This window comes from Miniopterus natalensis, chromosome 12, assembly GCF_054644295.1.
Source record: "Miniopterus natalensis isolate mMinNat1 chromosome 12, mMinNat1.hap1, whole genome shotgun sequence".
In the NCBI taxonomy this organism is placed as follows: Eukaryota; Metazoa; Chordata; class Mammalia; order Chiroptera; family Miniopteridae; genus Miniopterus; species Miniopterus natalensis.
The window spans coordinates 5,289,435-5,433,613 of NC_142092.1; the positions used below are offsets into that span (position 1 = coordinate 5,289,435).

At 50.6% G+C, this 144,179-nt stretch overlaps 1 protein-coding gene across 1 annotated transcript; it reads left to right on the forward strand.

The window, feature by feature from the left end:
* The first annotated feature begins 20,564 nt into the window (after positions 1 to 20,564).
* LOC107529161 (NUT family member 2G-like) lies at positions 20,565 to 98,628 on the forward strand. Its single transcript, XM_087823140.1, has 9 exons — positions 20,565 to 20,690; positions 59,073 to 59,205; positions 59,802 to 59,885; positions 93,854 to 94,559; positions 95,267 to 95,395; positions 95,889 to 96,028; positions 96,490 to 96,752; positions 97,208 to 97,324; positions 97,840 to 98,628. The coding sequence occupies exons 1-9, from the start codon at positions 20,565 to 20,567 to the stop codon at positions 98,626 to 98,628; spliced, it is 2,487 nt and encodes an 828-aa protein (XP_087679266.1).
* The last annotated feature ends 45,551 nt before the right edge of the window (positions 98,629 to 144,179 follow it).

The window sequence follows — 144,179 nt, forward strand, 5'->3', positions numbered from 1 at the left end:
CTGCCAGGGTCTCCCTGCAGTGACCTCTTCAGGGAAATGGTCTAACGCCCCCAAGCTGTGGCCTTGGGCTGGCCTGTGACAAGCTACCCTTGCTATTCCCTGTCACTCTGTCCTGCTCCAGGGAGCAGGCCTTTGCCCGACCCCAGCACCCTACCAGTCCCAATGAGCTGCATCCCTGCCTCGTGCCTTGTGCCTACCGATGACTTCCCACTCCAACCGGAGGGCATGTCCAAGACCCACAGGATACCTGCTGGCTTTGCATTTTCAGAGCAGAAAAGGTAAAAATTGTAGAGGGAACCGCCTGGCCTGTTCCATGTGATTCCTGACCAAGGTGTCTCTCTAAGTGGGCAGCTGGAGCTGTGGCCTCCACGGCGCTTTTGGGAGGAGCCAACACCAAGCCAGAAGCCGCATAGGCTTGAGTCCCAGCCCAGCCATTCCTTGCTTGGGTGACTTCCCACTGTCGCTCATCTTCTCTGTGGCTCAGTTTCCCCACCTGTGAGATGAGGGCAGCCACAGGGCCATTTGTGGACTAAGCGCACTGACCCAGGCAGGCCCTGAGCGTAGCCCTGGCCTGCGGTCTGTGTTCTCGGACAACGGGAACACTGGGGCTCACAGGGGCCCCAAGCCTCAAGGAGAGTGGGAGAGGTAGGGTGGGGCCCCATCACTTCTAACTGGCTCTGATCAACAGAGAGGGGTCCGCACCCTCAAGGACAGTGCCCCACATGCCAGGATGCGGCCACAGACTACCCTCAGCAAAGAAGCCAAATGGCCATCTTAGCATCTTCACAAAGATCCTGCTCTTTGTGATAATAATGTGTGAATCTTAACATATAATAATAATAATACCAAAAACTTGATCCAGGACATGCTTCAAGTCAGGCAAAGATCCTGACTTGGAAAGCATGAAGGGGCCAAACACTTTGGAGGGAAAGGAACAGAGACAGTGGGGATGCCAGGGGATCACTTCATAAGTTATATAAATATCTATTATGCTGTACACCTGAAACTAATATAATATTGAATGTCAACTGTAATTGAAAAATGTTTAAAAAGAACATGCAAATAAAAATATCCCTCAGCAAAATCCTGCTTTCCCAGCCAGAGCACAAGAGGACTTGGCCAGCAAGACAGGAACTTTTACATGAAAAATGCTCTGTCTTAGCCAACTACTGAACTCAAGGCCCAACCCCCACTTGTGCCAGCAAAGGCCAAGTGGGATCCTTGACTTCCGCCAGCTTTGGGTAGGAAGAGGCATCGTCAAATGCCCCTCCTCCCCTCCCCCCACCACAACAGCCAGTGAGAAAGCAAATAAAACAAAAAGTTTAAGTCAAACTTAAATTTTCATACCAGAAACCCAGAAATGTTTGGTCGGAGAAAACACACAGGTGGCACATGTGCGTATAAAGGGTGCACGGTATCATTGGCTTTTAGGGAAACGTATGTTAAAATCTCAGCTGAGCACCCGCGATCCAAGATGGTGGTGGGCTGAGTGGGAGCTACACTGACACTCTCCCAGGACTAATCTGGATTTACAAATAAAACACACAAAAAACATCCTGAAATCCAACTGAAGACGAGCTGGAGAGCACCCTCACAACCAAAGAGGAAAAGTGAGACCGCACAGAAACTGGTAGGAAGTACGGACCCGAGAGGCCTGGCTGGGCTCCCACAGGCAGCAGCTGAAGGTCTGGAGGGAGATCTCAGCTGTGGGGGGTTCCCACTGAGAACTCTGGGGTCTAAACCCCAGGCTGGGCTCCCCAGCCCAGAGCACCAGAACTGAGACAGGTGCCTGCATAACATCTAACATCTGGCTGTGAAAAGCAGCCGGATTTCTGTCTGCCAGGGAGAAATGGCTGGAAATGCAGGCACCCTCTTAAAGGGTCAACACACAAAGTTTCCTGTACAGCCACTCACCCTGGGCTCTGGAGAAGGGGGAGTGGAGTCGACTGGAGCTGTGTGGGGAGAGTCTGAGGAGAGTCATTCCCCCAGACTGTGGGGGACATCTTTCTAGGGAGAAAATTTTTGGCTTTTGCCTGAGGGGGGAAGCAATTGCCTCACCCTGCTGGAAAGCCTCTCACTCCGGCCAGAGGAGTTTCTATATAACATGAGGCTTATTAAGAGACTGAAAACAACCAGCCACCCCACCCTGTGGAGCTTCTACAGCCTGAGGCTCACTAAGAGAATCAGATTAACCAGTCTGCAGACTGAGGCAGACCTCAGGGTGCTTTGAGTCTTTGCCTGATATGTTTTGGGACCCGGGCCTTAGAAAAGCAGATTTTCGTGTGCATCTCAGTCCTGTCCAAATGCATCCAACCCCATCGGTGGAGACCTCAAGCCTGGGGTTGTTGATAGCTCCAAACAAGGCTCTCAGGGCCAATCACAAACTGTATCTGACATTGGCCTGTACCAGAGACCCTCCAAAAAGGCTAAGAATCCTAGCAGATCTACCTAACACTTAGCCAAAATAGGGAGACTGAAAAACGGCAAATGAAAAAACAAGAGAAGACTCCAGAAAAAGAGCCAAATGAAACAGAGATAAGCAATCTCTCAGATATAGAGTTCAGAATATTGATCATAAGGATGCTCAACAGCATGAAAAAAGATTTGGAAACTATGAAAAATGACCAGACAGAAATGAAGAATGACATAGCAGAAATAAAGAATATATTAGAAGTAACAAACAGCAGATTAGAGGAAGCTGAGGATTGGATCAGTGAATTAGAAGACAGTGTAGGAAAAAATCACTCAGTCAGAGACCCCAAAACAAAAAACAATTAAAAAATAGGAGCACAGTCTAAGAGAGCTGTGGGACAGCATAAAACGTAGCAATATTCGTATTATAGGAGTGCCAGAGGAGGTCGAAAGTAAGCAGGGGTTAGAGAAACTGTTCGAAGAAATAATGACAGAAAACTTCCCTAACCTGGTCAAGGAAAAAGGCACACAGGTTCTGGAGGCACAGAGAGTCCCAAGCAAGAAGAATCCAAAGAGGCCCACATCCAGGCACATCATAATTAAAATGCCAAGAATCCAAGACAAAGAGAGAATCTTAACGGAAACTAGAGAAAAGCAATCTGTTACCTACAAAGGAGCTCCCCCCATAAGGCTGTCAGCTAACTTCTCATCAGAAACTCTATAGGCCAGAAGGGAATGGCATAAAGTATTCAAGCTAATGCAAAAGAAGGATCTGAAACCAAGACTACTCTATCCAGCAAGATTATCAATCAAGCTGGATGGTGAAATAAAGAGCTTCTGAGGCAAAAAAAAAAAGGTAAAAGGCTTTATCACCACAAAACCAGCATTACAGGAAATGTTAAAAGGACTGCTATAATTAGAAGTAGAAATAAAGAGAATGAGAAACATAGGCATAAAGAAATAAAATGGCAGTAGATGAGTATCTTTCAATAATAACCTTAAATGTAATGGATTAAATACCCCAATAAAAAGATATAGGGTGGCTGAATGGATAAGAAAACATGTCCCAAACATGTGCTGTCTACAGGAGACACACCTCAGAACAGAAGACTCACACAGGATGAGAGTGAAGGGATGGAAAAAAATTTTCCATGCAAATGAAAATGAAAAAATCTGGGATAGCAGTACTCACACTGCACAAAATAGACTCCAAAATGAAGACTATAACAAAAGATAAGAAAGGTCATTACATAATACTAAAAGGATCAATTCAACAAAAGTATATTACCCACATAAACATATATGCAGCTAATATAGGAGCACCTAAATTCATAAAAAGAACTTCTAGAGGACCTTAAGGGAGAAATCAACAGCAATACAGTCATACTAGAGGAATTTAACACCCCGTTGACTTCACTGGATAGGTCTTCCAGACAAAAAATCAACAAAGAAAGAGTGACCCTAAATGACACACTAACTCAGATGGATTTAATTGACATTTACAGAACATTCCACCCAAAGGTGTAGAATATACATTCTTCTCAAGTGCACATGGGACAGTCTCAAAGATAAACCACATGTTAGGACACAAAACAAGTCTCTACAAGTTCAAGAAGATTGAAATCATATCAAGCATCTTCTTGGACCACAGTGGCATGAATGAAATTAGAAATCAACTACAATAAAAACACTCATAAGTATACAAACACATGGAGGCTAAAAAGCATGTTTTTAAACAATGAGTGGGTTACCAAAGAGATCAAGAAAGAAATCAAAAACTTCCTGGAAACAAATGAAAATGAACACACAACCCTAAATCTATGGGACACAATGAAAGCCGTCCTTAGAGGGAAGTTCATAACACTACAAGCCTACCTCAAAAAACAAGAAAAACTTCTATTAAACTCTCTAACCCTACAACTTAAAAACTTAGAAAGAGAACAAGGAAAGCCCAGAGTAAGTAGAGGGAAGGAAATAATAAAGACCAGAGCAGAAATAAATGGCATAGGGACTAAAAACACAGTACAAAAGGTCCATGAAACCAAGTGCTGGTTCTTTGAAAAGATAAACAAGATTGATGAACCTTTAGCCAGATTCATCAAGAAACAAAGAGAGAGGACCCAAATAAGCAAAAGCAGAAACAAAAGAGGTGAAATAACAACTGACCCAACAGAAATACAAAGGATTATAAGGAAATACTATGAACAACTATATGCCACCAAGCTGGACAACCTGGATGAAATGGATAAGTTCCTAGAAAATACAACCTTTCAAAATTCAGTCGGAAGAGCCAGAAAGCCTGAATAGGCCAATAACTGCTGATGAATTTGAAGCAGTAATGAAAGTGCTCCCAGCACACAAAAGCCCTGGCCCGGGTGGCTTCACAGGGAAGTTGGACCAAACATTCAAAGAAGAATTAACACCTATTCTCCTCAAACTATTCCGAAAAATCCAAGAGGAAGGAACACTTCCAAACTCTTTTTACAAGGCCAGCATTAGCCTAATTCCAAAACCAGATAAAGATACTACAAAGAAAGAGAATTACAGGCCAATATCTTGATGAACATAGATGCTAAAATTCTCAACAAAATATTAGCAAACCGGATCCAGCAATACATTAAAAAGATCATACACCAAGACCAAGTAGGATTCATTCCAGGGATGCAAGGCCTGTACAATATTCGAAAATCAAAAAATGTGATACATCACATAAACAAACTGAAAGATAAAAATCATATGATCATACCAATAGATGCAGGAAAAGCATTCAATAAAATCCAGCACCCATTTTTGATAAAAACTCTCAGCAAAGTGGGAATAGAGAGATCATACCTCAACATAGTAAAGGCTAATATGACACACCTACAGCCAACATCATACTCAATGGGCAAAAACTAAAACCATTTCCCCTAAGAACAGGAACAAGACAGGGGTGTCCACTTTCACCACTCTTATTCAACATAGTACTGGAAGTCCTAACCACAGCAATCAGACAAGAAGAAAACATAAAAGGCATCCAAATTGGAAAGGAGGAAACAAAACTGTCATTATTTGCAGATGACATGATATTATACATAGAGAACCCTAAAGATTCCACTAAAAAACTACTAGATTTAATAAATGAATTCAGCAAGGTAGCAGAATACAAAATTAACACGCAGACATCAATGGCATTTTTATACACCAATAATGAACTCTCAGAAAGAGAAACTAGAAAAACAATCCCATTTACCATTGCAACTAAAAGAATAAGATATCTAGGAATAAACTTAACCAAAGATGTAAATACCTGTACTCAGAAAACTACAGGACACTGAAAAAAGAAATAGAGGAAGTTATAAACAAATGGAAAAATATACCATGTTCATGGACTGGAAGAATTAACATCATTAAAAATTCCATACTACCCAAAGCAATCTATAAATTCAATGCAATCCCTATTAAAATACCAACAGCATATTTCAGGGATCTAGAGAAAACACTTCGAAAATTTATATGAAACCATAAAAACACCCCAAATAGCTTCAGCCATCTTGAGAAAGAAGAACAAAGTTGGAAGGATCACAATACCAGATGTCAAGTTATACTACAAAGGCATTGTAATCAAAACAGCCTGGTACTTGCACAAGAACAGACATATTGATCAGTGGGACAGAACAGAGAAGCCAGAAATTGACCCAAGGAATTATGCTCAATTAATATTTGACAAAGGAGGCAAGAGCATACAATGGAGTAAAGACAGTTTTTCAATAAATGGTGTTGGAAAAATTGGACAGATACATGCAAAAAAATGAAACTAGACCACCAACTTACACCGTACACAAAGGTAAATTCAAAATGAATAAAAGATTTAAAAGTAAGACATGAAACCATAAAAATCCTAGAGGAAAACATAGGCAGTAAAATCTCAGACATCTCCCATAGCAATATGTTTGCTGATACATCTCCTAGGGCAAGAGAAACTAAGGAGAAAATAAACAAATGGGACTGCATCAAACTAAAAAGCTTCTGCACAGCAAAAGGAACCATCAACAAAATGAAAAGGGAGCCCACTGAAGGGAAGAACATATTTGCCAATGACACATCTAATAAAAGGTTAATATCCAAAATATATAAGGAACTGATACAACTTAGAAAAAGGAAGACAAACAACCCAATTAAAAAAATGGACAAAGGACCTAAATCAATACTTCTCCAAAGACGACACACAGATGGCTAAGAGACATATGAAAAAATGTTCAATGTCACTAATCATCAGAGAGATGAAAATAAAACCATAGTGAGGTATCACTTCACACCTGTCACAATGGCTCCATCAACAAATCAACAAACAAGTGCTGGCGAGGGTGTGGGGAAAGGGGAGCCCTGGTGCACTGCTGGTGGGAATGCAGACTGGTGCAGCCACTGTGGAAAACAGTATGGAGTTTCCTCAAAAAATTAAAAATGAAACTGCCATTTGACCCAATGATCCCACTTCTAGGAATATATCCTAAGGAACCCCGAACACCAACCACAAAGAACTTATGCACCCCTATGTTCAAAGCAGCGCAATTGCTAAGATCTGGAAGCAGCACAAGTGCCCATCAGTAGCTGAGTGGATAAAAAGCTGTGGGACAGTCACACCATGGAATACTACACAGCTGTAAATAGGAAGGACCTATTAGCCTTTGGCACAGCATGGAGGGGCCTGGAGAGTATAATGCTAAGTGAAGTAAGCCAGGCAAAGAACAATAAGTATCACATGATCTTACTCATATGTGGAATCTAATAAACAAAATAAACTGATGAACAAAGTGGATCCAGAGACATAAAAGCATGGAACAGAGTGAGGATCTCAGAGGGAAGGTGGGGAGGGTGGTGTGTGGGGGGAGAGATTAATCAGGGAACTTGTATGTTTATGGGCATAGCCCATGGACAGGGACATTGGTGTTGGGAGGGTCTGGGGGTGGGATGTATGTGGGGTGGAGGGGATCGGTGGGGTTAAAAAGGGGACATCTGTAATGGTCTCAAAAATGAAGATAAAGAAACATAAATAAATAAATAAATAATAAATACATAAATCACAGCAAGATAGGAGGGCTAAGTGAGTGGATGGAGCAGCGGTCTGGACTGGACGCTCCAGTGGGAACTCACTCCTAGAGGGTCCATAGGGGAGAGGGGACACAGAGGTCATGGGGCCTGTCTGGTTTTCATCCAGGGGCAGGGAAAGACTATCCCCATGTAATAAATGTCATAGGGATTACAGGGGATGAAAATAAAGCTGATTTTGTTTCTACCTTTCCAGTGGCACTCATGCCCCAGTTATGATGAGGAAAAGCCACGCTGCGAGCCTGGGAACTGATACCTGCAAAGTACACTCTCCCCTAAGGTAAGCCACAGCTGTCCCTGAAACCCCAGCAGCCCTCCCTCGTAAACTGAATCCAGGCCACAGGTGCATTTGCGCCGCTTCGCATTTGTCCAGGGGGTGTTGTGCTGAGGGATGTGCCTGACAGAGCAGGGGGAGGGGTTTCACAGCCTGAGCGCGGGCACCAGGCGCAGCGCAGGGGCGCTGCCAGCCTCCCTCCAGGGTTAAAGGGCGCCTCTCCGTGGAGCACTCTAGTCCTGCAGAAGGGCCTCTCCAGCCCTGGCACCTCCCACCCTGCTCCCCAGATGCCCCTATTCCTCTGAGAGTGAAGTCCTTCAGCTGAGAACCATGGCCTTTGTGACTGCGGCTACTGGCCAGAGCAGGGCACAGCCCCCAGAGAAGCTGGAGGATTAGGGACAGGCTATTAGGAAGCGATGCCCGTTTCAGAAATGGCCACTCTGCCCGGCTGGGCGTGGCTCAGCGGTTGAGCGTCAACCTGGGATCCAGGCGATCGGGGCTTGATTCTCGGTCACGGCACATGCCCGGGTTGAGGGCTGCAGCCGATCAATGACTCTCTCATCATTGGTGTTTCTATCTCTCTCTCTCCCTCTTCTTTCCTCTCTGAAATCAATAAAGATATATTAAAAAAAGAAAAAAAAGAAATGGCCACTCTAAGCAGCTCTCATGGACGCACCTTGGGATTTTTAACAAGAGAAGTAAAGAGTGTTGGTCCAGATCAGCCGAGAAACCTGGATTCTGCCACCCTTGGCCCAGGGGCCCCAACAGAAGGCTCAACCCTGCAACCTCAATTTTCCAAGATTTAAAACTGGGGGTACAACAGCACCCCCTCCAAAGGGTGTGAGGGCTGAGGTGCTCAGGGAGGCTGCTGAGCCTGGCATTTCTCAGCTGCTGCCAGATGAAGCCCGAGGCGCTGGCAGCGGCTTCCCTGGCCAAGCTGCTGGCTGCAGGGCATGGGCGAGTGGATGCCTCTCTCCAGGCGCCAGCCTGGGACTGGGCTCTGGGCATGTCTTCTCTACTGTCGCCTCCACCCCGGGCTTCACACTTTCCCAGAAGCACTCCTGGAGCTACGGGCCCCTGATGGAGATGAAGTTGAAGATGTGCATTTGTCCCTGCTCCCAGCAGAGGGGACTCTGCTCCAGCCTCCCCACCACCCAACTGGGGCTCCCTCAGGATGACCACACCCGCAAGAACCTAGATCTACCCCTGCCCACTGCTTCCCCTCCACCCATTAGATGAGGTGACCCCGCATTCATAGGGGTGACTCCTTGTCAGAAAAGAGGGACAAGTCCCGAACCATATTCCACCTGCTCTGCTCACCACCAGCTTCTTTTCCCAATGATGTCAGCTAGTGTCCTTCGTCGTGACCGTGGGTGCAGTCGGAAGCTCCTAGAAGGTCCTTTGTGCTGGAATGCACAGCCCTGTGCGATCCGAGCCCTGCCTGTGACTCCCTTCTGCAAAGTGATGGGTGGCACTTCCATGATGAGACTACACCAGACTCTGCTTTCAAGGAGAGTGCTTTTCCTTGGTTCACTCTGCAGGAGCCAGCTGCCAGCATGCTGTGAGATGCCCCGGGAAGGGCCCCCCAGCAGAGGACTCACCCCAGCAGATGGCCAGTGAAGGACAGAGACCTTTAACCCCCACCCAGAGACCAGAGTCCTCCCACGGCCACAGCAGTGTGCTTGGAAGATCTCCCCTCCTCCTCCAGTCTAGAGAGAACCCCAGACCCACCCTCGGCTGCAGCCTCCAGACCCTGAGCCAGAGCAGCGAGCGAAAGTGCACCTGGATTCCTGACCCCCAGCAACGGAGGTGACAAAGGTCTGTTGTTTAAAGCCATTGGGATTTGTTATGCAGCAACAACACCTTCGTGTTTGGTCTTAAATCATCCCCAAAACCTTCTCAAGTTAATCCTTTATTCCCACTGAAATACTCTCATTAACACAAATAAACAGCTCTTGAGAAATTGATGAGCGATTCCAATGCCCAGACCCGGGTCAGCGCGCTGGCCACCGCCCCTCGCTGCGGAGCCGCTGCTGTTGGCTGCATCCCGGCCCGTGCGGCTCCCGCTCTGTGTTTTTCATTTTTTTCTCATGGGGCCAGGCTTTGGAAAAACATTGAGTGGCTCCCGGGACAATGTTGCCAGCTGTCAGTAAATTGGAATTAGATGTGTGGTTCTGGTGCCAGTGCATTTACGTGAGCATGCCCCCAGGACGCTGTGCAGTTTCGAAGGGGATCGACCCATTGCCTTCCTCCGAAGCCTTGGGGGACCGTTTTGCCAGCAGGACAATGACTGAAAGTGTCCTCTGTCTGCCAGGAGCAGGGCAGAGGGACACCATTGTCTCCAGGGGCCAAGCACATGGGGACAGTCGTGGCTTTCCTTTCATTGCCTCCCCAGACTTAGGCACTCCAATTTACCCTTTCCACGAGTTTTTTTTATCCTGTCCTTGCTGTCATTTCTGTCACTTCCTCCTTGTCACAACACAAATGGAAATGCATCTGTCACTAGGATCCTTTTGTGTCTTCTGCCACCTACAGGTCCCCACCTTACAGGCGGAATGATTACTTTTCTGTTTTCAGTCACCAAAAGGACAGGAGGAGAATGTTTAGTCACCTTGTAAACCAATGTCCAAGGATTATTTTCAGACACTTTATTTTTTAATTTTTTAACTGGGGTAAAATATACATGGCATAAAATTTACTACTTAACCATATTTAATTGCACAGTTCACTGGCATTAATTGCATTTACATTTGTGCAGCCATCACCACCCTCCATCTCCAGAACTCTTTCAACTTCCTAAACGGAAGCTCTGTCTCCATTAAGCACCCACTTAACACCTCCACCCCCCCTACACACCCTCTGTTTTCCCTATGAACCTGACTACTCCGGGGACATCGCACAGTAGTTGGCTCTGGAGACTGGCTTATCCCAGTCGACACGCTGTCGTCTGGGTGCATCACGCTGTGGCAGGTGGCAGATTCCCTGCCCCCGAGGCGGAGCGGGACCCCATGCCATTCCATGCACATGGCGCGCCTTGAATGAGCATTTGTTTAGGCACCATCAGTGGGAATCTGGGTTACGTCCACGTTTCGGCTACTGTGGATAGTGCTGCTATGAATATGAGTTATTTTCACAGACGTCTTGACCAGAATAAAATGTCTCCACTCCACCATGTTCTCCAAGGACACAGAGTCTCGCTCCAGCCCTCGAGCCGACCAAGGAATAACCCCAAGACAAAGGCCACCGGGGGACGGACTCGCTGTGGTTCTCCTCTCCCTCCTTTCCTCTCTCCTTTCTTCTGCCTGTCGCACACCTCGGGTCCAACACTGAGCAGGTCACCAGGGCACAGACATAAGCACAACAGGGCTCAGGCCTGCATCCAGGCAGGGCGTGGGCCCCCACACACCGTGGGGCTCGGGCTGAGACCACGGAAGGGACACGCTGTCTGGGGCGCAAGACACCGGCCAGTGACCCGAAGATCTGCGGAGCTTGGCCTGGGACCTGACAGGGAGTGAGGCAGAGGCTCCCCGCTGGATTCGGAGCCAGCAGAGCAAGGCGGGAAGCGGGGCCGAGCTGCTCTTCCCGGGAGAGAGGCGCGATGGAGGCGCTGCGGAGGAAGGCCGGGGGCCCTGCAGACACACCCGGCCCCCCGGGGCCCTGCAGACACACCCGGCGGGCGTGGCGGGCACTGGAAACCTTCCCGCCTGATGGGCTTCAGCCGGAGCAGACGCTGAGGCCTTGAGACGATGGAGGAGCAGCTGAGAAGCCGCAGCCCCATCAGGTTTTAAAAGCCAGCAAACATGACCACTAAGTGCAGCGTGGTGCCCTGGGCTGGACCACGGAACAGACAGCGGGTGTTAATAGATAACCTGATGAAATGCAAATAAAACCCCCAGTTTAGTTACTAGTCATGTGCCCAGGTCAGGACAATGTGAGATACTGATGACGCGGAGCCTGTGAAGGGCCTGGGGATTCTAACGTCTCCACAAGTTTTCTTCAAATCTACAATTTTTTCCAAAATAAAGTTTATTTTAAAAGAAATAGAAGCCACAGAAGTCCACAATCCTATCCTTTAATCAAATAAATATTTTTTATTTTTCCCGTGTTTTGTTCTAATTACCATGGATATCCATTTTTATATAACAGGAAAAAAGATACTAGACTTATAATTGGCAATTTTACTTAAATTGTACATGCTTATGGTTCTTAATTTTGTTCCAGGTTTTTTATTTCTTGTCCACCCCACCAGTGTCGTCGACACCATCATAAACCAGCGCTGAGAGCTGGCGCCAGTCGCCCCCGCCTCCCGCACGCCGGGTCCTCACACACAAGCGTGTTCACGCGGATACACCGATGCTGATGTCTGCCCTTGGTGCCTCCTGCAAAACAGGGCTCCTGACACACGTCCATGCAACTTCTTTTCTTACTCCACAGCATGGGCTTCCCCACAGCTCTGTAGGGCAGGTCTAACTCACTGTGTTTGATATTTGCGTACTACTCCACGTAGCCAATTTATTTAAGCATCTCCCTAAAGGCGGCTGTGCTTTTGTGCTGCAGCCTGTCATTGCACAGATGCCTGTGTGTGAGCGTTTCCCGAGCAGAAACGAGACCACTGTGCAGGAGAGAGAGCGTGCCAACACACGATACAGAACATACAGAGACACAATGCAGATCATACAGAGACACAATGCAGAACATACAGAGACACAATGCAGATCATACAGAGACACAATGCAGATCATAAAGAGACACAATGCAGAACATACAGAGACACAATGCAGATCATAAAGAGACACAATGCAGAACATACAGAGACATAATGCAGATCATACAGAGACACAATGCAGATCATACAGAGACACAACGCAGAACACACAGAGACACAATGCAGATCATACAGAGACACAATGCAGATCATACAGAGACACAATGCAGATCATACAGAGACACAATGCAGAACACACAGAGACACAATGCAGATCATACAGAGACACAATGCAGAACACACAGAGACACAATGCAGATCATACAGAGACACAATGCAGAACACACAGAGACACAATGCAGATCATACAGAGACACAATGCAGATCATACAGAGACATAATGCAGATCATACAAACGTATAATACAGAACATACAGATACACAGTACAGAACATACAGAGACACAATGCAGATCATACAGATACATAATGCAGATCATACAAACGTATAATACAGAACATACAGAGACACAATACAGAACATACAGATACACAATACAGATCATACAAACGTATAATACAGGACATACAGAAACACAATGCAGATCATACAAACGTATAATACAGAACATACAAATTCACAATACAGAACATACAGATAAATAATACAGAACATACAAATTCACAATACAGAACATACAGAGACATAATACAGAACATACAAATACACAATACAGAACATACAGAGACATAATGCAGAACATACAGATACATAATGCAGAACATAAAACGTATAATACAGAACATACAGATACACAATACAGAACATACAGAAACATAATGCAGATCATACAAACATATAATACAGAACATACAAATACACAATACAGAACATACAGAGACATAATACAGAACATACAAACATATAATACAAAACATACAGATACATAATACAGAACATACAAACGTATAATACAGAACACACAAATACACAAAACAGAACATATAAATATATAATACAGAACATACAAATATGCAATACGGTGTATGTGATGCTCTGCCCTTCAACAATTTCTGCCAGTGTGATGGACAAGAATGGATAAATATTCTTACTTCCGTTTGCTTGTCTGGGCCTCCACATGAGGGCCAATCTATTTTTAAAAGTTTACCGACGCATTTGCACTTACTCATCTGTGAGTTGCCTGTTAATATGCTTCCTGTAAGTTTCTTGACTTTTATTACCAGCTAGTGAAAGTGCTTCCCACATTGCGGATAGTAACCCTCTGTTTTAGCTCCAGGAGTGCTTTTCCAAGTTCATCTCACCTTTGACTGTGTTTGGGCTACCTTTTGTTGTCAAATTTTTAAAAGAAAAGAAATCCTATAGTCAAATATGTGTAACTTGGGGGGCAGTATTGATAAATTGATGTTTGCCTTAGACCGCATGTGTCAGACCTTTTCTTCTCAGGCTCCAACAGGTGTCTCAGGGAGTGGTGAGGACCACTGTGCTCAGCCACCTGCCTGGCGACCAGGACTGTCGCCCCCGTTCTGTCTCTTACTTCAGCCCCATCTCTTACTCCAGGCTGGGTTCCCCACTGCCGTGGCCCCAGGACTGACCCTCAGCGCCCGACCTCAGGAGGGGGAGGCCTGCCTGCCCCCCTCTTGCACGTCCCCTGTGTGGCTTAGCTCTCGGGGGTGGGGGCAGGATGGAGGGGTGAGAGGAAAGGGCGATGTCTGACTGCATCCTGATCTTACTGGCGACATTTTAGTCAGACATTGCGGCCGCTTTTCTTCTTTTATTGTGGTAAAATATATATAACATGAAATACATATATAACATAAATTTACTGTGTGGACCATTTTTAAGTGTATGGTTCAGTGGCATTAAGTACAATCACACTGATGTGCAGCCATCACCACCCTCCATGTGCAGAACTTTTGCATCTCCCCAAACTGGAACTCTGACCCTGTAAACGTTGGCTCCCCCTTTCCCCTCCCCTGCCCCCGCCCCCGCCATTCTCCTCTGTCTGTGGATTTAATCAGACTCTGCCTCCCACTGGGAGCGGCCTTGGGTTCTCAGAAGATGGCCTTATGTCCTTACGACACCATGGGGCTGTCTCCAGCTGTGTGTCACCCTCTCCTAGGACACCTCACCTGGGCTCACGCCCACAATTTCCCTCTGGTCTCAGGACTCACATGGCCAGTCTCTCCACTCCTCCCTCAGGAGACCTCTAGCCCCTCTTGACTCAGATTTTACCAAGCAGGGCGAGGCCCCATCTGAGGGGCGCAGCCAAGCTTTCCCGCACTCGCACTGGGAGGGCGCCCCTGGAAAGGCAAAGCACTCTGCAGCTGCTCCAAGGAGGCCCGCACCCTCCTCGGAACCAGCCTCCTTTCACACCCCAGCAACTTCATGCACCCGCTTGGCAGGTCTCACCTGGGAAGCCTGTGGCCCCTTCGCTCTCAGCCACAGCCTGGAACTGTCGGGGTCCCCGTAGCAGCCTGCCGCCCAGGGCTGCACCGTCCCTGTGGATGTGCGATGAGATTCCCAGAGCCCAGGCAGAGCTCGGGCCAGGCGCACGGCAGGGAGCTGACAGACTCCCTCTGAACAAACTCAACTAGGCTCCTCTGGGCCCTTTCCCAGCTGGGCCTCCCCCGGGGAACTCTGCACTGTCCAATTTTAGCATGAGTCCTACTGTGTCAGTTTAGCCAGAATCCCCACCCTGATATCTGAGCACCCTTAATATCTGGTCGGGTTCCTCACCCTCCACGCCCTCAGGCGACATCTGATCACCCCACCCCATTTTCAGCAAAGGTCCTGGTGGGTCAGCTTAGCCAGAACCCCCTTGGCCCTCACTTTCCTCTCAGTGATTTCCACTGAGGGGCCCCGCCCGCTCCTTCTCCATAAATCCCCCCTTTTCCTCCTTGCCATCAGGGTAGAGCCCATTCTCTCCCCGCTGTGAAACCCCTGGCAGACACCACCACCTCCCAATAAAGCTGGCGTTTCTGCTCTTGAACACGAGCCAGGAGCAAAGTCTCTTGTCGTGGGGGGGCACCGAGGCTGGGTGTCGGGGTGACAGGGCAGTGCACAGGGTGGACAGGATGGCGGCCAGGACGCTGCTGCAAGAATCCAGGAGGGAAAGAACGGGGCCTTGGGACTCGCCCGACCGCACTCCCGAGCATCGTCACCTGGTTTCCAAGTTGTGCTGTGGCTCCTTCAGAACATCCCCTGACTCAGTGATCAACCTGGAGGCCTTGGAAAATGCTAGTTATAGTTATCTGCCTGCCCCGGAGGAACCACAGGTGGGGCAGGGCCCCGTCCTGCGGCAGATGGTTTGCGGGGCGGGCAGGGTCACGGACACAGGCGAAGTCCAGCGCTCCGCGCCTGGCCTGGGCTCCCTGTGGGGTCACCGGGCTGCCCAACGGGCTGCACCCGGCCCCTTCCAAGCACCAAGCTGTTGAGAAGGGTGAGCTAAGGCAGGTGTTGTAACTGAGAGGTGACAGATGTCGCTGAGGGGAACATGTGAGCTGCACCCTGGCCCTGAGCACACCCACTGTCTGCTGGGGGTACAGCCGTGTGAGCACCTGGACCGCCCACCGGCTCTGCTGTAAGCCACGCCCACTGAGGGGGCTCAGAGCGCCCCACGCCCGACAGCCCTGGTGCCCTGGTGCCCTGGTGCCCTGTGCAAGGTGGCCCTGAAATCTCACTTGCAGCTGTCTTCAGCTCCATGTGAAAGTGATAACACTATAAATAATGTGTGCATACATGCATTGTCTGTGTAGGCGTGTTTGTGTGTAAGTATGTGGGTTTGTGTGTATGCGTGTTTGTGTCTGTACATGCATTTGAGTTTATGTTTGTGCCTGTGTGTTTATATTTGTGTTCCTGTGTAAGTGTGTGTGTTGTGTGTAAGCACGTGCGCCTGTGTCTCTCTGCATATCTGTCTGTCTGTCTGTGCATGGCTGGTGTTTATACGGCGACAGGAGGCCGCCTCCATTCTGCGCATCGCAGAAGCTGACCATGAAGTGCTCGCTCCGCCAGCCCCGCCACGGTCTCGCTCCCCTGCACCGGCCCCCACAAACCGACTTTACAAAACATCGTCACACGTCGTATGTTCCTATTGTCATACCCACACGGTCAGAGTAAATACGCAGAAGGCTCCGCTGAGGGGAACAAGCTCAGGCTTCCTGCGCATCCCCCGAGGCCTGATTCTCAGTCTCAAAATGCATACACCTTTCATTTATTTGTTCAGGCTTCCTGAGCTGTACGTGACAAATAAAATTATAAGATACTTACAATGACATCATGATGACTTGATGTGTGTGTACATTTCGAGGGGTTTCTCCCTCCAGTTAATTAACATGCCCACCACCTCACAGAATTACATGGTTTTTATATCTCTTTTGTTGGAAACATTTAAGTCTACTTTCTGAGGACATTTCGGTTATACGATAGTGTTATAACTAGTCGCCATGTTTTACATCCCTCAGACCTCAGCCACCTCCGAGCTGGAAGTGCGGCCCTTTGCCACCCCTCCACACCCCCGGGCCCTGGCAACCACTCTGCTGCTCTGTGAGTTATACTTCTTCTTAGATTCCTCATCTAAGTGAGGTCATACAGTATCTGTTTTTCTCTGTCTGACTTATTTCACTTAGCATTATTCCATCAATGTCTATCCAGCGTGCTGCAACTTGCAGAATTACCCTCTTTCTAATGGTAGAATAATATTCCGTTTTATATACATATGTCACTTCTTCATCCACTCATCCGCCCGTTGTCACCTAGGTCGGTCCCATATCTTGGCTATTCAGAATAATGCTGCAATGACTAGAGTACAGACATCTCTTTAATATACCGTGTTCACTTCCTTGAGATAAATACCCAGAAGTGGGATTGCCAGAACATATGGTAATTCTGTTTTTGGTTTCTTGAGGAACCTCCATCCTGTTTTCCACAGGGGCTGCACCCAACTTACATTCCCAGCAGCAGTGCACAAGGGTTTCCTTTACATCTCAAGGAACTAGAAAAGAAGATCTAAGCCCAAAGTTAATAGAAAGAGGGAAATAACAAAAATCAGAGAGGAAATAACTGAAATAGAGACTAAATAGAAAATAGAAAGAAACAATGAAACTAAAGAACTGGTATTTTGAAAAGATAAATAAAATACACAAATCCAAAAAGGAGAGAGAACTTAAACAAATAAAATTATAAAATCTAGTAGATGTCCTTTAATGAAGTTTATTAAGCCCCATGCCAACTACCCTTTATTATTGATGATGCTGACTTAGTTCTGCAAAGTGCCCAAAATCTTGGCCCCCGCAGAAAGTTTCCAGCTCCCCCTGCGATCTCTTCTTCATGTAGAACAGGTGAACATCCTCGGGCAGGTGGGCATCTTTGGGCAGGTGAGCTCCCTTGGGCAGGTGAGCGCCCTCGGGCAGGTGGGCATCCTTGGGCAGGTGAGCGCCCTCGGGCAAGTGGGCATCCTCGGGCAGGTGAGCGCCCTCGGGCAAGTGGGCATCCTCGGGCAGGTGAGCTCCCTTGGGCAGGTGAGCGCCCTCGGGCAGGTGAGCATCCTCGGGCAGGTGGGCACCCTCGGGCAGGTGGGCATCCTCGAGCAGGTGGGCACCCTTGGGCAGGTGGGCACCTTTGGGCAGGTGAGCGCCCTCGGGCAGGTGGGCACCCTTGGGCAGGTGAGCGCCCTCGGGCAGGTGGGCACCCTTGGGCAGGTGAGCGCCCTCGGGCAGGTGAGCATCCTCGGGCAGGTGAGCGCCCTCGGGCAGGTGAGCGCCCTCGGGCAGGTGGGCATCCTCGGGCAGTATCCCTGGAGGCTTCACAAGTGATTGGCTGCCCACAAATGCGCCAGCCCCCTGGGCCTGCTGTAAGCTACGTGCTGCCCGCCTGTCCCCTTCATCCTGGCGTCCAGCTGTCGATGGAGGGCCTAGTCCGAGCAGAGCTTCCCGCTCTGACCTCCCGTCCTTCACTGAAGCTCAGCTCGGAACCCTGCCCTGGAGGACATGGGTGAGAGGTCTCCTGTGACAGCCAGGTTCCGAGGTGTGGGGACGCCACCCGCCAAGGCCTTCAGCACTGTGCTGCGAGCGCTGCAGCTGCGTTTGGAAATCGGCGGTGCTCTGTATTTCAACCAGGCCTACGGGATTAACCAAGTCCTTGCTAACAGATGCCATCCTGTGTTGCGGAAGCACGTTAACCCTTCCAGATGAAAGTCAGGCCCCGTTAAAACCAGGAGGGGCTGGGAGGCATTAGTTCAATAGTAAAACAACTGATGGGGATTTTTCTGGGGAAAACAGCATGCGAAGGCTATTCTGTGTAATGCATCGTTACTGAGGGGGAGTCGGGAGCCTCGATCTTCATGACCGAGTGTGTGTCCAGTAAGTGCTGCAGCTCTCAGAGGAAATTGGGTTACAATGCAAAGGTCGCTCTTAATAAATAAATGGCCCTAGCTGACCTTCGGTAATCCTTGGAAATAAAGAAAATGAAGACTAGGATTGATGACAACTGTGAAACAACACTGACCATCTTTATTCAAGTAATAGTTTAAATTAAAAATATTTTAATAGCTAAACTATAAACTTGTTAGCTTCAAATATTTAGACAACTGCATTTTTTATTTCAACCTGCTTGTTTGATTTGCCACTTAAAACGCTTACGGATGGGTATTTAAAGGCACACAACTGGCTTAAAAATCTGAACACGTAGGTCATGAGCCTGAAAGCCTTGTCACCTTGAGCATGTGTGACCTTGAACAAATAGCTTCACTTCTGAGAATTAGAATCCTCATCAGTAAACAAAAACTCTGTCCCCCCATCAAGTTTCCAGGGTAACCCGATGAGAGAAGGGGTGTGTAAATATTACATTTTGTGACTATCATTAGTTGTGATATTATTAGTTATGTAAATTAATAATTATGTTTTACACATGCTTTATTGAGCTCCCACCAAAACTTCCAGACAATGGTAAACGCAGGCATGCTGAGCGTCCACCTCGCTGGTCCTGAAGGGAAACAGAAGGAAGCCTGCCTTTCCCTCTGAGTTCTGTCTGCACCCGGAGCGCGACACGCACTGACAACCTCCAGCTCAGTGGGTTGGAGGAAGGGAAAAATCACCCAGGTCACCCGTCTGAACTGCACACTTTCCAACTGGGCACTGGATGCCACAAAGGCACAAATCTGAAAAATGTCTTTCTGTTTAAAGTGAATTTTTCAAACCAATCAAAACATTATAGATATAATTGCTTTTCCGAGGCCGTAACATTTAAATTGTGAGGATCTAGCACGAGAGACGAGATGGCAGCTGTTGACTGAGGTGGAAAGGGGGAGCGTTTTCTGTGTCCACTTGGCCACCCAGCAGTGCCGATGGTCTTTCTCTGCGCTGACAGCTGACCCATCTCGGCCACTTCATTCATCCATGGGCTTTCTAGACTGTTCTGGAGGCTGCACTTGACAGATCATGTAGGGTCAGGTGCTCATTTTACCGTTGGTTAAACTGAGACCTGGGGGTGTCATATGATTTGGTAACTTGAGGGCCAAGGACGCAGGACCCATTCCCCAACTGTTAGCCCAGCCCTCCTGTGTTATGAGCCTCTGGCCGTCCATAGTCGATGTTCACTCAATGCAAAGTCAGTATTTGAATTTTAAAAAGAGTAAAAAGAAAGCAAAAAAAGAAAACCCTAGAAGACCTGAGTCATCTAGACTCAGAAAGGAAGGTGTGGGAGAAGGTGCCGGGCCCACCAAGTAACTTGGGTGCCGGCTCCAGGACTCTCTGGCTCAGGCGCACGGTGGGTCATCGCGGCCTCTCAGGCTGCCTCGCCCCGCCTCAGCGCCTCGCCTGAGAAGCGGGTGCGGAGCTGGCCCGGCCGCGGGCCGCGGGGCGCAGGGCGGTGCTGGCGGCTCAGGCGGCTGCAGGCCGGAGGCGGAGGCGCCCTGGCAGCGGGCAGTCCTCGGGCTCAGGCGCTAGCGCGCAGTCTGAGGACAGCCCGCACCCCAAGGGGGAATGACCATACCTGAAGCTTCACACCGGGCCTGACAGGAAAGCAGAGTCTCCTGGGCCCCGGGGCAGTGGCTCCATCGTGGAGAATCGCATGACGGTGCTGGGCAGCCAGGAGTGGCGGGCGGCGGGCCCAGCGGCGGGCACAGGAGAGGGCAGGGCCGGCCCCAGTGAGGACCGTGGCGGGCAGCTCAGCATCCGCCACCGCTTCAGGCAGCCGGTGCGTGTCCCTCTTCTTATCTGCAGCTTCCCAAGGGGTCTGCCCTGGACTTTTTAGGAAAATGACAAAGGAGATTTGTTTGTGAGTTGGGTTTCAGTTTTGGTTTTTATGTTTTGAACAGACAAAAGTTTCTTTTCTGACCAGAGAAAAGCTGGGTCTTCATCTATGGAAAGGTGTATTCCTGGAAAGCTAAGAGTGAACCAGATTTTAAAGTGAAGATTGTTTTTAATGACTGATTCCTGGGAAGGGCTCGGAGCACATTCCCGGGAAGCGCCTTCGTTTGGGAGAGAAGGGCCCTAGTCCGTCTGCTGCTGGGTGAGCGTCCTGCATGTGCAGTTCCCTGGAACAGGGCGGCCTTGACCTGAGCCTGCCTGGTGGTCTCTGGAGGGAGGGCAAACGGGGTCAGAGCTTCTTCCAGGAGCCCGAGGAAGGGGTGCGGGGGTTGGTTGTATGACTAACGTGGCCTCAACAACCCCAAGCAGACCTGCAGCTGAACTACACAAACACTGATCCACATGGCAGAAGGGAGATGCCTATCTCCTGTGAAAACACGCAAACAGCCAGCACCCCCTGAGCTTCATGTTAACAAGATTGTCGCCCGGCAGGTGGCTAATTGGCACTTTGTGGCAATTCTCAGTGTTCAGCCCACCAAAACACCATATTCCACCCATGGCTAGGGGTGCAAGTCACCCAAGGGGAGGCTGAACAGCCCAGAGGAGAGCCACCGGGTTTACTCCCTGCAGTGGTTTTCATTGTTATTAAAAACAATGACGAAACATTACAGTAAAAACAAAGCCTGCGTCGCCTCGGGGTCGTGGTGGGGTGTGGAGACGGCTGTGTGGGCCAGCACTGTTTACCCCTGGCTCTGCCATTCTACGTGCTTTAAACAAATATTTATTATGTGCCATGGAGACAAACACAAAGATGTGGCGTCCTTCCCCTGAGGAGCGAGCACATGGGTTATGGGGGACAGACACTGAACAGACCATTTCGACACAGTGTCAGTGGGTTGTAACAAACATGCCACAGGCAGGCACAGTCAGAATGCAGGACGACACCCCTAGTGTGCCCATTGGCAGGGGTGACAGGGACGCGGTCTTAAGGAGGCACAGGGGTCACAGGAATAATAATTGGGACATAAAGGTGGCTGGAAGGTGGGAAGGTGCACCAGGCAAGTAAGCTTGGGCCTGACTATGGGCAGTTAAGCGAGGGCTTTGAGCAGGCGACGCTGGCACTAGCCAGAGCCCTCTGGTTCAGGCCTGGGCATGCTGCGGGCAGCTCTGGGGAGGCAGAGGGACCGGACGGTGGCTATTCCAACAAGAAGGCCAAAGTGTGAGCCAGGCCCTCATTCCACCCACAACACATCCATAATTGTAAATGTTTTAGAAGGGTAACGGGGCCAAACACATGATGACAGAAAATGATTTGACTTTGGGTGTTGGGCACACAATACAACATACAGGTCACGTATCATAGAAATGTACACTTAAAACCTATATGGTCTCTTTAACCAAGGTCACCCCAATACATTTAATTAATTAAAAATAAAGATAAAATAAGTAAAATAAAATAAAAAGTAAAAAAAACAAAAACAAGTGGAATTAATTTTTATTATAAGTGATTTTAACCAATATAGCCAAAATATTATCATTACAACATGTAATCAGTACAGAGCAAACATTAATTAGTGACGTCTCTTTCTTTTTCTGCACTAACTGTTCAAAGCTCGGCCTGTGCTGCACACACACGGTGCACCTCACTCGGACCAGCCCCATTTCAGGGCCTCGGAGCCAGGGGCAGAGGCGCCTGCCCGCCAGCAGAGCTGTTCTCTCCAATGTGCGCGAGGTGCACGTCCCCTAGCAGGCCATAACTGATCTAAACGCCGCCATACTACTGATACTTCTTTTCCAAAAGGCAGATCAAAATCAAAGTTTCCACAGCCAAGAGGTACGTGGCTCTTGAGGACTTCAACTGTAAACATCGGGACTAGACTGGTGGGAAAAGTTGTCTTAAAATAAACATAACTCGTTTTGATTTCTAAAGCTTGCAAGGGAGAGGGTGGCATGAGACAATTTGCATTTTAATTAACACCGTCTCTTGCAAAATGATTCTCAACATTGCCAACGAGGCCTCCCAATAACAGTAATTAACGCTGAAGGTGCAGTGCCAGCATCCGCTAATGAACGCCCTCCCAGCCGGACCCTGTTTTGATTGACTTCGAGCAGAGCTTTTAAGCAACTCGCACGGGGCCTTACAGGGAGCTGCGTTTATGTAACTTGTTTCCCGGAATGAAAGCAGTTTAAATGACTCACATCGAGCCACAAGCGGGTTGGTGTTAGAAGCAGGACTAGGCGCAGGAAAGCTGTAGTCAAGTTTTCAGTGCCTACGACCTCCAGAAGAGCACTAGTTGTCCTTTGTAAAAGCACACAGCAGTCAGTGAGGACATTAGCAGCCTCACATGGTGTGTTGGCGCTGACACATTGGCCCCATCCCATGACGGACAGCTTTAACCAGCCCAGGACACATGAGTGTGACTGAGGATCTGACCGTCGCCATGGGTCTTTTGGGTCCCCAAATACTTTCTGCAGCTCACCACTCAAGCCCTAGTACAGGCTTGTTACCAGCTGCAATGTTCCCACCCCACACCCTCTAAGGTCTTGGGCACCTTTCCAATACTCAGTTTTGACAGCAGCGTGGTGCTGTTTGCATGCATAAGATGGCTTTGTCACATGTGCCCCATGGCCCTGCAGTAACCAAGGAGTAGCACTTGTGAGACGCTCGCTCACTTTGACTCCTGTGCCAACCAGAGAACCAAATGCTTTGCATGGATGAGCTCAGCAAGTCTTCTCTACAACCCACGATGTGTCAGCCTCCGAATCATGCAGGTAAGGCACCAGGGAGGTTGCTAACCTGCTTCAGCAGTTCAGCAATACCTGCCAGCGCTGACTGATTCCAGGGGCAGAGCTTTAAACTACTAGACTAGACAACCCCCTTCATTTGGCTATGCTGAATTCCTCATCTTCTATGGCTGTGAGAAACACAGCCTGTGGGAGACAGAACTCTGAAATGGCTCCCAACATTCCCACCGCCTCATGTGCACTCCCTGAAAAGTCCCACAATGAGAACAGAACCTGTGAGCATGATGGAGCATCACTCGTGATTAGACGACCAATCAGTTGACTTTGAGTTGGTTAAAGGCCGATTATCCAGGTGAACCTGACCTAAGCAGGTGAGCCCCACAAGCGCTGACAAGGACCGGCCCATCCTGAAGCAAGAAGCAGCCTCCTTTGGAAAGGACCTGTGGAAGGGACCACGTGGCGAGGACCTGAAGACATCCAGTAGGAACGGAGAGGACCCCTCAGTCAGCAAGAGAACAGGGACCTCAGTCCTAAATTGCAGAGAAACTGAATTCTGTCAATAATCACATGAGCACAAAAGGGGACCCGGAGCTCTGGAAAGGAACACAGGCCAAGTGACACATCAGGAGCAGCCACAGGCGACGCTGAGCAGGTGATTCAGCTCGAGCTCCTGACCCACAGAAACTGAGGGTAATGAATACATGTGGTGCCAAGCTACTGCATTTGCAGTAATTTGTTACCCAGCAAAAGAACGCTAAAACCCACATTTTCTCATCTGCAGTTGGGGCTGTCTGATTATCAATAACTTGCAGGAGAGCTTTGCAAATGCCTTCCTATGCTGACACACCATCGCCCAAGGTCTGCAGATCCCAGGAGGGCTCACTCTCCATGGTGGACAGCCCATGGGTTTGGACAAATATAACATGACATGTATCCATCACTGCGGCATCACACAATATTGATCAATATTGATTCGCTGCCCTAAGAACCCCCTGTGCTCCGCCTACTCTCCCAGGGCACCCCAATCCCTGGTGGCCATTGATCTCTTTACTGTCTCCACAGTCCCGCCTTTTCCAGAATGTCAGAGCCGGAATCCCACAGCATGCGGCCCTTCAGGCTGGCTTCTTTCCCTTAGTCATACGCATTTAAGGCTCCTCCCTGAGTTTTCATGGCTGGACAGATCACGTCTTTCTTGTTTGTTAGCTTTCTTTTTTAGCTTTATTGAGGTATATCAATGAATAAAAATGTACAATATTTAAAGTTTAAAACATGATGACTTCATATAAGTATGCATTTGGAAAGGGTTCCCCTCACTGAGTTAATTAAAACATCTGTCACCTCACATCACATATTTACACTTGTTTGGAGGGCGAGAATATTTCAGTTCTACTCTCTTAGCAACTTTCAGTTATTAACTAGAGTTGCCATGTTAGAAATACATCTTCAGGCCTTATTTATCTTATAACTGACCTATTGAGCTCTTTCACTAACCTCTCTCTACTTTTCTCACACCTAGCCCCTAACAACCAGTTTTCTACTCTATTTCTATGAGTTTGACTTTTTTTTTTTAGATTCCACATGTAAGTGATACCATGCAGTATTTGTCTTTCTTTGTCTGGCTTATTTTATTTAGCATAATGCCCTCAAGGTTTATCCATATTGTCACAAATGAAAGGATTTACTTCTTTATTAAGGCTGAATAATATTCCACTGGGTGTGTAATATTCCACTGTGTGTCTCTGTCTCACATTTTTAAAGTGATTTTACCTGCTGACAGACACTTAGGTTGTTTCTGTACCTTGGCTACTGTGACTAATGCTGCAGTGAGCATGGGAGTAAAGGTATGTCTTTGAGATAATGACTTTGTTTCCTTAAGATATATACCCAGAAGTGGGATTGCTAAATCATGTGATAGATCTATTTTAATTTCTTGAGAACCTCCATACTGTTTTCCATAGTGGCTGCACCAATTTCATTCCTGCCAACATTCTGCAAGACTCCCTTTTCTCCACATCCTAGCCAGCATTTTTTATCTGTTGTGTTTTTGATGATGTAAAATGATATCTCACTATGGTTTTGATTTGCATTTTCCTAATGACAAGTGACACTGAGCACCTTTCCATGTACCTGTTGGCCATTTTTATGTCTTTTTTGGAAAAATGTCTATTCCGGTCCTTGGTCCATTTTTAATTGGGTTATTTGTTTACTTATTTATTTCTTGCTATAAATAAATAACTATAAAAGTTTCTTTTATATTTTGGATAAAAAAAGGGTAACTTTTCTTAGATATGTGGTTTGCAAATATTTTCTCCCATTTCATAGGCCGTCTTTCCATTTTGTGGGTGGTTTCCTTTGCAGAACAGGTGCTTTTCAGTTTAATGGAGTCCCACTCTTTCCTTGATCCTTGCCCGAGGGTATGTTTTTATTGATTAGAGGGAGAGAGGAGGGGAGAAAGTGAGATATCGATTGCTTGCTTCCCATATGCACCCTGACCAGGATCAACCGGCAGCCTAGGTATGAGCCCTGACTGGGATCAAGCCAGCAACCTCTTGGTGTACAGGACAATGCGCCAGCCATCTGAGCCACCCGGCCAGGGCACTGTTTTTGCATGCATGCATTTATTTATTTATTTATTTATTTATTTATTTATTTATTTATTATTTTTTGGAGCCCCACTTATTTGTTTTTGCTTTTGTTGCCTTTGCTTTGGGTGTCAAAAATCCAAAACATCATTGTTAAGACCAATGGCAAAGGGCTTACCACCTATATTTTCTTCTAGGAGTCTTCTAGTTTCAGATCTTACATTCAAGTGTTTAATTCGTTTTGAGTTGCTTTTCTGTGTAGAACTTAAGATAGGGCTCCAGTTTCATGATTTTGCATATAGGTGTCCAGTTTCCCAACACCATGTATTGAAGAAACAGTCTTTTCCTCATTATATATTCTCGGCTCCTTTGTCATAAGTTAATTGACCATATATACACAGGGGCTTGTTTCTGGATTCTCTGTTCTGTTTCACTGATCTGGGTGTGTGATTTCATGCCAATACCATACTGCTTTGATTACTGTAGCTTTCTAGTGTAGTTTGAAATCAGGAATTGTGATGCCTCGGCTTTGTTTTTTGTGAAGACTGCTGAGGCTATTTAGGGTCTTTTGTGGTTCCATAAAAATTTTAGGATTATTTATTCCACTTCCATGAAAAATGCCATTGGAATTTTTATAGGGATTGCATTGATCTTGGTGTATTGGGATGACACTCTAACCCTGGGCTACCCAGCCAGGGCCTATTGAACTTGGTTTTTTAAATTAAATGATGCTGACCTGCCCCAGTGTCTTCCAGATAAGCACAACCTCACTGAGACTATGTTGAAAAAGGAAAGAAAATTAGTGGTTTCTACTCAAAGATTAAGGGCACATTCCTGCAAATTGACTCTATTTCTAGGATCAGGCTACACCTTAGAAAATTTTTGGCAGTGCTGGTGTCTACCCAGGAGAACCACCTCTTAATGGGCTGTGGGTTTACCTTTTGTGCAGAGAGATGTGACTGTGAGAGCAATGCTTCCCTGTCCCGAGTCGTCCTAATGGGTCAGCCGCATGACAATGTGACATGTCACCTATGACCTCAGAGGGGTAACTGTGGTTCAGCAAGGTTGGCTTGCAGCTTTTGTCCATAATGCAGAGGCTCAGTCTCCCTCGTCCACCCTCAGGACCAGCAGCAACATGCACAGCCTAGGAGTGTGTAACGGCTGAAGGACCTAGAGCAGGAGGCGGGAGGAGAGAGGGCGGGAGGGGTGACGCAGGGGAGAGGCAGGCCTGTGTGAGGGCCATTTGAAAAGTGGAGCAAAGGGTATTATCCAATCTGAATCTTGCCTTCAGATCCGATTCGGCAGGGCCCTGGCACTGCCACATCTCCTGTCCTCACCTCTGACCCAGCTCTTGGCGCCATCATTTCTGTCTGGGCACCAGTCCTGTAGCCAATGTGGTAACAACCTGTTCCCAGCTACCATTCAGCTTCCCCCTGGGATAAAGCAGGTAGTGAAAGAGTCAAGGCGTCACTTACTCAAGGCAGAATTTTTTAGAATCTTCTAGGCTCAGATGAATGAAGTGGTTGAAGAAGAAAGTGGGGGCATTGCTGGGGTAAGATCTCCAGGTGGGACTTTTTTCCTTCTGTTCCCTCAGCTCCCCTGTGCAAACACAGTGTGCTTAGATGCATGGACCCAGAACACTCATGTGATTAGCTTTTACACAAAGGATTTCCACAGGCCCCCAAACTAAAATAGAACAGAAATACAATTTGTTATATTTATATAAATCTAAAGGGAAATACAATATATAAAACTGAGGCTGCGGCCCAAGTTCCTGCTGTGGGCCTCACCTAAGTGACATCATGTCAACCTGTGTGAACGCAGCACACTGTCCTCGTGATGACAAGTGAGGTTCCCTACCCAGCATAGCCCAGGACTCGCCAGAGCATGAAGATAAAGGCAGCCACAGGGAAAGGAGAAATGAATAAAACTTAGAGGTGACCGATGCCAGGTACATCACAAAAGATCCTGAACGGTGAATCTCTTATTAGTGTTACTGTAATTATCAGCACTCAAGGCACCCAGCAGAGAGGACGCTTGCTCGTGGCATGTGTCGGTGAGCTCAGGCTGCCATAGCGGAATGCCAGAGTCGGCGGCTTAAACAACAGGAGCGTGCTGATGGCAGCTCTGCAGGCTGGAAGCCCGAGATCGCGGCCCCAGAACAGCAAATCTGTTCTCAGGCCCTTCCGCTGGCCTGCAGGAGGCAGCCAGCTCACTGCGTCTCACATGACCACCTTTTTGTGCATGTGGAGAAAGAGAGAGTGAGAACTCTCTGGTGTGCCTCTTCTTATGATGACACCAGCACTGTTGGATCAGGGCCCCACCCTTATGAGCTCATTTAACCTTAATTACATCTGTAAAGACCCATCTCCGGATATAGTCACACTGGGGCTTGGGCTTCCACACGTGGATGGGACACCAACCCTCAGTCCACACACAGGCCCAGTCTGTGACTGCTGCTTTGAAGGTATCGATGCTAGACCTCCACGTGGCCACATCTCATTCACAACTGATCCCTGGGACTCAAGGCCAACCGGACATGTATTATCAAAGAAAATCTGTCTTGTTTGGTAAAATCTTGGGACATGATAGCGCTCTTGAAAGACTATCAACTAGATTTTGATTACAGACCATTTTTTAATCTTGTGAATGGTAATAGGGAAAAATATATGGGAAAATATATTTAAATGAATTAGAGGCTTCCTTTGGAGATCCAGGTTACAAGGCACCATTGTGGACATGACTGCTCTGCCTGCCAGTGGCCTTGGGGGAGTGGCACTACGGGGACTGTCTGTCCACACAGCCAGCACTGAGCCCTGAGACACTAGTGCTTGGTCATCAGGCCCCGTGTCCTCACTCATTCACTGTAACAAAGTTTTCCAGGGAAGGCAGGCTGAAGGAGACCTGCTCTGGCTCTTTCTGTATCTTCAGGTCCTCACACCGGCTGCTTGAAAACCTTTCACCCCGCTTCTCCGTCATTTCCATCAGAATCACGTTTTTCTGAAAGTGGATCCCAGGGTGAGACGTTCTGTCCTTCAGCAGCGTTTGTTTTTCTGTTTCACTGTGTGAGTGCTGGCTCTGCCGGCCTTCGCATGGAAACCCTGCGCCGGGCTCTGCTTGTGCGCCAGTCACTGTGCGCTCCCCAAACACTTCCCTCCCAGCCTGGAAAGAAGTTTACTTATTTATTTTTTTTTAATTTTTTTTTATTGATTTTAGAAAAAGAGGAAGGGAGAAGGAGAGAGAAAGAAACATGCACATGAAAGAAACATCCATCGGCTGCGTCCTGCATGCCCTCTACTGGGGATCAAACCTGCAACCCTGGCATGTGCCCTGACCAGAATCAGCCAGTGACCTCTCAGTGCATGGCAAGATGCCCAACGTACTGAGCCACACGGGCCAGGGAGCAACCTGGAAAGAAGTTAAATCAGCCACCCTCAGCAGGATGGAGAACTGGGAGCATGTGACGCACAGCCATGTCCTGAGCAGAAGAGTAACGAGACTGTTTACACCTTTCTGGAAATAACGTCCTGGGATGAGATCCAAGAAGGACCTGCAGTACTTTCTACAACCCCACGCTTTCTTGGGTCATGAGCTCTTTCGAAACCATCGCGCAGCCTTGTGTGTTCTTAGGGCAGTTTCCATGACCTGGTCAGGGGTGCACCGAGCAGCCTCAGTGGAATACTGGCCTTTCCTTCCTCCAAGGTATCTTTGTTTCAAGATTATCTTGACTGCACGTGCCCACCGGGAAAGCCTGCCAGTTGTCCTCCCCAATGGTCATCCTCAAACCCCACTGCTGGGTGGCGCCTCTGACATTCCCCTACTCCCACCCTTTGCCCACCTAAGCTGTTGAAACCTGCAGAAACCCACAAATACATAGAAAGAAACATGAATCATCCTAAGATAATCAAAAGAATCAAAACTTTCACAAAACTGCATAATATAACTAGGTTTTCATTTCATTTAGTTATGAAAATGTCCACAGTTAAGGATGCATCTCTCGTCATTCAGGTCTAAGAATTGAATGAACACATCAGCAGATCTTTAAAAGTTTGCAAAGAATCCTGTTGTTGATTTTCTTAAACGCTCACCGGAGTCCTATGAATATTATGATGGAAGGTAGTGCCAGGAAACGGAAAGCGGACGCCCTGGCAGAGGCTCGGCAGAGCTGGCAGCGCGGTCAGGGCCCCTGAAAGGCGCCGAGCGGACAGGCCAGGCGCCCAGGCTGCTCCCGCCCCACAGAGAACAGCGCCGGGCTCCGCGCGGAGCAGAAAAGCTTTAATTCCGGCTGGGACTGGGAAGGAGAGACACCCTCAGGGCGGCAAGCTGTGCGCGGGGTTCCCACGCCCCTGTGACACTGGGATCTTCTGGTCTCTCTCAGCTTTGAGAAGGGCCCTGTCCCCTGCTGCAGTGAGTGTGGCCCGCACCGGCTGCTGCGGATTTGCTGCCAGCAGCTCTGGCGCAGGGAGAAGGAATGCCGGTGTCACGGTCCCCGGAGCCGCCCTGAGCACAGGGCAGCTCTCAGCCATCCAATGGCAGGACACCTATTTCTCCTTGTTATGGAGCATTATGGATCATATTTGGTCATAGATTCTCTATTTTTTAAAACTCCTGCTACCTCCTCTGAATACATGGGTCCCCAGCAACACACAGGTGACTTCCAGCCCTGTACCTTGGAAATCCTAACATGGTAGTCAAGTTTTCAGGGAGCAGAAAGGCCCAACTCCTGAACTCATCTGTGGTACTTTTTTTAACTTATTATTTTTTAAATTGATTTTAGAGAGACAGAGAGAGAGAGAGAGAGAGAAACACCCATCAATGTGAGAGAGAAACATCAATCGGTTGTCTCCTGCATGCCCAGACCAGGGATCAAGTCCACAAGCAGGGCATGTGCCTGGCTGGGAAACGAACCCACCCCCTGTTGGTGTACGGGACAACACTCCAACCAACTGAGCCACCCAGCCAGGACTAACTTGTGAATTTTTTAAAGGTTTAAAAGCACTAAACATTTGAGGCTTACTTTTATAGAGGGTGACTACAGCACTTAGAAATGTAAAGCTCTGCCCCCGTCTGTGTGGTGTCCATGACACAGGGCCTGGCCCATCTAAGCCTTTGTTGGACACTGACCACTCCAGCAGCTGCTCCGCTCCTCCAAGGGCAGGTGTCAAGAAGGCCTGCAGCAGGTCTCTGCTCAGGGCAGCTGCCTTCCACCTGGCCCTGTGGCCACACAGCTCCAGAGGCATCTGGAAGTCGATGCTCTGGCCACTGACCCCTAGCATCTCAGAGTGTGGTCACTTGGTTGGCTCCCTACCTCTGCTCCATCCCCCAAAGGGTTAACCCCAAGCAAGGAAGCCCAGGCTGCGATTGGTCTTTGGCTGAGGAATAGGCACGTGACCCAGTTCTTTCCATTCAGGCTGTGGAGGTGCTACCTTAGGGGGATTTCTGGGTGAGAATCCAGAAGAATCCCCAGATTCTTCTCACCCTTGACTAGCACCCTGCTGGTCTAGGGGACACACAGTGCAGTGACCCAGACCCTCCTCCAAGGGTTTGAGCTCCTGCCGCCATGCCCGTCTCAGACTATGAGTGTCTGTTCACCATCAAAGCGAGGCCAGGAGGACAAGTGCTGTTCCAGTGGGACGCACATGTCCTTTCCCCTCCCCCACTGTGTGAAGTGCCACCTCCCCTGAGCCGCAGGACCGCCGGCCCGTCAGCGTGCTGCCTCTGAAACTGACCAGGCAGCAGGCAACGGTTACCTTAACAGCTCCTACTGTGCGCCCTGGCGGAAGCTCCCCCTCTGGGATAAGATCTCTAGGTCCACAGAACCTAAAGCTGCTAGGAGACACACAGACACCCGCACGCAGGCCTGGGAGTGATGACAGAACCCATGGTTCCCAGACACGTGTGTTCCACCTCCTGGCACTCAGCTTCATCACCGATCGTGTGTCCTGGAGGACGGTGCCCCATCCTGCAGAGCATCATCTCCAAGCTGGCACTGCCATGGGCCTTCTTGAGTCTTTTTAATGTTCCCATCAGGCCATCAGCTGCTGGGCGATGGAGTAAGTGATAAGACCAGAGGGCCTCATGTTCGTGTGCCCACTGTCACCTCCTCCCTTGCTGCAAAGCAGGGTTCTGGGTCTGAGGAGATGTGCAGTGTTTTCTGTAACTCCCCGGAGGATGAGGTCTTACAGGCAAGAAAGTCAAACCCCTGGAGAGGGTGTAATTCAAAATAAACGTCTTCCCTTCCAGGGTGGGAACTTCTCTTCCATTGTACTAACTGGCCACCAAGCAGCTTGCTGGTTTGCTGAGGGATGTGCTGTGGTCAGTGACAGAACTCGGTCAGCCTGGGGAGTGGACGCCCATTAGACTCATGTAAGCTCGGTCCCACCACATGGCTACTCTCTACGCACCCATTTCCCAGCACCCACTGTACCAAGACGTCCACCTGCTGTCCTTCAGACCTCCTTGTGCCCAATCAGCAAGCTTTGTCTCTAAGGGTCTGGAGTGCCCACATTTTGGGCTCTGAAGGCCACACAGTCTTTGTTGCAACTGTTCCCCTCTGCCGTCAGCACAGAGCAGGCGTGGCCCATAGCAGAGGCTGGCTGACCTCAGCTGGTCGTTCCTCTAGCTGGTCGTTTATACCTCTTATGTGATGAATGCTTCCTGGTGGGTGTCAGCACACAATTCAGGGGTTCCCACACTTCATGCTCACACCGATAGATCTGTCCACCCTCTGTCCACCAGGCCTCCTGTGCCCGGCTCCCTCACACCTCCTGATCAAAAGCCAGGCCATGCAAAACAGCTCGTGAGCCATGCATATTCTTTATCCACACAGGGTACATTTCCAAGTAAGCTACTCAAAACTGGCCCCTGGGAAAATGCCACGCCCCGTTGTCCTTCAGGGCTACCCCTGATGAAGCGATAGTCCATTTGGGGCTAAAACTCATATACCAAACGGTTCTGATCACGAATCAAATTCTCCCTCTTCCATGGGCTGATCACTGGAATCTCCATCTGTCCATGGGCGTGAGCTGAGGGAGGTGTGGAGGTGCAGTGGTGGTAACGTGGACCTGAACTGCACACTCACTGAGCTTACTGCTGCCCCTTGGCCCCGCTGGTGCCCAGTTTTAGAAACACCGCCTTCATCATAGTAGACTGCTGTCTCCCAGCCCACTATCAGTGGGGTGAACCTGGCAAGCCCACCATTGGTGTGGTGAATCTGGCAGGCCCAATGTTTGCTTGGTGAATCGGCAGGCCCACCATCGGCGCAGTGAATCTGACAGACCAACTCATGCCGGGAGGTGCTGGCACAAGGTCAGGCTCCACCGCCACCAGGGCCTGAGGAGTTGGTTTTGAACGGCACACAGTTCTCTGCTGCAGATGGCAGAAACCTGCTCCGAAATCCTTTTGTCATGATCTTTTTATTGCGACCTGCCGTGAACTCCACCAGATGCCTTTTCCCACCACAGATACCTCTCCACCGAGGGCCCTGGGCACCGCTCCAGGCCAGCTCCTCACGCTGGACCTGCTGCACAACCCTTTCCTGCCTGAGCCCCACTCAAAGTGGGCAGCCCCCTGTGTCACCCAGGATGTGGGTCAGATCATCATTCCCAGATAAAGCGTATGCTTCCCAGACATCATGCTTCTTCTTAGTGCTAAGAGTTCAAGAATCAACAATTTTCCAACTTCGAGGAGATTTCTGACGTATCCCAGACTTCTGAACCCTGAGTGTTTCACTGGGGCGGTCGGCCTCTCACTCCCCACTCGGTTTATTGCATCCTCTCGGGCGTATGTGTCTTGCCAAGGTGTCCAGCCTGCTGGTCCCATCTTGTTTACAGGATGGTACCAGTATAGCAGAGAGTGAAAGACTCACGGACTGTCCGATGGCCTCGGTGCCTCCGCACTGGATTGTGACCGAAGGAGGGGGAGCCACTATGGACCTCCCTCCTGCCTGTCCCAGGTGAATGGGGCTGCTTCCTAACGGGAAAAATGCCCTCAGCAGGGCACGGGCTGCACTGTCTACTCTGTGCCCGAGGTTGTTCCAATCTGCTCCAGCGAAGATGCTCCTTGGCAGCCTCAGTTCCCCGCTACTGTTTGGTGACGCTTGGCACGTTCCCCTATCATCCCCCAGGAACCTCTGAGGTTTGTAGGGGACACACTGGCAATTTAAATGAGGAGAGGAGGCAACCACCTATTCTGCATCCTCCAAGCTCCTCAGGAGGTGGCATCTGCCATTCTCAGGGCTGTGGTCTTCTTTTGACTCACTGTCTTGACTAAAAGAGGGGTTCAGAGGTTCCCACGGGGCCTGCCCCAATATGAAACCTCTTCTACTGCTGGCCAAGGACATAACATGAGGACTCTGCCAACCATCGACTCCAAAACTATACCTTCAGGGGTGTGACAGGTCCCCCACATGGACCTGAAGACCAGTGGGCCCACTGTGAGGCTGAATTTGGCCAGGATTTCATGTTTCCAGGTAGCCCCACTCTAGTGGGAGGGGTGCCTGGAGATACCTCAGATGTTGGTTATTGGTGTCAACTCAGGCCCTGTGTTCAGACATCTTTAAAATATCCACGTTTTCTCTTGTCCCCTGAGCAGAATTTACTGAGCCAACTGCTGCAGATCCCCAGGGAAAGGTTAGCACAGAGTCAGCAAAATAGACTGTAAAGGTCAAGCACAAAACAGGCTGCAGATAAATAACGGTCCCCGGCTGTGTCTCGGGGTTACTTACAAAGCAGGCAGTGGGCTGGGTTTGGCCAACAGGCCTTAGTTTGCGAGCCCTTGGACCAGGAGAAGGTTTATTCTATACACTTGCTGCAGTGTTTTGAGGTCCTTTCTCATGGAGATTTGGCCTCTCCTTCAGCTACTAGATCTACTACTACAATCTGGTTCAGCTCCAGAAACCAGATAAGGAATTGTGACTTTTTTTTATCCTCACTTGAGGATATTTTTATTGATTAGAGAGAGAGAGAAACATCAATGTGCGACATTGATTGGTGGTCTCCCGTATGCATCCCAACTGGGGATCGAACCTGTGACCTAGGCATATGCCCTGACCTGGAACTGAGCCCGCAACCTTTTTGGTGCACGGGATGACTCTCAACCAACTGAGCCACCCAGCAGGGCAAGGAATTGTGACTTTTTATTGGTCAGTTGCTGTTAGTCATGTACTTACTCACCCTTGATTTCTTTGGACCTAATTAGATAACTATCATTGGCTGCCCCGGAACACTGCTCTGTAAGTCATCTCCACAGCTCTCTGAAGCTCAGGCCCGCGCACCTTGCCAACCTTGCTCACTGTGGTAATTCCACCCGCCTTAACCCGGGCAGTTCAGCACCTCTACCAGGCCTTTGCTATGTCTATCCGAGAGCTCAGTTCTGTAAAAGTAGCTCCTCTCCCGAGCCCTGCAAACAAGGATGGCTCCCCTGAGCTCCGCCATGATGTCCTCTCACCGGGGCATTCCCTACTGCTTCTGAAAGTGGCCTCCCTTCTGGACTTTCCATGGGACATATTTGGCTGGTGGCTTTCCCAGCCTTACTCATGTCCACTCTAGTGTGTGCACATGTCTGGGGCTCCTGATCCCTTCTTCCCCTTCCTGCCCTGGTGGGTCTGGCATCTCCACTCCTCTGAGTGTGGGGATCACTCTGTCCCCACTTCTAAGAGACAGCCTACAGGAGGTCAGCTCCATGCCCCAGGGTCTTTTGCCAGGGTGTTAGGTCTTGGAACTGAGGAGAGTATTCTTATATAATAAATTTTTTATCCAACTGTATAGTCTTTCTGAGCCAACACCCTCAGGATGCACCTGCATATAGACCCTCCTGTTTCCTGACAGTGCATGTTGGCGAGAGCCGGGTTCCTGCAGCTCTCAGCCTCTCCCTCCCCTGCAGCCCAGTACCTCCCCAGCCACTGCACAAGGTGACTGACACTGACCTTAGTCTGGTGGCCCGGGGGAAAGCAAGGGCAGGTCCTGGGAGGACAGATACTGTCCTGCATGCCCCTCCTTGGCTGTTTCCATTCTACGTTGCCACTGGTAATTTTACCAGCTGGCAGATAGTCTATATCCAAAATATCAAAGCATCATTTTAAAGCCGTTGTCTTTATAGGCCTCCTCCTCATAGGAGCTCCTTAGAGTGGGTGGCGTGGAAGAAAGATTCAAAATCAGAGATGTGTATAAAGGGATTTGCCAGGGAGGGGCCCCAATAACACATCTGTGAACCAGGCAGGAGACCAGAGTGGGCAGAGTGGGAGTTACCGCCGCAGGGTTGCCAGCCCCTCTCAGGGCAGTTGGGATCAGTCACTGTCTATGGGATGCCCCACAGATGGACCCCAAGGAGGGGCACGGCCTTGAGCAAGGCTGCCTCCTCAGACACTGTAACCCTGGGAGGGTAGTGAGAGGACACCAGTCACCACTCCCGCAGCTGGAAGGGGAGTCTCCATCCTGAAAGGCAATGTCCAGTGGCAACTCCACCGTCCGCTCCAGATAGTTCGCTCCTCAGAGGGAGCCGCGGGGGGAGGGGTGTTTCTCCCCTGAAAACGCCCCGTCTGGACCTGCTGCCTGGACCTGGTGCCTAGAACCACTGTACCCACGCTGCTGTGAGGGGGCTGCTGAGGACGCTGGGGACACAGGCAGGGCAGGGCGCCTGTGCCTGTGATGTCCCTGAGCTGCCGCATCAGCCTGGCTGCACCTGGAGGCCTGTTCACATCCCTGGGACTGGCGTCCTGCTTCTGACAGACGCTTGTGTTGCAACCACTATGCCCAGTTTCAAGAGTGAATTTATGGAAAGTTCAAGTGACGGGTGGAGGAAATAGAGGAAAGCAGTAAGATTGATTGAATTTTTTCTGACCATGTCTTGCTTTTCAAAAATAAAAAGACTATACTGAAATGGGAAGGAATATTGCAGTATTGTTGAAATATTTAGTGTTCTTTTCTATTTGCATGTTCGCCCCGACCTTGCCCTCACTCTGCCACAGACATTCATTTCCTTCAGGGATATTTAGGTTTACTACACAAAAAGAAGAGTGATTGAACAGTACGTCTGACATCCAGAGAAAGATTTTCAAATCTGAGGCCAAGGATTTTCAATATTTTTTTCTTAAGTTTCCATTAAGAGCCAGACCTGGGCGATGTTATGTTCAAGGTTTGCATTAGTCAGGGGTGGAGAGCGAAGGACATGATCTAAAGCAAACGCTACCCTTCAGGTCTTTGTGACAAGAGATGTGAGAATGGGAGAGAGGGCAGAGAGCAGGGACGAACGTGTCCACCCTTTCCCCAGAGGCACTCAGGGACGTGAGGAAGGTTGGTGGGCAGCTGTAAGAGAAAACTGGAATCCAAGAGGCATTGCCCCTTGGTAAGCCCAGGGCGCTGCTCATCTGGCCGGGCAACGTGCCCAGATGAAGTGGCACCATGTTGGGGGAGGGTCATGGCATATGAATGAGCCCTGAGGTCGTGTTTCTGCCTCCCTACATGTGTCCTCGAAGGGGCCTTAAGTTCCCACATGCTCTGAGAGCAGATACAGCTGGGCTCAGAGAAGCTGGGGCTGCAGCCCGCAAAGCTCAACCAGTCAAGGACACCCGCTCCTGGGACCAAGGACTCCAGTGGGACGTGTGGACACAACACCCCAGGAAGCCAGATGGGAGTTCAAGGACACCAGCTCTACCATCCTGTCTCCCCTTCCTCTAAGAGGCCTCAAAAATGTAGGTGCCTCAGTGTCATACCGGAGAGAGAGAGGGAGGAGAGAGAATATGAAAGGTGATGCTCTTTCTCAAAAGACCCTCGACCATCGAAACGATCCAACTCAAATCTAAAGAGACAGTGATATTTTACATTCACATGGTAACATTTGAGTACTGTGGACAAGGCCAACACCTGCTCACACCCCTCAGGCCCTGTGAGCATCCTATGGGCAGGTCCTGGGGCCCTGTGAGCACCAGGGAGCAGGCAAGAAGCACTAGGAAACTCACAGCCCCAGGAGCAGCCCTCACAAGGGCAGTGGGTTGTCAGTGTGTTGTTGTTGTTCTTAATATACCTACTGGGGATCAAGCCCACAACCCAGGCATGTGTCCTGACCGGGAATCGAACCGCGATCTCCTGGATCCTAGGTGGATGCTCAACCACTGAGCCACGCTGGCCGGGCAGGAGTCAGTGTGTTAATAGCCTGGCCCTCCTTCTCAGCTGTATCCTACATAGGTGCCTGAGCTCCAGCACCCACTGCAGTTAAAGTGCTTGTAACACACATTTAGCTCAGCTTCCCGGGCTCACCTCTCAAGTAACCACTTGCACTCATGTTTTTGTTTCTGAGTTTTCTTCTAGGGAGCCTGAACTAAGATCTTGCCTTTACCTAGTGAGATGGGAGCCTGTGAGGACATAAGATAGGCTATTAAAATCAGAAGCTATATTGGCTTTGCACACCCAAGGTAATAGAGTGAGTTTTCGCAGCATTGTAATAGTGGCCCACTTAAAGCAACTTTTTATATTCTGGAAGCATCAATCATTTAGGCAACAAATATTGATTCAGTTAAAATTAGGTGCAAGGACTTCTACAGGCCAACTTGGGATGCTTGGTGGTACCATGAGGTTGGAATACACAAAAGTCTCAGGACCACTGAAACAGGAGCCCCGGTCTCCTTCCCCACCACTGCCTTCTGAAATGATTGGTTCGAGCTCATCTCCTCTGACTTTTCCTCTTCAGCTCTGATAAAGGTGCCACCAAGGTGTCCAATCTCAAAACACCAACGCAAAGTAGAGAAGAAAAGTACAAGTATTGGAGGTCATCAGTTCATAATGGAATCTCGCAGTGCGCAATCATCTATCAAAGATCCACCTTGTAACAAATTCTCTCAGCCTAAAATAGCTGCGAGCATTAACTGTAAACTGGATATGACCCAGCAGGCACTCTGGGCCTTAGAGTCGAGGAAGAGGAGCCCTCAGTCACTATTTCCAGGGACAGACTCCGTGGCTGCGACAGGAAACATTTCTCTTTCATGCTCGGGCTAAGTAGCTATGGTTTGCTAGCCTTGGCCGGAGGCCAGGGCTTGAGTCCAGGTCTGTTCTGTGTGTCACACATGCTCCTTGGGCCCGTGACTCAGTGAGGCGTTTTCACTGTGGGAAAATAGTGCGGCATCCAGAGGGCATGCAGAAACCAGCAGTGCCCAGGTGGCTCAGGACCCGCACACGGGCACTCTGCCCACAGTGCCTCGGCAGAAGCATGTGCATGCCAGTCCTAGAGTCCCTGAGATAGGACCGTGAGCTCCACACCAAGGGTGCAGGAAAGAAGGGGTATCTGGGTGCAAGAGCCCCATCTACTCCGAGGAGCGAAGGAGGGAAAAACAGTCCAGACAGAGACAGCAGTGGCATGCAACTAGCCTCAAATGCTCAGTCAATTACTTAGTAAAAACAACACTCAGTCATCCTTCAACCTCCTGCAAACCCATGGCCACCACATCAGCAGATCCAAGAAGGCTTCTTAATATTAGCTTTGAAAGGCCACCTGGAATTCATAGAGGCAGAGTTATGGGCGCATCCATCCTGCTAACTTAACTTAACAAGGGGCATTTGCATATCGGAGACCTTGATGGCCACTGGGGTACAACAAGAAATGTGTATTTGGTTGTGGTCCCCAGTTCCTGGCACACTGCTCCTAGAACCCTTGGGGCTTCCTGAGTGCTAACAGTGTCTTTTCTTTGCTAATGAGATGGCTGGGGCTCAGGGCCCATAGGTAGTTTCCGCAGGGTGTCTGGTTGCCAGAAATACCAAGACATGATTAGGTTGGAGCTTTCAGCCCAACCCGACCTCCCATCGGGGAGGGGAGTGCGAGGGAGAGCGACTGAATCCAAGGGCCAGTTCCTTCATCTGCCATGCCCATGTAATAAAGCTTCCATAAGAAAGTAAATGAATAAAAAGGTTTTTAAAAAACTGCAGGCCAGGCTTTGGCGAGCCCCTGGTTGGTGAACACTGGAAGTGCTGGGCAGGCTCCGCGGGGCGCCCACCTGCCCGGCAGCTCCCTTCCCTCTGCCGCTCTGGGATTCGTATCCTTTACAATGAACCACTAATAGCAGGGAAAGCACTTTCCTGAGCCTATGAGCCATTCTAGCAAATTATCAAGCCTGAGGAGGGGCTATGGGAACCCCTATTTACGGCCAGTTGGTCAGTGCAGGTGACAGCCTGGGACTGGTGACTCGCATCTGAAGTGAGGCAGTCTGGTGGGGCTGAGCCCTTGGCCTGCGGGGTCTGTAACAGCTCTGCCAGTTAGTGTCAGAATGGAACGGAATCCCTGGGTGCCCAGCTGTGCCTGCGGACAGGGGGAGAATTGCGTGCGTGGTGCGAGGAAAACCCCCACGTTTGGCGTGAGAGCGCTGTGAGCAAGAGAGGCTCGGAGCTCCTTTATGAGGCCAGGCATGTGAACAGGGGCAGCGAGGCAGAGGGTCCCCAGGATGAGACAGCGCGTGGTGGCCGACCTTCTGTTTTCCACCAAAGGGAACGCTGCAGCCAAGCAGCAGGCGGGACATGACCGCGGAGGCGTGAAGCCAGGGCTGGGCACCTGAACACGTACGTTCGGTGAAGGGGAGGCTTTGCTGGAATTACCTTAGGGCCTGAAGTTTCAGCCTCCCTGAGGTGACTGTGCAGAATCCAGGAGCCCAGGCAGGGACGCGCTGTTGCTCCAGGGCCGGTGCCGCTGGACCACGACCCTGACAGCAGCTCTGACACACGGAGCGAGGGGGGCTGGGCGAGGCGCCCCCCGGCCCGGGGCCCTAGGGCTCTCCGTGCATGTGATTTCTTAACCGGTCTCATGTCAAAAGGCCATGGTGCTGATTCCTACCTCTTGTTCTCAAATCCTGGGACTTTTAATCAGCATATAATATGATTAATAATTTTTTTAATTTCCCGAACTAGCAAGGGTTTTAAGAGGACAAGGATTGATCTTGCCTGTGACATATTACTAATCTTAGTTTACAACATAAAATGAGAATGTACGTAAAATATTCGTGATTACGGAGCAGGAAAACTGGAGCACGGTTCTCATTCTCAAGTGTGGAATTTCCCTCAATGTGCATAGGACCAAACAAAGTAAAATAGGGCACAAATGCAGGGCAGAGTGTGCCGAGGGTGCATCCCCTCCCCAGGTAAGTGAGGGGAGAGGAATGGAAACAGTCACGAACTGAGGGGACATCGCTCCCCAGGGGTGTGAGCAGGATGCCGTCTAAGGCTGGAGCCCCACAGGCGTGAACACCCTGCTGGGCTTGTATGACCTTCATGCTTCACTCTAAGGCCAAGGGGAGGTGTGAAGATTTGAACCATGGAGCATCCAAGTGAGGCTTCTAGAGTCTGGGAGGAATGAATTTATAAGGAGGGATGATTGGCTGCTAGGATTCTCCAGGCCAGAAAGTGCCCTGCCCCACGGGCCCTCCACCCCAGCCTGGCCGGTGAACGCCGGCCCCAGGAGTCATGTTACCTGCCCTGGGTGTACCACATCCAGGGACAAATGGTAGAACTGGAGACCCAGAAACCAGTGTGGGGTCAGCAAGGCCTGGCCCCTGAGGGACCAGAGCACAAGTCCCCATGGACCATGAGGGAAGGACCGGCTGCTCTGTCAGCTCCAGTGCAATGTCAGTAGCAACTGGAAGGGAAGAAATAGCTCGGGCTTCACCCAGGCCCACCTGCAAGCAGGATGTGGGAGCCTTGTCTATACTGCTCCTCGTGAGTGCTCCCTACCCCCAAAAGGGACTTAAGGTAGCTCATCAACAGGAGGACAGCATTTCCATTTCCAGGGAGAATCAAGTATAATAAATGACATAAACACAGCCAGAGGTGAGCAAGCAGCAGTGTGAGACAGGAGGAGAGGCCTGGTGAAGCCTCAGAAGCCCTGGGACACAGTGACAACTCAGGATCCCAGGGCCTCGAACCCCAGGCCATCCCCCAAAATCTGAGAACAGCTTCACTCGGTAGGTGGGGCTGGAACCAGGAATTACTCAGCTGTGGGACCTTAATGTAGAATTTGAACTTCTGAAATGATTTAGAAGTGTGTTTACATGCACTTTTATTTTCTAATCAGAGAATTGGAAGCTCACTGATACATTATTAAAACCTGCCACCCCGTAACGCTGTTGTTAATGTCCTGGGAAGATATGGGAAATGGAGCCACGGCCAGGTGATACCAGACCTGAAGCTGGTTATAGCTCCTACGTACTCACGAAGGCTCAGTGTCTGGGCTGAGGTGTCATGGATGCTCTCGCCTTAGTCCTGGAGGCAGCACTAGCCCCCTGCACCTCACAGATGAGGGAGCAGAGCTTGGGAAGAGCTTTCCCAGGTAATGCAACTGTTCAGTAGCAACATCAATTCCCAGCCCCTGGGCTCTAAGGCAGCCAGTGTAACTACTGGACCACCCAGCTCGGCCGCTTTGCAGGAGGGACCTGCCCCGATGTGCACACAGGGGTCCCGGGAAGTCCACTGCTTCTTATGCTGAAATCGAAAGGCAAGACAGCTGCTGCCAAGGGGCCTTTCTTCCGTGTCCTGGCCTGTGCTGTACCTGCACAGTTCTGTGAGAGAATGGGCTTTATTTGGTAATTTTACAGCCGCTGGAATATCGTTGACGTTTCTTAAAAACTTTCTTCAAGGAAAGCGCGTTCCTGGAGCAGCTGTTCAGGAAACGTCCACTCCGCAGCTCCGAGCTCATGGGCAGCGGCTCTGGGCTTGCTGCTTGGGTCTTCTGCTTTTTCCTGTTCTTTGTGTTATTACTTCAGTGCTGGGTGTATTTATTTCCCACTGTCATGAGTAAAGCATCTACTCACTTCATCTTATGAAACATGTAAAACTCAGAAACCAAACTAGTTTTTAAAAATGGAAAGATAAATATAAACACTTTTTAATAAAAAAAAACAACTTGTATGTAAAGCCCCATGCCAAAAGAAGGCAGTCAAAGTACGCAGAGGCGTGTACCAGATGCGCACGATTAGAAAACCGCATTCTGCAATACCCCACTCCAGGAGGTACATGGCATATCCATGTCATGATAAATTCTGCAACACAATGAAATTCAGAATCCATCCCACCTTTTAAAAGAAGAGTAAATTATGTTTATAAGGATGTTCCCTTAGAATAACAACATAGATATGTTTTAAGCTTCAGGCACGGTCAAAGGCCCTCAGGATACACCCTTGGCAGAGCAGAGCCCTCTGCCCTGTGGAGGTTCCTGCCAGCTCTGGGGGAAGTTGAGGGGAACAGGTGATAAACAGTAAACACGAGGCATTTGTAAATTACACGGCATTTCCATTGATGTGTAAAAGTCACCCGAGCCTGGTGGCTTAGAGAACCAATGTTACTACCACCCTGACTCAGTGGGTGGCCTGGACTCCGGCAGGTCCCCTCTCCCACCGCCTCCACCGGCACCAGGTGTCCGGCCTCGCGGGGATCGGCCGTCCGAGACGCCTCTCACGACTGCGGTCCCGGGGCTCAGCCGTCGCTGCCCCGCCAGTTGCCTGTGGGGGGATTAAGAGTGACCCCACCTCACAGGCCCTCCTGCCTCACTGTCTACCCCACAGAATGTGAGAGATGCTGACAGTGTCCCGTGTTTCGGGTGGACCCCTGGAAGCCTTTGAGCTCCAAGTGCTGTGAGTGGCCCCTGGGAGGGGGAGGCGCTGTGGCCCCAGGTCAGTGCCCCTCAGTCCTGGGACTGAGCTACTTCCTCCCAGCCAGGCACTGAGTTTGGACTGATTCTAGTCTGATAAAAGCAGGCTCTTAGGGCTCTCGCCAAGGCCTCCCCCGGCTGCCTGTGAAAAACCAGCTAAGCTGTCCCCTACGTGCCGTCCCCACACCAGGGGGTTCTTTGTGATCCTAAAGTCTCTCCCTGAGAGGAGTTTACACCCTAAAACTCAGAAACATTATTTGTAGGCTTGGAGATTTCATATGAATTATGCACGTTCTTAATCACTTTCCTGTGTTTGCCTGGTTCCCTATGAGTCGGTGGCATTCTCAGGTTTGAAAGAGAAAAGCATGTTTTGACGTCACGCGAGTGCGTGAAGCCTGAGAGCAGGCAGGGAGCCTGGGCCACAGCGGCACCCGGGCTCCTGTGGGAGAACCTGGGCTCGGGGTGGGGAGAAAGTCGCCAGACGCCGCCTTGTCACTATTCGCACAGCCTCCCGGACGTAACTGTTGGGGAGCAGCCAGAGGAGGCTTTCCTGCCCCGAGCTTCTCCCAGAACAGAAGCCGGCCCGTATTTTTCTGGGGAGCACATTTGTACAGAACACTCACTGTTGGCGTTTGTAAGCTGACAGTCCCTGTTGCACAAGTCTGGTGGAAAACGCACGTTTCTGTTTGCCACTCAAACTCTGCCAAGTGGGAGTAAACACATGGGTCCTGGTGGAGCGCGGGGCCCTGGATTCGCGGCCCGCGCCTTCCGGAGGCCGCAGCCCACGCGCGGGCCTCACGCTGACGTCTGGCCTCCGGCTGAGGCGAGGGGCCAAATCCCCTTTGACCCTTCCCTTTGGCACGTGAGGCCACAGCGCAGGGAGACTCCCCAGTGCTCTTCGGGAGGATGCGGTTTCAAATGCCCCAGTCCCCGCACAGATGAGAAGCAGGCCTCTGAAAATGGAGCAGCTGGCCCCGTAAGCCCAGGTCCCGGGGCGGGGGCTACGGCACAGCACCTGTCGCCAGCGGGCAGGTGCCCGCCCCAGCTGCGGGGGCTCTTCCTGTGTCGCGGGGAGTATCAGTGGGACAAATGAGGACAGAGGGTAAATGGATTGTAGCAGCTCTGCCGCCGCGGCAGAAGGAAACCAGCGCAGTCTAACAGGATCAAGTCACGGGTGCTGAGAGATGTAAGAGGAAAACGTTCATTTTCCTGGGTCCGCCAGACTCTTGGTCGGCTCTTGACTGGGTTTCCGTGGCAACAGTGTTCACTGTGAGTGCGGAGCAGTCTCCGGACCACGTCCCCTCGGAGGCTGCGAGCCCACGCCTCCCACCGTCCTGTGTCCTGTGGCGTCTCTGACCGTGGCCGAGGAACGTGCCCTGAAAGGAAATAGCTGGGCCTTTGCGCACTGGGCAGCCGCGTCCCCCCGGCGAGGAGCCAGGGGCAGGCAGCCGGGGCGCCGGGCAGCGGGCAGGGCTGGCGCTGGGCAGTTCAGTGGGATACCCAGGTGCTCAGCCAGCCTTAGGATCTGGAGCGATACTGTTATCCTCTCCGCCACTGCTGGGGTTTCGGTCAGATTACCTTCCTAATGGAAAGGTTTTACTGAAGACTTGCTTTTAAAACAGAATCTTGGAGCCACGTCTGAGCGTGTTGCAGACAAGCCCACACAGTGCAGTGCAGAGAGGCCGGAGCCTCTGTGAGGGGCACCGGGGCGCCCGTCAGTGTCTGGTCTGCTGCCTGAAGGCAGAGTGGCCTGGGCTCGGGCTCAGCGAGAGCCAGGGGCACGGCCCTGCAGGAAACGATCCCACAGCAGCCTCCGCCGCACGGCTAACACAAAACACAGAAGACACCTCAGCGTCCCGAAGGGCAGGAGCTTTGAGCTGTGCCCGGGACCCTCCCCAGCGCCCACGCCTCCAGGGCCCCGTTGTCCGAGCAGTGTCTCCTGACCGTGCTCGGCAGCCCGGCCCTTCTTGCAGCCCTACTTCTGTTACTGCTGTTGTTTCGTTAATAGTAACAATATCAGGGTCCTATACTTTTAATTAAGTTGTTCCCTCCTCCTTGTGTATCTTTAGTTCCATATAGAAGAACCTGATCTTTTATTACACTTTTAAGCCTGGATTTTAGTTTACTTTGGCAAAGTCAAAGTCAAGCCAAACTCCACAGGTCACTCCTCCAGAACACTGGGGTGCGGTAACCGCCGCAGGGGCGGAGTGACCGGGCCGCACCCCACCCCCTCTGACAGAACCCGCGGCCAGCCCGGGCTCTGGAGATAACGGAGCGGGGGCTGGAGGCGCAGGGAGTGTTCGGTCCACGTCTGCTCTCTGAAGGTCAGGCTGTGCGCACCGGAGGCGAGGGCAGCTGTCGTTTCTGGGCTGTCCTCGGCGGTCTGCGCGAGCGTGTTCCAGGAAGCGGGTTCGTCCTTTGGCCCAGTGACTGTTTATCCTGTCACCTGGGGGTCAGGTTTTCTGTTGCAGGGAGTCCTAGCAGTTCCTGACATTTACATTAAATAGGCCTCCAATATTGACTAAAGGCGTAACGTGGGAAAGTGAATTTCAACCCAGCGGGGCTGAAAGACAGCAAATAATATTTACGGGACCAAAGGTAAGGGGACCGCAGTCTGTTGTCCACGGAAGTTCTTTGAGTCCGTGTATAAGAATTTGCTGTCTGCCTTTTTCTCCCATGCAAAATGCCTGCAGTTCCGAAAGCCGCATGGATGACAGCTGCTATTCTTAGAGGGCACCCGTAAATTCTAACACACTTTAACGGTTCTGGTACATCCTGAACCACAGATCAAGTAAGAAATTGCTTTTTCCTGCAAAAGAAAATTAAGAGCCATTATTTATTCTTCCTTGTTTTTACGTAGATTTTCATGTAAAGTGATAAAGTGATGTGGGCACAGCACCCAGGACAGCAGGGACCCAGGAGGCACTTCACAAACAGCTCCCAAAGCTGTGCTTAGGAACCAGACCAAGCCAAACAAAAACCTGGCCAAAACGATGGTGAAATGGCAGAAAATTTTCACCTTCAGAATTGCACATGAAATAAACCAGCCAAAATAAAAAAAAATCAAAAAAGTGAACTTGTAAATATTGTGGCCGTATTAGAACAACAAAGATGTAACTCAGCTTTCAAACAAAGTCAAAACAACATAGCACGTGACTACCCTGTGCAAGAACCCTGGGAACTGGTGGCACAACTGACAGTCCTTTTTAAGAAACAAAACAAGCAGCAAGAGCTACAGTGGCTGAAAATAGACTGGATCCCCGGGGCCATCCAGGGCGAGGCACAGCTCTGCCCCCGCCTGTGCTAAGGGCCGGCCACACGGGGACGTGGGAGGGCAACCAGGCCCCAGGCGGGGCCTCCTAAGAGCCCACGCTGCCCAGCTGCACCCCAAGTTCTCCCTCGGGGATCTAATGCGACCCCTGGATCTCTTCCTCACTTGGTCCCCCTGTGACTCCCAGCCTGTTCTCAATCATTTTCACGTTCTGGGCTGGAGAGCAGGACTTTCCTGGGCCTGCAAACATGCTGCCCCACCAGGCCTGGAAAGCTAAGCCCGTTCCTGAGAAGGGTGCTCCCACAGGAAGGAGCCTTCCTGGAAAGCGGCTGCAGACGTGGGTCCCAGACTCTGGGGTGCACCTTCTCAGGAGACCTGTGTGGGCTGAGGGGCCAGAAACCTCAACCACTGCAAGGAGCTGCTGGACAGCCCAGCCTGCTCCCCGCACACCCCAGAGTGAACACCCCCTCTCAGCCCCTGCTCGGATGCGAGGGCTCGCACCGCGGGAGAGGCACAGGGCAACTTGGAGCCAAGCCTCCCGAGAAGCCCATCCAGCTCTGCCCAGCAGCACAGGTTCCCTTTGAAAGGAGCACTGGGACCAGTTCTAGGCCGGAGAGTACCCTGCTGGCCTCTCAGGCCTTCAGTCAGGGGAGGCAGCTAGGCACAGGCCAGCAAGGCCCAGCCACAAAGCCCCTGGACAAACCGGTTTCCCCAGCAGGTCTCAAGAGCAAGACCTTCTGCCAATGCAGATTAAAACGAGCTAGTGTGTATTTACAACATGTGTGTACATAAAAGCATATACACACATATATAAGGATAGATACATGTACACACATGCGTGAATACATACATTTATATATATGAACACATATTTAACTTTTTATCGTTAAATGTACCACAGTACAGAAAGCTGCACAGAGCATACACAAAGCTTCATGGAGTTTACAAGACAAACTCACTTGTAGCCACCCCCAGGACCTTCCCAGACCCAGGGGCCACCCCAGGCCACCCTCCCTCCTGGGGGGCCACAGGCTCCCTTTCTGCTCATCACTGCTTTAGTTTTCTCTGTGGTATTATTACCTGTGTATGTTCCTACACAGTAGAATTTAGTTTCGCCCCCTTTTTTTCTGTTATGCCTGAGAAGTCTGAAAGCTACCACACCAGATATAGATATACATATATAACATACATGTGTACACACAAGAGCACACTTACAAATGCCTTAACATGTTTAGGAAAAGTGCAGGTTTTCCCTCTTCCTGTCACATCAGGGCACTGCACCGTTTAATGCCGTTAATGGGAAAAACAGTGGACAAATATAAATTAACACTATAATAAAATAAAACTGCACTGGGAGGCTCACATGTGAGCCCCTGAGAGCAATTCCTCAAACAAGCACCAGCCACTCCCAAAGTCCCTGGCCACCCACTGTGCTGCTCTGCTCCCACACTTTCCACCCAGGGACCCAGGAAGGTCTCTGTCTCCCAGTAGCCACTCGTTTCCTCCAGGAGAAAGGCCACTGTGACACCGCAGGGCACAGCCAGCCAAGGACCCCAAGGCAGCTTGAGCTGGCTTGTATCCATTTGTTGGAGCCCACTGCCAAATGTTCATGAATTTGGGGACCAGCTATTAGGCATGGCCATTATTAAAAATTAAAATGTATATACCTACAATAAAATAAATTATATTAAAATCCAAGGTAATAGATACTCACATCTCATCACCCATCTCCCATGCTGTGCTCTGACCTACTGTCCTCTGTTACTGTGTCTGTCTGGCGTCTGTCGGGTAAAAGCCACAAACTAGGTGCCCCCCACACATGCACCACTGCTTGGCCCCCCAACCTCTAAAGATTGAGAACTGGAGCCCAAGTATCTTTCAAGGCGGCCTTCCCAGCTTGAGACCTTGGGTGGCCTCCCACTTTAGTGTGCCTCACTCGCCACTGCAGAGGGGGAGGTGGTGGGCAGGCCCAGAGCTGGACACAAGACCAGTGGAGGCCAAGAAGCGGCCAGGCCTACTCGAGGGTGGTGGGGGGCCGAGGCGGCCTCTGAGAGGGCCCGAGGGGCAGCTGCTCACACCCAGGCTCTCTCGCACACTCTGCCCCTTGCAACATCTACTTCCTCTGGAATCGAGGGTGAGTCTGCGCAGCCGCCAAGGCTCTCACCCAGCCGTGTGTCTGCGGCGGCCACACTGTGGTCTAGGGATCATTCAGGCTCCAGGCTCCTGGTGACAGGGGTTCTGCCTGGTGCCGGGGTAAAGTCAGGGAACTTCCTCCTGCTTACTAGTCTTCGGGTCTCTTTTGGATGTAGCATTGTGGTGTAGTAAGAAGTGAGAATAAGAGGAGCTGGGTACCCACTTATTCGACAATGGCCGGTGGTTTAATCAATTGTGTCAATGTGACAGAACCTCTAGAAAATCCCCAAACTGCACGTTCAGCCAGCTTCTGGGTTGGTGAACGCCAACGAGCTGGGAGGGAGGGTGCGCCACTCACCCCGCCCCCAAGCCCTTCCCTACGCATCCCTTCTTCCATCTGGCTGTTCCCAAGTTGTATCCTTTGTAATAAACCAGCAGTAGCAAGGAAAGCACTTGCCTGAATTCTGCGAGTCGTTCTTGTGAATTAAGGAGCCTGGGTACCGCTCTTGGGAGCCTCTGAATTTATAGCCGGTTGGTCAGAGGTATGCTGGGCCTGTGAGACGTGTCCAGCATCTGAAGGGAGCAGTTGGGGCCCTGAGCCCTGAGCCTGCACAGTGTGTGCTGACTCCAATTCCTGCCAGATTTGAGTCGAATCACTGGAGACAAAGCGGGTGTTGGAGAACTGAGAACTGTTGTCTAGAATGGCACCGAGAGAGCACAAAGACAGAGAGACTGCACGGCCTCTAAGGATGCCAGCGTTCGCTGTTATCTCTTAACCTGCAGTCATGGGGCCTGGCTCCTCTGCTGATTCTGGAAGGCAGGTCCCATTGCCTGGCACGCCCCAGAAACTTCCCCTCCCACCCATCATTGCAGAGGGGCTCAGGAGGTCCAGAGAGCTGCAGCCCCCCTCTCTGTGCCCCTGCTCGGTGTCCCACCCGCCTCTCCAGGTCTCCAGGCCCCTGTCTGCATGGTACCCCAGACCCAGCCTTAGCACACTTTCTGCAGCTTCTCCCAGGCAACCCTCCCTTCCATCTTTGCCCAAGCAACTCCCACCAGATTTGTCCTGACCACAGGCATGGGCAGCCTGGAGGCGGGTCCAGGGCAGAAATGAAAGCCCAGGTCAGAAATGGGCCTGCGCGAGAGCCGGCGGGAGCTGACTGCACCGGCCCTGGGGAGGGAGGGAGGCTGCCAACCCCGCTCCCAGGAGAGCCGCTGCGCATCCTCGGAAGAATCTGAGACGGCGTCCAGGGCTTCTGCTTGCTACTGCGGACGCTTGTCCCCCAGGCTCCTGACACAACCCCAGCAGAGACCCCGCTCGGTTTGTGGAAGAGGCAGAAGAGTCACCCAGAGAACAGATGACATCGGAGGGGTTGAGGGGGAGGAGGGTGACAGAGAGACAAAGCCACAGTGGATTCCGGCCTGCAGGACCACTCAGAGGCTGGGCCCTCCTGCTGAGTGGCCACGTAGCCACGGGCAGATTCTCATTCAAACAGAGATCACACAAAATAATCCTTCTTGTGAGGAGAGAGTGAGGAGAACCCGAGAGAGACCTTCGTAGATGTAACGAGCACACATTACAGAGGAAGGCCAAAGCCGTCCCCTGACCTGCGGCCTGCCCCCGAGTGGGGACCCCAGAGCGATTGAAGGTGCCCTCAGAAGCAGGGCTGCAGGGGTCTGGGAGAGGAAATTGGAAATAAAACCAAACAATTAAGAGCAAGCGAATGGAGAGGAGGGAGGTGGATAAGGAGGCTCTTGGCACGTGCTGAAGGGGGAGGCTCGGGGGTGCCGCAGCCCTGTGTGGGGAGCCATCTCTGGAGTGGGGACAAACATTTTAAATGTGTCTCCCCCAGCCGAGGGGGCATGAAGACATGTTTTCAATCCAGAAAAGGGGGACTTTTGCAGACAGAAATAGAGCAAAATAATCCCTGGAAGTCTCAGTCACCTAACGTTTGAACATTTCAGAAACAGCTTGTTTTTGTCTGAAGCAGCATAGCTGCCCCTACAGGTCAGTCCCCCTGTATGTTCTGTTCCTTTCACTTTGGGAACAAAACAAATGATGTGGTCACCTGTTGACTGTTTTGTGCTGAGAGTTCTGTTGCCGGGTCCAAGTCGAGTGGCTGTCACAGCTCCCAGGGTTCGTGGTAATTGATTCTGGACACTGATTACGTGTTCAAGGGCGTGCTGGTTTCATCAAGGCCTTCCCACCACCGGCAGCCTCGCGACACAAACATCCCCACACCGGACGCAGGGAAGGCTGAGAGGGCCCCAGAGGGCCCGAGATGCTGCCGGCCCCAAGGGGCTGGGCAGGGCTCCTCAGGCCCTGCTCAAGTCACACGCTCCCACTGCGGCCACGGACAGAGGCACCGGTCAGCCAGCCCAGCCCTGGGTCCCTTCTCTGTCCATGTGAGGCCATCACCTCCACTCGCAGCTCCACAGGGACTACACGGGGTGCAAGGGTGGTTCCCAGGTGAATAAGAGGGTGTCGCTGCTAGAGGAAGGGGGCGAGGTGCTGAGACCACACATGTTCATACACACGCATTCACACACACTCATACTCACAATACACGCATTCATACACACGCTCACATATAATGCACACACTCATACACTCATACGCACGCATTCTCACACACTTACATACAATACACATATTTATACACACACATTCACACACACAATATATATGCTCAGACACATGCATTCACACATGCACAGATAATGCTCACATTCATACTCATACACACACATTCACACACATACTCACTTGATTCATGTTTATACACACATTCACATATAGTACACACTTTCATGCATATGTATTCACACACTCCATATACTCATAATACACACATTCACACACACACATATAGTACACACATTCACACATCCTACACATGCATTCACACTCACATACAACACACACATTCACACACACACTCATACACTCACATTCATACACATGCACTCGTGCACACTCACATACAATATCCACACACATGCACTGGTACACTCACACACACTCACACACGTACACTCACACGCCCCTATATACTCAGTCACACATGTACCCCCTCACACACATGCACTCGCACACACGTGTACACTTGCATACACCTAGGCACTCGCACACGTACTCTGACACCACTCTACGGCCAGTGCTCGTGACTGGAAGCCTGTCACCCTCACAGAGGGTGTGCCTGATGCTGGCGGCTCAGCCCCCAGAGGGGTACATGCCCACTTGCTGGCCTTGGCAACAGAGCCACCGTTTGTTTCTGGGAGAGGAGAGACAGATGAGAGCAAGGGTGGGCCCTGCTCCGTCTCAGGGGACCAGAGGGGCCACGCAGGTGACTGGACCTGAGCCCGAGGTCCCGCTGGCCTGAGTATGGGTCAGGCAGCCATGAGTAGCCTGTTCTCTGAAAGTGAGTCCTTAGCTGAGGCCACCAGCCTGGGGCACAGGCCAGGGAAGAGGGCAGAGGCTGGGGGCAGAGGAAGTGGGAGCGGCTTGTTAAATTGTCGGGGTTTTTTGAGCTGGTTGTTAAGCCCAGCTCTTATTAACAATTAAATTTTACCCACATACAATTAAATAAATTATATGGAAACAGAGGCAGCTGGCTCCCGGGCTCCCGGCCTGGCCATTCCAGCCGCCAGCGCTCACCCCGCCCCTGGTGCTGGCAGAGCAGCGGCCCCTCGGGAGCCACCCGCCAGCAGGAACCCAGCCAAGTGGGCGCAGGCGCTGGCGCGTCTGGGGGCAGGTGGTCCCCACAGCCTGGTGGGAGGTATGCTGCGGAGCAGGTTACCTGGGAGGGCACCTGGGCTGCAGTCCTGCTGGGGGACCTCCAGAGCACTTGCTCGGAGTCAGGGCATTTGCCCCTCAGCTCCCACCACTCACTGGCTGAAGCTGGTGCCCAGGGCAATGTGGGTGCCAGCTCCCTGGCACTCCCACCTTCTCTGCACACGGGCCAAACTGCCTCCATCGCCCGAGAAACTTGGGGAGGCTGAGGCTGCGGGCACTGGCAGCTCTGGCTAAAGCGCATCCCCTTGACCTCACATCATAAACGTGCACAGCTTGCCCGTCACAGCATCACCACAGCGCACTCAGCCCTGCCATTCGCGGGCCACTGGCCTGGCCCCTCCTGGCTGACGGCACCACCTTCCCTGAGGGCACGTGTGTCCTGTGGCCCCGGAAAAGGTTTCCAGGGTGCAGGTGGGATGGGAAGAACTGAGCTCGGAATTCACCAAGTGGATTCAGATCGCAGTAGACTTGCACCCAAGAAGCCAGCTCTCTCCGCCAACTTGTAACATATCCTCTCCTGTTCTTATGGCCTATGGCACAGCGCACTGCCCAGGCAGAAGACGGCAGACAGCACAGGGAGGGCAGACTGCGTGGGGCCAGGAGAAGGAGCCTCTCCCGGCAGCGCCTGGCCCTTCGTGCGTGCAGAGCGCCTCCGGCCACATCTCAGGACGCAGGACCCAGCCCCAGGCACTGCCCGAGTCTGAGCCTCACACTCAGTTTGTGGAGATGATGTGCTCTCTCCGAAAGCACTTCTTTTCATCTAAAAGCACATGTTTAAGACAATGCCTTGACTCATCCGTGATTTTCTTGCAACCCCCCAGTACATTGTGTTAGCAATCTTACTCCACTGACTAATTTCCTTTTTTGTGAAGAAATAGCCCTGGCCCTGGCTGGTCCTGCTCAGCGGTTAGAGCATTGGTCAGTGAACCAAAGGGTCTCGGGTTCTATTCCTGGTCAAGGGCACATACCTGGGTTACAGGTTCATTCCCCAGCCCTAGTCGGGGTGCGTGCAGTAGGCAAACAATTGATGTGTCTCTCTCACATTGATGTTTCTCTCTCTCTCTCCCCCTTCCTGTCTCTCTAAAATCAATAAAAATTCTTTAAAAAAGAAAGAAATCCAGTAGCTTGGGAAGAAATGAACGGGTGAGGCTGACTCAGGGGGATCCCACCTGGATTTTTTCAATGTAACTGTAGGTGGCGCTTAGAGAAAATAAGGTCTTTGGAGAGGTTTGCCTGGAACAAAAAGTGGTTCAAGGTTCTTGTTTTCCAGACTTGGTTCTGGCTCTCTCGGCAGGTGGGTGAGTCAGAGGGCGCCAATCAGATGGTAAGCGCCCGGAACCCAGCTCCAAACCCAACAGCAGGCACTGGCCTGGAGCTGTCACTGCAGGCTGCAGGCCAAGCAGGCCCGAGCTCCCTACCCTGCGCTCTGGCCGGGGACACGAGTGCCAGCGGACAGCGGAGCGCAGGGACCAGGCAGGCCTGTGCGGAGGCGATGCCAGGAGGTCACACCCCCGGACAGTCTGGGTTACAGTAGGGGCAGCAGCAAGCCTGCCATGTGGCACCCCCTCCGCAAGCATGGCCTGAGTGACCCGGGACACTGACCGGCCGCGGGAGGGCAGGGCCGGGGCCTGCGCGGCCGCTCGCGGTGGGAAGGCAGGGCCGCGCGCCCTCTGTGGGAAGGGTGCAAGCTGGGACTGACTGCCAGGCTCCACGGAGGCGCACAGTACGGGGGAGAAAAAGCCTTTCTTCATTTCCAGGGAGAGGCCAGGGCTGGGAGTCAGGCAGGACTGACAGACTCCACTCCATCCTGACTGCAGTGCGCAAGAGGTCAGAGTTCATGCACCTGTCGCTTTCGCATGGATGCGCTGTGGTGGCTTCTGTGGTCATTGCAACCCATTGGTGGCGTCGCCGGCACAGGGGCGTTTCCCTCCGACCCTCGCTCCCTGTCACTGCCGCGGTCCGGGTGGGTGAGGGCCCTGGCAGGGCGCCTCCCAGCCAGAGCCCACTCCTGCTTCCTCCCACAGGGAGGTCAGGTTCCTTCCATTTTAAACCTTTTTGTTTTGTTTTTCAAGTTTCTAAGCTTTCAGCCCTTTTAAGTGTATGTTGCCGATACAGCAGGTTTGATCATGGGATGCTGACGTGGAAACACGTGGGAATTCTGACGGAGCCTCAGAGCCTCCTCCACGTGCTGTGCCTTCTCCATTCGCCAAGCCAGGAAAAGCACTGCCTGTCCCAGGACAGGCCCTTGTGCACCCCAGCAGGACAAAGGAAGAAACCCCTCTGAGGGCCAGCAGCTCCTTCCCCCAGCCTACCCCACCCCCAGGGAAGAACCCTGCTCCTCAAGGGTGCCAGCCTGGGGCCCTGCAGGAGGGGAGGGGAGGGGAGAGCTTGAAGGCCTGGAGCTGCCTTGGGGAGAGGAATCCCCCGAATCTAGGGGGTCTGTGAGTCAGGGGCTCTCAGGGGCTGTGGAGGTCATGTCTAGAGCCCTTTGTCACCCAAGGGGACTGTCAGGAGGAGGCAGGCATGGCTGCCCAGGGCACCCATGGGGACTGGATTGGGCTGCAGAGCTGCACACCTGGCCCAAGGCCTCAGTGCTCACAGTGGGCCTGGAAGCTCTGGGGCCATCTGCCTCCCCCTGGATGGGCATCTGAGTGAACATCCTGATGAGCCAAATATCAGAAGCCTTCACCATATTTTCTGGGCAGAACAAGAAGCCCAGAGACGTGCATGGGAGCCCCCTGAACACTGCTGAAATCCTTTTTCTTACCAGTCAGACAGACCCTAGTGGGACCTGAAATTCATTTTCATTGGTTTAGAAAAATAGCATGACATTCCTTGCGCTTGGATGTGGTGTCAGCTAGCATCAGATTCATGTGTCCCGCAGCTTAAAGAAGACGGGGGTTGTTCTAGCTTGCACGAACAAATCCAGAGAAGAGCGTCACAGGCTCCTTCCAAAGTCCCCTTCCACTCTTCTCGGTGAGTGGCTTCCAGCGGTGAGGCTACCGACTGGCCCAACGTGACTGCCGGGGAGCAGCAGTCGAGCCTGCATCCCAGGCGGGGCGGTGACGGTGAAAGGGCAAAGGCGCGTGGCTGTTCTCTTCTCCTTCCTTCTCTCCGGTGCTTTCCTGCAAGTCCCAGAAACACCTGCTGCTTCAATCCCAGTGGCCAGGATCCAGGCACAGAGCACTGCAGGCTAAGAAATGTGGGTTCTGGAGCCAGATTCATTGTTAATTGCAACAAAACAGGGGTTTGTGGCTAAAGAAGAAAAAGACGTGCCCTGGATGGGCAAAGCATAGTCTCTGCATGGAAAGTAAAATTCTGAGTAACTGTGTACCCCCCCTAATTTCTGTGTGCAAGTCCTCAGACACTCAGGGGTCTGCCTGGTTCGGATGAAAGAAGTCTGCCTTCGTAACCGACAGTTCATTACCTTTCTTGTATTTTTATTTCAATGCACTGTGAGGGCCGTGTTATAAAAAGAACCCTAACATTGACTCTTCCGTTGCCCAGTGGGGCTGACAAACTACTCTCCTAAAATACTCGCAGGAAATGAAGCTGCCACACAGCACAGAGCAGCCTGAGCACACTCAGGACACTCCTACCGAATGGAGACGATCCCTGGCGTCCCTGTCATCCTCGGGACGTCGGGGCCTGCTGCTCTGACTCACCAGCGGGGCAGAGGAGGCCAAGGGGAGGGCTCCTGAAGCGTTTGGGAGGCTGCACAGAAGGAACAGAGAGCAGGGGAGGGTGAGAGGGGGTGCCCGGGCGAGTGTAGGGGGCGAGGTTAACCTGAACAGGATGAAATGTCATGTTGGGGAGTGGAGCGGCCTTGGCGAGGATAACTTGGTGAAGCACGCGCCACAGGGAGAGACAAGGGCTGCTGTCTGTGTCCCCGAGGGGAGGAGGACGTGGGGGCTGCCTCCAGGCGGAGGGTGCCCACGGGCACCAGCGGTGGTGCTGACAGCCAGGCAGGCGCACTGCTCTCCCGGGGGGGGGGGGGGCAGCCGTGGGGCAGGGGAGGGAAAGGGCACGGGCTCTCCCATACGCAGAAAGCAAAAGTCCAGGTGGGTTTACATCCGACCAAATGACTTCTGTCCGCATACACTCTCTGCATTAACTTTCGGGAGTCTCACCTACCTCTGAAAATTCCCAGATAGATTCCCAGTGGTCTGTTCCGTCCCACTGGGCCATCCTTTCTGCCACTCACACGAGAGTGGCAAGAGCTGCTTTGTCCCTGGGGCCTCATGGAGCATTTCCTACCGGCCCTGTCACATCAGGTCTCCAGGCGGCCCACGGCCCTGGGTGGGAAGGCTGCAGATTCACTCCCACACTGAGCACAGCTGGTCCCTATGGGGAGAGAGAAGCCTCCTGGAGAGAGACCATCAGGTCTCACCCATTCTCTACTTCACTTGAAACCACCCGCCTCAAGCCTTGTTGGAGACGTTTGTGACTTGAATGTGTGTTTTGGGACCCATCACCTTTGTCCCAGGATCCATCCCCAGTTTTTTTGTTGGGATGACCATATAGTCCCAGGAGATGTTTCAATATCATCAGGACAAGATAGGAGAGCATACGGTGACATCATGACCAAACAGGAACATCTAAAACAAACCAAGGGTCAGGAAGGACCTGCTTCAGTTGCTCTCATCTAAAAAGAACAGGTTTGGGCCCAGCCGGGCATGGCTCAGTGGTTGAGCGTCAACCTAGGATCTCAGGCGATCGGGGTTCGATTCCCGGTCAGGGCACATGCCCAGTTGCGGGCTGCAGCCGATCAATGACTCTCTCATCATTGATGTTTCTATCTCTCTCTCTCCCTCTCCTTTCCTCTCTCTGAAATCAATAAAGATATATTTTAAAAAATAAATAAATAAAAAATAAAAAGAACAGGTTTGGAATCCACAAGTAGACACAGGGTTGCCTGGAGCAAGGTCACCCCCAACTTTTGCTGGGCTCAAAGCAAAAGTACAAACAGAGGTCTACACATAACAGGGTTAAATATCCTAAAGTTGTGACTCAGCTTACAAGCTGTTGAATGGAATATGTTCTGTTCCTCCCCCTTGAGGAACACATCTCCAGAATGGCTTGGAAAAGCAGACTGGAATCTAGAACCCTTCTTCTACTTGGACGTGTTTCCATGAAAAGATCCAGCCCCCATCCCTGGAGTGTAGTCATGGCCTTCCCTTCCCCGTGGCATACTCTGTCCCTGTCCCATACCATGAAGCCTCCCATGCACATCTGCGGCTGCAGAGCCTACACCCTGTGCTCCGTCTGCCCCTCCAGCACTCCTGACCACCGCCAGGCCTGGGGAATCGCTGGTGCTGAGGTCTGCTCTCAGGAGCACAATGCCCGATGGGAGTCGGAAGCAGACTGAGTTCCAGTGGGGCAGGGAGAATAGTCTAGAAGGTGATACAGTCTCTTGACAGCTCCATTCCTTGGGATCCATGGACACTTCACCCCATGGGGACCTAGAGCAAAGTTTCTTCCCCAGTCAGGAGTAGTACTACTTTGCAAGAGAGAATGCAAGAAGGTCTGTGCCAGATGTGGGGCATTTGCCAAAAGTGAGGTCAATATGTCATGAGGGTTGGAGGGGCCTAGGAAACCTCCACGAAGGCAGCTGAGCTGGGTCTGAGCGCCTGCACGGACCTGAGGAGGCCGAGTCTCCGCAGGACAGCATTGAATAGGCTACTGGGGCAGGCACGCTGGGGACCAGGACTGGACTCTGGAATACAGATGCCAAAGGAAGGTTGAAAGGTGGTAAGCAGTCCTGACTGCTCAACTAGGAGAGTGTTATGGGATGAGTTGTGTCCCCTAAAAGAAAGATGTGTTGAAATTATAACCCCCGTACTACAGAATGGACCTTATTTGGAAATGAGATCTTTGCTAATATAGTCAGGCTAAGATGATGTCATCAGGGAGCCCTAATCCAATCTGATTGGTGTCCTTATAAAAAGGGGAAATTTGGACACAGAAACAGACACGCACAGAGCAGCCCATGTGATGCTGAAGGCAGAGGACAAGTGCCTCTTCTTTAAGCCCAAGACTCTCAGCAAACACCTGATGCTCGGGCGGAGCCCGGAACAAATCCAGCCTCAGAGGAACGGGCCCTGCTGACACCTTGATCTTGGCTTCCAGCCTCCAGACTGGGATGCAACAGACCTTTGTATTCTAAGCCCAAGCCTGCGGTGCTTCGTGATGACCTGCAGTGAACTCACACAGGGGAACTTTGTGGCGGGGGTGAACGAGCAGGCTGTGTTCCGAGATCAGCGTGAGGTGTGGCAGGTGTGAGGTGTGGCAGGTGACGGAGGGCGTGCGGTGGCGTTGGCGTTGGCAGTGGCGGGGCCGCTCTCTTGGCAGCCGGCTGCAGCAGGCCCTGAGCCTGGCAGTGGCCATGCGCCCCCAGCACTGGGGGTGAGGCCCCCTCTACTTGTCCCTCAGGACTGTGGGCACCCAGACAGGGCCGCGCTGGCACGGGAAGGCCACAGCCCCTACTGGAAAGTCAGTTTTGTTTTGTGTCCTCACATGAGCCTGGGCCCAGCAAAGGCTTCAGGAGAGGAAAGTGTGTCAGGGCAGGAGACAGCAAAAGAGGAGAGTTTGCGACACTCTCCAAACGACAGGGAAGCAAGAGCCCCTAAAACCCCAGACACAGCAGAGACCGGGCCCTGCCATGGCAACACACGGGAAAACCTCAGTGCTCGGCACAGCACGGCTTCGTTCCAGCCCACGGGACACGGCAGCTCAGCAGCAAGGCCTGCCCGCTCTGCGGCGAGGGGCCACGTGGATGGTCAGAGAGCTCTGCAGACCTCACACTGAAAGTCCCATGTTTAGCATGGAGGTGACAGGGGTCACTCTGCTCCAAACCAGTGAGCCAGACAAAGCTGGCCTCCTTCACCATGGAGGCCAGGGGGCAGCAGAACACGGTGGCAGCACTGGTGGCCATCACATCCCGTAACCCTGTGACTGCGTGGCACCCTCCCATGTCTCAGATGAGGCTCAGAGGAGCTGCGGGGCTGGCCCAGGTCACGCTCTAGGACCTGAGCTCAGGCCATGGATTCCAACATTTGTCCTTTCACTCTCATTCGCCTGCTTGACGCCCCCCCCCCCCCCCCCCGTGCACATGCCTCTTCACCTCTACCTCCTTTCGCTCAATATAAAAAAAAAAGTGCTGGGTAGAAACAGGATCCCCAGCTTTAGATGTACCCCATTCCCCTCGAGGCTGTCCGTGCACCTTTACAACTTGCACCTGCACCCAAAGTACTGCAAGTGCAGTTTAGAGTGCCGCCAACAGGGGCACTTAGTCTTTCATTCTGAACTGAATGAAAGACTAAGTCTGCTCTGCATCTAGAATTGCCGTTACTTTTCAGAACATTGAGACATGTAAGGGTGAGCTCAGGCTCAGTGGCTCAACAGTCTTTACTCGGCAGACGGTGAGAATCCGTGGTGGTTTCCTGCTTTCAGAATTTGAAGGACAACGCTCCCCTGCCCCACAGCACTGTCACATTCCAGCAACGTGTCAAAGCTTGGACCCCAGGAGCCGCGAGGGGACTTTAATTTCAAGTGTTTCAACTGTTTCAACACACAGTTGCAGACGGTAAAATGCTGACCAGTCTGAGATGTTAGGAGCACTTGTGCTTTAATGTGAAAATCTATTGTAGCTCTATTGTCAAGGCACCAAAGGCAGTGAGGGAGTGACTCATATGTTAATGTTCTGCGTAATCCAACATTAGAGACAGCGAACAGGAAAACGTCTCTGATTACCTGAAACACTCTGGGACAGTATCAGTTGTTGTGTACTCTCGACAGAATTGCAAATGACCTTGAAAAGACTAATTTTAGTGGAGTGGTTGGAAGAGAAAAAGCATTGTGGTGGGATGATGAGTCTCTGAGGAAGTGTTGCCATGAAATGACCAGGCAATGGAGAAGCACTGAGGGGACCCCGTGCCAAGGAGGGAGGCTTCTGAGTGGGTAACACTAGACGACTACTTTACACTTCAAGTGAAATGTAAAAACCTAACTTTCAATTCGGCCCTTCTACTTTTCCCATGTTTAAATATCTTTGTGTTGAAGATCAGATGGTGTTATAAAGTTTGCTTCCCTCATCAAATATGATTTTAAAAGCTCATGAGGAAAAGTAGAGTCTAGTTTGTGTGCCCATATTTCTGTTCTTTCCCTTGTTCCTTCCTCCTTCCTGATGCTCCAACATTGCTTCTTTTAGCCTTTCCCTTCTTTTTGAAGAACATTTAGCATTCTTTAGGGGTAGGTTTTCTAGAGGTAAATTTTATCAGTTCTTCTTTATAGGAAAAGGTCCTTGTTTTCCCTTATTCCTGAAAGATAGTTTCACTGGGTTTAGACTCCACAGTTGAGAGTTCTTTCCTCTGATCCCTTGAAAAATGATATTCCACTTCCTTCTGATCTCCATGGTTTCTGATGAGAAGTCCACTGTCATGCGAATTGGTGTTACTGCCTTGAAATGTATCAATGTGTTCAGTGGTCATTCATCTCTGCTTTATGTGTGTGTGCATGTGTGTGTGTTTAGATTTCAGAAGCTTAATTGTGATGTCTGGGCATGGGTTCCTTTGAGTTTATCTTATATGCTATTTGTTCAGCTTCTTAAATCTATAGATTTGTGTCTTTTGCCAAATTTAGAGTTTTCAGCCATTATTTTCACACATACCTTTTCAATTCTGTGCTCTCCTCTCTTTCTGGAACCTGAAAATATAAATGTTAGATCTTTGTCGTGTAGTCCTACAGGTCCATGAAGCTCTGTTTATTTTTTCCAATCTATTTTCTTTCTGTTGTTCAGATGGGGTAAATTATATTGAGCTATCTTCAAGCTGGTTGCATGGCACGCAGGCAAACTGCTGATGAATGAAACTAAAAATGGTTGATTCACAGGATTAGTGTCCATTTGAGGTTTGTGGTCATGATTTACAATAAAACTAGTCAGCTCAATTGAGTGATAGTTTTATAGTCAACTTCTGCTTGTATACAGACAGAAAGAAGAAAAATACTTTAGATGAAGCCAGTTAGAGTTTTGGAAGATAGCTCTAATGGGGAACAGGGTGACAAGGGAGTTCATTGTAACCAGAGTCCATGGAGGGAGGTGGAGAGATCACTGAATAAAAGTTCTCAGTGGGGTTTAAACTGTTTAGCACCTGAAAGAGTGTAAGTCATTGTTGATGTTTTGGAGGCGCAGCGGTGATAATTTGTATACTGGGAAGCACAGCAGGACATGAAGAAGTGACTGGCTACAGTAACAAAGAGAAGAAAGTGGATAAAGATGAACAGGTGACAGGAGACTGATGTATGGGCCTTCCAGAAGGTGACAGATTTAATGTATTGTCCAAACTGGAACATTTTTGAGCATGAACTCCAGGACAATAGTCTAAACTGAAGCTATTCCAGAGAAACCATGATATGAACAGTCCTGTTACCCATGAGGTTGGTGACACCACTGTGAATGTGACCAGGGGAGGGTAGGACACGAAACTGTGGCTGCACAGATTCAATGCCTGAGGAGACAGCGGCAGCAAGCAATGGTGGGTGGCAGAGACAGATGCGGCATGTACTTAAGGATCAGGGAGGTTTGATTAGGAAACAGAGTGAGGGAAAGTTTGGAAGGAGCAATGAGAAGGAAGAGGCATCGACTCTGCTTCCTGGTCCCAAGGACAGCAGCACATGAGAAAAAAACGAGCATCTTCCTGAGATGTCTGTAATGAAGACTGTGACCTGAAGGACAGGCAGGTGGCCAAAGGTGATAGCAAAGATCAAAGGAGAGCTTGAGGGAACAGGGCCAGCGGACAGTGTGGTGGGAGAGGAAGATGTGCCAGAGGTCACATCAGTACTTACAGGGGCCCGGGGGAGAAGGACCCTTGGACATCTATCCGCCCATGATGAACGTAAGCAGGGATGAGGCACGAGGGGTGAAAGACAGGATCAGCCCATTTGAAAGCTACGCTCAGTCAAAGGCTCCTCACTGCAACTCACCCCGCCGGAGAGCCAGCAGGGGTCCCGCCGCAGGAGCCTGTGGGCGCTGGGAAGGCGCCCGGGCCCTGTTCCCAGGCAGCCCCTGCCGCCTTGGGGTCTCTACACCTGGCATTTTCCTTCACATTCTGAGGAAATGTCTCAGTTTCCACTTTGCCTTCCGGGCTTATTTTGTTCTACATTTAAATGAGCTACTTTGTAAACATATTCCCCTTTCTCTCAAGGTTTATTTTCCTAGAACTGGGGATTTAAAAATCAAAAGTTACAGCAATTTAACCAAAGCACATGATTTAAATAAGCTTACAGCATGACAGTTGTCCAGCTTAGTGACTGCGCAGCAAGTGTTCTAAGAAAACGTTGTTGCTCTCAGGCGTGGCACTGCCGCGGGGAAACTGGGCGGAAGTGCTGGTTGTCGGGACTGACCCCTCGGGTTGCGTAATAAAAGGAACATCCGTAGCCACACCTTCATGCATTCTTCCTGGGGAAGTCAGGTTGAAACCTCCTCCTACTGGCTAGAGGAAAAATGCCCCGACTTCCCAAATCGAGTTACAGCGACAAGCAGCAGCAGGTGCGTTCTGCTGGCTCCCGTCATGTGCACAGGACACAGTGAGTAGCCTGAAGGAAGGGGGCAGTTTCCAGGAGGTCAGTGTCAGGCCCGGTCCCTGACGCTCAGCCTGCGTGCGGCACCCTCTCAGCAGCGATCGTGAACGAGCCCAGTTTATGACCCCACGTTGGCTTCAAAACAAATCATTTTGTACCTGCTGGCCCACTCTGGGTCACGGAGAGCGGGTATTAATAGCTTCCAATACTTCAGCCACCTGTGTTTACTCATGACGCATCTGCCACCAAATGTGTGGGCGTTTTTACACCAACAGCAAGTTTCCCAACTCTCTGCAACTGGCGTCGGACACGTCTATCCAGTTCTCACTAACACCCGCAGTTAGCACAGACCCCAGGGGTTTAAGGACTTAGTCTCCTAAGACCGTCCTGACTTCAGGTTCCAGTCACAAGTATTGGGTGCCCAGGGTACCCACCTTCTGTCCAACTGGGCTACAATCTCAGGGGCTCCCACAGCCGCCTTCTTTTCAGCTTTGGTAATTGGCCAGAGCGGCTCACAGAACACGGAGAAAAGTTCACTTGCTCAATTACAGTTTATTAAAATGACGCAAGTGCAGAGACGCAGAGGACAAGGCGGGGGAGGTGCGGAGCTTCCTGGCCTCCTCCGGGAGCACCGCCCTCCCAGGGCAGCGCTGGGCCAACCCGGGCCCCCGAACCCGTCGCCGAGGGGCTTTCACGGAGGGCTCACTACGTAGGCGCGGTTAAGCCGCTGGCCTTTGGTCATTAGCTCAGTCTCCACCGCGGCCCCTCCCTGGAGGGGTCAGGCAGATGGACTGAAAGTTCCAACCCTATGACCAAGGACTGGCCTTTCTGGACCAGCCCCGTTTAAAGCCTCTACCCCTCATCTCACTGGCAAACAAGGCATCGTCACTCGGGCCACCCCGGGCTTTAGGCACCGTGCTAAGAACCAGGACACAGGCCAAGCAGATATTTGTTATGCCACAAGCTCCTAAACCCTGACAACTGCTTTAACTGTTTTTCATTTGTTGTTTGTTTTTCCAGAAAAACTAGAAAATGTGAATATTTAAGTTTAATAAGTTATTTTAGCTAACTTTTCTTCCTATGTTTATTCAACTCCAGGAAGCCCGAGATTTGTCTAGCCCACCACTGAGGACCTGTGCGGCATTTTGAAAATGTGTTACGACAGTGGATTTCAACCCGCGTGCCGCAAGAATGTCTAAAACATGCGATACCTGACTATCGAGCCAGGGCACTGACCTCTTCCCCTAGACTGTCGAATATAAAAGCGACAACAGTCAACACAACAGGAGTCATCTGGTGTTAGTGAGTCAAAGTTATTCCTGTTTTTGTCAGATTGGCAAAAAATATAGTATATTTTGGGTGTGCTGCAAATTTTAGTAATTAGTTTATGTGCAGCATGAGATGAAAAAGGTTAAAAATTGCTGCATTACAAAATTAGTTGTTAACATTTAAAAGCCAGAGAGCATCACATATGAAATACCCAAGCATCTGCCTCCTCTTGGAAAGCTGTATAGTTTGGTAACGGTGGGCTCCCGTCTCACACCCAGCATGGCCCTAGTCACCAGAGGCCTTCTCGGACCTCAGAGCTCCCGCCCTGGTCATCCCCACCTGTTTGCTGAACAGGCTGTCTTCTAGACAGCTGAGTTAACCACTGCAGCCTACGGGTAACACTCTTCCTTCCAGATGGTTCCCAGACTCTAAGTGCACGTCCCATTTTCATTCCGCAGTGCGCAGACGAGACTGCACTTTCTAAAGGTGACTATTACTTAGAGTGTCCACATCAACAGCCACCTGTCCTACTGTGCCAGGGTGGTCCCAGGCACCGAGAACACAGCGATGCACATACACCCCCAACTTGCGGTGCGACGGGGAATTTACTTGCCCACCTCGAGGTCTGACTCTCGGCGTCTGCCTGGGAGGCAATTTTAATGAGCACATGCTATCCCATAGTTTGTGTATCTAACTTTCAATGTTCTTCTCCTCATCATGTAGCTTAGCTACACTTTGCTTTACTCTACTTTTTATCTATTTATGCGGCTCCATCTTCATTGTATTTTATCTAATCAATGCCTTTTATGAGAAGGCAGGATATGAATAAATAGAATGTAAACAGAGACTCCAACACGGCTCCCCGCTGCCATGATAAATGCATGCACAGAGTGATTTCAGAATAGTGAGGACTTGCATGGGACTCATAGAAGATTTGATTTAAAAGAAAATTATGTGCAAAGGCCCAATCCTGACCAAAGTCTGCTGTTTTATAGCTATAGGCACTGCGGTGTGGGTTATAAATGGCGTTGTGATAGATAAATGGCAGAACTGGAGTCTGGAGAGCTGGGCAGAGGCCTGACCACAACAGGCACTAAATGCCATTGCTAGAGAATTTAGATGCTGTCCAAGTCGAGGGGAGCCATGGAAAGATGGTAAGTAGAAGGAAAACACCATCAGGTCTGGTCCTTGAAAAGTTACCTGGTGTGAAAGGCAAAAGAAACAGTCATTTGGAAAGAGAGAGGAATTAATCAGCTACTGCAGAAATCACTGCGAAATTTATGTGCTAGCTCTACTCCAGGTGGTGATGGGCTCGGTGGTTGGGACCAGCACCCACCTCACCCTAAGGAATGCACCTGGGACTCTCAGGCTTGCACACTAAGGGATCCGTCCACACAGTATGTCTGCAGTGGGGCTCTGTGACCAGCTCCACACCAAGGTCCATCAGGTCTCCACCAAGGGAGTGGTGGGAAAGGTGCACTGTACATGCCGCGGGACACTACGCAGCACTGAGTGTGCCCGGCGGCAGGAAGAATCCCAGGTTCACATGGGAAATCAAAGAGGAAGTGAATGAAAATGAAGGAACAGAAGACTACACCCTGCTCACGCAACAGGCAAGTTGCAGCTCCCTTGCCTAGAGGCGCAGGCATCGGGGGCAAAACTAAGGAGAAAAGCAAGGAGCGATGCCCCTAAAACCAGTCTACCGGTTGTCCCTAGAAGGAGGAAGAGGTGTTACCCAAGAGAGACAACTCAGGCCCTCTGGAATGCTAGAATGCGCTTTCCTTTGACCTGCGTCCTGGTTACATGGCTACTGTTTTATATACTATATATTAGCATTTTATGCTATTTTCTCATGTGCTGTATTTCACAATTATGATGAATGATTTTTAAATGTGGGTGGAAGACATGGTGAGGGCCTGAACTAAGGCAGTGATAACGAGAGGTGCACATGGTCGAGCCTGAGGGCTGGACGGCTAATGGGGTTGGGAAACCCGAACAGGGAGCAGCTGGGTCACGCGCAGGCGTGGTGTTGAGCAGAGGGCGGGGTCCGGTGCCACTTGGCAAGGTGGGCTCCAGAAGGAACGGCCTAGCGGGCTTGGAAAAGCAAAGTTCAGTTCTAGCCTGTTTAGACGGCTATGCCCAAGTGCACCAAGGGTAGAATACTGGCAAGGCTCAGAACAAAGGTGCGGTGTGGAGCCTCAGATTTCAGAAGCATCGGCATCAGCAATTAACTTAGGGTGTCAAGTAATCTATAAAATTGTGTGTGTGTGTTTGTAGTGATACAAAAAAAAATTTTTAAAGAGCCTTTGGAGAATACCTAGAGCCTAATAGGAGCTTTATAACAGAGCTAGAGCTATGAAGGAGAGACGGGAGCAGAAAGCAAACCGAGCGAGCTGCTTGGAAGGTTCACAGAGGCAGAAGGGACTGCGCGGGTGCCGCAGGTGCCGCATGCAGGGGGCTTCCACCCTTTTCCTCTCTGTTGCCAGGTAGATGCTGCTTCTATTAGGCAGAGAAGATACTGATGCAGCAATATCTGCAGGAAAAAAGGAGGATCTTGAATAAGAAGAGAAACACTTCCCACTGCAGAGGGGGGACGACCACCTGAAACAGTCCGTGAACAAGCAGGGGACAGAATTCTTCACTTTCTGATTTATTTATTTTTTTAAATTAAAAAATATATATATATATCTTTATTCATTTCAGAGAGAGGAAAGGAGAGGCAGAGAGATAGAAACATCAATGATGAGAGAGTCATTGATCGCGCCCACAACCCAGGCATGTGCCCTGATGGGGAATCAAACCCCAATCGCCTGGATCCTAGGTCGATGCTCAACCACCGAGCCACGCCCTGCCGGGCTCTGATTTATTTGAGACTGCTGTAAAAGCACAAAGTTTAGAAGTTCTGGGAGGTAAAGTAAGTGACTTAAATGTCTTTTAATGACTTTATGCCCTTTCAATCTCAGGTCTATGAGCTTCCAACATTATAATTTATGCAGATTTACACTTTGTAAGAACACTGAGTATTGGGGGGAAACAGTACAATATCCATTGAGCACTTTTTTTAGTATTTCTGCAATTCAAAGAGTTTAAGCTTTGTAAAATACCACAGTTTGGTCAAAGAGCAAATATACATTGAAAAAAAGCAGCAGGGTTCATGTTGAAAGATGAAACACTACAGAGGAACAGCATTGGGCCACCTTTTCTCTTTTTAAGAAAGCAGACATTGTTCCAAAGTTTCCCTTGAGCTTGATCCTCAGGGTTGTAGTTGGCACATAAAGTAAAATAGATAACCTTAGGAGGTGATGGGGAAAATATAGATGTTTGACCCTGTCTCATAAACATTGCTGCCCCCAAATCATTACACTAGAATAGTGGTAGTCGGACAGTTTATCAACCTTTCAATTGTGACTGTGGCAATAATAAAATTCCCTTGTATCAACATAGCTATAAGCAGGCACCAGGCCCTGCTGAAGCGAATTTTGCTTCAGGTAGTCAGCACCTGCACAGCAGCTCATATACTATGGTTGGGGTTGATCCCCAGTCAACAGATGATCAAGGGAACTGCACGACTGGGTTCCACAGGAGAACTACTACATACGGTCACCCTACCAAGCCTGGGTGTCATAGCAGATCTACCTAATACATAAAAATAAACGCAAAGTGCCCTGGTTGGTGTGGCTTAGTTGGTTGAGCATCATTCTGTGCACCAAAAGGTTGCTGATTTGATTCCTGGTCAGGGCACATACCCAGGTTACAGTCTAACCCCTGGTCAGGGTACATACCAGAGGCAGCCAATCGATGTTTCTCTCTCACATCAATGTTTTTCTCTCTCCCTCCCTTCCTCTCTCTCTAAAAAAAAAAATCAATAAAAACATATTTTAAAAAATAAATCAATAAACATAAAGAAGGTGCCAAAACTTGGGGACAAAGAAACATGCCCCAAATGAAAGAACACAAGAAATCTTCAGAAAGGGAGCAAAATGTAAAGAAGACAAGCAATTTACTAGATACAGAATTCAAAACAATGGTTGTAAGGATGCTCAAGAAACTTAGTGAGAACTTCAAGAAACTTAGTGAGAACTACAACAGTATGAAAAGGGACATAGAAACCATAAAAAAGAACCAGTCTGAAATGAAGAGTACAATATCTGAAACGGAGAATAAATAAACAGTAGGTTGAAGGAAGCAGAGGATTGCATCAGCAACTTGGATGACAAGGTAGCAGAACACACCCATTCAGAGCAGCAAAAAGAATTTTAAAAAATAAGGATGGCTTAATAGGCCTTTGGTTAACATTAAGCATACCAACATCCACATCATATGGTACAGAAGAAGAAAGAGAACAAGGGATCTAAAACCTATTTGAAGAAATAATGACTGAAAACTTCCCTAACCTGGTGAAGGAAAATGACACACAAATCCAGAGAGAATGGAGAGTCCCAAACAAGATGAACCCAAAGAGGCCCACACAAAGGCACCTCATAATTAAAATGGCAAAGGTTAAAGGCAAAGAGAGAAATCTAAAAGCAGCAAGAGAAAGACAGTTGCCTAGAAGGGAGCTCCCATAAGACTGTCAGTTGATGTCTCAAACAGAAACATTTTAGGCCAGAAGGGACTGACATGAAATATTCAAAGAGATGAAAAGTAAGTAACTACGAGACTCCTTCACCAGCAAAGATAACATTGAAAAATCGAAGGAGAAATAAATAACTTCCAAGACAAGAAAAATCTAAAGAAGTTTGTTACCACCAAACCAGTATTACAAGAAATATTAAAGGGTCTTCTTGATGATGATGATGATGATGATGATGATGATGAAGAAGAGGAAGAGGAAGAGGAAGAAGGAGAAGGAGAAGGAGAAGGAGAAGGAGAAGGAGAAGGAGAAGGAGAAGAAGAAGAAGAAGGAGGAGGAGGAGGAGGAGGAGGAGGAGGAGGAGGAGGAGGAGGGAGAAGAAAATGGGCAAAAGACAAAAACAAGAAATTTGTCAAATAAGAAACTTTAATGCTCAATAAAATACATGAAAAGATGTTAAACAGACGTCCCCCCCAGCGCACCCTGGAGGAAACGCTGTGGGCCAGTGTCCAGGGTAGGGAGCACACACTGAAGGTGTAGCACTATCCCGCTGGCCCTGTGGAGTGGAGTGGAGTGGAGTGGAGTGGAGTGGAGTGGAGTGGAGTGGAGTGGAGTGGAGTGGAGTGGAGTGGAGTGGAGTGGAGTGGAATGGGAGAGCCCGTTCCCCAGAAGACACTCTTCATGCCCCCGTTTTAGAGAGAGTTCTCCAAGTATTACTGGTAAATGGAATTTTGGAAACACCTCAACTATCCCTCAAGTGAGGAATCAATGGATAGTTTTCACAATTATATAATAGAATATTTGCATCAACCAAAGTTAAAAAATGTGCACCAACGTGGATAAATAAATCTCTGATGCATTGTGCTTAATGGGAAGGAAATGGAAGGACACTCACAGTTAAATGCCATTTGTGTTGAAAGGACAGAGACATTGGCAGAGGTCCTGGTACCTGGGAGAAGAGGTGGGGTCCTGCGTCAGGACTCACAGGGGCAGCTTCCATTCAGTTGGCTGTTTTCATTTCTCAGAAAGAAAACACCTGAAAGCAAAACTGGCAAAATAGGAATTCACGTGAAGCCAGATGGTGGACGCACAGTGTTGGTTATATTCTCCCTACACTTTCATAATGATTTTTTCAAGGGTTGGTGGCATCTGGCACCAAGAGACATTTGCAAACTTCAGTCTGGGAACAGGTGTGGCCTTCCAGGTCCGTGGTAGTAGGGCCACCTGACCCCAGGGCCATCCTGCCCCCTGCTGTCTGTGCACAACCTTTACCCCCGGCTCCCCTCCAGGGATCCTGCCACCCACACCAGCCTGCCTCCTGAGCATTTGGTTTAATTAGGAGTTAGAATAAACTCAGAACTACCTCCCCCCCACACACTTTCTGCTCCAGCATCTGAACTCGGACTCCCTGCATCCCATCCTAACCTGTGGCTTTGACTTAGGGACACCCCATCTCCCCCTTTTCCATCTCCCTTTTCATCAGAGCCCCTCTCCAGTTAACCTCAATTTGTAAAAACGGTGAGAGTCAAACCAGGTATCACCTCGTCTAGAAAGCCAGCATGGCTCCAAGCTGGGTGCGTTGTGAGCGGGTACGCCATCCAGGGTAGTGGCCTGAGAATGCACATGTCACTATGGCCCCCAGCCCCCACAGGAGGGCCTGATGTAGGGGACGCATTCAGTGTATGTTTGCAAAATGAATGGGTTCTTCCACTCTTTACTTCCTGCCCCAACCTCTGTAACCTGGGTATGTGTCCCTCTGTCACACAGTTCAAATACACCCATGCTCTCTTCTGAGAGCTGACACCACCCCTCAATTTCTGCAGCACCCCTTCCCATCCAGGGAACAGGCTCAGGAGCAGCTTTTTGCTAGGACCTTACAGAGCCCTCTTACCACAGGCAGCCCCACATTACAATCCCCATTCGGCCTGGGGCACTGCGGCCCCACCATTCTTCCTTGCCACCGCGGACCCTGCTCAGCAAAAGCACGCACCCTCGATGCCTGCACTCTGATGCTGGCCTCAGAGCTCATCCGCACATCTGCTGGCCTCTAGGTAGTTTCTGCCCCAGGTCCACGGATGCCCGGGCCCTGTGCGTCCCTGCAGCCCCGTCTGTCTCCACAGTGGCATTAGCCCTGTGGCGTCAGTTCCCGGGCGGTTCACAGACAGCTGTTACTGTGCTACCGGTCCAGCTCTGCCCTGCTGTGAGGCTCGAGCTCCCCAGAGCTCACCGAGATCGGACATGGTTTCAGGTCACATAAAATCATCCACATGGGAGCTCCTGAGCATCACAGTGCGCCACGCATGGGCCACATCACAGCATCAGACGTGAAAACAACTGGCCTCCTGCGGGCTCTTCGCACACTCACCTTCAGGCCTGCGCTCTCAGCGTCATCACTCCACTGTCAGAAAGACCACGGGTGGCCAACTCCAATGTCAGCGGGTGCCAGGCGATGCACGCGCTGTCTGCCTGCTTTGGAAGAAACTTTGCAATTTCCTAAGAAGTTAGACATACAACTGCCACGTGACCCAGCCGCTCTGTCCCGAATATGTGCAGGATAACCGAAGCGCGCGCCCACACGGGCCTCTGCGCGGGCTCTCAGGGCAGCTCGGTTTGAAAGCCGCACTGCGCAGCCCCACGGGAACGGCACACCATGCGACGCGCTGCTGCTCGGCGTCAGGAAGGAATGGGCGCTGACACACAGGGCAGAGTGGGAAAACCCCAGCGTAGTTATGTTGAGTGAAAGAAACCAGGTAAAAAGGGTATGTACTATAGGACTTTATTTATATAAAATTCTAGAAAGGCAACCTAATCCCGGTGACAGGAGGGGACCCGTGGTTGGCTGGGGAAGGAGCCTGGGCCGGTGGATGTCTCATCTCCTTGACTGTGGCGATGGTTTCACAGATTTATACGTATATCAGAAACTCACCAAAATTGTATACTTTAAATATGTGTGATTATTTGTATGTCAATTATGTCTTTATAAAGCTGAAAATAAAGTGCCAGCAAAAGAAGCGTGCGGCCTCTGGGTGAGGAGGAAGGGGAGCAGAGTTAAACAGCCGCTGCGCGGTCCCTCCTGACAGTTGCCACACAGGAGTGGGCACAGTGTCGCCAAAGCTTCCCATTGTGCAAGAAAACCTGGAAGTAAAAAGTATATATGGGGCTGGCAAAGCGGGTTTACAGTTGGAAGTATGCAAAACAGTTTGTTCTTGTCTTATTTTTTATTAACTATTTTATTATTTATTTGCATTACAGTTGTAAACCTACTTTTGCCAACCCCTGTATGCCTCTTTAAAAAATTGCTTTATTTCCCTAAAACACATTAGGCCACCTGGTGTGGCTTCTGATACGCACATGAAAGCACCTAAAATGCGCTAACGTGATAAATACTGCTCGGTCTCCAGAGGCCCCGGTCGGCAGGCGACACACACTGCAGAGCGAGCGTCGCCGAGGTCTGAGCTGGGGACCGACCCAGCAGCGGGGCCGGCGCGCGAGCCCCGAGCAGACAGGCTCCCCCGGCCGTCAGCGTGAGCGTGGCCCTCAGCCAGCTCGGTCTCCGTCTCTGAAACGGAGATAACGGGCTTGGTGTGCTTCGTAGCTGCTACCTGATTTTTTAATATTGTTGTTTCTTCCAGCAGCCTTGCTCCTCTGTTTCTCTTCAAGAGATGGGCTTGCTCTGGCTCTGAGGACCTGCCTTGCTCTTCAGGGCCACTCTGTCCTCCAATAGGGTGGACAGCATGCTCCCCAAAATTGGATCAGACATTGGCGAGGATACATTCCCTGGCAGTCACGCATCTGTCTCCGATGTGTCTGAGTTTTCGGAGGTCCCTCCCCATCTGTGACCATATGCTAGAGATGGCTGAGTGCCATCCCCAGTGTCCCCCTAGTGCCCTGACTCAGGTGCTTGCCCAGGTGCTGCTTTCTGCAAGGATGGGAATGCTCTCTGTGGGTGACCGTCAGTGTAGTAGCCACTGGCCACACGTGGCTGTTGTGCAAGGGGAACTCGATCTTCAGGTTAATCTCACCTCATCAAATTTAAATCTACATGTAAGTGCCCATGGGTGGCTACAACTATGGGCTGGACAGTGTTGGTCTAGGAGGGGGTGTTCCAACGGCTCCTCGGTTGGGGCCACAGGCTCCCGAGTATAAAGTCCTACCCAGCACATGACAACAGCTAGTGACACCCAAGTGCCCACTGTGTCTGTCTAAGCCTTTTACATAACTCCACAGTCTCCTAACAGTCCTATGAGGAATTACCTCCTTCTATGGGAGAGGAAACTGAGGCAGAGTAGGGTAAGGCTTATGAAGGCAGAGGGGGATTCCTGCCCAGCCAGCCGGCCCAGCCTGGCCCTGCTGCTCTGTCCCATCTCTGGGGTGAAGCTGGCCAGCTCCCCATTTTCTCGTACAGGCTCATGCCCACTACACAGAGCTCTCACTCCACTGAGCAGGCCTCCCCTGGGCATGGCCAGGGCTTATCTGGATCCTTCTTCTGTGGGCAGCACTGTCCCCTTGGGAACCCTGGCTTTCCCCCAAGAGTCCCAGAGGAGCTTTCTGCACGCACCTTCGGCCCCCACCTTGGATTCGGGGTGTTCAGGACCTCAGAGGGAGACAGCAGGGCTCTGGTGGCCGGGAGTGCCTGGAGTCACCTGTTCACCTATTGTCCAAGATACGAGGGGCACAGGCCCGCAGGGCTGTGGGCATGACCCAGAGGACTTCTCGAAAGAGCAGATGTCCCATCTGGGATTCCCAATCAGCCTTCTTGGCTAGGCACCTGCCCCCACACCAGGGGCCTGACTGTGTGGGGTGCCCCGGAGCAGATGGGCATGACTAAGGCAGGCAGCAGCTGCGGGTGTGACAGAGCCCATCACTGTGGGCGCGCTCCCACGGGCAGGGCTGCACAGCTGGGGGTCTGTAGCTGGCTCTCCACCAGCTTAGGATTGTGGTAAGGACAGACCCTGGCTGGGATGGATCTGCTCAGAAACCACTTTTGAAATCATGTGTTTTTTTTCTCTGAAAGGTTTGGATGGTTTGTGTGTATTTATATTTGCCTGCTTCCGTCTGGTTGTCGACAGGTCTGAACTGTGAGGGCTTTCCAGGCTGACGTGGCCAAAAGAGTGACCTCCCAGAGAGCCTGCATTCTCCTTTCTTCCTGACACACACCTGAGCGGTGTTTACCAGCATCACCTTGGAGTCACAGGAGCCACATGACTGAGCTCTGGACCACAGAGGAGGAGCAGAAGTGACATACTGGGCCTTCCAGACCTGCCCATAACCTCTACATGTGATTACTGCTCTTTTCTCCCATCTGCCAGGTGAGTGGAGACTCCAAGAATCAAGGAAAAGGAGCCCATGGAGCCCTAAGGGATCGTGTGGAGTAGAGACTTTTCGATCCACACTGGAGTGACTTGCTGGGAGGGACAAGTTCCCTGTATGGCATCGAGCCCCTGCAACTTGGGGTTGTCTGTGGCAGCAGGCAGCCTAGTAACTAAGAGAGCTCATTACACACGGAGGATGCCAGTGTCAGACCAAGGTGGCTCATTTCATTTTTCTTAGATGTGTACTTACACAGGATCTTAAGGGCAGCCGGACATTAAAGGACCAGGCGGGAACAGCAGGGAAGTGAGTCCTTGCCGGGTTGGGAGTTCAATTTGAAGGGAGGGGAGACTTGTGCCTCCCACTCTCCATCCCACTGCCCACATAACCTGTGGCAAAGCCGCAGCCCATCCCTGTTAACGTGGTTTTGGGGGAACATGCAGGGAGATGGCATAAAAGGATTTGTGTGTCCTTTCTTTCCCAAGGGTGTCAGTTATAACATCCATATCAACAGCATGAGGCAGCGTTTTGGAGGAGCAAATATATGCAGGACCTCAGGCAGAGAGGGGTCTTCCAGCCATCAGGGTGGGGTCCAGACGCTGGAATGGAGTAGAGGCTAAGAGGGGGCTGGCGTGGGGGAAGGGAGGCAGATGGAGCAGGTCACATGCGCCTTCAAGGTCAGTCATCGAGTTCAGACTGTTTACCCCAAGGGCAAGGAGGAGCCATGGGAAGGTCGTGACCATGACTGGCTTATGGCAGCACACGCACAGAATATAAGTGAGTACGGCAGCAAAGTGGCCCGCACAGGAGGCCTGAGGCCTGGCGTGAGCTGCAGAAGCCGCAGGTCGGGAGGCTGTTCTGTTTAGGGGTAGGGGATACTAAAGTGCTTCTTGGGGGTTGAGAGTGATCCCGCAGACAGATCTGAAATGGCAGCGAAGGTAAGAGAGATGGGACCCAGTGTGTCAGACAGAGGGAAAGGGCGTTGCCCCAGGAAAGGAAAAAGGGAAGCTGTGTGCCCAAGAATTAGGTGTGAGGAACTGGTGCTGGAGCTGAGGGGAAGGGGTGACAGCTGAGAGTTCAGGAGGGCGAGGGTGGGGAGGCAGGCTGAGGGAAGGGAGCGCACTAAAGCATCACAAGCCCAGGAAGTCTGGCTTGGTCGGATTACTGCTCAGGCTGGCCCTCAGGGCTGCTGCAACAGACGGTGTCCCCTTCTCTCCTGTGCCAGCCAAGCTCCTGGAGTGGCCCCAGCACCCACGGGAGTCTCGCTGGGGAGCTGCCAGCAGGCTGCCTGCCAAAGCCCACTCTGCCTGAGGACTGGTGTCTCCCGTGTCAGCCCTCACCCCACCGAGGTGCAAGCGTATGTGAGTGTGACCCTTTACAGGAACATCAGCGTGCTACGTCTACGCTGCTCTTGGCTTTCAATGTTTTAGAAGGAATGTATGAGTCGCCAGCCAGTGTACAGGAAAAATACTCAGGGTGGAGATGATTTATACAGTCTGTGAAATTCTGAGTTTGGCTTTATTCTAGAGCCCTCATAGGGAAAGGAAACCCACCTTCAGCAGATGATTTCGCAAGATTGCTAAAGGCTCACTCTCAGACATGCCGGGAAACCTGGCATGCACTGCACGGTTGGCCTCCCTGCACGAGTCAGGCTGCAGAAACGGGGACTCATTTTCTTGAAGCTTCTCTTGCATTTACAGCACAGAGTCCTCATGCTAGGACAGAGAGGACCACCAGTCAAGCAGATCATCGCCAAGAGTCAGCAGTCAGAGCTTCCCAGAACTAGGGGTAGCCTAGCTCCAAGTACTTAAAATGGTGCTTTAAAAAAGTGTTTTAAACAACTCTCTTCTATGTGTTAACTGCGTCCTGCACTCAGGGAACACGGGTTTGTACACCCCCTTTGCAGGCATGACTGTGTGACAGGTGTCACTGGGGGACAGGTGTCCCTGGGGACAGACATCACTGTGTGACAGGCATCACTCTTGGTAGCACACATCCTCTATTTCCCACTCCTGGGGGACCCAGGCCCTGGCACAAGTGACAGCCAGCAGAGACCTCAGCAGGGAGTGGCAGAGGCCCACCCAGTGGAGGGAGTGGACCTTCTACTCTGGAAACAGGAGAGGTGGCCAAAACGTGGCTGTCCCTGACGGAGGCTGGGAAACAGGGTGCCGCCATGCCCCAAAGGTTCAGGGTGCTGGTTCAATCTCACCTACATTTTAATGTCATTTCTGAACACACTTAATTTATCCAGAAGAAAGAACTAAAATCATAAAATGAATCATTTTGTCCAACACCGTTTAAAAAAATATAATAAATCAAATGCATTTATAGTATTTCATTCTTTTCATGTTCAGAAGGTTTACGTCCTGATTAAAAATGCTCTAAAAACATGAGTATCAACTGGTGTCTGAAGCCAAATATGAAATAAAAGTAAAGACTTATAAAATTAAATTAAAAAGTTTAAAACCTTTTGCTGAACTTGCAACTGTCACACCCAAAACCTCATCTGCTCTGCTCTGGGAAAGTGGAACCGAACAGGGTGTTCTTAGTGGCCTTGGGGGGAAGGCGAGAGGCAAGCACAGACAGTCTCAACCCAGGATGGGCCTGATGGGCCTGTGTGTGGCCCAGGAGACACGGAGCCCTGAACCGCACCATAGGGACCCTCCCCCCGCCCCCACAGGTGAGGAAACAGAGATCAGAGAGGGGAACTCCCAACCCACCACCAAAGATCACAGTCGTGAGCAGCTGATGCTGAAAGAAAAAGTGTCACCACACAGTCTGACCCCAGAGGTGCGAACGACCCCAGTCGCCCCTCCTCCTCACATCCTTCTTTATGTAGCAAATCCCTGAAAACTGATAGGGAAAGTCATACATTCAGTGTTCTAAGACGGCGGCAACCATTCCGTGTGCCTCTCCACACCTGATGGCAGAGACGGCACGGAGACATTCAGAAAACCAGGTGCTTCTCCATTCACCTGTTTGTTAATCCAATATTTATGGGCTGCCTACTATGTGCCAAGCACCTTGAGAGGGACCACGGCACAACACTGATAAAAAACCCACCTCGCCCTCACCCTTCTGGAGTTTACAGCACAAAGGGGGAGCATCAAACCAGCAAGTAATTTATGCAAATAAAGGTAAAGCTGCAAGAAGACAAGTGCCAGGAACTGGAGAAACGGTCTTCCTTCCTAACCTGCAGCTGGGGTTGGGGGGTGACCCCAGCAGAGTGGAGCGCCATCAGAGCTGTGCTTCTGAAAGGTCACTTGGGGACTGAAAATGAGTCCCAGGGACCATGACATCATAGGTGTAGAGTGAGGCTGGTCTCCCAGATGATTCCAACACGCAACCCAATTTGCTCAGCACTGTGCTGGCTGAAGGAAAGGAATGGTCACCAGGGTGGGTGGAGGGAGCAGGATGCAGGATCTTGGGGACCAAGAACTGAGACCACCTGTTTTCTCACTCAAGACAGGGAAAAGGGACATGATTATAAGCATTTTCCAAAGATCCAAGGAGTCTTCTGGGGTCAGGACTACAGTTGGGAGACTACAGCAAGAGTTCCTGGGAGTCTGCTCTCTCATAACCATGTGAGCAGCCAAGGAGTTGGAGCTGAGTCCAGATAGAAATCCCCAAAGGAGGGTACCCTGTGGGTTTGTACCCCTCTCTCCCTTTCTCCTTCCAGATCTAGTGCATTCAGGACAGTGCAGGGTATACAAGAAAATATTGGCATTCTTTAAGGGGTGTTTTGTTTTGCAAAGGAAGGTAGCCTGATTCAGGAGGTCTTTGGGGTGGATGCTATTTTAAGTCTAGCAGCATTAAAACCAGGTTACGGCAGGAGCATTTATAGAGCCCTCCAGGCAGCTGCTGTCTGGTTAGTCGTCCATTATTCTCACCAGCTTGTTCTAAATGCTCCTAAAATGTCCCTCAGCTCCTTTAGACACACACACTGAAGTCTATTGCCACAGAGTCACACCACAGGCTCCTCCTAGAACATCTGGTTTTTTTCAACCCACTGCTTAGAAATATCTGCATCCTTGTCGTCAAAGAAGATCCTGCCCCGTGACCTGCAGGACATTCTGCAAAACAGTCCAGCTGCTGAGCCTGGGGGAGGCTGGGCCTGCCTTCCAAACTCTCCTCCTTGACATCCATTTCTCAGCGGCCAGCTCCACCCCTCCACTCCCAAAGGGCCTGCCCCATCATGCTGGTCTCTGCCGCTTCCCACCAGCATGCCTCCCTCCCCCATGGCATCACTCACTCCTGGGTATCGGGGTACCATTTGCTGTCATGCCCTCCAAGGACCAGGAGGATTCCTTCACCCCGCGTAGCCTGCTTTGTGCCGTTAACTCTTCAGTCCTTCCCACATCTGTTTCCAGCTTTCTTGGGGCCAAATACCTCTATTTTTCTTTTATTTTGAAGTGTCTGGCTTCTGACCCTTGGTTTGCTAGAAAGCTGACTTCCAGACAACCAGGGTAATGTTAATATCTGCACTGTATCTGGTTTCTTTCTCTTAGGAGCTCTTATGCATTCCATACGTATGATCTCATTAACCTCCCGGCATCTCTGCGACCAAGGGAGTGACAGGTGTTTACAGGGAGGGCACTGGCCTTGAGTAATCTCTGTCCCACCACAGGGTGAGTCACAGGGACTTAAATAGAAACTGCCTGAGTTGCAATTCAGTTCTTCTTCTGCTCCATCCATTGGCAAAGAGTTACTGCTCTGTTTCACCGACCAGTGAGGTTTCCACCCTCAGGCAGGCATGTTTCAAAATCTCGGTGCTTGCTCACTGGCACCAGGATAAAATCAGCACTGTTTTGCTGAGTATAATAGGTTCCCCAGACCTCCCCACTTTCATCGGCCCTTCATCCATCCCTCCTTTCAACTCTACTCTTGCTGAACTGCTTGGAATTCTGGGGCTGCTGCTGCACCTGGCTGCGCCGCCCATGGCAGGAAGCAGGGAGCTTCACCCTTCTTCCAACTTCAGCTCAAATGCTAAGTAGAGCCTTTCTCTCCAGGCCCACCCTCCTTTACTTATTAGATCTTTGTACATGATCCCCAGGAAGTCACTATCATTTGTAATTTGACTATAATTCTTTCTTTCCATGGTTTCAGTCATTAGGCTGAGGGCAAAGAGCATGCTTTTTAATCTGTGCTCCAGCCTGAGTAGTGCTCAACTGTAGCTGTGCTACAAAGCACCCCAAACTTGGTTGCTTAGAACCACCATTTATTTGTAAGTCAGGGATTTGGGAAGAAAGGCCCTCTTATAAGATCAGAGTAAGCTGTTCCCCAGGAGCTGGCTGGGCTGGCCCTTTATGATGGCTCACTCATTTGGCCGGCAGGTGACTCTGGCCCTTAAGTGACAGCTGAGCGGGGACTGTCAATGAAAGTGTGTACTCATGGCCCCTGGCATGATGGTCTCTAAATCATCAAACTCCCCCCATCAAGACTGGCTTCCCTAAAAGCTAGGATCCCAAAGGACTGGCAACAGGCATGGTTTTGCTGGCCTCACCACAGAAGTGACCCAGGCTCACTTCCACCCCACTCTGCTAGTCACAGGGAGTCAGGAGACCAGATTCAAGGGTGGAATCAGACTGGACCTCTGCATGCAGGAGTGTCAGGTTTACCTAGCAGAAGAGTGTGTGGGACAGGAGACATTGTTGCAAATATCACTGGAAGACACAACAGGTGGCACAGTGCTTTCACTTAGGAATTACTCCAGAGATAAACTGAAGGACCGCAAATGAAGCCGGTCTCTCCCTTGGCAGTGTGACTATGACTTCTCCTGTGGTCACAGAAGTCCCAGCTGTGTTTGTGCAGCATTTCTCAATGCTTGCTCCTTGAACAGAATATTTGTTTAACAGAGAGATTTCAGTGCTCCATTCTAGACTCAGCAATTGGAGTCAGACAGTAGCATCAAATGTGTATATTTTAAACAAGCCCCCACCCTGGGACAATTGTAATGTGCTTACAGGAGAGTGGGAGAGAAATTCAGTAAAGGGCGATATTAGTTATGCTGTAGAAAAGTTCCTGCAGAACTTACTGGCTTAAAACCACCATGCCTGATTACCTCGTGATGTCGTGTCAGGAATCAGAGGTGGCTTGGCTGCTGTCTCGGACTCAGTGCCTGTCACAGGCTGCAGTTGAGGTACTGACCAGGGCTGCTGGCTTCTCAAGGCTTGCGTTGGGAAGGATCCACTCCCCTGATCACTCATGTGGCTGCTGGCAGATCCTCAGGGCCTTTCTGGCAGGTGACAAGAGATGTCAGCTCCTTACCACAAGGGCTGCTCCAGGGCAGCAAGCAGGCTGTGAAGCCTGAGAGAGTGAGCAAGTGGGATTCACTGTCTCTGCAGCCTCATCTGGGAAGTAGCTCCCATCACTGTTGCCGCAGTCCATCTGCTAGAGGCAAGCCCCATTCCCACCCACACTTAAGGGGATGGCCCAGGAGTGTGACCACCAAGAGGTGACAATTTCTGGGCAAACTATTTGAGAAATAACACTGTCGCTTGTCGTCCTGTGTCCAGATGCACACTCCATGTCTCTGCACAGAATTCCTCTTCCAAGTCTCTGTTGGCCACTGCAGAAGGGCATTCCTCTGGATTCCCACTGCCCGTTTGTGTCTCCACCATATAGAACTCAAGTCTCCTCACCCGTCTGTGCCCCATTTGCTTGTGATGGCAAGGCCTACAAGGCATTTCCCTCTGCGTGCCCAGAGTGCCTAAGGAAGGGCGGCTAAGAGCAGTAAAGGAAGGAGGTAACAAGGACAGTGGCTGGGTCTTTATCTGCGTAACTCACTGGGCACAGACACTACTCGCTGAACTAGAGGGTGGAGAATTCCAGGTGTCAGGGGACCACTGTAACTTGGCCTTTCAGCATATCGAGTTGGAGGAGACTTTGAGGTAACTATGTAGTGATCCCAAGTTGGCCCTCATGTTTGCAAATTTGAAACTCTGAGGACTAGTCCAGCCTGGTGATACCGCTGTGTGTATAGCTGGTAAATCAATGCTCACTGAAGCCAAGAGAGCACACAAATACCTGCAAGTAACCAAAACCTCAACTTAAAATGATGCTCACAATCAAAACAGCTATGACCTCACATAACAAGGGAGAGAAATGCCCAGATTCAATGATAGGACCAGGAGGATGGGCCTGCGAAGGTATGAAAGTGCAGCTGAAGAGAGGGAAGGAACAGCAGGAGGTGTGACTGAAGCTGAGGTAGACCAGGTTTCAGAGAGGCAGCTGTGCATCTGTGCAGAATGCTGCTGAAGGATCAGGCACAGACGGGAGGCCTCTTGTTACCTGAGGCAGAGGTGCTGGGACACCATGGGGAGGGCAGAGCTGATTAGAAAGGTTGAGAAGTGACAGGAGGTAAAAAAGTGGAGACAAAGTATCAGTAACTTTTTTTTATTAAATGTCTTTATTGATTTCAGAGAGAGGAAGGGAGAGGGAGAGAGAGAGAAACATCAATGATGAGAGTTATTGATCGGCTGCCGCCTGCACGCCCCCTGCTGGGGATCGAGCCTGAAACCTAGGCATGAACCCTGACCGGGAATTGAACCAAGACCTCCTGGATCCTAGGCCGATGCTCAACTGCTGAGCCACGCCGGCTAGGCTGTCAGCAACTCTTGTAAGAAATTCCTATAAATGCAAAGTAAGAAACAGTAGCTGTAGGATTTTATATATGTCCCCATTTTTTGTTTTGTAAGAGAAATTTGAAAGCAAGCTTTTCGTCAACATGGCACAGTAAACACTATGCTCGCCTCCTCTCACAACTACATCGAAATTACAACTAAATTATAGAACAATCACCTTGGAGAACCGCCTAAAGAGTAGCTGAGTGAAACTCCTGTAGCTAAGGATATAAAGAAGCAGCTACGTCAAGACTGGGAGGAGGGTAGATACACGAAACAGGTTGGTCCCACACCCACTGTGTGCTAATTAAAAATTGGGAGGGATATCTCTACTGCAGAGATCACCCCCAGATCCACACCAGGTCCCCAGCCCAGAGCACCAGAGCCAGGAAAAGGAGTCCCCACACCATCTGGCTGTGGACATCAATCAGAATTCAGTCCAGATGACAGGCTGCTGGAAACCCAGGTGTCCTCTGAAGGGCCGCACACAGACCCACTCACTCACAAACACTCACCCTACACCCAGAGGAGATCAAAAGCAAAGGGGACCCACTGAGAGGACTAAGCTGTATGGCTGCAGGGCAAAAGATGGAGGGGAAGCCACCATAGTTACTGTGAGCCCTCCTCCCACAGTCCACAGGCACCGGCAGGCACCAAATCTGAATCTGCACTAAACTAGCAAACACTGCACTCCCTACGCCGGTGACTCTCTGAGACCCTGCCACACCCAACTCACACACTGCCCGAACGTCTTTCAGCAACTGTTCCTTAAAGGAAGCCAGCATCGGTCTGTGCTACAAACTTTCCTAAAAATTTTCCAAAGGTCCGCAGGACCCTGGCAGGCAGTGACTGGCCTTGGTGTGCCCTGTACCTCTTTCTGAGGGGGGCCCCAGACCCAGCACAGGTGGCAACCAGCATCAATTCGCAGCATGGCCTCTACCATGCACCTCCAGGCCCAGCACAGCCAGCCACTAACCATGGATCACTTTGTAGCTCCTACCAGGTGGCCACAGCCAGGCACAGACAGCAGCTGACCTTGGTCATCACTAGAGCTTGTCCTAAGAGGCCCCAGAACCCACACACCCAGTGCCAGCTTTGGAACACACCAGAGCCCTACCTGACTACCTCCACAAATGACACACTGAAAGGTGTTCATCACCACACCAGTAATGTAAGAAATTTTAGAGGGACTTCCTTAAGAAGGGGGGAAAAAATGGAACACAAATATGAATAAAATGACAATAACTACATACCCATCAATAATTACTTTAAATGTAAATGGATTAAATGCTAGGGTGGCTGAACGGATAGGAAAACAAGACCTGTACATATGCTACCTACAAGAGACCAACTTCAGATCAAAAGACACACACAGACTGAAAATAAGGGGATGGAAAAATATATTTCCTGCAAATAGAATGAAAAAAAAAGAAAAAACTAGCGTAGCAATACTTATATCAGAAATAATAAACTTTAAAACAAAGGCTACACCAACATACAAACAAGAACCCAGCAATTCTACCTCTGGGTATTTATCCAAAGAAACTCAAACCACTAATTTGAAAAGACATACTTATGTTCATTGCAGCATTATTTACAATAAAGATATGGAAGAAACCTAAGTGTCCATCAATAGACAAATGGATAAAGAAGCTGTGGTGGAATATTAATATTACTCAGCCAAAAACAAAAAGAATAAAATCCTGCCATTTGTGACAAATGAATGGACCTAGAGGGCATTACACTAAGTCAAATAAATCAGACAGAGAAAAACAAATACCTTATGATTTCACTTATATGTGGAATCTAAAATCAAAATAAACAAATAAGAGAAACAAACTCACAGATACAGAGAACATTTTGATGGTTGCCAGATTTAGGAGGGAGGGGGGAGATGGGTGAAAAAGGGGAAGGGATTAAGAAGTTGAAATTGCCATTACAGAAACAGTCACAGGAATGTAAAATCCTGTGGAATAAGAATAAGGAATATGAAATATATTCCTTAAGGAATATGGAATATAGTCAATAATATTGTAAGGACTGCATATGGTGTCAGAATATATAAATGTCTACTCACCATGGTGTACACCTGAAACTAATATAACACTATGTCAACTGTAACTGAAAAGAATTTAAATTATCTAGATAAAAAAAAGAACAGAGGATTCCTTCTGTCCATGGAGACTTGGGGGAATGCAGGGTATGCCCCATGACATACACTCTAAAAAGAGATTGGCCCCAGAACAACCAGCTCCATCCAACCTCAGCCATTCCAGCAATTTCCATTCATTTTACCTGATGATATATATATATATATTTTTTTTTAATCCTCACCTGAGGATATTTTTCCATTGCTTTCCAAAGTGGGAGAGGAGGAGGAAGGAGGAAGGGGGAAGGGGAAGAGGAAGAGAGAGAAATATCAATGTGAGAGAGATACATAGACTGGTTGCCTCCCTCATGCACCCCAACAGGGGGCAGGGAGTGAATTTGCAACCCAGGTATGTGTCCTTGACCAGGAATCAAACCTGCAACCCCTTGGTGCACTGATCAATGCTCTGACCACTCAGCCACACTGGACAAGGCCACCTGGTGAGATATTTTCAATGCTGATTCAATACTGAGATATTCCTGTTCCGCCCCACTAAAACTCGGTGTCTGTGACTTCCCTTTTCAAAAGCAAACCAAGCAAATAAAAAAATTAAGCCCAAAACAACTTTACCTTGTATACACTTTATACTGCATTTTTATTTAAAAAATAAAACATTTTAAAATATAAAAGCAGACCCAGCTCCATTCCGCCAACAACACACACTACAATCAGTACAACACACTGTCATTTTATTGGGGACAGCTCGTGAAGGGTACAGTGAGAGCCACTAGGACTCCACTTGTACTGAGACAAGCAGTTATTTGGGCACTCAAGCAAGTGAGGTTGGCACATTCTGTTGTCAGGAGGATTCACCATGAGAGAGAAAGGCCAGAAGGAGGCTTGCCATAAGGAAGGCAGGCCCAGAAATTCTGGGGTGGAATTAAGGGAGCCAGGAGGCAGCTGTGGGGTCAGCTGGTGGCTACGTTGATCACATAGTTCCCTCTGGTGGGTTTGAAGCTGTACATGGAATAGAGAAAAAAGGGTCAGGTCATCGTATCAGCAAAACAGGAAGCGAAAATGAGCCTAATCTCACTGTTAGAAGCATCCCCAGCCTTAGGAAAAGAAAGGAGAGCATGGCTAAAGGGTTTGGGAATGTCAGAGACAAGTATCTCCTCAGAGTAACACCCCCAGTCTCTCCGGGTCACAGCCCCCAGCCCTCCACAGGCCCAAAGCCTCCCCACCTCCATCCCTGTCACCTCACTGACCCCTAAAGTCCTTCCTATACCTAAGGATTAAGGTTTCCATGGAGATAGGTGGGTTGAGAACTACTGATAGACCTAGTTGAGATACCACCCTGGGGTAGATGGACCCAGGGACACAAGGCTCTGCAGACGTTCACCATCTCAACGCCATGTGAAGGGAGTCCTTGCCAACCAGTCGTACCCCAGAAGGGCCACAATACCTGTAGCTGCCCAGCTGATTCTCAGAGAGTTTGCCTTGGGGGACACTTGGCCAACTGACTTCCTGTCCAGGAAGCCCCAAGACTTCCTGACTGCTGCCTGTCACACCAGCAACACACCTGTGAAGGTTCTGCTCTACAGGGCTATCTGTCTACCAGGCCCACCCATCTCGGGTCCCTGATGCCAGGACCATACAAATGCTAAAGAAGTGTCCATCTGCCTAAGGAAAAGACACCCCTGCACTCATCTGCATGAAGAGGGGCCAGAAATCACCAACATTTGAGGCAATTCTTTGGCCCTAAAAATGTGAACCGACCTGATTAAGAGCAATGCAATGATTTACAATGACCAGGGTCCATGCACACATACAAGGGCCCACAGCCCCAGATGCCTCGCTCACAATTCACGTAGAGCCTCCCATACAGATGCTCGCCGATGCCTGGGAATTCTTTCACTAGTGGTGTGCTGGTGAATGCTCAGTAACCCTGCCAGGGGGCCGCAGGGAACACTCTGTGTGGTGTATACCTGGTACAAATATCCCCAGCATGACTCATTTCAAGCTACTCACCTGAAGTCACTGAACACCTAGCCCAGGAGAGAGGTGTGCCATTGACTATTCCAGGCTAGGATGAGCCACTTCCAGTGCACCCATCCCTTTTCATATGGTATGTGCACACCATACACTTACACACTGAGTAGGACCCTCAACTCCCACCCCAGACGGAGAACCTAAAAGGAACATATATATGAACATACACAAACATTTCCACCCTCACCTTCACTGAATATACACACAGACCACCTCTTACTACCTACTCCCAAACACATGTAGAAACGCTCTAGTATTCTCCAAAGAAATATGCTTTAAATATGCCTAACAACCCTATGAACAAACTGACAATCCACGCACCTGGTGATGGATATACACACAAACCAGTATGCATGCGCAACACACAGAAATATCTCCAGCAAACCACCTAGGAAACAACTTCCGAATACCAGATTACCCCTAGCTAACGACTCAGCTCTCACATCCACAAACACTGACAACCATATCACACACACCACCGCCTACGAACAGATACAAGTCTCCCACTCCCCTACATAAGCAAAGAAACCCGTCTCTCCATTATAGACACATATGAGAAGGAAATCACCTTTTCCGTCAAAGGGATTAGGACAGGCCAAACTGAATAGATGCCCCCCTTACACCCCCCATTTCACCGTGGCAGCCCCCACTTGTACTCAGAGTATGTGCAGGCAATTGTCCAACCCAAGGGCCCGCTCCCCGCGCGCGGTTTCCCAGTCAGGCTGTGGGCTTAGGCTGGGAGGCCTCCCCCTGACCACAGGGCTGGCGCAGGGCGCTCGGGGCGGGCTCAGAGCCCAGGCGCGCCCCGGGCGGTGCGCTCGCCGCCTGGCCCGGGAGCGCCGGCCCTTCTGCAGGAGCGAAGTGGCCTCGCCCACTACTTTCCATTCCTTGTGTCTTTATTTGCCGCACGGTCGAAACCTATTCCCAACACACAAAATACTCAATTCCCGAAATAGGTGAGCCTTAGAGGCCCCTACGGAAAACTACAAACACGTAGCTCCAGCAAATATTCCTCCAAACAGCGATGGCCCTCAAATACACACGGAACTCAACACGCACACAACTCTCCACAGGCCCCAAACACACGCACAAATACCCAGCACACGACAAATATGCAAATATCACCCTATACCCATGTCCCAATACACGTGCAATGCCACACGACCTGCACATGCACGACCCCACGCTCCCCACTCTCACCCACAACTCACTCCTCCGTCTCGCAGAACACAGTCCCACAGCCACTCACACACGCGCCCCCACATCAAGTCCCACAAACACGACCTGACACCAGCACCCAGCACCCACCTGTCCTGCACAACAGGCACCGACGTGCCCTCGGGAGAGTGAAACAGGCCCAGACAGCTGCTCAAAACCACAAAGGCAAATAGAGCCTGAACGCAAGGACACGGGACGGCCCGCAGGTGCCCGGCTCGCAGGCCCCGTCAGCCCCGCGGCGCCCCGCAGGCCCCGCCCCGCCCCCCGCACAGCCAGGGGCCCGCGGGGCCAGTTCCCGGGGTCACCTGAACACAGGCCCGGCACAAACAGCCCACAGGGCGAACAACAGCGAAGGGGGGACGCCTGAGGGGTGAAGAGCCCGCGCGCCCCTCACCTCCATGGTCACCTAACGGACTCCGCAGGCCGCCATGCCAGGCCCGGCGCCCGGAGCCCCGCGGGGCCAGGACAGCCGTTGGGACCCTAGGTGCGCGCAAGCGCATGCGCACCAACCACAGCCAACCGCCGCAACGGACGCTGGGAGCCGTTGCAGGACGGAGCCCCGCCCCCAGGGGGCGTGCCCTTGCGTCCTGGCGCGAGGCGCCCTGGGAAGGCCCAGGCGCCCCTGCAGGAGAGGAGAGAGGTGCAGGGCGGGGGCGCCTGGGAAGCTTCTAGGGCAGGTCCTGGTCCTCCGGAGCCTCCCTGACTCTCCGTCGTGCAAACCAGCGAGCGTGCAACGAGCTCCTGCGATTTCAAAATTGCAAACGCGCAACCCGCGCACTCAGCTGCCGCCCTCCTGGGTCTGGGAGGGGCGCGCCCAGAGCCCATGCCCTGCGCCGGGCGAGCGCCCCAGGCCCTCCGCGCTGCCTGTCCCCGGTGTCTAAGGAGGGGGCCTTCCTCCCGGCGAGTCTGGGGGTTCCACCGCACAGTTCTGGCCAAGAACTTTAGACCCGGGAAACACTCGAGAGAGACTGCGCCTCACTCCGTTCCTGGAGGTTTTCCAGACGCACTCGCTGTGCGGGAGTGTTTGCCTGGGTGCATTTATTTAGGACGGGCGGCTTTTCAGTAAATGCTGATTCACAGGTGTTTCCATCGCAGAGCTGTGCTTATGACACTTGACAGCCTGGCCAGTTTCCAGCGACATAGCCGGTAGCACGGGAACAATTTCTCCCTCCCCCCCCTCCTTTTTCATATTATATTGCAGAATTGCAGATGGCAACGGAACATGTATATGTAGTAGCAGAATCAGCTCCCTGACCTGAGTTTGTCATACGTTCCAAGGAAACAGAAATCATCTGACCCTCTTCCTGGTCATTTGCAGGAGCAGAGCGTTTCCACTCCACAGGATGATTCTGAAGACCGCTCACATCTAGCAACACTTACCTTCCCCAAGTGTACAGACTGAAACTGCACAAGACACAAGCATGGCATCTCACCATCCCTCCAGCGCTGCGTGACTGGGAGTAAGATCAGCTGTCTTCTGATGCCGGTGTTCCATACCCAGAGGTGTCTTTTCTCAGATTTGATGTAGTGCAAAAATTATTGCAGTACTGGAACAAGATAATTTTTCCCCAATGCAATTTTTATATCACTGACCCTGAAAAGAGTCATTCACATCCTGTCAGAGCCATGAGTGAGACACTTGTAAATAATTGGTGAACTGACTAGATAAGGGGAGGAAGCAGCAGGAGGCCTGCCTTTCCTGAGCGAGTGACTGAGCACAGTATTTTGCCTCACCATCCGTCTAATATGAAGCTATTGGTTGAAAATCATTTAAGGTTACCTCCATGATAAAAGCTTGAGTCTTGAGAAATATCTTCAAGCTGTTTATTTTTTTCAATCCCCACAGTAGTTTTTTGAAATAAAGTCTGCCATGATTTTGCTTGAATTGCTCTCACTTCATCTTCTTTTGAGTCAATTTTTCCTTGCAGGTGGCAAGAAACTTATTAAGCGCCAACAGGAGGGTTTTTTAAGTGAATGTTCACATTGTGGAACTACCTTGTAAACCTCTCTTCTCTTCTCTAGCACCTGATCATCAGTAGGAATTCTGCTCCCACAGCACAGAGTGAAGATTGACTCCAAAGAGATTTGGTTGAAATTCTCCAAAGTTGTCACCCCTCATCTCCCTTGATCAGTTTCCTAACAATCCTTGCCTTTCACAAAACACAAATGCTTGTTCATTTCATTTTGACAGTGATAAACTGACATTTATACACAATGTGGTATAAGAATCAAGTTTTTAAAGGAGTGCTACCACCTGATTCACGTAAGGATGGGACCACATGCAATGATGAGCCTAGATTCCAGAGAGCAAGGGCATATGATGCAGCCAGGAAATTTGGAAACCAATAAGCAGGGCTTCTGGGCTCAGACTGGCAAGCTAGGACTTAGGTGGGTGCAGGTTTTTGTAAATAGGGATTAGACATGGTGGATAGAATCCTGGCTTTGTCTCAACGTGCACATCCACCTCATGTGTGGTGGAATTTTAACACCTAGGAAAACCAGGACCTTAAGCTCTTAAGCCCCGTTAACATGTGGGAGCAGAAGATTTTTTTGCCTTCTTGTCTCTTACTTCTCTCTTTAACTCCACTGAGCCTAGATGGTCAGTGCTGTGTGATGCTCTCACAAATTCCATATCCTCCAAAGAGCGTGCACATTTCACATGTATATGCAATTGTGTTTTGTGATGAAGTCAAGTTGCACACTTGAATCTCTTTACTGGAAGTTCTCCTTCTTTTAGAGGTGAGTAACTAATAATAGCAATAAGTTACTTGCTTGGTAGAGTTGCCACATAAAATACAGGATGCTAGTTAAATGAAAATTTCAGAAAACAGTGAACAAATTTACAGTAGAGGAATGTCCCAAATATTGCATCAAACATAATTATCCTAAAACTACTTCATTGTGTATCTTAAAATCGAATTCAGTTGTGCGTTCATTATTTGCTAAACCTGGCCACCATTCTTTCACATACTTTGAATTTTAAGGGACTGTAGAACTTCTTGTTCTAAGAATCTAGCTTCCAGAAATAGAGAGGAGCCTCATTACCAGTACAAAGACAATCATTGTAGTATATATAAGTAATATTACGTATAAAATAAATATCTTGGAGCATATATTAATTTTTAACCGAAGGAAAAAGCTCAGAGTATTTTATAAATATGAAAATAGCATGCATTTGCTTTTAGTTGCATAATACACCTCTGGAAAGACTTAAAGGAAACGGATAACAGCATTGGAGTCCTGTGGGAAAGAAGACTGTGCTGCCAGGGGATGGAGGCAGGAGAAAGACTCATCACTGCATTTTCCATTTCGCACAATTTGACTATGAACTATGCAAAGTCATTACTTGTTTAAAACATTACATTAAAATCATTCAAAAGGTACAAAATTAAACACTGAACAGCATAATACTGAGAAGCAGAAAGCAGTGATTCTGGTCTTGCCGTGCAGGCTACTGGCGCTGCCCTGATGGACCGGAGCAAAGGGCATCGTTGGTGAGGCTGGGCCGGCTGCAGCCTGCAGAGCCCCAGCGCTGGAGGGCACCTGGGGCACAGACCTGATTCCTTAAGGAGGACGTGCACACAGCACCCAACATGCTGGGTCTGTGGAGTGGGTCCTAATTTCAAACACTGGGTCCCCTGCGGCCATAAGTTCCCATTATTTCCTCAGGAGTATATTCTGAATTTTGTCCAGAAAGTGGAGCCTGTGCTGAGGTGAGCAGAGAGCCACATAGGAAGCAGGTGGAGGGGCCCAAATCTAGGTGGATGGATCAAGAACTGAAATAAAGTCACATTGAGTAAAGCCTTTGTGCCGTGAATGTAAAACCACCGGTGTGTAAATGGCCTAAAGAGACACACGCCAATCGTGTTGCCACGTAAAATCTGAAAGGAACTGCTGGTTCTTGCCTACCTGCCAGACCCTCCGTGGAATGTCTCCCCTCCCTCCCCCACCCAGGCCCACCTGCCCCTGCCCCTCCCCCGCTGTAGAATGTCTGGGGTCCTACATTCTGCTGTTTAAATTCAAACCCTTCCTTCCACTGGATGCTGAGCATCTGTTGGAGCAGGTCACTCTCTGGGTCCTGGACTTGACTTTTCTCTTTGTGGAGGCTGCTAGGCAGTGGTGGCCAGCACCTGAGCCTGTGGGGATGGCTTCAGTAGGAGGTAAGCCTATAGATTGAGGGGGGGTGTTTTAGACACTGAACTGTCCCTCAAAACTTGGAATTAAAATGTGACACTGCTGCTGGGGGAACACGGTTGGAACTGAAGTAGGGCAAAGAGAGAGCACTGGACCTCCAAGGACCTGTCACCCAGGGAGGCTGGGAGCCAGTGGAAACCTGTGACAGCCCTGGACAGGAGGGCTCCTCAGAGGTGGATAGGGGTGACTCCGGGGAAATGCCTGGGTGTGGAGAAGGGACAGCAGCAGGCACATGGATTCTTTCTAGAGGGGAGACAAGCCACTTGGACATGTGTGTGTGGAGGGAGTGGTGGGTTACGTCGTGGTGGTGGCACAGGGAGGGTCACGGGAAAGCCTAGTCCTCTGTGCTGTTCTTCAGGCTCCTGGAGCTTGCCCCACCATCTCTCTCTAAGGGATGCGAGCTGAGTGTGCTAGAGCCAATGGGGGCAGTGAGAAGAGGGGTCTTAGCCAGAAAGTTGTCCAGTGGGGCGGTCCGTGGCCAAGTCTACAATGAAATGACCTCCCCGAGGGCTGGGCTGGAAGGCCCTCCACCGGCTGCAGCCCAGGGCTCCTCCACTGCCTCCAGCCCAGAGCTCACTTCTCAGCCCAGGGAGCTGCTGCTTGTCTCGGATTCCACAGGGGCAGGGCAGCGGGCAACTTCCACCAACATGGGGCTCGGTGCCCCCGAGTTGTCCCCAATTGTTCCCGCTCTGTGGCAACTCAGTTCTTCAGACCCACTTCCCCTTGTCGTGTATCTCAGGGCGCACCCCCTGCCGGGCCTTTTACCTTTGAGACGAGGGCTCTGCCCATAGTCCAGGTCCTGCTTCAGGGACACAAAACGGATGTGGAGCGTGGTTGGTTTCCCTTGGAAGGTCGGTGAAGGCGGGTCCCTTTTGAAAGGGGGCGAGGGGAGTAGCACAGAGGCAGGAAGGTGCTCCCCTGTGTCCTTAGTGAACGTCCAAGGACGCCTGTCCTGAGCAACTAGGGGCACGTGGTGTGTAGCCTGTTCCCCTGGACATGGGTCTGCTTGAGTGCCTCTGAGCGGGGATGTGTCCAAACATTGCTGTCCCACTGTCACCAGGCTCACACCTGGTTCTTACTGCACCTTCACTTTCCATTGTTGGGAGCTGGGAGGGGAAGGACCACAGACAGTCTGCAGTCCCTTGACCACTCTAACATGAAAGCAGCTATGGAAGTTTCTGGAAACCTCTACCAACAGCCCCCCTGCTCTTCATTCCCTGGCCCTTCTCCAACTCTCTGCAGCCATTGCTAGGTGTGAAATAACAGAATCTCAGGGACACAGGCCTACCTCACAGAAACCTCTCCTGGGAACAGGGCTCCTGAGGGCGGCCCTGAGTCTGAGCGCTGGGGCCGGAGCGGCAGAACCTGGCCCATGTTAAGTGGTCTCTGCTCTTGGCTCTGACACACAGGTGCTTGCTGGGCTGGTGTGTTCAAGGCTTAGGTCAGGGTGCCCGGGGCCTTCCTGTGCAGGGACAGCTATTACTCAAGCATTTCTGTGCTCTTGTGCAAGACCGGGGGGAAGAGAGTGATGTACATCGAGGAAAAGGAAGACTGGGGAGGTGGGGCCTGAATATTCCAGACACCGCCTGTCCTCAAAGGCCCTTTGGGGGCCTAGAACTTACCTTGGACTGACCCTACTGCCAGTGTAAGGTCATTTCCCACAGGGCGGATTTCTGCCCAGTGCCATGTCTTGGGCGACAGTCTCTGAGGCTGGCAGGGCCGGGTGCCCGGGAGTCCTTAGGGAGGCTCTCAGTCAGCGCTGGCTGGGCTGATCCTTCTCACAGACAGTGGTCAGGGAGCGGGCTCTCCAGGGGCACAATTCTCACCTGGAGGTCAGAGCATGACAGTGACTGGAGGATATTTGCCAGTTCCACAGTTTGCCCCATCCAAATGGCCCTCGTGTTGAGACTCACTGCTCTGATTCCCGGTGGCTAAAGGGGACCCAGAGCGCCTCAGTCCCGTTGGCTGGCTGTCCTGCTCCATTCACCCATCCCCTTTGTCTCAACAGCATCTGCAGTGCGGGGAGCGGATGTGCCCCTGAACCCTGGCGCCTCCACCACTCCTTTCACAGCACAGGCCTTTCCTGCGCCCAGTACTGGCCCTGCACACAGGCCATCTTGGGAGCAGCATCTGCAGTCACTCACGACCCTGTCATTCCCCCCGGTGCTGCCGGCTTTGCCCAGGGCACCTCTGGTGGCAGGAGACGCTGGCCAACGCCCAGTTGGGACTGGGACTTACAACATTGTGGGCCAGGTCAGGTCAGAAGGGGGCCGACCACAGCCTCCCCAGACTCAGACCATTGTCCTGACTCAGGCCCCCCCCAACTGGAATGTTCCAGGGGCAATCTGTGGGGGTGCTGTGTGTCCTGCACCCCTCTTCTTGGAAGCCTCTGCAGTGGAGACAATTATGCCCACCTCTGCTTTTGGGGGCACCCAGGCCAGGGAGGGAGACTGGCGTCCCAGCCTTCCAGCTCAAGCTCCACCACCAGCTGCCCAGCTGGCCCCCATCGTGACCTCGGTGAACCCTGGGGCACGGCCACATGGGGTTTCCAGGGAGGGTGGCCTGGCCACCTCCCGGCCCAAGGCCTCGCAGGATGACTCCTGTAACCCCAACAGTGTGTATAAAAATTTCCGACGCTGGCAGCGCTTCAAGGCCCTGGCCCGGAGGCACCTTCCCCAGAGTCCTGATGCGGAAGCTCTTTCCTGCTTTCTCATGTGAGTGCCCTGGGCAGGGCGCAGGGCTCACCTGGAGCTCTCACCTCAACGAGGAACGTGGGAGGGGCGTGCAGGCTGGCTGACCCCGGGATACTGGCAGGAGGGTCTGAGGGTGGTGTCCATGCTCTGAGAAGGCACATTCTTTGTAACACGCATCACACATTCTCCCATTTATGACACCCTCACATGCTTTATTGCAACTGACCTCACCACCCTGAGTCCAGATTCTCCTACCACTACAGTTATGACCATGGGAGGCATTTCCTTTGGCACCCTCAGGTCCCTCATAAAAAGGTGACAATTCTACCTAATTCAGAGAACTATAGAGAAGACTCCTTGGTCTAGCCTATGTTAATCTATGAAGTGCTAGCAGATTGCTTGGCACATGCCATGTCTCACTGATGGCAGTGATCATGTTATGGATGGGCAATCTTGAAGAGCGAGAGAGCTCCCAAAGCCAAAGTGTCCCAGCTATAGGGTGTGAGTGGATGGTCAACCTCGAGTCCAGGTTCATGGCTGGCGCGAATGTGAGGCAGGAACCACAGTAGCCGGGACGGGTTGTCTTTCACACACAGACGCCTCCCCCTCCCCGGCCAGCGCTCAGTCATGCTGGGAGGGCTGGGGACATGCGCTCCTCAGAGCTGGGGTGGTCAGGCGGGTGGAGGGCAGGCTGTAGCCCCGGGCTGACCCTGAGGCATTACACACAGCCCAGTGCTCCGGTCCCTGTCCCGCCTGAAGCCCACCATGACGCTGGAGGAGGGAATGTGGCGGGCCATGCATGAGTGGCAGTGCAAAAGCAACTTTGACCGGATGATCTATTACGAGATGGCAGACAAGTGAGTCAGGGGCCTTGTTCCCAACAGCTGTGGGCAGGGGAGCTGACTGCAGTGGGTGGTGGGCCCACTGCAGGGCAGGGTCCAGCTGTGATGATGCTCCTCAGAGAGGGTGCGGGCGGAGGGCTGGCGGCCAGCACACGGTCCTCCCAGCCCAGAGGCCCTTCTCCTCGGGAAGGCTCTCCCTCACCTTCAGAGCGCGGGTGCTTCTGTCTTACCTCCCCCGCGAGCTCCACCCTCCTCTGATCTTGACCGTTCTTTGGCTGGACATGAAGGCCCAAGACAGGCTGGGGCGAAGGTGCCCAGCCCAGTGGGGTCAGACTCTACCCAGAGGGGCTGTGCAGGGCATGTGCCCCGCCAGCCCGCCTCCTGCGTCCTCGGTGGCCCGGCCCTGACAGCCCCAAGGCCCTGGCTCTCCCCTCCCTCCATCAGCTGTTGCCTGCACTGCGCCCCGGCGGCCTCCGTCTCAGCTCAGCCCGTGCCCCTCACCCCCCAGGTTCATGGAGTTCGAGACGCAGGAGGAAATGCAGTTTCAGAAGTTGCAGTTAAAGAAGGGGGCGCAGGGACAGCCTCCTCTAGCCCCACCAAGGCCTGATCCTCGGGGGCCCCGAGCCCCAGTGGTGGGCCCACAGCCAGGTACGCCAGCAGGATCCCCCAGGACCCCTGGCCAAAGCAACAGGGCCTAGGGCAGGCCCTTGTCCCACCACATCGGTCCTTTTCCTTCAAGGGGCTCTGGTCTTTCAACTGAAACAGCCCTGAGAGCCAGAGCCTTAGCCGCCCTTTGTCACATGGGGTCTGGACCTGGTCAACTTTCTTAACCCCTCTCCCACCTCCCTGTCAGAGGACCCAACAGAAAGTCTGCTGAGAGGCGGGCTGGGTGGCGGGCCCCTTGGAGAATCGGTGGCTCCACATGTCTTCAGACAGGACTCTCTTGGATGCTCCCCTCGGCCCTCTCCCCTCACACGGTTGCATGGCTTCAGGTGGTCCTGACCCAGCCACACTCATGTTAATGCCCCCAAACACTGCGCTCACCATCGAGTGCTCAGGAGGTGGAAGCCTTATCCCCTCACCCCCCCTCCTCTTCCCTCTCTGCCCAGCTCCCACTCCCAGGAAGGCTGCACCCACGACCCAGCGAGCCCACACACACAAGAAGCCCCAGGAAACGGAGTCACCCGATGGGATCCCCCCCGCGGCCGTGCAGGAGTACATGGACCTCATGGACGAGCTGCTGGGGCTGGGCCACTCAGCCGCAGGGGAGCCAGGTGGAGAATGGGAGGATGGAGGAAAGGACCTGCTGCCGGACAAGGGTCTCCTGAGCTACCTGGACCAGCTGTGCTCCCAGCAAGACTTCGTCGCCAAGGTGGGCTGGCTCTGAGCTCTGGGGTCTATAGGATTCCGGAGGGTGGACTCCAGCACCCAGGGCCTGAGGTCTCTTCTTTGTCCCTGAGCTTGGTGCGTGAGTGTGTGTGTCTGTGTGTCTGTGTGCGTGTCTGTGTGTGTGTCTGTGTGTGCATGTGTGCACACTGTGTGTGTGTCTGTGTGTGCATGTGTGCACACTGTGTGTGTGCTCTGTGTGGTGTGTGCTATCTGTGTGTATGTGGTTGTGCCCTTGTCTTTGCATGTAAGTGGGTGTGTGTGTCTGCCTGTGTGTCTGTATGTGTGTCTGTGTGTGGCTGATGCCTGTGATGGAGTAAAACACCCACTGTGTGCAGGAGGATGGGGTGGGTCTTTGCTTTCTCGCTTGTCCTCCAGGTCCTGCTGACTCACAGGTTACTCCCTGCCAAGGGTGCTCACTGCTTCTTCCTTCTGTCTCAGGTGGAGGCAGTCATTCACCCTGGATTCGTAAAACAGTTGCTTTCCCCGGACACACGGCAGGATCCGTTGGCCCTAACTGAGGAGCTGGAGCAGGAGGAAGGACTGACTCCTTCCCAGGTGAGCCAGGGGAGGGCGGGACCCCAGGTGAGTTGGAGGAAAGGACAGGCCCTAGGTGATGGAGGGACCCCAAGTGAGTCAGAGGAGGACAGGCCCTAGGGGAGTTAGGGACTCCAGGTAGTTCATGTGAACCATGGGAGGGAGCACCCAGGTAAAGCAGAGCTGGGAACAACCCAGAACAGGGGCACACAGGACTCTGTCCACCCCGTTTCTGCCTGTAGGCACGGCCTGCCAAGGGACCAGCCCTGGGGTGGGTGCAATGCAGGACCATAAGAGGAGGGGACTATGGAGAGAAGAGGGTGACAGGAAGGAGAGGGTGGAAGGGAAAGGGAGGGAAGGACACATAGCTGGGAATATGGCCCAGGGGGACAGCAGGAGAGCCACATGTCTGTTTTGGATTTGAGTCACAGTGTCACCCTGGTCCCCTTCCCCCCAATCCCACTGTCCCATCACCCACGCTCCTCCTCCTCACACACGCATGTGAGGAGCCAGTCACTGTCCCTCTTTTCCCCCAGCTGGTAGAGAAGAGACTCCTGGCATCGGGGGAGCAGGAGGGTGGGCAGGCACCCCCGAGTCACGGTGCTCCCCTATTGGACTCAAGTCCTTCTGAGTCTGCAGCCGGCCAAGATGCCCAGAGGCTTGACCACAGCCCCCAGCTGGGGGTCAGTGACAAAGCCTGCCCACCAGATACTGACTTCAAGGACCGTCAAAGTCACTGCCGAGCAGAGGCCCACCTGTCCAGGCCCAAGGCTTTTGCTGTCTCTTCAGGACGTCAGGAGTACCCACCGCTCTTTGCTCGAGGCACCCCCTCTCCTCCCCAGGGTCGCGGGCAGGCTTACTCTGGACTGGGACCCAGGGACGCCTCCATTCCCAGAGAGACCTCTCTTGTTACCGAGACTCTGGGGCCAGTGGGCAGGTCTAGTGAGGATGAGGAGGACCTCCCTAGCCTGGCCTTCCTCTTGGGCTCTCCTAACAGCCTGCTGCCCTGTGGGCTCTCTCTGAGCCCTGTCCCTGCCTCGGGCCTTGCCTGCTCTGGAGGTCGGGGGCCCCGGGGAGCTGCCCAGTCCCAGTTCTTTCAGACACTAGGGCTCACCCGAGCATCACCTCCAGCTTCCAAGTCTCGGAAGCATGCTCTGGGTGGAGGCCCAGCCCATGCTGAGAAGACCCCCCTGCCAGGGGCCAGCCTTGGGGTCTGCGGGAGGCCAACATTGGCTCTGGAGCTGGTTTGCTCCTCACAGCCTCAAAAGAGAAAGTGTGATCAATCTGTCACAGGGAGTTGGAAGAAACGGCACTGCAGCCAGTAGGGAGCAGTGGGGTGTCCCTTCAGCTGCCATCCCCCCAAGGAGCCCAGACTAAATATGACCTGGCCGTTCTCCAGAGGAGCCAAGGGCTCCTTCTCATCCCAGAGCTGATCCTGGCTGTTCTACTGACATGGGAGGGTGGGAGGCAGGGAGGGTGGGCAGGACCATTAAGGTGGGTGTGGGCCTGGAGGTGGGGGTAGGACCAGCACCTTTAGGATATTGTGTGTCAGTTATGAATAAAGATGGTTTTGTTGAGAAATACTCTGGTGGCCAGTGTCTCCATACTTGGGGCTGTGCTGCTCCCTACTCCAAGAAGAAAGGTGGTGGGAGGTCACAAGTGCTATGGATCCATAGGTGAACCTCCAGTTCCTCTGTCCAGATTGACAGGAATCCCTTCCAATTGCTCATGGGAGAACACAGCTCTCTAATCCCCAGGGAACCCTCCCATCACACCTATTCCCAAAGCCAAATTGGGTGAGGGGCCTCCTAGTGTCATCTGTACTCTGAATCCTCTAGAGATGGGGAGCTCCTTTTGAGACTTTCAGCCCTTTGGTCCATTAACCAGTTTTATAGAAAGCTTTCCTCTGTGTCCCTGAAGCTGTCAGATAACAATGCTTGGAAATCCTCAGTTCTACCAAGACTACTCTACCTAGGAAGGTTAACATTTAGAATCAAAGGAGAGATAAAGAACTTCCCAACAAGAAAAACCTTAAAAAGATCATCACCACCAAACCGGTATTACAAGAAATGTTGAGGGGATTTCTTTAAGAATAAGGGGGGGGGGGGGATCGTAAATATGAATAATACAATGGCAATAACTACATGCCTATCAATAATAACTTTAAATATAAATAGTTTAAATGCTCCAATCAAAAGACACAGGGTGGCCCTGCCTGGTGTGGCTCAGTTGGTTGGGAGTTGTCCTGGATACTGAAAGGTTGCCTGTTCAATCCCTGGTAAAGGCCATGCAGGAAGCAGCCTATCAATGTCTCACATCGATGTTTCTCTCTCCCTCTCCCTTCCTCTCTCTCTCTTAAAAAAAAAAGCCATAGGGTAGCTGAATGGAAAAGAAAACAAGACCCATACATATGCTGTCTACAACAGGCACACTTCAGATTGAAAGACACACACACAGACTGAAAGTAAAGGGGTGGGAAAGGATATTTCATGAAAATAAAAACAAACAACAACAGAAAAGTTGGCGTATCAATATTTATATCACATAAAATAGACTTTGAAAAGGCTATAAGAAGAGACAAAGAAGGACGTTTCATAATAAAAGGATCAATCCAACGAGAGGATATAGCCCTTGTAAACATTTACGCACTCCATGTAGGAGCACCTAAAAATATAAAGCAAACATTGACTGACATAAAGGGAAAGATCAACAGATTGTAGGGGACTTTAATATCCCATTGACATCAGTGGATAGATCTTACAAACAGAAAATCAACAAGGAAACAGTGGCCTTAAATGACACATTAAACCAGATGGATTTAATTGATATTTTAGAGCATTTAACCCCAAAGCAGCAGAATATGCATTCTTTTCAAGTGTATATGGGACAGTTTTCCAGGTTAGATCACATATTAGGCCACAAAACAAGTTTTGATAAATTGAAGATTGAAATCCTACTTAGGATCTTCTCTGATCACAATGATACAAAACTATAAGTCCATTACAAGAAAAAACTGAAAAACACACAAACACATGGAAGCTAAATAACATGCTACTAAACAATAAATAGATTAACAACCAGATCAAAGAAAAAAATCAAATGATACCTTGAGACAAATAAAAATGAAAACACAGAATCCAAAAATCTGTAAGACATAGCCAAAGAAATCCTAAGTGGATAATTCATAGCAATACAGTCCTACTGCAAGAAACAATAAAAATCTCAATAAACAATCTAATTTTATACCTAAAGGAACTAAAAAAGAACAAAAATAGCCCCAAATCAGTAGAAGGAATGAAGTGAAAATATTAGTGAAAATAAATGAAATACAGTCTAAAAAAAAAAAAGAAAAAGAAAATATCAATAAAACTTTGAAAAGACAAACAAAATTGATAAATCTTTAACCAGATTCGTCAAGGAAAAAAGAGAGAGGACTTCAATAAATAAAATCAGAAATTAAGAAAAGTGACAACTGACACCTCAGAAATGTAAGGATTATAAGACAATGCTACAAACAATTATGTGCCAACACACTGGACAATGTAGAAGAAATGGGTAAGTTTCTAGGAACATATACTCTTCCAGGACTGAGTCAAAAAGAAACAAAAAATCTGAAAAGACCCATAACTACCGAAGAAATTGAAGTAGTAATAAAAATAACTCTGAAGAAAACAAAAGTCCTGGACTGAATGTTCCAAAAAATTCAGGAGGAGGGAAGGCTCCCAAGCTCATTTTATGAAACCAGCATTACACTGATTCTGAAACCAAACAGACATTACCAAAAAAATATTTATAAGCCAATATCCCTGATGAATATAAATGCAAAATGCTCTACAAAGTTTAACAAGCCAAATTCAGCAACACATTAAAAAGATCATATGCATATGACATGATCAAGTGGGATTTATTCCTAGGAAGCAAGATTGGTTCAATATTCACACATCAACTAACATGATGCACCACATACACAAAATGAAGAATACAAAGTATATGATCATATCACAAATACAGAAAGAGCATTTGACAAAATCCAGCATCCATTTATGATTAAAAAAAAAAAAAAAAAAACTCTAAGTAAAGTGGGAATAGAAAGAACATACCTCAACATAATAAAGGACATATATGAAAAACCCACAACTCTTATCTACTCAACAATGAAAAGCTAAAAGCATTTTCCTTAAGATCGGGAGCAAGACAGGATGTCTGCTTTCACCATTTTTATTGAACATAGTATTGGAAGTCCTAGCCACAGCAATCAGACAAGGAAAAGTAATAAAAAGCATTGAAATTGGAAAGAAAGAAGTAAAACTCATTATTTGCTGATAACATAATACTGTATATGGAGAACCCTAATGATTCCACACAAAAAAAACGATTAGAACTGATAAATAGATTTAGTAAATTAGCAGGATATAAAATTAATATTCAGCAATCAATTGCATTTTTTATATACCAATAATAACATATCAGAAAGAGAAGTTTAAGAAAACAATCCCATTTACAATTGCATCAAAAAAATAAAATGCCTAGGAATAAATTTAACCAAGGAGGAAAAAGACCTGTACTCGAAAATTACAAGACACTGAAGAAATTGAAAAATATACCAGGAAATTGAAGCACATGCTGCGCTCATGGGTAGGGAGAATTAAGGTTGTTAAAATGTCCATACTGCCGGGCCGGGCGTGGCTCAGTGGCTGAGCATTGACCTAGGATCCAGGTGATAGGGGTTTGATTCCCGGTCAGGGCACATGCCCGGGTTGCGGGCTCGATCCCCAGTCGGGGGCGTGCAGGAGGCAGCCGATCAATGACTCTCTCATCATTGATGTTTCTATCTCTCTCTCTCCCTCTCCTTTCCTCTCTCTGAAATCAATAAAGATATATTTTTTAAAAATGTCCACACTACTCAAAGCAATCTACAGATTCAATGCAAAATACCATTGACATTTTTCACAGAACTAGAACAAATAATCCTAAAATACATATGGAATGACAAAAGACCAAAAATAGCGACAGCAATCTTGAGAAAGAAGAACAAAGTTGGTGGTATCATCCTCCCTGATATCAAACTATACTATAAGACTATAGTAATCAAAACAGGATGGTCTGGTATAAAAACAGATACATAGATCAATGGAACAGAATAGAGAAATCAAAAATAAACCCACACTTATATGGTCAATTAATCTATGACAAAGTAGGCAAGAACATACAATGGGTTACAGACAGTCTCTCTGGAAAAACTAGACAGATACATGCAAAATATGAAACCAGACCACTTTCCTATATCATACACAAGAATTAATAAATTCAAAATAAATGAAAGACTTTAATGTAAGACCTGAAGATATAAATCTCCTAGAAGAAAACATGAGCAGTAAACTCTTATTTATAAATTTTTTTTAAATATATTTTTTATTTTTTTCAGTTGCAGTTCACATACAATATTATATTAGTTTCAGGTAAAAATAATTAGACATTTATATAACTTGTGAAGTGATCACCCCAACAAGCCTCATATTGTTCTGACACTGTAGGTAGTTATTACAATATTATTGACAACATTCCCTATGGGGTGGTCTGCCTCCCGTGACTGTTTTTATAACTGACAATTTGTACACATGATCTTTTCTCCTTTTTCACCGTCTCCCCAACAACCCTCCCACCTGGCAACCATCAAAATGTTCTCTGTATCTATGAGTTTGTTTCTGTTTTGCTTGTTTATTTATTTTGTTGTTTAGATTCAGCAGTAAAATATTTGGCAATGCTCTCAGTAATTTTTTTTTATGTATTTCCTCAAACTCGTAGAAAAATAAACAAATGGGGCTACTTTGAACTAAAAAGTTTTTGCATAGCAGAAAACACCATCAACCAAACAAAAAGACAACCTAAGGAGTGGGAGAACCTATTCACCAATAAAACATCCAAGAAGGGTTAATATCCAACATATATAAAGAACTCACACAACTTAACCCTCAACACAAACAATTTAATTTAAAAGTGGGTGGAGAATCTGAATAGACATTATTCCAAAAAGGACGTCAGGTGGCCAATAGACATATGGAAAGATGCTCAACATCACTAATCATTGGATAAATGCAAATTAAAACCACAATGAGATATCGCCTCAGGCTTTAAAAAATGGCACCACCAACAAGTCAACAAGTGTCTGCAAGGTTGTGGAGAAAAGGGAACCCTCATGCACTGTTGGTGGGACTGAAAATTGATGCAGCCACTATGGAAAACAGTATGGACGTTCCCCCCCAAATAAAAACTACCTGTGACCCAGCAATTCTAAAAAAAATACAAAACACTAATTCAAAAAGATATATGCACCCCTATGTTTGTTGCAGCATTGTTGACAAAAGCCAAGATGTGGGAGCAACCTAAGTGTTTGCCAATAAACAGTTGGATAAAGAAGGTGTGGCACATATGCACAATGGAATATTACTTGGCCACACAAAAAATGAAATCTTACCATTTTTTATAGCATAGATGGACCTGGAGGACATTATGCTAAGTGAAGTAAGTAGACAAAGACAAATACCATATGATTTTACTTATATGTGGAATTTAAGAAACAAAATAAATAAACAAAACCGAAACAGACTCATAGATACAGAAAACAGACTAATAGTTGCCAGAAGGGAAAGGGGCTGGGGGCTGGGTGAAAAGGTGAAGGGATTAAGATGTACGAATTGTCAGTTGCAAAACAGTCAAGGGGATGTAAAGCTCAGCATAGGGAATATAGCCAGTAATATTGTAATAACTAGGCACGGTGTCAGGCTTTCCAGGTGATCACCTAGCAATATATAAATGTCTAAACACCATGCTATACACCTGAAACGAATATAATATTGAATGTCAACTGTAATCAAAAAATGTTTTAAAAGTGGGAAAAGTGAGACAGTTTCACATTTTACTGTAAGAATCCAGCTGAGAGGGTGAAAAGAGAAGGAACCAAAAGTATTTGCTGATACTGGGGGTGGGGCTGTGGTTGGCTTTCCACAGGAGCGGCAGCCCTTCGTCGGCTAAGGACGGAAGGAGGGCAGGCTGTGTGAGAGCGGGTGCAGCAGTGTGTGCTGATGTTTGGGGGGTGAAGGGTTTACTGTCTGGTGGCTTCTAATTTTTTCTGTGAAGGGAGATGTGAGATGATCTGAACACTGAGCCTGAATACAGCTGGGCTCTTTGCTGGGGCTTCCAGTAAAGGCCATCCACATTTCCCACAGTGAGTTCTGAGCCATCAGAGAAATAAGTCAGGGGAATCGGCTTTGGGAAGCCAAAACATCTCGTGTATAGCTGATAAAGCCGACTTTGAGAATGTGCTGTATATCGCAGTCAAGTGGGCTGGCTGGTTCCCAGCCCCGCGTTAGCTGACGTATGGACGGCAGTGAAGGGCTGGCTGGCGCAAGCCCGCACCAAGACAGGCAGCGCAGCGCGAGGGCCCATAGCCATTAAAATGGACAGAAAGTCCTCAGTCAGTAACAGACACAAGAAAAGTTTGATCCCAAGAAGCTCTGAAATGATTCAGAATATATTGGTTAAATTAACTCCAGGACCACTCTGTACCAAAGGCAGAACATTTCTTTTATATTTATCTTTATTGTTGAAAGTATTACAGGTGTCCCCCTTTTTTACCCATTGACCCTCTCCACCCCTCACCAGTGGATTAAAAAGCTGTGGGACATTCACACCGTGGAATACTATGCAGCTGTAAAGAAGAAGGACCTCTTACCCTTTGCGACAGCATGGAGGGACCTGGAGAGTATTATGCTAAGCAAAATAAGCCAGGCAGAGAAAGACAGAAGTCACATGATCTCACTCATATGTGGAATCTAATGAACAAAGACAGAACATTTCTTGACGCATTTCCCTTACACCAACAATATCCACCTCTGTCATTCACTGTAATTCACCAAGAGTCCTCAATAAGGTTGAATGGAACATTAAAATGCCTCCAAATAATTTGCAGAAATCTAGAAATATCCCAAATGTAAGGAAACATTTTCTCCCACTATAAAGTTCCCAGGCAAAAATTAAAGTCTCTGGTAACTTTAAATCCAAAGACCAAAGAACATGACCACCAAAATCAAAATATCTCACCCTTTGAAGTTCTAAGTCAAAAGAAATCAAAGCCCTCCTGGGTGATTATTGTGCTTCAGATCAACACCCTGGCATTTGGATGGTGGATGGCGTTCATGTCTGTGCAACCTGGGCCGTCTCCCACAGGGATTAATATCGAACCTTGAAGACCTCAGATTTTGAATTCCCTAGTACCAAGCTTGTGACAGAGCTGTCTTGTTAAAGGGACCAAGAGTGTCTGGGACACACAGATGGACAAGGACCTGGCTTCACACGCACCAGATTCAGTTAGCCAGCTAATTACCAGAAAATATCCTGGGCAAAAACATGTCTCAGAAACCTGTTTAGTTTTGTCAGAAAAACATAACTGAGACTTGGTACCACATGAAGAAGTGAGTCATCCAGGTCAAGCTTGGTTCTCACCCAACCAGGAAGACAGTCAATAGATTCCAGGTGCCCAGAATGTACACCCTATGAACTTGGATTCAACTGAGAGAAGTCTCACAACAAATAGTTAATTTTTGCACAGTGCATTTACCATATCTGGGAGAAAAATCTATCTGTGAACTTCATAGCCAGCCTTGACAATGATGTCTAGTGATCCTTACTCTCGGCTCTTCATTCCTATGTATACAGTTCTCTTCACAATGAATCAGGGCTGAACTATGTGCCCAGCAGAGGGTTGTAGAAGTGATGGTGTGTGAAAGTGATGGTGAGTGACTTCTGGGGTCGTAAAGGCCATGGCAACTTCTGCCTTGACCTCTTGGATCAATTGCCCTGGGGGAAGCCAACTGTCATATCTGTTGAAATGGCTAAAATCCAAAAAACTGAAAATATGATGTGCTGACAAGGATGTAGCAGAGACCTTCCTTCACTGCTGGTAGAAGATAACTACAGGAATATGGTATGGCGATGCAGGACTTCTTTTTATTGAGATGTCATTTACATGGAATGAAATGTGCAAAATGTAATAGTCCAGTTAGTTTCATGAATTTCGACAATTGCTTTTGTCCGTGCAGCTACCACCCAGATGAAGCTGTAGGACATTCCCATCTCCCCAGGCAGTCATGGTAACCCCTCCCCAGCAACACTCGCCACCCCTGGCGGCAGGAACCATTCCGAGCGCTCCATGCGTCGGTCAGTTGGTCCGTTCTTCGACTTCACACGATGAAGTCAAACAGTGCATGCTTTTCTCTATTAGGCCTCTTTTTGAGATCCACCCGCACTGCTTCTGTGTGTATCAGTAATTTGTTCTGTTTTTCTTCTTACTTCTGTGTTGTATTTCATTTAGTGAACTGGTTTGTCCACTCTTCTGCTGATGGATGTTTCAGTTGTTTTCAGGGTTTAGTTATAATGAAAAAAGCTTTCTGCGAATATTGTTGAATGTTTCCATGGAAATGTACACTCTTTTCTCTTAAGTGTACACCTGCTAGCCAATTGCTGGATCACAGGACATACATGTATTAAATTTTATCAGGAAGTGTGAAAGAATTTCCCAAAGTAGATCTAAGTATTTTGATTTTTTCCCATATGTGAGATTCAATTGTTATACTCCCTACCAGCGCTTGTACAGGAGCCTTTTGTCATTTCGGCTACGCATGTCATGGTAGCCACTGTGGGTTTTTTACTTTTCCCTGATAAAAAATGGGTTGAGTGCCTGTTCAGATGTTTATTTTTTCAATCCTCACCTGAGGGTATGTTGGTTTTTATTGCTTTTAGGAAGGAAGGGAGAGAGAGAGAGGGAGTATGAAACATGGACATGAGAGTCAAACATTGGTTGGTTGCCTCTCATACATGCCCCAACCAGGAGCTGAACCCGAAACCCAGGCATGTGCCCTGACTAGGACTCGAACCCTCAACCTCTCGGTGAGCAGGACAGTGCTCCAACCGAGCCACACAGGCCAGGGCCGTTCATGTCTGTTGTGCATTTGGATATCCCCCTTGGCGAGTGACCAGTTTGTCTTTCCAGTTTTATGACCGGATGTTACCTTTCATTTATGGAAACATAGAAGTCCCTGTGTATTCTGGACGCGTCCTTTGTCAGATACGCGGCGGGTAGAACCAACATGTTCTTGGAAGTTGCAGTCTTCAGCCTGCAGCGCTTTCCGCACGCCTGCTGCGGGAGTAGCTCCAGTTGTCTTCAGTTACGAGCTGCCCTCCCAGAGAAAGGCAATATTTGGGTTCAGGATTGAGGATCTGCCTACTAGGCTTTATCTAAAAAAGCAAATCAAGGATGCTGAGGGTTTTAGACAATGTGTCATTAAAAAGAGAAAACATGGCCACTAAGCTGGATGCAGAAGGAAGGGAATGAAAAGGAAGCCGAGCGAGAGGGAGACGGCCGACCATCAACACCGAAGCCCCTGGGACAGGCAGGACGGCCTTCGTGGGAACCCTTGGACAAGCCCATTAAAAGTGGGGTCAGGAAGGGAACCCTTGAGTCAGCGATTACAGAGGCGGGGGAGTGGGAAATAATGACAGTCCCCTAGGTGGCCTTCGCAGTAGCTCTGTCTCTGTCTGACGACGCAGCTTGAGGTGGAAGATGGCAGCAACCGAGGAGGGGGGAATTTAGCTGAAAAGCACAAGTCTGAAATGGGACTGGAGGAAGAAAGATCTAGAAGGAGCCGGGAGCCCCCCAGGCTCTGCTGGGGAGGGGAGGGCGGAGCGCTTCCAGGGAGCCGGGCTCCAGGCCCGGGAGGGAGTCTGTGAGGCAGGGGACAAGTGGGAGGATCTGTGAGATGAAGGCGCTGGAGGCCCAGGGAAGCAAAGCATTGGAGCTGAGGGTGCGGACGGGGCTGAGGCAGAGAAGGTGACTTGGTCTTGAGGCGTTTGCATGTAAAAGGACACAGAGACAAGGTTGGTTGAACCTATAGGGAAAATGGGGGGATGTCAGGCACTGCGGGGTCTCATTCCTTGGACAAGACTGTGTACCTGAGCTGCGAGGAGACCAAGGATGAGGCCCTTCTCTTGTCCCACCCGCCCTCATTTGCATCTGACCTATCTCCGGTCACCTGGCACAGGCCTGGCCTGGGGATGAGCTGTCTGTAGGAAGTGTGTGTGAGGCTGGGGTCTCTACATTGTCCCTGTAGCCCCCCTCACCCCTTGTCCTGGCCACATGTGGAATCAAACCTGCTTATTCCCCTGCTCTGTCCCCAGAGCAGATGGACAGTTATGGGTCCTTAATCAATCCTGGTCAATAACTACTGGCCATGGATGACACGCCCTGGGAAAGCTGGCAGGTCACGGGAAAAGGTGACCTAGAATGGCTCTCATTCTGGCTCCTCCACCGCGTTTCTGTTTTGTCAGATGCACTCTTTGGATGTCCTTACGAATCAGCACAGTCGATAGTGGGGGTGGGAGGTGCTGGAGGGAGACAGGCCCATCGCAGAGTCGGCCTCTGGCACCACCATGCTGCCCAGGATCACCTGCGTCTGGAAACCCTCATTTTCTTCAGATAATGGGAAGAGGGAAACAAAACCAGGCTTCTTGACCAAAGTTTTTTGAGACAATTAAATAACATTAACAGAGGATGCATGTGTGCGAAGCACCTTAATGTAAAGACTGCAGGGTAGTCTTCTGGCTTCTCCCTGTTCCTGGGCACGTGGCCTCAGCTCTACACCAGCTCTCAGGACAGTTCCCATCTGAGCTGAGACCATGAGTGAGGCGGTGCCAGCCTGGACCCACACCACTCCAGCTGTTGTTGTCAAAGCAAGGGCGGGCCCACACCCATTCTCCTGATCGTGGACCCCAGTCCTCACAGGAACACGTGGGACTGACTGCCCCTGCCATAGGCTTCTCAGGACAGACAGCTTCTGTGCACGGCCCTTGCAGTGCTGGGTGCAGTATAAAGCAGGACAGCCACTGTAATGCTGTGATTTGTAATAAGAAACATGTATTTGGTCTTCAGCCCGTTTCTGGTACAGAGCTCCTAAAGCCCTTGGCACTTCCTAAGTGATGCAGAGAGCAGTAAGTGTGCCTTTTGTTATATTAATGAGGTAGCTTTTGAAAAGCCCCTTGGTCACTTAAGGATGGAACATGGTCACCAGATGACCCATCATGTGATTAGAGGCTCAGAACTTTCAGTCCCACCCCCTGACGTCCAGGGAGAGGAGCGTGGCTGGAGGGTGAAGCAGCCACCAGCGGCCAATGATTCATCAATCACGCCTATGTAACGAAGCCTCCACAAAACCCAGAAGGAGGGGATCTGGGCTCTGAGAGCTGCTGACACCTGGAGATGGGGGAGAGCGGTGCCCTGGGAGGAGGCATGGAAGCTCCGTGCCCTTCCCCACACCAGCCTACGCAGCTCCTCCACCTGGCTGTTCCTGAGCTATATCCTTTCATAATAAACCAGTGGCCTAGTGAGTAAAATATTTCTCTGAGTTCTGTAAGGTGCTCTAGCAAATTAATCAAACCCAAGGAAGGGTGGTGGGAACCTCTGATCTATGCCAGTTGGTCAGAAGCACAGGTGACAACCTGGACTTGTGGCTGGCGCCTGAGGTGGAGACAGGGCTGAGTGTCTAGTGGGCTGGAGCGCTTACCCCACGGAATCTGACGCTGTCTTCCGTAGGCAGAGTCAGAACTGAGCCGAGCGGGACCCCGAGCTGGTGTAGGACAGTTGCTTCTTGGTGCGGAACCTCCCCCGCACGCTCATTGGAGCTGGAAAGAGAAGCCCTGAGGCACCATCCTCTCTACGGTCATGCGTTGGTTGAGGAGACAGTGAGTGACAAATGCCATGGTTTAAGGGCAGATCATGATAAGTGCAAAGACACACCACAGAGGTCCTCTGTGGAGACGGAGCCTTTGGGAGGACGTTCCTGGAAGCCTGAGGGCAGGCACACAGTGAGCGCATGGTCTGGGGGGCAGGGAGTGCGCCCTCTGAAAGCAGGGGCACAGCGCTTGGAGGATGTCAGCAGGGCCAGGCTTAAGAGTCTGGATTTTTTCTAAGCGTGAGAGGCGCAGGGAGGTCATCAAGTAGGAATGGGCTTGATCGGTGTCATATGTGAAACAGGCCACTAGGGCTGGGGGAGGGAGGGAGGAGACCAGGGAGGGCCGAGAGTTGCCACTGCAGAGGTTGGGGGTCAGGAGGAAGACATGGCGTTAGTGAGGGTGAGCAGTGACAGACAGCTGAAGACAAGGTTATTGGCCATCCACACTGTCTTTCAGGGTCCAGCAGGGGCTTCACCATGTGTCCCCTGTGATCTAAGACACAGTTGACGGAGCAGCCAGGATTTGGAGCATACTAGTCACCTGGGGAGGGTGTAGAGACACTGGCCTCCACTCCCAAGCATTGGCCACCCTAAGGGGCAGAGGGGACTGAGTTCATGAAACCCCTTTGGTTTGGGTGTCAGTCTGAGGCCAGAAGTGGGGAGATCTGAGGTCTGCTGTGAAGCAGTGGTAACAGGAGCTGCTGGGGTCTGGAGTGGAGCCCTGGACTCCTGAGCGTAAATGCAGGTGTCCCAAGGTTGTGCTGACCCCCTGTGCCCGGAAACCCCCCACAGCGAGCGCTGGACCACATGAGGTGTCGCAGCTGTCCAGCAAGGCCCTGCCTCCCGAGGACTCTGCTTCCCAAGGACTCTGCTGGAAAAGGCCTGGCCCTGGCAGCTCAAGCAGGCCTCTGTGTGCTCGAACCCAAGCACAGGAGCTTTCTTCTGGGGAAAGTAGCCTCGCCCAGGCCCATGACCACCTAGGCAGGTTCATGGGCCCCCTGAAGGTGTCGGGGCAGCTTTCAGAGAGGTTTCAGACTGCTCATGGTTGACAATTTTCCCTCTGAAGACACAGGTTTGTCTGTTTGTGTTTTTAATCTTCACTCGAGGATATTTTTTCCACTACTTTTCAGAGAGAGTGGAAGGGGGGGAGAGAGAGAGAGAAACATCAATGTGAGAGAGACACATGGATTGGTTGCCTCCTGCACACACCCAGACCAGGGCCAGGGATCAAGCCTGCAACTGAAGTCTGCCCTTGACCAGAATTGAACCCGAGACCCTTCAGTCCACAGGCCAATGCTCTAACCACTGAGCAACTGGCCAGGGCTGAAGACAGGGTTTTTTTCAGTTGTCATCAGATGAAGGCATGACTGTTGCTACTGGGAACCCTTCTTTTGATGAACTCCTCTCAGTTAAGTTTTAAGAAAGGAAAACCTTGCCCAGGGGTTCTGTTGTTTCTAAGAGGCCATGGCTTCCTCCCCACTTGAGTGTCAGTGGTAACCCTGCCTGAGGCTCGAAACTGCAACCTCTGGATCCCCAGTCAAGCCTTTTCCAACAAGTGATATGGATGCTGAGAGGGGAAAGCAGGCCTGGGGCTGCCAGCTCCCAGCTCAGACCAGGTGGCCCCCACACCCCAGGCCCAGCCTCTGTCATCTCCACCCACCCATGTTCAGATGAATCTCCTGTCCACACACCCAACACCCAAACCAAGGAAGTGAGTGCTTCTGAGAGCCCAGTGTTGTCCTTGTGAGAAACACTTCGATGAAGTAGTATGTGTGTGTGTGTGTGTGTGTAAAAGTGTGATGATGAATTGTCACAACCTGAACACACCTGTGAAACCAGCACCAGATAAAGAAACATGACCTTCGCAGATGCCAGAGCCTGTGTGCCCCTTCCAGGCACCCAGCCCAGGACACAGGCCCTCCTGACTTCGAACACCATGGAATAGCTTTGCCTGTTTTGTACTTTCTATAAATAGAATCATACAGTATGTGCTCTTCCACGTCTGGCTTCCAAAAATTGCCTTTTAATGTAATCTATGCTGTTTTCTTCTGAAAGCAGCTCACATCTCGATTCCAGGAGCCTGGTGCCTTCCTGCCCGCTCTGGGGCCCAGGCCATTCACGCCCCTTAGAGCGAGTCCCTCGGGTGACCCCTTGCTCCCGCACAGACGAGGGGGCAGGCTCTCAGAGCCAGTGTGGCTTCACCGTTGCCCTAAGACCCCAAACCCAAGGTGAGACACGGGGGCACTGTGAACGCCGGAACCCAGGAGAGGACAAGAGGACATAGACAGTGGAGCCCAGCCCCCAGTGCCACCCTATGTCCCGAGGTTAAAACAGCCTGGAGCCCCCAACGAGAAGCCTCCCCTCTTCCCCGCTCCCACTCAAGCCCCTCCCGTGTCAGCCCTCACCACCCTCTGTTGCTCTGCCCAGCCTCCCTCCCAGACCTCCCCTCCTCGGAGACCTCAGTTCTGGCCCCGCTACCCCGAGGCCCAGACTTGTCCTTCTCTGGTCCCTTCCCCACAGTGCACCCAGATTCATCTTCTATGACAAGAGTCTTGCCGTGCTCCTGGGCCATGATGCGCCTGAATGGCCCCGGCCCCCAGCTGCAGCCCCCTGCCTCCCAGAGGCCTTGCCTCTTCCTAAATGCCCGTCGCGCTTTGGGCTCAGCCGCACTGGGCTCCCTGGCCCTCGCCTCTGGCCTGGGAGGGACCGTTTTCTCTGCCCAGAAGAACCCTCCCTCCGGCCCCTGCAGCTCTCAGCCCGCGCTCTCCTCCACGGAAGCTTTGCCTCGCTCGGTCCGCACACTCGAGGGCCAGCCCTGCCCTCACTGTGTGGCGGTTTATACCGACGACTCTCACCAGCAAGCTGCCGTCAGGCTCCTCTCCACGAGGGCAGGGGCTGGGCTTCCATGGCTGTTGCCTTTTCCTCCAAGAAAATTCTTGAGTATAGCAGAGAAGCAGGAAACATTAAGTGAATGAATGAATGAATGAATGAATGAATGAATGAATGAGGACAGCCCGTTGCCATAGGTCGGCATCAATGTACCACCAGCTCTCCAGAGCCCACCCAATCAGACCAAACTCCACGGACCCTCTACCTGAACCAGGACTCCATAACATGCACCCAATTATAGCAAAAGTTACTGGAGTGCTTCTGATTCCCGAGGACAGAGAAGCCCTGGGTGCTCAGGTAAGCGGGGTGAGGTCTGTTTCATGGCTCCCCAGACACCCAGCGCCCGTGGGACCCCTGATGAGTGCAGGCAGGAAGGAAATCACACAGGACGACTGCCAGAGACAGCCCCCAAGGCCACCCCACATCCCGAGGGTAAAACAGCCTGGGATAGGAAGCGGTGTGAAAATAGCCCCATGGGGCCAACTGCCCCCGCACTGTGCAGCAAGTAAGGAATGTGCCCCAGAGGGGCACGGGGTGGGCGGAGGGGGCGCGCAGGCGTCACTCAGCTGCATGCTTGTGTCCAGCCCCCGGCGCCTGGCCCTGGCCTCTCCGGGATGTCACCGTCCCCGGTGTCCTCGTTTCAGGAATCAGGACCTGCTGCGGAGGTGGCAGTGCCTGAGCACATGCTTCCCCAGCTCCTCCTCCCCGAGGGCGACGTAAAAGCAGCTGCTAGTTTGTCAATGAAACGTCGTCATGAGTCAACAAATGTTGCAAAGCCAGGGTGGAGCCGAGAGCACAGGTCCCGGGCGGTGCAGCGTCGCAGGTGAGCAGCAGAGAAGCCAGCGGCTGACGCGCCCTCGAACCCATGCCGCCCGCTCCTGCGCGGGGCCGTTGGCAGTGCAGGCCACCAGGAGCTCCATCCACAGCTCTTTAGGCAACACTCTTGGAGCCTGTGCTCGTGTCGGCCTCCCCGGTACCACAGGCGACCTTAGGGCCTGGCGGCTGGAGTCCAGGTGCGCCCTGCGCCCCCCCGACGGGCTTCAGTAAGCAGCGCACAGCCTTCGCCCCGGCCTCCGCACAAGCCCTCCGCAGTGGTTCTGTCCTTGCCGGGGACCCCGCTCCTTGAGTAAACAAGGCTGAGAGGTGTCCCAGTTGTCACTGGGTAGCATTCTTCCTCGGGTTGGGTGTGCACGTGGAGGACACACTTTTCAGAGCCTTCGAGTCCTGGCCTGGTGACCCTCCGGCGCAGTGGTCGAGCTGATGTTGACCTCTTCAGGTGTCTGCACGGCTCAGTCACTCTCGGCAGGGGAACAACAGGCTGCATGGTGACGATGTCCCGGAGGCTGGAATCATAACCGACGCCTTCGTCTCCTGTGCGGGGGAAACTGCGGGGAGACTCCCTGTGCCTGAGGAGGAGGCAGCCGGAGGGCGCGGCCCTGCGGGAAGGCGGCTGCGGGCCACTCCCTCGCTCAGTGCTGAGGCCACGCCGCTCTGTGCTCCGCCTGATCACGCTGGAGATTTGTGTCCAGACCCCCTCCTTTATGGCCTGGCCGTGGAGCTGGCCCAAAGCGGGCCCTGGCCTCAGGCCTGGGAAGCAGAGGGCAGGACAGATGCAGAGGGCGTCAGCTCCGTTCTGGTCTTCGCCCAGCAGCCCCAGGCCATACCCAGGCACCCGCTGCGTGGCCCTGGTGGCCGCAGAGGCGGCAGCGGCTCAGCCTCCCGCCAGGGCCCCTTCCCGGGCAAGCCCAGGGCTCCCTGCAGGCTGCCGGGTCGCCACGGCCAGCGGCTTACGGGCCCTGATTGGGGATTTCCATGACTCTCCATCTTCTCCACCTTTTCCTCTATGTGAGCTCAGGTCCAATGAGCACCCTTCATGCAGGGGCCCGACTTCCCAGCGTGAGCTCAGATCCAATGAGCACCCTTCATGCAGGGGCCCGACTTCCCAGTGTGAGCTCTAGTCCCATAAGCACCCTTCATGCAGGGACCCTCCTTCCCAGCGTGAGCTCAGGTCCAATGAGCACCCTTCATGCAGGGGCCCTCCTTCCCAGTGTGAGCTCTAGTCCCATAAGCACCCTTCATGCAGGGACCCTCCTTCCCAGCGTGAGCTCAGGTCCAATGAGCACCCTTCATGCAGGGGCCCGACTTCCCAGTGTGAGCTCTAGTCCCATAAGCACCCTTCATGCAGGGACCCTCCTTCCCAGCGTGAGCTCTAATCCCATAAGCACCTTTCATACACAATACACATGGGGCTCAACTTTCTAGGCTGCACCGTTACCATATGGATCCCCACCTGTCTTTGGAGGTGAGCAAGAGGGAACATTTTCGGTTGTTTACATTACCCTAAAATTGCCCCTCAGGGTGGGCATACTCCACCAGCTCCCATGCTCTCTGTTTCACCTACTCCGAAGCAAGTTCCCCAACCCTTAGCTCTTTGCAGTGGTGACCCCCTTCTGACTTGGGCTTCCCTTCATGTCACCCACACTCACGTCCCCAAGTCGCTTCTCAAGCACAGCTGACTAGAGAAGGCCCAGTGAAGTGTTCACATGGCCAAGGTCAAAGGCGGCAGGGTGCAGAGCTGCCCACTCCGCTGTCAGCCACAGACCCCCTGGCACTCCATCCTGCCCACAGGCAGTCCCCAGGCCTCCTGCCAGCTCCCATCCTGGCACACCATGCCCCTCACACACACGCTTCCGCACCACCTGCTGGAGCAACCAGCCTCCTTGCAGTCTTCAAAAAAGTTTTGCTTTACAATATTTCAAAAATAAGCTTGAATTCGAACAGTGTTGAGTGTTCCAAACGTCTGGGTTTTACTTCATTTGATAGGACCTGGTCTACACAAGTGCCTAAGGTCGCTTCATTTAGTGTCACTCTGAGGCTCCGCCCCTCCCTTTCCCCAGCCTTCAGATGCTGCTCAGGTGAGAGCAAAGTGTGTCCCCAGTTAGCAATGTCTGAAGAGGTGGAGGGAGAGGTGCCAGGATCCAGGGTCCCCAAACCCCGAAGCAGCCAGCGCACAAACATCCCATCCCACAACCAGCTGCAGCAATTGCTCAGCACCTGCCCATCTGACGCCCCCACGCTGGCCCCGGTCTCAGTCGTGCCAGCCTTGGCCTTCATATTCTGTTCACCTCTCCTCCCGGCGTAGCCCCGGTGTGTCACTGGTCGCCCTGCTCACTAAGGTAGGGCGGCTGCTGAGCTAGTGGCTGGAGAAGCAATGTTCCTGTAAAGTCCCCTCTCCCCCAACTCACTGTCTCTCCTCTGCGGTGAACAGTTCGAGAGGGTGTGACAACTGAGAGTGCCAAGAGGGGGGCCTGAGGGGAGCCTCCAGGAAGCCCGAACATGAGAAAAGTGGGGGCTAGGCACGCAGAGGAGCAACACAGAGGCGGGAGGGAGGGGAGAGCGAGCGTGAGACTCTCAATAGGTGCAGAAGGTAAAGGCCGGCTGTGAATCACGTGAGCGCTGGGGTTTACACCAGCTCCGCGCTAACGATTACGCCCCTCCGTGCGGAGTGGCAGCTTGCTGAGCCGACAGGGAGCACATGTTGCCCTTCTCACTGTGACCAGGCTCCCGGGCCTCTGAGCCGCCGCCCTGCAAGGAGTAGCACGGTTGTCATTCACCCCGGGAGCGAGCAGGGCAAGGTGTCAGTGCCTCAGCATCCTGCCACAGCAGCACTGTCAAGGGGGGGGGGCATGGCCCCAAGGCACTAGAGGGTTTCCTCCCACTGTGATGGCATAAATGCAAAGCTCCAGGGACCAGTGTCACTCATAAAGTCAACACGGAGTTCTGCTCGAACCCTTTCAGCTCTGTAAGCCTCCAGGAGCCGCGTGTGCACGTTCCTGTCGTGCCTCTCTGCTGTAAAATTGTCTTCCCACTTTTAGCAAAGTCCATCCACAGAGTGGACTCAAGTTCTAAGCAGCTTATATTCGAAAAGTGCTGGGCTCCGCGCCTGAGCCTCCCCTACTTCTCACAGGAAAAGCATTTTCAGCGTCTGAAGATGTTTTCTGGTGTTTATTTCTGTGCATGCACGTCATATACTGTTCTGCTATTTCTCGGTTAGTCGATATTCCAGGGTATCCTGCTGACTTGCTGCCAAGGACAGTGAGCAGGTGGCTCTGTCCCAGGCCCGGTCCCCCCCGCCCCCAGGGCTTACAGAGCTCCGAGCGGGGGCCCAACATGCCCCATTCTCTGAGAACACGGCTTTTACAGGCTTTTCTCCGGAAGTTAAAAGTTGCCTTCTGTTCTTATTTGGTCAATGTCTTAGGCACTTCTTAGTAATACTCGTAAAAGTTTTAACCCATCTGTAAAATACCTTAAAAATTTTCCAAATATTCAATGAACTCTTCTTCCTAGAAACCTTTGAGCCTCTCTCTTCTCCTCTGAGTCAGCTCCTGTTTTCAGAGCCCCGTCGTCTCAGCTCTCTCCTGATTTTACTGAATGCATTATCCAGCCATTTGCAGAGAAAGAGTTCAGGACGAATAGAGGTTTAGATAGATGACTGGTGACACAGGTAGATGGACAGGCAGATAGTTCGATAGGTGATGGATGGGTGGCCGCATGGACATAGGTATTAACGGATGAGTAGATGGAGAGAGAATGCTTTTCTGTCGGAAATGTCTAAATCCTACCTTCCCTCCTGACCAACAGTTAGGAGTTCTCTTTTCATAGCATGCCGTTCTCTTTCTATGGATGCCACACCGTTGATTGATAAGAATATTGGCTCTTCACTAGTCCTCCTACCCAGTCTTACTCTCTGCAGTTTCAGTTACCCCGGTAAACCAAGGTCCAAAAATGTTAAACGGAAAATTCCAGAAATAAACAATTCATATGTTTTAAATTGTGCATGTTCTAAGTAGCATGATGGTCTCCCGCCGCCGACCTCGGCCTGCCTGGGACATAAGGCGCCCTTTCCCGGCTCTCCGCACCACAGACGCGCGGGCCCACGGGGGGGGGGGGGGGCGCGGCAGCCGCCTCGGGCAGGGGACCAGAGCGCCGCGTCCAGGGCGCGTGTGCAAGTCGCCGCGACGCTGACAATACAAACGCCCCGGGGGAGCCTTTCAGTGGAAAGGTAAAGAGTCTCGACTTAATGAGAAGAAGAAAAACTGTACGCTGAGGCTGCTAACATCTACGGGAAGAACGAATCTCCTATTTGTGAAATTGTGAAAAAGGAGAAGAAATTCCCGCTAGTCTCGCGAGTCTTGCACCTCACACGGCAAGAGCCACGGCCACGGTGCGCGAGCCTTAGTCGTGTGAAACAGCGTCAGTGCTGAGTGGAGACGTGAACAGAAAGCGTGTTCTCACCGACGGCACGTGTGGCCCCAGGGAGCATTGAGCCTCCACGGGGACGGTGGCAAGGGCCCTGAAACGTGCGACACCGAGCCATTTACTGCACGCGAGGGGTGGTTATGATAAAATATTCCGAGAGAGAGAAACCTCGGTCACATAACTTTTATTACAATATATCGTTATAATTGTCCTGTTTTATGATTAGTTACTGTTGCTAATCTCTTACTGTGCCTAATTTATAAATTAAACTTTATCATAGGCATTTACATACAGGAAAGAAACAGTATTTATAGGGTTTGGTCCTTTCCATGGTTTAAGGAATCTCCTGTGGGTCCAGGAATGCATTCCCCGTGGATAAACAGGGCGCTGCTGTATTTTTCAGTTCTCTTTAGCTCCCTGGTCATTTCTTTTTTTTTTTTTTTTTTTTTTAATTGAATTCAATGAGGCAACATGGGTTAATAACATTATATAACTTTCAGGTGTACAACATTATAATTCGACATCCGTATAGACTATTGCATGCTCGCCACCCAAGGTCTAGTTTCCTCCCTTTACCAGCCTGTCTTCTGCACACCTGCCTTTGCTCCTGTGAGTTTCAGTATTTCATGGAGAGACTTTCCAGTGTCTGGCTGTCCGCTCACATTTCAGAGTGAAGCATTGAAGTCCTGGTTGGGATTCGGGCAGGTGGGGGTGGAAGATGACCTCCAGGCTGACGCAATGAGTGGATGGCCCAGACTCAATTGGGAAACCACCAAACTTCAATACCTGGTGGTCTTCTCTCTGGGAATGTCTACCCTTCTCCCTGGTGAGGGCAGGGTGGGCAGTGCTGCTCTCCCTGCAAGAGCGGAGTGAGATGGGGGAGCTGAGGCCCAGATTCCTTCGGCTGACGTCCCCTCATCGCGTCTTCTGAGCACCTCTGCGCTGTTGGCGCTCTGCTCGGTCTGCTGACTCTAACATGAGGATTCTCTGTTCTTCTGGCAGGCAACCTCCCCACTGCATTGTTGGTTGAATTGTGACCCCCCAAAAGGTCCATATGTTGAAGTTCTAATCCCTAGTACCTCAGAATGTGACACTATTTGGAGACAGGTCGTCACAGATATAATTAACTTAAGATGAGGTCGTCAGGGTGAGCCCTCATCCAGTATGACTGGTAGACATTTGGATAAAGACTCGCAGGGGGAGATCTGCATGTGAAGCGTGGAGTTAAACTGCCCCAGGAAAGAACTGCCCGAAGCTGGAGACAGGCCTGGGACAGAGCCTTCCCTGTCACCTTCAGAGTGAGTGTGGCCCAGCCAACAACACCTCAGACTTCAGAGTCCAGAATCGTGAGACAATAAATTTCTGTTGTTCTCAGCCACCCACCCTGTGGTGCTAATAATATTGTGCCCCAGGTGGGTGGCAATGGTCAGATCGTCCCTGCTGCAGAGTGGGAGAGGCACTGTGATGCTGGAGGCTCTCCGCCCGGACGCTCAGCGGTTCCGGCTGTGCCCCGCTGGCCTTCAGGCTGCTCCGCACCTCCCAGCCGGTGGCCGGACAAAGGACCTCTTCCCCTCAGTATCTGCTCAGCTGAGCCCCCAGTCAGCACCTGCTTTTGGTGTCTGCAGAAGTCAATGGGCTGTTTGTTCCTTTCCTATCATCTTGGTGGAGCTCAGGGAGAGAAGGCAGGCACGTGAGCATAGTCAGTCTGCACCTCTAGCCACGCACCTCCTGGGGTCTTTGTAAAGCAAACGCTCCGGCTGGCAGTGAGAAGTCTCTTAAGTTCTGTGTCTCCCCTGAGACTGCCATGGGTGCCACAGATGAAAGGTCCCCTTTCTCTGCAAAGCAAGGGCAGCCTCAGAGTGTCATAATGATCATAATAGTAATGAGAAAAAGAAGAACAGAATGCTGTGAGCAGCCTTTCCTAGTTATTGAGGGCCTTTGACATAACCCCACAAGCTCTGGGACACTTGCCCTCCAAGGTCTTCATGCCCTTCCCCTCACGTGTGGGCTGGATCTAATAACTCTAACAAATACAGAGAAAAGCAAGAGCCCCCACTTGCCAACGGAGGAGCCGGGCAGACACTACCTTAGCCAGAGCCCAGCTTAACGTCACCAGGAATAGATCTAGTCGATGTCACACATGCCTAATGCAGAGTGATGAGAAAGCTCATCCCCGTTGTGAGTCTTCCCAAAATCAGTGACCACAGTCCAACCCTGAGGAAGATCAAACAAGCTCAGCTAGCAGGAAATCCGAGAGCACACCTGATCAGTGCCTTCAGCGAGGTCAGGACTGAGCCCTGGCCACGGGGCTCATTTGGCTGGAGCATTGCCCATACACCAAAAGGTTGTAAGTGTGAGTCCCAAGCAGGGCACGTACCTAGGTTTCGGGTTCGATCCCCACTCAGGGCACATATTGGAGACAATCAACAGATGTTTCCCTCTCACATCCTCACATCGATGTTTCTCTTTCTCTCTCTCTCCCTTCCTCTGTCTATTGTAAATCAATAAACATATCAGGTTCCGATCAAGATGGCAATGTAGGTAAACACAGTACTTGCCTCCTCCCACAACTGCACCAAAATTATAACTAAATACAGAACAACCACCATTGAGAACCACCTGAAATCCTACTGAATGGAAGTCCTACAGCTAGGGATTAAAGAAGAAGCCACATCGAGACTGGTAGGAGCAGTGCAGCTGTATAATAGCTGGTCCCACACCCACTTCTCACAATTTTTAATTGGGAGGAATATCTTGGCTGTAGAGGTTCCCCCTGAAGAGCAAGATGTCCCAGCCCTACCCCAGACCCTTCAACCCAGGGTTCCAGTGCCAGGAGAAGTCTCCTTATTGTTGGGCTGTAAAAACCAGTGGGATTGTGGTTGAGTGACACAGAGGCAGCTGGAGGTCAAGGCAGTTCCTTTTTTAAAAAAAAATATGTTTATTGTTTAAAGTATTGCAGATGTCCCCCCTTTTCCCCCATCAACCCCCTCCACTCCTCTCTTGCCCCCTCCCCAGGGCTTCACTGCACTATTGTCTGTGTCCATGGGTTATGTATACATGCATATAAGTTCTTTGGTTAATTTCTTCCCACCCCCTACCCCCTTCCCTCTGAGATTCATCAGTCTGTTCCATGCTTCCATGTCTCTGAATCTATTTTGCTCATTAGTTTATTTTGTTCATTAGATTCCACATATAATTGAGATCCCGTGATAGTTGTCTCTCTCTGACTGGCTTATTTCGCTTAGCATAATACTCTCCAGGTACCCCCATGCTGTCTCAAACGGTAAGATATTCGTCTTTTTTACAGCTGCATGGTATTCCATGGCTTAAATGTACCACAGCTTTTTTATCCACTCATTGCAGTTCCTCAAAGGGCCCACACACAGACTTATTCTAACTCATTCCCTCTGAACTCCAGCACTGGGGCAGCAACTAAAAGGAATCAGGACATACAGGGAGAAACTAAATTGTCTGACATCAGGACAAGAGCTGGGGGACAGCTTTCTCCCTGAAATGTTGGCAAAGGCCATTGTTCCTTTGTTGAGCCTTCCCTGTCACAGAGTTGACAGGCAGGTGCCATATCTGAGTCTTTATCCACCTGGCTCACACTGTTCACCCCACCCTGGTGATTCCCTGAGACCGTGCCCACCCAACTTGCGGGCTTATCCAAGCCATTTCCAGTGGCTTTTCCATACAACTGGCTTCTCTTGTCTCATGCTTCAGACTTTCCTAAAGTCTCTCAAACAAGCAGCAACCAGCCTCAGTATGCCCTGTACCTCTTGGTAAGTGGCCCCAGGCCAGGCACTAGTGGCAGTCCACCTTGGTTCGCAGCTTGGCCTCCCCTGGGCATGTCCAAGCCCAACATAAGTAGAAGCCATCTGCAAATCGCTCTATAGTGCATGCTGGGTGACCCCAGGCAGAGCACAAGCAGTGGCTTACTTTGCACCTCCTAGGAGGCCCCAGAGCCAGTGCACCCAGTAGTCAGCTTCAATTACGCCAGATTACAACCCAACCACTTCCATAAGCGACACATTCAAGAGGCAGACTCAGTGAGCACCAAAGCCCCACTGAAGCAAGTCCTGCTCCATAGGGTTGGCTCCTGCCCAGCAGCTCTTCCACTGTAATCACAGCTGGTCCACAGAGCCAATTGGCCTGGAGGTCACTTCCTCCCAGTGACACCAACAACAATCAAGGCTCATCTACAACAAGACAGTGCACACAGCCCACACAGATGCACACCTGGAGTGCCCAGCTCAGGTGACTGGGGAGGCTGCACCACTGGGACCTACAGGACACCTATTTCGCAAGGCAACTCTACCAAGTCTGGGAGACACAGCAGCTCTACCTACCACATAGAAACAAACATGAGAAAGCAGCCCAAAATGTGGAGAAAAAGACACATGTCACAAATGAAAGAACAGCAGAAATCTCCAGAAAAAGAAATAAATGAAATGGAATCAAGCAAACTATCAGACACATAGTTAAAAACAATGGTTATAAAGATGCCCAAGGAACTTAGTGAAAACTTCAAAAAACTTTGTGAAACTTAGTGAGAACATCAACAACATAAAAAAGTACCAGTCAGAAATGAAGGATACACTACTGAAATGAAGAATTATTTACTAGAAATCAATAGTAGAGTAGAGGATGCTGAGAATAAAATCGGCAATTTAGAATATGAGGAAGAAAAAACACCCAATCAGGACATGAAAAAGAAAAAAGAATCCAAAAGTATGAAGACAGTGTATGGAGTTCCTGGGACAACTACAAGCATACCAACAACATTCCCATCATGGGGATGCTGGAGGGAGAAGAGATGGAGCAAGAAATTAAAAACCTATTTGAAAAAATAATGACAGAGAGTCTCCTTTTCCTAGTGAAAGAAATAGACATACAAGTCCAGGATGCTCAGAGAGTCCCAAACAAGTTGAATACAAAGAGGCCCACAACAAACCACATCATAATTAAAATGCCAAAGTTTAAAGACAAATAGGGACTCTTAAAAGCAGCAAGAGAAAAGCAGTTAGTTACCTACAAGGAAGTTTCCATAAGACTGTCAGCTGATTTCTCAACAGAAACTTCGCAGGCCAGAAGAGAGTAGCAAGAAATATTCAAAGTGATGAAAAGCAAAGACCTACAACCAAGATTACTCCACCCAGCAAGGCTATCATTTAGAACTGAAGGGCATATAAAAGAGCTTCCCAGACAAGAAAATGCTAAAGAACTTTATCACCACCAAACCAGTGTTACATGAAATGTTAAAGGGTCTTCTTTAAGAAGAAAAAGATAAAAAATATTAACAAAATGGCAATAAATACACATCTATCAAAAATTAATCTAAAAATGAAAATAAATGAACAAGCAGAACAGAAACAGACTCATAGATACAGAGAACATGTTGATGCTTGCTAGATGGGAAATGTGTTGGGAGGATGGGTGAAAAAGGTGAAGGGGTTAAGAAGTACCAACTGGTAGTTACAAAATAGTCACGGGGGTGTAAAGTACAGCCCAGGGAATATAGTCAGTGATAGTGTAATAACTGTGTGCGTGTCAGCTGGGTGTGAGATTTTTCGGAATGGCCAGTTAATAAGTTTTATAATGCCCAACCACTGGAGTGTACACCTGAAACTAGTGTAATATTTTATGTCAACTGTAATTGAAAAATAAAAAATGATTTAAATAATAAGTAAATAAATAAGCATATCCATGGTGAGGAAAATAAATAATAAATAAAATAAGTCACGATTGAAAAGGACCAGGACTGAGGAGTCAGACTGCAGGAGACCAAGGGGACATGACAACTCAGGGCACTGTGGCATCTGGACTGGGTCTTAGAGGGGAAAAGTGAGGATCCAAGTAGAGTCTGCCATTTGGTTACCAGTATTTTACCCAAGTCTGCAGGTGAGCTCACAGTATTCAACAATAATTTCTCAGTTTTGACAAAATGGAGATGTTAATGTGAAAGGGAAGCTAAGTATATATGCAAACTTCATCCTCACAGCTCTTCTGTAAATCAAAAATTATCTCAAACACAAATTTAGAAAAGTGAAATTAAGGGCACATCACGCCCCTGACCTTGGTCCCTGCGCAGGCCCAGCACCATCTCCATGGCCTTCTTCGCCTCTCCTCTGGGCTCTAGGATCCCTCACTTTCTGCTTCTTCAGAAGCTCCCGACACCTTCTCCATACCAGCTTCATCACCCACCTCTCCCTACATTCCAGGAAGGAATATATTTCATACAAAGCCCTCAGATTTCTCGGCCCACCACGCAGACCAGCCCCTCAGCCTCCTGATCCTGGACACACCATCCTGCCCCCACTGTGGCCCTCCCTGGCTGCCCCGCTGCTCCCTCTCCAGAGACGGTCCCTGGCTGACTGATGTTCCTTTTGCCCTCATCTCGCTCCCTGTAGCCTCCTCTGGGCCCTGGTCTTCTGTCCTTCCCTCTGATCATCACCATGGTGGTCACTGTCTCACTGACATGCTCTCGCCATCTGCCTCCCACCTGGGCCCAGCCCCCTGAGAAAAAGGCCTCCCTTCACCTCTCGCCCAGCCTCCTTCCTGCAGGACGTGGAAGAGCTCCTGGCAGGTCACGGACAGCTAGAAATGTGCTGCATGGACACCTGGCCACATAGAGAGCAGAAAAAAGAGACCGACAGGTCTCCTCTTCTCAGTCTCCCCAAGAAGGGGCCCTTCCTGGGAGGAAACTTTAGGCTTTGCTGCAGGAACCCTCCAACGGTAAGGGTCAAGGAAGCTGCTGAGAAAACAGAACAGTCCACGGACTGCAGGGGTGGGGGCGGGGGATGCGCGTGTGTGATGTCTTTTTGTGGGGTGAGTGGTGTGTTTTGTGCATGGGGGGGTGCGTGTGTGTGTGGTGTGTGTGTGTAGTGTGTGTGCTGTGTGTGCTGTGTGTGTGTGCTGTGTGTGGTATGCATGTGTAGTATATGCGGTGTGGTGTGTGTGGTGTGTGTGTTTGTATGTGATGTAATGTATGTGTTTGCATGTGATGTAATATGGGGGGGTGTTTACATGTGATGTACTGTGTGTGTGGTATGTTTGCATATAATGTAATGCGTGGTGTCTGTGTGTGCATGTGATGTAATGTGTAGTGTGTGTATGTGGTATGTGTGGTGTATGTGGTGTGATGTGTGTGTGGTGTGTGGTGTGTTTGTGTGTGTTTGCATGCAATGTAATGTGTGGTATGTGTGTATTTGTATGTGATGTAATGTGTGGTGTGTACGTGTGCATATGATATAATGTATGTGTGTGTATGTGATGTAATGGGGGGGTGCACTCACGTGTGAGCACCAGCTCCTTGGAAGGACAGAGGGATGCAAGGCCACAGACTGTCCCCCAGTGTGTTTGGGGTCCCCATGGACTCAGTCAAAGAAGAATTAGAGCAACAGGAGGAGGCTGCACTGGCCCCAGAACCTGCAAGGAACTGGCCTCAGACGTGCTCCAGCCGGGCACACATTCCTGCCCTCCGCTTCCAGCTGGACTCTGTTTACCCAGCCAGGGGTGGCACAGGCAGGCAGTGCCCCAAACGAGCGGCCTGAGAGGGTGAACACCATCTGCAGTGAATCGAAGCCCATTGTGTCTGGAGGGAAAGAGCCAAAGATTTGCGGACACGAAGGCATTTCTCAGGCATGGTGACAAAGCTGGGTCCATCAGCTGCAAACTGCCTTTGTGAACTGCCCTGGAGAGCATCGCTTGGTTTAATCAAGACAACACAGCTCCTGAATGTGTTGGCACTTTTCAGAAGGTCAGTAAAATAAAATTCCGATTATACCAAACAATATCTTTTTTAAAAAATATATCCTCATTGATTTCCAAGAGAGGAAGAGAGAGGGAGGGAGAGAGAGAAATATCAGTGATGGGAGGATCGAGCCGGCGACCCAGGCATGTGCCCTGACCGGGAATCAAACTGTGACCTCTTGGATCATAGGTAGATGCTCAACTGCTGAGCCACGTTGGTCGGCCGGGCCCAAACAATATCTTGACGGTAAGTCCATCTTCTTCATCATTTGGAGGTGTATCTATGCCTGTAATGTTATTATGAACGTCACTTTCAGAGACTAGCAGCAATTCCTGGATAAAGGGGGAGCACAACAGTTTCACTAAAATGTTGTCAAAACAGCAGTGCACTTGCAAAGCAGGTTAAAAATTAAAGTTCATTACTAGCAAGTAAAATATTGCTTTGATAGTGTCCCCTTTAAACAGAAAGCCCAATTCTCAAGGACAAGATTAACTTCTCAGTTTTAAAGCCAAATCCAGGAAGAGGAAGGAGACGTGTTTCCATAGTTGAAGGCCTTGCATCCCTCTCAGCTCAAGAAAAGGCGCGTTGCGCTTCCAACTTCAACTGAAGCACCTTTCACACAAGGGGTATGAAGGACCCAGACACGTCACTGCGAATGGCCCCGCCTTCCCGCCTGTCGCCGTGGCTGAGTGGCCAGGGTGCTGTGGGATAGACAGATTAAACCCCCTGGCAGGGTCTGTCACTGGTAGTGGTGCCACTTCCTGCCACAGTCTTTCAGTGACATTGGGGAGGAGTGTAGCAACACACCCCACAGTCTGAGAATGAGAGCCTCCGATCAGCCTCTCGGAGGGAGGCTGTTGTTTGAGGCGATCAGCCACACGTCTCCGCCCCACCTTCTTCCAAACCAAGGGCGCCTTCTGCACTGCCACCCCCTTTCCAAAGAGAGTGCATCCAATACCCGCTCCACACACGTGCTGGCAAAAGCCACATAACACCTTTAATTCCCTCTTGCTTTGGAAGCATTGAAAACACTCCATCCCTAAGCAATAGCTGTGGTCCTCAAAAGCAGGACAGAAGCCCAGTGGGAAGACCTGTTTCTGGGCCTCCGTGCCCAGGGCATCTGTGGAACTGGCTGCCACGTGAGCAGAGCTGTGGCTGCCAGGAGGAACAGCTTCGGTGGACACACCGGGGTTCTTTCCATGCTGCTCGCCTCTCACCAGCTCACTAAAGATGCTCCTTGAACGAATGTTGGGACAGTGGAAGTTCAAGTAAGAGGATCGATTCCATCTGCCCTGGTGATGCTTCCACCTCCCCTGGGATAGACCAGCTCAGCTCAGGTGCCTCAACAAACCCCACACACTGGGCTGCTTAGAGAGCAGGAGTGTATTTGCACAGTTCCTGACACCAAAGTGCAAGATCGAGGTGTCCACAGGGCCACAGCGCTCTTCTCACTGTGTCTCCACACGGTGGAGAGAGTGCTGGTATCTCACCTCCTCTTCGAAGGCGCCGGTCCTGGTTGATCAAGGCACCACTCCTACAGCCTCCTGTAACCGTAGTTACTTCCTACAGATCCTGTCTTCAGATGCAGGTGCCTCGAGAGTTGAGGCTTCGATACAAATGTGGGGAGACACACATTCCACAGCAGAGGTCCCATGATGTTTGTCCTGTTTGACACTTTTAACTACCCTCATCTCTACCCCCCCACATGGGCTTCACAGATGACCCTCGCCCGTCTCTCTCCCACCGTCCAGCCACTGCTCAGTGTCCGTCCTGGGCCCTGGCCTGCCACCGGCCTGCCCAGCGTCTCCTTTTCACATTCTTTACCCTCCCCCGTGAGCTCATCCTTACACATGGTTATCTCAGTGACTGGCTCCTGGGGCCCAAAGAAAAGGATGAGCTTGGGAGTCAAACAAACCTGTTTGGATCCCAGATCTGCCCCTTTCTAACTCCAGATCCTGGGCAAGTTAACACTCCTACCTTCCAGGCCCTGTACCGGTAGGATGGATAGAACTTACCTACAATCATCCATCGCAACATCTGTCCTCACCATCCAAGCATCTGCCACCTGGCAAATCCCTTGGCTGATTCTCTCTTTCCCTTTTATTTCTCAAAGGTTTGGTTTTGCCATCCTTCCCTTGTTTTTCTTTTCTAATTTTTACTACTTACATATACATCCTTAAAAATGTTTATTGTTTAATGTATATAATTTTGAATTTGAAAAAAATGATGGTACAGCACACATTCTTTTGTGATACTGTTGATATCTCTATTTATAAGTATTTTTATCTTTTGATCTATAAACATATTCGTCTCATTTGTTAGTGAAACAGAAGTCAATTTTACAAAGATCTTGGTCAGTTTACGTCCAGCTGCCCATTGGTAAGTGGACTCACACAGCCCAAGCCCGAGTAGCTGGGGAGGGCTAACAGGGTACACCCGGATTTTCAACCACAAGGGTGCTCAGGGTCCCAGCCACACTGGGGGAGGGGGCACGGCGGGCTTGGGGGGTGACAGGAAGAGGCCGGAGGGGTGGGCTGGGGTGCAGGCCGCAAAGCCTTATGATTCGGATTTTATTCCAAGTGTGATGGGAAACCATGGAAAGGTCGAAACAACAGAGAGACCCGGCCCAGAGAAGCAAGCACGGGGTCGGCCGTTTAGCCGCGGGGGTCCAGGTGAAAGTGCGCTGCCCTGAAGCGGGCCCGCAGCCCCGAACACCAGGCGGCTGGGAAGCGCGTGAGATGTCGGGGACCGGGACCAAGGAAGAGCACATCGCTGGAATTTAACTGTGATGTAAGCTGCGTTCAGATGTTACTTTTGCATAATGGACATTCTTTCTATTGCATCAAATACTTCCCAGTTAAAGTTAAGACATAAGACACAACAAGAGTAAACTCCAAAGTGTTCCTGGTGGTTCTCTCGGGAAGGGCGTGTGGAGACGGCCGGGGGATGGGACTCCGCAGCTGGATGCCCTGGGTGGGTCTCTTCCCTCACAGCTAACGTGAGATACAGCTTGCAGGAAAGGGAAGCGTAGATAAACACAGAGTGATCTGACGAACGCTAAGCACCGTAGGTCAGGTCTGCTGCGAGCAACATTGCTCAAGGTGTGTGAGAGCCACCGGTCAGGGACGGGAGCCTGGGCCCCTGTGAGAACCCGGCCCCCTGTGGGCCACATGGGGGGAGCAATGGGTGCATCACGGGGCACGAGTGCACGTAGTGGAGATTTCCCACAGCCACAGTGTTCCCTAAAATAAAAGTACTGATAAAGCCCTTGCCCCAGCAAAAGCCCCTTTATAGGCGGGAGTCAGTGAGATGCCAGCCCCAGCGCGAGGGCAAGGAGACGTGGAAGGGCCGCTGTCACCCCCCCGCCCAGCTGTGCCGCCCGTGGCAGGGTGCAGAGGACCCGGACTCCACTCCATGTTATCACCAGATCCACGCTTCTACCAAAGAGAAACGTGAAGGAATTAATTTGCAGATTATATGAGACCTCTCCTGGATTAACCAGCCTGAAATTTTAAAAGTAGTAAATACCAGTGTCACAAAGTCAAAAGGTACAGAAGATTATCAAGTGAGAGCTAGAACTCTCCTTTCTTTCTAGGTAAAAGCATTGTTGACATTTTCTGTGTGTCTTTTTATAAAATACACACTCATGCAAACCCTTAATACACACATCCTTTATACAATTCAGTAAGTATACGTTTGTGTATAATCCATACTCTTCAACTTCCTATCTCAATTAATAATGTATCATAAGTATTTTCCAAATTAATGCAAACAGATCTACACTTCTTATTTTTAAATGTGACCCATGTTTTCTTTTATGGATATAATAATTTATTTAATCACTCCCTTAGATATGACATTTTGATGGCTTCCGAAATTTAATTTTTTCAACAATTATGGAGGGAACATCTTCACACTTAGACATGTGGTTTCAGGGAGACCCAGGTTTCCGCAAGTCAAATATGTTTCAAATATATTTTGGCTCATGGAATCTGTCGGACGAAAGTGGTATGTATTCTTAACAGTTGATAGCTATTGAAGAATGCTTTCCAAAAATGTTACACTGAACTATACCCCACCCGCACTATGTCATGTGTCTTTGATTTCCAGTCGTTGAGATTTAAACCTAGGTCTGCATCTCTTCAGATATCCAATGGCTATGTGCATTCCTCTCTCAACAATACCGGGTGGCGCCAAAGAAAATCGGGGTGAGATATAATTCACTTTGTCTACTGTACGTGTGTGCCTGTGTGAGTCCAAGGGTTTCCTCAAATTTTAGAGACAGATTTGCTCTTACTTGTGGTCACATTGATAACTTTGAATAATCCACTGCAAACTCTTTCCTGATGTATAAAATGTGAGCGTTTGGGACTCAGTAAGTGAACTGGCTCCCGGCAGGTCACCTGTGTCCCTGGGGCCAATGCATTAAAGAGAAGCATGGGAGTCCACTTTGCCCTCTTGGGTCCCAGGTTTTCTCAGGAGACCCTGGGTTTCCCTCCTGGACTTCAGCGTGTCCTGTTCTCCCCACCATGTGGCCAGCAGTTCTGTCAACAGACCTGCAGCGACTTCGGGCCACCCACTAGCAGCAGAGGCAACACGGAGGACAGACTGCCAGGGTCCCTGCCTGAATCCCCAACGGGACGCTCCCAGGTTATTACTATTTCCCCACTTCTTCTGCAATCGTGTGAGTCCAGAGTGCTCTCTCTCTCTCTCTCTCTCTGTCTCTCTCTTCTCTCTCTCTCACACACACACACACACACGCACACAATCCCTTATTCCACGTCGCTCCAAACAGCTTTATTTCCCAGAAAGGCCACCTTCCTCCCACCACTGCTCCGGGTGGGATCCGCCCTTTGCCCCGTCGCCTCCTCTCGGTCACCGGAACCAGACGAGAGCCCTCCAGCCCCAGGAGGGCGGGAGCACTGGGACCAGCCTGCCCTCCAGAGGATTTCGCTGGGTGCTGGTAAAACAGCCCGATTCTTCCTGGGCGACACCAGCTTCTACTCTACGCTCTTGCCTTTCTCCCGTTTACTTTTACGCCTGTAAACATCCTGTGAGAAAGCAGAAGTGAAGGAGGGCGAACAGGGAAGACGTCAGCGTCAGAGGGAGGGCGCTGCTGCTCCCCCAGCGTGAATCCGGGGCCGCCGCCTGCAGACCTCACCTGCTTTCCAAGAACATTTTCTCAGGCTCTCGGTTTCCTTGAATTGTGACTTTGGTCATGTGACCTGGGTGCCTGAGTAGGCTTCTGTTCTTCCCAAGGAGGAAAATCCAGGACACGGCACAAAACACGGGAGGGATCAGGAGCAGCACGGAGCAGCCTCGGGAAGCGGGTGGGAGCGGGGACCAGCTCTGAGTTCTCCCGAAGATGTAAGAAAGACGGTAATGCCACTAAATGGCATTTTGTGGAGGAATGTTTACGGGCATGGGGAAAATACACACCATGTATTTAGTTTAAAAACACGACAAAAATATTACAAAAATTATAAATAAAGGGCACACACAGTGTGTGTGTGTTTCTAAGGCATCAAATATTAATATTTGTTATTTCTGGGCAGTCAGAGTTTGAGGGTTTTTTTAGATTTTTTTCAACGTTTTATGATAACTCTAGATTGTTTCTACAATTAGAAGAAATAATCAGCACTAGTTTGTAAAAGAAAGAGAGATGTTTCGCTTGGTAGAAAAAGACCTCACCCTACGTTTGGGTTCAGCACCACAACGATGTAGGATCCCCCAAAGCGCCAGGAGACGTGCTTTTACCTCACCTTGTGCAAACTCACATTTGTGTTTGTTCCTTCCACACGTGGCACCCCTCAGTGCCCTCTGCCTCTGTGACTAGCCCCCATCACGAGCTGAACGAGCGGAAACCTGCCTAGCAGCCCCTCCTGCACAGCACCCGGGAGCTGACAGCCGCGATTCTCTCCCCCGTCTCCTCCCCTTACCCCCGCCAGCCCGCTGCGCCCCCGCCCCGGCCCCAGGCCTGCCTCCGTCCCGTCCTCTGTGCCTTCGCTCCTTCAGCGTCGCCCGGAACCCCCCATGCTGACGGAGCTCCAAGGCCCCTCTTGGCTGACCATCCATCTCCAGCAGCGAGCCCAGCAGACGTGCCAACTGTAACAGGGAAAGCTGTGGATTTCCACCCACCACACCTGTTGCGTCCCTCGCGTCACCATCTTAGGAAATGATAACGTCACTCGCTTAGCTCGTCCCCAGAACCCGCGGGGTCCAGCTCATTCCGCGGCACTGTCGCATCAGCCACAGCCCCGAAGGTCTCAGACTCTTCCCTGCTGCTGCCCGGAGCTGCCGCCGCGGAGTCCCCGCCAACACGGCCCTGCTGCGGCACGCGGGAGCTTCCGGGCCGGTCTTCCCGCTTCCATTTCCCACCCAAGAATCTGCTGTCTACACGGAACCCAGAGAGGCCTTAAAATCAAAGCAGAGCAGAAACCTGGCCGAGTCCCTGCAGCGGATTCGCAGCCCACGGGAACCAGGCGCCTTCGCTTGCAGGACGTTGCTGCTCACTTGGACCCCGTCTCCTAGCCTCCTGCTCCCGGGCTCGGGCACAGTGACCCCTTCCCTGCGGCGTCCTTACGGCTCTCCCTCCCCCTCCAGTCAGGCAAGGCTCCGAGCCGCTCAGGTTCCTAACAGGCAGGCTCTCCTCGTGAGCAGTTAGGCGGTAGGGCCCCCATCTGCACGCCTTCCCTCACTGCCTATTCTGTGTCCTTGGCCCCTGTGACTGTCTGGACTCGTCACCTCTGTGACTGGGCTTCCACGCTGCTCATCAGAGTCCCTCCACCGGAAAGCTCCCCAGGATCTAACAGAGTCCCTGCGATTATTGAATCTTTGTTGAATGGATAAAGGAATGAATCTCCAGAACTTTCTAACAGTTTTTACATTAGCTATGTCGCTGTCTCTGTGAGATTAAGTCCCTGCCATAATCTGAGATTTCATAGCTTAAACTAGATTAACTCTAGAGAAGCTGAGGACCTCGACAAGTTGGCCTCACTGCTGTGCAGTTGGTGACACTGAAGCATGCTCAGGCCTCAGGGGACCACCAGAACCGAAGGGTCCCTCACCATTTGCCAGTCTCTGGCATCTGCGTGTGTGCCATCAGGCGGGGCGTGGGGAGAGGAGAGGCCCACTTCCTGCGGTGTGCTCCTGTCCTGACCGGGAAGGGATGCTGTTCTTCCGAGGGGAAAGGCTCCAAAGCCTCCAGAAGAGGGGGAACGTAGGGAGATGGAATCAGGACAGAACTCTGGTGCTTCCCTCCTATTTGATGCTTAGTCACGCCCCAAGGCTAAAGTATTCAGAGTAGCGCTGGCACTGGCCACCCCCAGCAGCTCTGGGCACTCGCACACTCGGATGGGTGAGCCCCGTGCAGCCAGAACTCAGGAACACTGACTTCCCGTGCCCTTGGTGCTCCGAGAGCAGCCCTTGCAGAGCAGTCCTGAGAGCAGAGACCACTGGCCGACTGCGGCAGGTTGAAGCAAGGTGGCCAATCGTGATGCTAGCAGCCCAGATGAGCAAAGCCCACCTTTCATCTCTGTTTCCCTCCAATGTCTTACGGTGCTGTTTGGAGCCCCACGTGTCCGAGGCTCTGCGCAGCGTTTGGAGAGACAGTGAGATACACTAATGTGAACACTGTGAGCAAGTCCTGCGCATCCCGAGGGCAGCAGGGGCCTGGCGCGTGAGAACAGAGCACCCGCGGCAGAGGACCAGACTCCAAGATCAGAGAATAATCTGTGACACTTTGCTGCCCCGAGTGAATGGAATCTTGCCTTGATCATAGTTTTCGTTGCCCGTCGCTGGAGGGTGGGAGCTACGGTTAGGGCGGCAGCGGAGGGCTACGCAGGAAGTTCACAGCCGCAAGTACAGGTTGATCAGACGGCCCGGGGGAAATTTCTTTTCCCTGTTTCACCCAGTATATTCCAGGAGTTATGGGATCATCATCATCATCATCATCATCATCATCATCATCATCATCAAAACACAAAGGCAATCCCTTGAAAAAGCAGATCCAGGGGCCCGGTAGGTGGGCAGGGTTACCTAAAACAAGTCCATGCTGGGACACGAAGCCTCCCTCGCAGGAGCATGCTAACTCCTTTGTAAAATCACCAGAACGGGCAAAAACCAGAACCTGGGCTTCAGCCCATCCTCCCAGACAAATACAGGGTGGGGCAAGAGTAGGTTTACAGTTGTTCGCATGGAAAATAATACAATAACTACAAGAATAAGCTGTGTTTCTCATACTCACAACTGTAAACCTGCTCTTGCCCTACCCTGTGCTATTCGTCAGGGTAGTTGGCCCCTGGAAATCTGAGCTCTCAGGTGGGGGAGAGGGGACAACTGAGGAGAACAAACAGCAATAAAAGTAATAAATTGATTCATGTTAGGTGAAGGAGAATTCATAGACTAAAATGATGAAGAACTTAAAAATAATAAATATTCTTGAAGAGAAGAGAGAAGATATTGCTGGCATGAAATAAAGACAGAGGAAGTTTTAAAGAAGAACCAAGTAGAAATACTAAGCATGAAAAAAATGAGTTAAAAACCTCAAAACATGGGGTTCATTGTTGAACGGCTGTAGCTAGAGAGGGCGAGTGCAAGCTGGGGAATGGGGACAGAGCTGCTCCCGGAGGCATCAGAGAGACTCTACATGGCAGCTAATAAATGGGATTGGTGTAGTGAGCAATATAATATTTACATACTGCAAGTCAAACAAACAGAAAATATACACAGAAAGGAAGAATTATTGAAAGAACTTAAATTTTACTAAATTAAGGAAGGGCGAAAGTCTTCAAGCTGAAAGACCTAACCATGTACCAAAAGATAGATAATAAAAATCTCCAGGAAAAACATTACAGGGATATTAATAACGTCAGAGACAAAGAACAATTCCAAAGTGCTCAGTGAGAAGGCGCCAATCATTTTCAAGAGAGAAAACACCAGACACCCACTGTCACCCGCCTTCTAACAACCGCAGGGAGGGAGCGATGGCAACAGAGCCACACTCCACTGCTCAGATAGCTGGGGGAAAGGACGTCAAGGCAGAAGTGTCAGCTTAACTACATTTTCGTTTCAATGAAAAGGCAAAAGTCCGGCCTGACAAGTGTGTGGCCTCAGACTTCTCGGAGCGGAAGGGGCCTCTTTGAAAAGTCTTGAGAGAGGCCCCATAGCAAGAACTAGGTAATCAAGGGAAGCGCCGCTGAGGAAATAGCAATGAAATGGTGGCTTCTAGTAAGAGGAGCACACAGAGGGATTACTTCTAATAATCCAGAGCTAAAACTGAGATACTTGATGGTTTCTAAGCATCCGCCCTTACAAGCCAGAGCCCCACTGCTGTGGTTTCAGTGGGCCACGCTGGGAGCTGATCTTCCACCTCACCTCACCTTCAGCGAACAAACACGAGGTGGCCACGCAGTTCTGCTCAGCAGGGGCAGGTGGTGGCACTCGGGCTCCCCAGGGTAGCGTCATCAGGACGGAGCAGGCAGCTGACCCTTCATCCCCCACCAGGCAGAGGCAGGTGATGCTCTGATTCCCTCAGCACTAAACACACACGCACACTCGCGTACATACACACACACATGCAACTAGTACAACTGATGAAATCCTAATAAGGGCAAAGGACTGCTTCGCCGTAAATTTCCAGTGGTGATATTCTACAATAATTCTACAAGATGTTACTATTAGGGAAAACTGAGTGAAGGATATATGGGATTTGTAGTAATTCTTACAACTGCGTGTCAATCTACAATCTTGAGATAAAATGTTAAAAAAATGAGTATATGGGCATCGGGTGATATAGCCTGAAGACATGTGTCTATATGGTTAAATTAATATAATACCCTTCTCAAAACAGATAGAATAAAGATTTATAAAATGAGCAAAGATATACGAGTGAGTAATGCGATGACTAAGCTCAAGCCAATAATGACACGTAGAATGGGCACCATCAGCAACAGCGGAGATCTTTTTCTCTGCTCCTTTTTATCCTTTTTATCCACCTGGCATCCACCATGCTAACAGATTTCATTAGTGACTCTGATCGTCTGACTGGGCCCAACAAATGGCAGCAGGCACTGGCAACATGGAAAACGGACACAGGTACCCGGAATAAACAAGGGGCTCTACAAGGGGGCAGATGCTAAAAACAGGCAATTCATAAATGGAGGACACATGGCCAAGGAATATAGGAAGAGATGCTCAAAATCACTATAAACCAGAGATACGCAAATTACAAAAGCAGGGAGGTCCCTCCCTCTCCCTCCTTCTACTTATATCTCCATATACTTTAGATCTATTTTTACCTTGGTTTGGCAAAACTTGCAAACTGATTGAAACCAGTGAAAGTCTGGGGAGATGGGCACCGTCAGGCTCACGCTCACGTGCAAAGCGCACGCATGAACCTGCAGAGCCAGGTGTGGCTCAGGAAAGCCAGCGGGATCGCTACTGATGAGCTGGAAATTCCACCCTGGGCGCTGCCCCAGAGACCCCCACGGGTCCCGGGGAAGGCGGCTGAGGATTTCCACGCTGCGGCCACGGTGTCTGGTCGGTGAGATGTGGGCCCGCAGACCAGGCAGCACCTGACCTGAGGCAGCTGGAAGCAGCGCCAGGGCGGAGAGGCCAGCGGGCAGCGGGCAGCGGGCAGCGGGCAGCGGGCAGGGACACTGACTGCCTGTGGGCTGAGGCAGAATGAAGACTGGCACACACAGCCCACGGGCATTCGCAGCAGACAAGAAAGGCTCAAAACAGTTTAGGAGAGTACCTACGTCTTCAAGACCGGCACATGCAAAGCCTTGCTCTCCCGGGCTGAGGTTCAAATAGGAGCAGGGAGCTAGAAAAAAAGTGGGATAGAAAAAGTAAAACCAGAAGAATCGTCTGCATGGGTTGATGAGAATGATGGTGCCTTAAAGTATGAACAAGAAGATACTGTAAGGTGACCGTGTGGAGGCAGGTGGTGGGAAGATGGAGCCAGACCCTCCCCAGTCGCCTCTGGTGGAACCCAGCTGGGGGGCGCAGGAAAGGAGCTGGTCTGGCACTAAGGTCCTCCCTCCTTTCCTTCCACCCCGCGCAGGTGCACTCTATAAACACAGGAGAGCGAGGCAACGAGGCTCTGTGTGAGCAAACAAACACATGGAAAGCTGGTGCATCAGCCCCTGGGCTGACTGGGCGCTCTCCGTTTGGTCCGGCGATTCTCTCCCTAACCACAGGTGCTGGAGAGACTGCGGGTGAGCTGGTGTCTGCCCCGGAGGCCTGCGTCTGCCCCAGGAGGCCTGTGTCTGCCCCAGGAGGCCTGTGTCTGCCCCAGAGGCTTGTGTCTGCCCTGGAGGCCTGCATCTGCCCCGGAGGCTTGTGTCTGCCCCCAGAGGCATACTTCTGCCCCTAGAGGCCTGCGTCTGCCCCAGGAGGCCTTGCCTGGGCAAAGCTGCCTGGTAACCCAAGGCTGTCTCCTGAGGAAAACGCAACCATTGTTTCTACACAAAACCAGCCCTGTCCCTGGCCAGGCCTGTCTGCAGAAAGTTACTTCTGCAAAACCCTGAAGGAAAAAGCTGCAGACAATGTGTTCTGGCTTCCGTCTTTCAATGCCCAGTTCCTAGCCAAGTACAAGGAGGCGCCCCCTGCTAAAGGGGCCGCAGGAGGGACAGGAAGGACGGGCCAAGGCAAGCACAGCTGCCCGCTGCGTCCTGGCCTCCAGGCTCTCGAGTCCTCCCTTGCCACACCATAGCCACCAAAACCTCGGCAGGTCACTTTTCCCAGAGAGCCAGGTCATCATGAAGCCATGGGCGGGTGGGTCCTGAACGCGCCCTCCACAACCTCAGGCCTTCTCCAAAGACTACTTGGCCTCTGAATGCCCACCCAGCCATCGTCTCCAACCCTCTCTAGAACTGACCAGACCAGACATCCAAGTCCCCCAGCAAGTCTCCTGTGAGGGAAGCAGGGTGGACGGAGTGGGCCATTCCTGCTCCTCCTGGCCAGCCTGGGTGGGTGAGGGCCTAGGGCAACACCGCCCAGCTCCAGCCAGGCAGCAAGCCTCCTCCCACCTCGCTATCCCTTTGGGCCCCTCGCCTAGCAGACTACTATGAGCAATTGTGCTGAGACGCTCCTGCCACCATGGTGAGCCAAATAAATGAAACTACTATTGAGTCCCAGTAATCATTTTACTTAAAATACTAAATTTTAGATTAGGTAACTCTATACTTTGATTCTGACTGAGATATTTTAACATTTGTAAAGGGCTGTGGGCTGTGGGCTCAGCAGCCGCCCCTCCCCTCATAACCAGCAAGGCCCTTCCCCATCACGTAGCCCTGCCTCCCTCAAGGCGTCCACCTTGACTCAGACCTGGCTCCCTGGCGCCTGCGCAGGCCGTCTTCACAGTCATGCTCTTCCTGGAGCTGTGGGATCCACACACCCAGGCTCCGGGCAGAGAGACTGAACCTGGAGCCACAGACTCGGGCATCAGGTATGACGGCACCAGGTGGAATGAGTTTGAGAGCCATCGAGGATGGCAACTTGCTCACCCCTTCCGGGTCAGATGGGGCGGGGAGGTCATGCCCTGTCCTGCCCGGGTGCAGTCACCAGCTCCGCCTGTGGGGGCCAGGGGATGAGGAAGACCGATGGGGCTCCCCACCCAGGTATGATGGGAACTCCTCTGGGCTGGGGCCCAGTGGCCTCAGAGGCAGACGCCCAGAAGGGCTCCAGGGGGTTGGAATGGGGTTTTTCAGGGGTTCTTGATGCTCAGCTTATATGCCCCCAGACTTTATTCCCCCTGGAAGCACTTCTCAGGTTTTTCATTCTTGAAACAGCCAAGCTGCTCCTGTGAGAGTCTGGGCTGGCAGCCTGCACTGCAGGAGGTGGCAGCTGATAGCTTTTCCAATGACTCCAGAGTTTAGGTGACTATACTTGATGTGCTTCAGGACACTATTGAGAGCCCAAATCAAAGTGTGAAAGGTGCTGAAGGTCAAAGCACCAGCCAGGTGGAGCACTTGCAACAAGGGGCCTGATCAACATTTCTGCAACCAAAAATTCATGCTTGGACACTAAGGAGGAAGACCCCCTGTTCTTTCTCCACCAAAGTTTAGTTTCACAGTGTCCTAGGACTTGTCGCCACCCCAAAGAAACCAGAGCCTGAGATGCACAGTGCTCCTCTCTCCCTGACCTACAGCTATACTAGGTGTGAGTGGTCCTGATCCTCTTGACTACAAAGGGGCTCAAAGTTCCCAAGGATGCCCTTCCATTTCTCAGGAGCCTGGGCCACCGGTGGCAATACTAAATCTGCCCCACAGATCTGCTCACTGGCACAGATGCTCAGATCAAATCAATTTCCTGGAATAGCCTTGGCTACCGCACGACTCTGCAAGGTGCGATTCCAAAATAAACTCAGGTGCTGGCTTCCCGGAACCTTTGCACACTCTTGATCTCTAGAGACAAGAGAAAGAGGGGAGAGAGGGGGAGGAAACACTTGCCCTACGGGTGTCACACCCCTCCCGGAGGCGGTGCTGGTGTGGCCCCCACAGGCCCCCTGGACCCACAGGGCTGTGAGCAGGCCTCAAGCGTCAGAGACCAGAGTGGCAACACGGGTCCTCTTTCTTCCTGGGCATGAACCATGAGAATGCCTCGCTTTCCACATTTGTAAAATAAACTTAATAATCCTGATCTCACAGAACTTCTGGAGAATTAGCAGCAATGTATGCGCTTGGGACCAGCGCCTGGCACACAGGCAGTGGAACACATGGAACATACGTGAAGCCTGGGGGCAGGACGACAGGAGCAAGCACACCAAAAATGCACAAGAGCAAAGTGAAGAGAAAAAAAAAGCATATTTTCTTTTGTATTATTTTTTTTTAATTTTTCAATTACAGTTTTCATTCAGTATTAGTTTGTGTTAGTTTCAGGGCACAGCATAGAGGAAGCATATTTTCTAAATGTCCTAGGAGTATATTTTTCCAAAGTTTTAGCAGGATGAAGTGGAAGCTAATAGCTGAGCTTTGCCCCCCAGGCTCACACACACACATATAGTTATGCGTAGAGTGGCAGGACCCTGACTTAATGTCTGTCCATCACACACATCCAGCAGGTCATCCTGGGAAACATTTTCTGTCTCAGCTGCTCAGTTGGCTTCACCTTAGCTGGAGAACCACAAGGCAAGCTTATTTTAAGAAGCAGTTTGGCCCAACCACAAGTGGGACCAAATGTCCCTGCCAGGAGTGAGCTGGGGCGCCTCAAATGCATTCTTCAGATACCTTGGTTTCTCCCAGCTCCTTCACAGGTAGAGCACCTCATCTTCTGAGACTGCGTAGTTAAATTTAGCATGAATGTGTGAGTGCCAAGTGCCTCTATCATTAAGCTGGCACAGAGAGTTGCATTTTTCTCAGGTGACATCTAACAGCTCCTGGCATCCAGAGACGCCTTTCCCAAAATCCTTTCCAAATAGGGGACTTGCAGCCTCTGAACCTAGAGGGCCCCAAAGAATCTGTGGATCTGAAAATATTCAGCACATATTCAAAATACCTCTTGCCTTGGGTATTCAGAAAGAACTGAAATGTGACCACAGAAAGTGCCAGTGCTGACCGCACTGAAACCCCTGGCTCCCAGCGGGTGCTGCCTCGGCACCCTCTGTCCACGCGCACCGTCTCTGGGCACTTACGCGGCCCATCTCAGCTTTAAAGGCACCATGATTCCAACTCAGAATCTCCTGCTCACTGGGGGACACAGAGTACATTTCTTTTTCAGGAAGAAATCTCAAAAATAGTGAATGGCTTAACATTCAGAGGAATGAAAATAGTATAATACTAGAGTTTATTGAGCGCTATGTTCTAGGCCCTGGGTTTGGATTGTTTTATTTGATCCCACCACAACTCAGTGGCATCGGGATGGTCACCAACTTTGTTTCTCATTCATTCCTTCGATAATAATGAGTATTTATTGGGCACTTTCTAGATGCTAGGCAGAGGGCAGAGAATCAATGTTCCCTCCCAGGGGCAGCTGGTGACCTGACAAGGGGACAGGCCATAGCAAAAGTCAAAGCTACAGATCACGCCAGAGTGATTAGTGTCTCAAAGACATGAGTCAGGGCGGATGGGTTCATGGGAAGGAAGCAGGGTCAGGAGCCACTTCTAAGGGAGGTAACACCTGGGTATCGAGCTGGGTGGAGGGAGGGCAGCTGGTCAGGATGTGGGGGAAGCCCTCATGTGGAAGACAAAGGAAGGGGGTCACTGGAGCGGAGGGTGGGAGCGAGATGTAGGGTCATGTTGACATCACAGTGGTAGGCAGGGCTGAGCATCGGCACCAGGTTCTCAGATTTTAAGTTGGATGGGAAACAAATGGAGGGCACTCTGGTATTTCGATTCATTCTATTTCACTTTAAAAAAATACTAATCACACTCCACTAAATGGACTTCATGACCCATTAATATATTTATAACCATACAGTTTGAAAGACACATTTGGGGGTAGCCCTTGCTTCTAAATTGTGCTCATCAAAATACAGACATTAAAAAGGAGGCCTATTCACAAGAAGAAACCGTGCAACTAGGCACAGTATTGGGGGGTGACTGCACTTACTGCGGTGATCATTTCACAATATACACCGTTATTGGATTATTTTGTTATTTATCTGAAACTAATATAATGTTATACGTCAAATATACCTTAATAAAAAATCCCCCCAAGAGAGAAAGATCTGGCATGTCTGACTGTCCTATCTACACTGTCAGAGAATTAGCTGCAAAGCGATTTTATAAATGGAATGAAATTATCACCCTCTGTATCTTATCTTTCATGTGTGTTGTCTTAAAACTAAAGAAGCCAAAATGCCCAAAATGCCTTAAATGGCAACATAGAGCCATCAGGCTCCCCAAGAAGCTACAAGCTGTCAGATCCACCAGCCTGTCACCCAACAGAGAGCAGCTGCCTGTGGCCCCCCAGCCCCAGGGCCCAGGTCCCAGGGCGGGGCATTAGCTGGCCCCTGCGGGCCACAGCGGGCAGAGGACTCCAGCCACACAGAGGCTCTTGGGCATGAGTCCTGCAGCGCCAGTCCTTGAGTCTGGGCGAGCAGCAGCCCTTCTGATCTCCAGCCGGCACTCCAAGCTCAAGATTCCTGGTATTAGAAGAGCACAAGGAGCCCTGTCCTGGGTCCCCATGCTGCTGTGCGGGGCTGTGCAGAAGCTCCCAGAGCAGACGTGAACAGATCAGGTCTCCAGGCAGGACACACGCCCCATCGAGACGCTTGCCTAGGTCTCTCACCTGTCACAGATCCTTTCCTGGAATAGAAGTCGCTCATGCCACTTCCCACCAGGTCCTCTCCTGCTTCTGGAAACCAGGTGGCTGCCAGCCACCAGCATCCCCTTTCCAGACAACACGGTCCTCGTCTGGTCACGGGCACCATGGAGGGCTTCTGCATAGGTCTAGAAACCCCTGGGCTCCGGCCCAAAGGCTCCTGGTGACCTTGAAGTCTCCTCAGCAGGTCCTCCTCAGAGCTTGGGGCTCGAGGTGTCAGTGTCAAGTTGTCATCTGACACTCACCCTTGTCCTGGGAGATGACCAGTACTTGGGAAAAGCCAGGGAGCAGGCTGCTGACCAGACGTCACTGCGTCCGGCTGAGAGGCCAGCAGCCTCAGCGGGGCCTCGGGAACATGCTGTCCACTTGGCTGCTTTGGGACAGGGCCTCCCTCGGGGCCTCCGCACCACGGCCCAGCCTCTCCTACCGCCCTGTGAGCCCTGTGGCTGCAGGTCCCCGCCTCAGCCAGCATCCAGCCCACACCCTGCTTCCAGCGCTCGCCCACCCGCCCCCGTGAGAGCCTGCGTCCTGGTAACTGTCGCGGACAGAATGTCCAGTGATGCCTTAGCCCCACGTGAGAGGCTTGGAGCGAGCACCTCCCCGAGCCCCTGGCCGCAGAGGCTGCCCCCGGCCTGTGGAGTTTTCCGTGTGCTCAGCAGCGACGGTGGCTGGGCCCCTCCATCACGCTCCTCCCGCCGTGATTCTCTGATCCACTCAGTGCGAGGACAGGGTGACAACACCGTAAAGAACACACCACCCATTCGGGCCCCAGGGAAGGGGCAGGGCCCCGTTCCGCCGGGACGCAGAGGACAGTGGGCGGGAGGCAAGGGCGCCGGCCGGGAAGGCCCACAGGCTCCCCTCGCCCTCTGCAGCCTTTGTGCCGCTCTCCCTCGGCCATGCGTTCGTGGCCACAGAGCTCTTTTCTAAGAAGTCTTTCCTTTTCTTGGATTTTTTCTCCCTGCTAATTCATTGCTGTTACTTAGCCATGTGGAGTTTTTCAGCCAGATTCTGAAACGTGCATGTAACACGGTGCTTGAACCACGTTTCCGAGGGGCTACGTGCGCCTTACAAATCATTTCATCATTCTCGCCATAACCATTTTTGCCATAAACATCTTTGCCGCCAGCATTTTCACTGCACAACTAATCGGCCATAAAGCAATTTCTCCATAAAAGATTAACTAATCAAAACTTATAGGGGGATATTAAACAGGACATAATAAAACATGAAAATTAATTAAAAAGTAAGAAGACTTCACAAAATCAATACTGAATTGAAAACTAATGCTCTGGAAGACTGTTGTAAATTAGCAGCCATCTGTTTTATATTTGGGTGCCTTGAAAACTTTTGGTTTTGGTGAGTGGCAGGCGGGGCAGTAGGGGGAACAGTGTTCCCCAAAGATTTGCAAACTGACATGTCGTCATTTTCTAGTACAGGCAGCCATCTGGCTTCACGCGTAGCCGCGATCTGCTTTTACGTCGTGGTTTTCATCCGCTCTTTTAAGACCAGCATGGCTGCTCCTCACTGTAGAGACCGTTAGGAAGGCTGAGATTTATGTCCTATAAAAATGGGAGTAACTGCCAGAGCAGTTACCAAACTGACGACTAGCTTAAATACATTGTCTACCAAGTGTCTGCCAACCCATTATTTCATCTTTTATGGTGAAACTGCCTTACAGACAATTAGTTGTGCAGCAAAGATGTTTATGGCAAAATGCCTAGAATCATGGATGTCAGGCCAGTGTCTCTCAGCGAACATTAATACCCACACGCTCATAGGCACATGAAGCGCAGGAGAAATGTGTAAGTGTCCTACCCTCTCGCCTGTCAGAGTCTATGGGAGGTGTGTATGTGTGGAGGGGGTGTTGGTAATTAAGTACTAGGCCTCTCTTCTTAACACACCGGGTGACCCAGAGACTCCTTAAGTT

Coding starts and splice junctions, on each gene's coding strand:
- LOC107529161 (XM_087823140.1), top strand. CDS start 20,565: ATGACGGTGCTGGGCAGCCAGGAGTGGCGGGCGGCGGGCCCAGCGGCG. Junction 20,691..59,072: donor GCCACCGCTTCAGGCAGCCG/GTGCGTGTCCCT, acceptor CTTGGCTTCCAG/CCTCCAGACTGGGATGCAAC. Junction 96,753..97,207: donor AGCAAGACTTCGTCGCCAAG/GTGGGCTGGCTC, acceptor CTTCTGTCTCAG/GTGGAGGCAGTCATTCACCC.